Genomic DNA, 121,896 nt, shown 5'->3' on the forward strand with positions numbered 1-121,896 from the left:
GCTGTGCTCAGACCTCCCAGACATGAGCAGACTTATCTCCAGTTGACAGCAAAGGTATCTCAGCGCATAATCAGAGGGCGGCTTCCTGCGTCTCGTAGGGGAAGCAGCCTGACCTCACTGTCACCCCTGGAGCAGGAAGTGACACCCCTGAGGTACTCCTACCCCTCGGGCCAGCCTCCCCCAGCAGGAACTGGCAGAGGGCCCCTGACAGCCGAGCGCGCTGAGCACCGGCCGTGCTGCAAGGGGCCCTAGCTGCCACAGGGCAATGGCTGCACAGTGTCTGTTGGAGGTGACAGGTCTGTACATCCAAGCAGGAGGCCAGCTGGCGTCCCTGTTCTCCACAGAGGGCCCCATGCCCTCGCCTGGCACAAGCAGGGACGTGAACTGGTTGCCGTGCCTTCTGGGGACCCCATGCTATTTGAGCTGGACCTTGGGACTTGGCTCCCCAAACTTTTTTCACCCTAAAGGACAGCGATGAGGTGCCATGAACAAGGCACTTCCTCAAAGTCTCATGTGCACCTTGAGACTCTTGCAAACTTGGTGTCCTTCTCCCTGACAGTTAGTTTGTTTTATTATAAAAGGGAAAACGGAAAGACTGCAGTTAGATTTTTTAACTTTCCTGCACAAAATATTGGGCCACACTGAGGCTACACTGAAAGTTATACGCCCCCAGGTGTGTGGACCGGGGCCCAGACCCTAGGCGGCCGTCTGAGTGGAGGGCATCGAGGGAGGGCACAGGCCCGCCTCCTCCTTCTCCCGCCCAGGCAGCGCCCTGGGCCGCGGGTGACCCAGAAGGGACAGCAGGCATCCACTGCTGCGGGCACCGCTGGCCAGAGTCGCGAGGGGCAGGCCCTGCACCCAGCTCGGGTGGGAAGCCCCTGTGGCAGCTGGGCCTGCAGAGTCGGGGGCTATTCCCAGTAGGCTCCGAGGGTTCTGGGCTGGGGGTGCCACACACGGCTGGCCTGGCTGCGGCCAGCAGGGCAGGCGGACAGGAAGGGAGGAGCCCAGCAGTTGTTCCAGTGGGTTCCGGGGTCTGAGGAGACTGCCTGCGTGGGTCTGGGGGTCACAGAACCTGTGCAGAGTGACGTGTCGCTCAGAACAGGGAGAGAACAAGCAGACTCCTGCAGAAACGAGGAGAGAGGCTCCTTAGGGGCTGTAGAGATTTCACACACAGTGAAAGGGTCCATGAAAATTTAATTGCTGGCGAACGTGCCGTTTAAAATTCAGCAGAGATGGAACGGGATAATTGGTGGAAGACTTCTGTTCTGGCTACAGTCGGCGCTCCCGCCTCCCTAGGGGACTGTGGCCTGGAGGCTCCCAGGGGGCCGTGGCTGAGGAAACGGGCACCCCCGGCCAGGCACCCGTGAACCTGACACTGCGGCCGCTGGGCTCTGGATGATTCTTCCCTTCCTTGTGCGGAGGGGGCGGGCGGAGCAGAGCCCACCAACCTGGCTGTGGGCCCTCCCCTGAGTGGACTGAACCCCCTTCCCTACCTTGCCTAAAGGTCAGCGAGCCCCCAAGAGTGCCTGTGCTCATGGGGGAAGGAAGGCCACTCCCACCCCACCCCTCCTGGCCCTTCCAGCCAGAGAAACAAAGGTGCGGGGATGGGAGGGGGTCTGGGGGGCGTGCGCCACTCACGCATGCGTGCTCCGTGGTCCCACACGTTTGACACCAGCACCCCTGGGTGCTGCCCGGCTCAGGGTGAAGCCGGAGCCTGACCTTTGCACCATCTGCCACGCCCGGAATGTCAGACCGCTGACCCCAGCAGTCCTGGGCGGTGTCACGGAGCATGTCCAGGGGAGCGAGAGGCATGGAGGGTGAGGGCACGCGGGTGCTTCTGCTGATGACAGGGTGTGCGACGCCCAGTGCCACCCTAAGGCCGGCTCTGCGCCGCGGGCCTGCAGCTGGAGGAGCAGGGCTGCCCTCATGGCCCTGACTGCAGGGAGCTCAAGGGGACCCCCGACCCCAGAGGGGGCCTCAGGCCAAGCTAAGTGGGACCTCAGGGCAGAGGGCTGGGGAGGGTCTCGGAGGGAGGGAGGGAGGCTGGTGTCTGGGGTGGCTGCAGCCACTGTGCCCTCAGGAAGAGGATAAAGGACTGGAGGGAGGGAGGGAGGAAGGGAGGAGGGAGGGAGGGAGGAGGGAGATGGAGTTCTGGAGCTTTCTGGAGAGCTGGTTGACTGAGCCACGGACCCTGCTGTCCTGAACCTCAGCAGCCAGGAAAGGCCAGGTGGGGCAGATGCCGGCCCACCGAGGTGCAGGTGTGGGTCGGACTCAGGCACCACCTGCAGCTGGGTGTGCCGAGCTGGTGGAGGCGGCAGTAGGCGGCCCTGGGCTTTGTCCTCGGCCTGTCTTGGAGTCGCCTCTGAGCGTCCCCCTACCCTGTGAGAATGGTACTGGGTCTGGGGCGAAGCTGGACCCCCCTCCCGAGAGCTGGCAGAGTGAGGGTCCCTGGGATCTGAGAGCTGGCGGAGTTGGGGCGGCTGGGACTGGAGGTGGGCGGTGGGCTCCCGCCTTCCTTTCTGCCCAGCGGCAGGCAGGTCCCTGCAGACGAGGGCTCGGGAGAGGGGAAGGGGAGCTGGGTCCAGCCCTGGGCCCGCTCACTGTGCCACCTTGGGCCCGCGGGCCTCTGAAGGCCTTGGCTTCCCCGCCCACCCAGCTGGTGGGGGGTGGCCGGGAGGGTGCCTCAGAGCTCCTTTCGGTTTCTTCTTTGGGAAGGTGAACTGGGGGCTCCTGACTGCGGGGTGGGCACTCGCCGCCTGCATCCCTGGCCGGAGGTGGGCGGGCCCAGGCTCCCCTCCTGGCCTGCGTGCCTCACGCCCTGCTCCCCTCCTGCAGCCCCAGGACCATGAACAACAGTACCTGTGGCTCCAGGGAGCTCCCCGGGCCCCAGGCGGCCAAGTACCTCTTCCTCACCTACATGGGCGGGCTCCTGGTGCTGGGTCTGTTGCTCAACGGCCTGGCGCTCTGGGTGCTGTGCTGCCGCCTGCTGCGCTGGACGGAGACCCGCGTCTACATGGCCAACCTGGCCGTGTCTGACCTGTGCCTGCTGTGCGCCCTGCCCTTCTTTCTGCACTTCCTGAACAGCACCACAGACACGCCGCTCTGCCAGCTCTCCCAGGGCATCTACCTGGCCAACAGGTACATGAGCATCAACCTGGTCACGGCCATCGCCGTGGACCGCTACGTGGCCGTGCGGCACCCGCTGCGAGCCCGCGGGCTCCGCTCCCCGCGCCAGGCCGTGGCCGTGTGTGCCGTGCTCTGGGTGCTGGTGCTCGGCTCCCTGGTGCTTCGCTGGTTCCTGGACATGCAGGACGGCGGCTTCTGCTTCTCCAGCCGCTCCGGGAAGAATTCCTACACCATGGTCTTCTCGCTGCTGGGCTTCTACCTGCCGCTGGCCGTGCTGGTCTTCTGCTCTCTGCAGGTGGTGAGCGCCCTGGCCCAGAGGCCAGCCGCCGACGCGGGCCAGGAGGAAGCCACCCGGAAGGCCTCCCGCATGGTCTTGGCGAACCTGGCCGTGTTCGTGGTCTGCTACCTGCCCTTCCACGTGGTGCTGACGCTGCGCATGGCCATGGGCCTGCACACCTGTGCCATCCGTCTTGCCCTCCGGATCACTAGCAGACTCTCAGATGCCAACTGCTGCCTGGACGCCATCTGCTACTACTTCATGGTCAAGGAGTTCCAGGAAGCCTCTGCGCTGACCGCCCTCCCCGCCAGGGCCAAGGCCCACAAGAGCCGGGACTCTCTGTGTGTGACCTTGGCCTAGGAGACGGGCCACGGGCTCCTGGGAGGCGCTGCCGAGGCGGGGACCTGTGAGCAGAGACGAGGAGTTCCGGGACGGGGCTGGGGGCACTTTCAGGAGGCCCAGGTGGGCAGAACAACCCAGGCACGGAACCTGGGGAGGAGACACGCCTACCCCTGGGGCCGAAGAGGAACAGGGAGGAGGGCAGGAGGACGAGGCCTGAGCGAGGCCAACCCCAGGGACCCTGGGTGGGGCTGCACATCTGTTGCACCCGGAGCCTGGTACATCTGGGGCGCTGGAGGGTGGGGCCTTCTGGGTGCTGGGAAGCTCTGATGGCCAGCTTTCTGCTGCTGCCCCACAGGGGCCGGAATAAAGCTCTCCACCAAGGCTCTGTGTGTGCCACCCACACTCACACGGTGGGAGGTGGGGGGCCTGGGGGCATCTTCCCAGGTAACTTTCTAGAGCTTTCCACTTGGGGGCTCTCCTCGGGCCCTGCCACCTGCTTCCCACCCCTGCCCACTCCCCATCCGTCTGGAGCTCTGGCGGGGCTGTTGGCAGTTCCTGGAGGGGCCACGCTGGCCGCCATGGAGGGCTGGTTCGCATCTGCCTTGTCAGTCCCAGGCCCGGGCCACGCCTGAGTTAGGCAGCTGGTCCTGAGCTCTCAGTCCAAGTGTAAGGAGGGGCGGAGGGGACAGTTAACTTCTGTGTCTGGCAGGTGACACGAGTGAGCGTCTGTAAGGGCCAGAGGCGGGAGGAGCCCCATGAGCAGTTTTGTGCCTCAGCCTGGGGCCTTAGGAGGCCCTGCAGCCAGAGTCAGTCTCTGGAATAGAGGAGAAGCGAGAGATGGGAGAGAATGAGAGACAGATGAGGAGAAGGCAAGAGGGAATGGGGGGGGTGAGAGAGCCTGGGGGTGGGAAGCGTGGAGGGAAGAAAGGGGGAGCGGGGACAGAAAACAACGGGGGGAGAGTGACGGGGACGGGAGGAGAGAAGGACAGGCCAGAGACGAGAGTGAGGAAGACATTAAGCAGAGCGAGAAGGGGCATCCGAGGAGGATGAGGAGAGAGCACGAGGGCAGAGCCGGAGAGGAGGGACAGAGAGGCTAACAGAGAGAGACGACAGGTCAGCCTGGTCTCCCCGAGGCGCCAGGCCCTCATGCTCTCCTGCAGACCGGGAGCCCCAACGGCTGGCCTGGGAGCCCTCCTGGTCCCTCAGAGGGTCCCCGAGAGCAGGTGGGGGTCCTGGATTCTTGAGGAAGGACCGGGGGCCACCTCTGCCTGCCCAGGAGTCTGGGGACCCCGCACCTAGGGCTGCAGGAGGATGGACCTCACAAGGGGCCACGTGGCCTGGGCAGACAGGGTAACTGGGCAGAGGTGCGGACCGGCAAAGGTCCTGGGCTGAGCGGAAGCCTTGGGTGGAGAGGTCCAGAAAGGACCCCCCACAGAGCCCCCTGTCTGGAAGGATGCCACGGTCCATGCCCAGGCACAAGGCCAAGGGCTGGGGCCCCTCGTCCCACGGGGCGGGGCAGGGGAGGTGGCGGGTCCACAGGCTGGAGGGGGCCTTGGTGGAACCCCCTGAGGTTAGGGGAGGGGGGCACCCTGACCCAGGTTGTCCGGGAGCCCTGGGGCTGGCACTGGAAGTCGGGGAGAGAGAGGGAGAGAAAGCTGGAGGGGCTGGGGGAGCGGGAAGAGAAAGGCGGCGGCCCCTCCCTCCCCGGCCCAGGTGAAGCTGAACCCAGCCGGGGCAGTCCTGGCCCTGAGACCGCTAAAGCTCCCACCATCTTCCCGCCCCCTCCCAGGCCGCTGGCCTCGGTGTCTGTGGCCGCTGTCCCCGGGAACGACTCCAGTGGCTGCGGTACGGGCAGGAGTGTCCTGTCCAGGTGGTGACCAGTGTCTCCGTCTGCCTCCTCACGGCGCTGGGTCTGCCCTCAGCGGGCCGGCGTGCTGTGTGTTCTGCCACTGCCGGCGTAGGTGGGCAGAGACCCGCATCAAGTGGTCAACCAGGTGGTGGTGACCGCCCGCTGCTACTGAGCTGGACGGATCCTTTCCCCAGGGCCGGGAGGACGCCCCGTGCGAGGTCCTGCAGAGTGTCTCCTAGGTCAGCACCTACAGGAGCAGGTGTGTCATTTCCGCGCGGCCTGAGGGGAAGCTCCGGGGGACCCTGCTACGCCCAGATCGTCGAGGATCTCAGGGTGTGTCCACTCCACTGGGGCCAGAGGGCCTGGCTTGGAGTTAAATGACTGGATCAGCACAAACACCTGCGCTAAGAAGCCCAGGAAGGCGACCATCCTGAGGACTCGTGCTAGAGCCCGGAACCCCCAAACTGGGGCCGGGGCAGTAGCGGTGGGTTCTCCTGACAACCTCAGGTGACCAGGTGACCAGCAGAAGGATCGGGAGACCCAGGCCCCTCGCTGGCCTCCCCAGACACACAGGGAGATGTGTTCATGCAGAATGAGGGCGGACAGGCCGCAGGCAGGGCAGTGTCCCAGGCCAGACCTGCTTTCCTGCCTGGCCACCAGCCTCAGCCTGAGGGAGACAGACTTCTTGGCACTGAAACAAAGCAGCAGGGCCCTGCACCTGGTCAGCGTGGCCTGCTGGTAAACCCCCCTCCGCCCATGCAGGTGCCCCACCCATGGCCTGGCCCCGGGGTCTTCCGCCGCCAGGAGGTCCAGGCTCACCTGGCTGCCCCGGCCGCGCTGACCGCCGGCAGCTGCTCACCTGCGCCTCCCGCCCTTGCCCTGGTGAGGGGGGGACCGCTGGCCCCTGGGCACGCTGCCCTGGGCCCAGGCACAGGGACGCTTCAGGTGGCCCGTCAGCGGGCTCCTCAAAGAGGCTGTTCATGTGGCCAAGGCCGGGGGCGGCATCAGTGCTCTTGGCCGCTGCTCCAGTGCCGAGGAGGTCAAGAGCAGCTGTCCTGTCCTCGGCTCAAGTGCAGAGCTTCTCGGGGTGCCAAGATCACGGCCACAGCCCCTGCCCCCGTCTCCTCTCGGGGCTCCGGGCTGGCCAGAGTGGCAGCTGGCCGGCAGAAGGAGGTGTGGCCCTGGCCCGGCATCCCCCGCTCTGGAAACTGCAGGGCATGAAGTCCGCCCCACGGGGTCCAATCCTGACCACCAGTGGGCGGGGAGGGGGTTCGTGAAGGGGGCACCGCCGTGTCATCGTGAAGAGGCAGCGCCTTGGAATACAACCCTGAGCTGCGAGTGACCCCCAGAGGGCCAGACCTGAGTTGACTTATTCATCAGCAAGTAGAGATAAAACCAGCCCCGTGACAGGCACTGGACCCCAAACGTGCACCCTGGAGCCTCAAGGGCTGCGTTCCGAGGCCTCACATGGAGGGAGCGGGGAGGAGAGAAGCTGGGAAGTGGGCCAGATAGGATCATGGGGCCTTGCAGGGGGATGCAGGGCTCATGGGTGTTCTGAAGGTGTGGGAGGGTTTGTGTCAGAGGAGCCGGGAGGCACTCTTCGTGCTGGCCTCTCCTCGTGCTGCTCTGGGGGGTCCAAGGGAGGGATGGCCAGGGCCAGGGTGGCAAGGGCAGATGTTGGCCAGGATGAGGGCTCCAACCGTGATGAGGGGCAACACGGGACTCAGTGGGACACTCTAGAGGGGCGTGGCTGAGGAGGAAGAAAGGGGGCCTCCAGGAGTCGCGGTGTCCTGGTTCCAGTGCGGAGGGGTGTGAGGGCCAGAAGGAAGCAGGGAGCAGGCAGAGGCAGCGGAGTGACCCTCCGTGACCAGGAGGGATTGCCCAAGGGGTCACGCTAGGTTCCGTCTCTTCTCAAGGACACCCCGGACCCCACCCCCACCCCTGCAGGTACCGGTTCTGCAGTCTTTGCGCCTCACACACTGGACTGGAGGCCGGAATCGCTGTCCTTCGCGATGCTCAACTTGCTGGTCCCAGCCCGGCGCCCCGCACGGGGCAGGGAGAGGCTGGACAGGACAGCCCTGGCAGGCGGGGGCGGAGCTTCGGCGAGGAGGGGCGGGGCCAGGCCACCGGAGCCGCCCACGTCCCCGCCCGTCCAGGTTCCGCCCCTCGGCGCCAGGCCCGGCCCATGCCCAGGGCCCCGCCCCTTAGCGCCCCGCCCCGCCAACTCCCCTCCTTTCCTAGGAGGTTCCGCGCCCTGTGGGGCTGGGGGCCTCTGGTGCAACCCCTCTTCCCTCCCCAAAGACGGTTCAGGCTCCAGGAAAAGAGCCCTGGGGCGGCTCCCGGCGCTGGTGGGGAGGGGGAGGAGGGCCGGGGCTTTGCCTCCCCCCTCACCTGCCTCTCACTACGCAGCTGTGTCCAGCTCTGGTTAAGGTTTGGTTAAAGTTAATTTACGAAGGGGATGTGAATTCTGCACTGCGACCCAGATCAACAGAGTGAGGATAGCATGCTCAACAGAGACCCAGCCGGGGGCACACAGGCAGCTCGGGTCATGGGTTTGTCCTGCCTGCCGCTGTCCCTCGGCCCTGACTCCTTCCTGTAGGACTGTACCAGTCTGCCGAGGCGGGTGGGGCGCTGTAACGGAACCACAGGCTGGGTGGTTTATAAACGGAGCCCGACATCAGTACCCACCCACTGGGTCCGGGTGCTGGTGGGGCCGGCTCCTGGTTCCCAGACCACCGTCTTCTGCTGGGTCCTCACATGATGGAAGGGATGCGGGAGATCCCCGGCATCTTTTTCAGAAGGGCGCTAATCCCGTCCCTGAGCGCTCCACTGTCGTGACCTAATCAGCTCCCGAAGGTCCCACCCAGTACCATCCCATCCGGCGTTAGGATTCCAACATAGGAATTTTGGGGACACACAGACATTGTGACCATAGCAAGGGGCAAGTGATTTGACTTAGGTAATCACCTAGAGTTTGCCTGGCGCATAGTATCACAAAGTGCTGGTGTCTGTTAGGAACTTCCAAGCCCCCCTAGATGAGAAGCACTTTGTTAGTGAGATGTGCCACCCGAGAGAAACAAAACTGAGACCTGGGCCCCCGCGCTCCCCCCTCCCTGCATCGCGGCCAGCACGCGCGCGAGAGCACCCATTGCCCCCGCCTTTGCCACCACCTCCCAATTTTCCACCCCAGCTGCCCTGTCCCCAGCCTGCCACAGCCTCCGGAGCCCTCCCGCCTTTGCCCTGTTGGCCTCAGCTGGGAGCCCAGTGTGCCAGGCCGGCAGGCTCTGACCTGCCTTTAGGGTAGCCCGAGGTCCCGCAGTCCAGAGCGAGGTCCCGCAGCCCGGCTGCCTGAGTGCCGATTCGCGGGGCTTCCTTACCAGCCTCAGTGTTCTCGCCTGTATCCTGGGATCCTTGGATCCAGGCTCACCTCTAACATTTGTGGGGCTGAGGACATGAGTACAGGTGAGACCCAGGCACGTCCAAGTATTGAACTTACACCCGAACCCTCGGAGTCTGGCCTTAGTTCCCAGCCCAGGTCCCCAGCCCTGGAGACCACAGGGGGCCCAGGGGCTGAGGAGGGGGCCCATCCCTGGCAGGGCTCCCTGGGAACCTGAGCCATATCCCCATCTGCAGGGGCTGGCCAGGACTCCTGGGAGCGGTTCCCTGGCTGGGAATGACGGGGGTCAGGGTGGCCTCCCTCAGGCACCCCTTTTCAGACGTGGGATCCCAAGGACTCCCCCAAACCACCACCTGAGCAGAGGACAGGGAAGGGCACGTCCGCCTGCACTGTCCCTGTGAGCAACTCCGAGAAGCGGTTTTCAACGCTCCTCCCATCTCATCCCCTGGACTTGCCGCAAGGCCCCTGTGGGTCCAGGCACTGCAGGCCTTGGTCCCCCTGTTTGTATGTAATATTGCCACAAATGGTCACTATCTTCCTGTCAAGATGCCAAGGCAGCTCTGCATCAGACTCGGGGAAGGTTGTGGGCCTGGAGAACCCCAGGCAAAGCTTGAGTTTCGGGGTGTCGGCTTTGAGGCCTGGAAGTGGGGAAGCCGTTAGAGGGTCGGGATAAATGGCCACCCATGATATTTAGCGGCGATACCTTTGATAAAACGGTCACCTGCATAAAGGCCAGAGCCAAAGATCACCAGGAAGGCTCCGTCAGCAATCAGCATCTGTTTTATTACTCACTGCAGTGGGGGACTGATAAGATTCACATTTATAACAGGTACATTTATAAAACTCTATCCTAAGAATTATAATTCTATCAGGTCCCCATGTGAGATGTTGTTTGATCACTTAGATGATAGCATTAAAACTGAAAGAGAAAAACATCAAAATTATTTTAGAAGACAAAACAAAATTCTTGCTGTGGTACTGGATTATTTGATTACCCTGTTTGCGACAACAAGATACTGTAATTACACTTACCACAAATGGAATAACTTGGAAGCCCTCACCTTCTAAGGGAAAATAAAAATGATTTTAGTGGGGAAAAGCATCTCTATTGGTTCTAGATCTTCAGAAGCTCGTGGGAAGGTGGGGGCAACTCGGAGGTGACTCATTTCTGGGACCCCTTGACCTAGAGCCCATGCCCTGTGTTTCCAAAACCTGTGGGTGAAGTCCCAATAGAAGCGAACGTTAGATCTTAGGAGGAGAAAGGAATGCAAGAGTTGATGAGATTGAGGTGAAACTTTGGATGAAAATTGAAATGCTTGAACAGACTGCAGGGGAGGTGTTTGCATCTGCTGTAGCAGGACGTATTCTGGGGATACGTACTGTGTCTGACTGGGGACGGCATCCCCTACCTAATCCTGTAAAACAGGAGGCGTGTAAACCCACCCTTCAGCCAACACTGATTGGGAGTTCTAAATGCGGGTCAGTGAGATTGTCCAGCCCACAGAGGTTATTAATATGAAATAGTATAGGGCGCCTGATGGACGAAAGGGGATTACCATCTTCATCATGTCCGGTAGAAGCTGGAGCGCAGTAAGGACAAATTGAACTATAAGGCAAAAGAACTATTGCCCCATGTGGAGCACAGACTGGGCCTTAGAGTAAAAGTCAGTGAGCGCCACCCAGCGGGGACCACTGGGATGCTGGACCGGAACATTTCCGTCTGAGATGATTGGTCAGCTATTGGGCTTTGATTGAGACCACTCCTCTTACCCAGGGACATAAAGTAATTCTGAAACATCCTAAGTGATGCCAAAGAAACCGCCAGTGGGGAGGTCAGTGACCGGAAGAGCTCCAGAATAAGATGGAAATTTTATTTACTTATTTATACAGGTGCATGCTCCCAGAGGAATATCCACGATCAGGGAGCCTCTTTCCCCCTTGCACTGACTCTGGAACCCCTGAGGAGCCGCCAGACGCCACTACCGCATGGACGGTGCCCGATAAGCAGCTCTCAACGGACCAACAGAGGGCTGCCCGGTTTTCGGACGGCAGTTCCAAGGGGAATGGGCAGCATCCTGCTTGGATGGTCACCATCTGATCAAAGAAGGTAAAAACGAATCAGCTCAATGGGCTGAATTGCATGCTGTTTGCCTCTGCGTTTGAGTTTTTACTGACTCGTGGGTGGTGGCCAGTGGCCTGGCCATACGATCAGGTAGATGGTCAACAGAAAACTGATCTGTTAAGGAGATGGTCCCATGCAAATTACTATGGAAATTTAAGGGGTGCATTAAACTAGGACATTTCGATACCCAACAGAAGAACCCCCTTCCAGGATCAGAGGTGATTGGAATTGGCAAATGGCTATCCCGGTGCTCTTGCCTAAGGTGGCCACAGGGACCCATGAAATGAGTGCACATGTGGGCACTGCAGCCCTGCAGAGATGGGCTGACTCTCTACAGGGTCCTCCTGCACCCGCTGAGGCACAGAGTGCCAACAAAGGCTGTGTGTCCATCAGCGAGAGAGACTGAGACTGCAGACGGCTGGGGGTACATTCCCGGCTGGCAGTGGCTCCCACAGGGCTGACAAGTCAGATTGATGCCCCATGGCCCCAGGTGGCCACAAATGGGTCCCACTAGGAGCAGATGCTGACCGTGCCCTGGGCTTTGCGGGCCCAGTGGTAGATGCAAGCGCTCAGAGGGCCAGCAAGTAACTGGAACAGCAGGGTTTGCACCAGTTTGTATGGTCGAGTTCCGTTTCTTCAGACCAGAGAAGACACTTTCATCTTCAGAGTAATGGTCTGACGGAGAACTGGAGCAGGCGATTGAAACACTGGCTGTCTAAGCGGTGGGGAGATGTGGCACAAAGGGCCGGTGTGTGCTCACCCTCAACACAAGGGGCCACGGGCAGCTCCTCCCAGAGCGCTTCCTCTGTTTTCCTGGGGGGTCCAGGGAAAGGGGGTGAGGGAGAAGCTCGTCCAACTATACAAGTCTAGAAAGACTTGTAGAAACGGGGAAGGATTCTAGTGCGACTGTGCGGTTTGGTGCACATACATTAACGATTGCCTTGTCTTCTTAGTGCATTTAACCCCTCTTATCAATGTGTAATATCTCTCTCTGTCCCTGGTAATTCTCTTTGCTCTGCAGTCTATATCTGATATGAACATAGCCACTCTGACTTGACTTTAGTTCATGTTTGCATGGCGTATCTTTCTCCATCCTTTTACTTTCAGCCTCCCTGTCTGATGATGGTTGAAGTCAGCTTGTGAAAGGCAACGTGGACTAGTGTTTTCATGTCCATTCTGCCAGGCTCTTTCAATTGGCATATTTGATCCATTTACATTTCATGTGGATATTGACATGATAGGGCTTTGTTCTGCCATTTCATTTTTTATTTACTGTTCGTTCCTTCTGTTTTTGTCTTTCTTCTGTAGAATTTATTTTTAGAATAGTTTTAGATTTGTAGACAAGTTGAGAAGATCATATAAATAGTTCCCATGTGCCCTGTACTCACTTCCCCATTATTAGCATCTTACATTTGTGTGGTTCATTTGGTACAGTCAACGAACCAATATCGACTGTTGTTATTGACTACTGTCCATAGTTCATTCCTATAGTGTAGTTTTACCTAATGTACTTTTCATGTCCCAGAATCCCATCCAGGATGTCACGTTACATCTAACTGTCCTAACTCCTGGGCTCTCCTTGGCTGTGACAGTTTCTTAGACTTTCCTTGTTTTTGATGACCTGGGCACGTATTTTGAGGAGTACTGGGCACATATTTTGTAGGATGTCCCTCTATTAGAATTTATCTGGCCTTTTTTCACTATTAGACTGGGATTGTGGGCTTGGGGAGGAAGACACAGAGGTAAAGTGCTATTTTCTTCTCGTCATATCTGTGTACGTACTATCAGCGTGATAGTTCATTGTGGATGTTGACCGTGGTCACCTGCCTCAGGTGGTGCACGTCAGGTGTCTCCACTGGAAAGTTGCTCTTTCTCCCCTCTTTCCATCATGTCATCTTTGGAAGGCAGTCACTAAGCGCAGCCCACACCTAAGGAGTGGGAGATAGGCTCCCCTCCTTGAGAGCAGAGTATCTGCATCAACTGTTTGTAATTCTTCCACACAGGAGTTTCTTCTACCTCATTAATTTATTTATGCGATCATTTATTTTTATCAGCATGGATGGATTCGTGGATATTTATTTTATACTTTGGGTTATTGACTCAGTTTTTTTTTGTTGTTTTTTAAAGTTTTATTTTATATTGAGTATAGTTGATTTACAATGTTGTGTTAGTTTCAGGTGTACAGCAAAGTGATTCAGTTATACATATACACGTATCTATTCTTTCTCAGATACTTTTCCCATTTAGATTATTACAGAATATTGAGTAGCGTTCCCTGTGATATACAGCAGGTCCTTGTTGATTATCTATTTTATATTATAGGAGTGTGTATATGTTAATCCCAAACTCCTAATTTATCTCTCCCCCACCTTTCCCCTTTGGTAACCGTAAGTTTCTAAGTCTGTGAGTAGTTTTTTGTTGTTGTTGTTGCCCAGATTGTTCCAGTCTTGGCCACTGGGGAACCTTTTCAGTTGGGTCCTTGTCCCTTTGACATACTCCCACCAGTGTGGGTGTTTGGGGGGGTTTCCTACCTTCCTGGCGCTACAAGATGCTCCAGGCTTACCTTGTGTATTTCCAGCCCCAGCCCTAGAAGCAGCCATTTCTCCAGGAAGTGCTGGTTCCTTTGACCGGAGGATGGGTTTAGAAATCAAGCTCTGGGAGCTGGAGGGGTGCTTTTGGGCCCTCTCTGCAGGCACGGGACTCCTCTCCAAAAGACCCCTCCCTCGCCGCAGCCGGGCTCCCACACCCCACCCAGCCGGGATGGGTGGGAGTGTGCTGGGGGGAGGGAGGGGCAGCGGGCCAGAGATGGGGAGCTCTTTCCGGAGCCTGGTGTCTGGAGCCCAGGAAGCCAGAGGTGTTACAGGGCAGCCCGGCCCTCCCTGCAGGTCCAGTAGAGCAGCCCCTGGAGTGCACCCCCCAGCGCCCCTCCCGCCACTACCCTGGTCACTTCCTGCCTTCAAAATGGGCAGTTTAGACCATCAGGGGCTGGAGGGTCTAGGAGGAGTAGGGGTGCAGAGAAAGCTCCTGGGCTGTGCCTGGAGGCCTCAGCAGAGGGCAGCCCCTCTCGCCCTGTAGCCAGGTTACGGTTAACGCCCACTGCCCACAGCGGGCTCCCCTGATTCCTATATCTACCGCAGCAGGCCCTGAGCAGCCCACACCTGGGGGGCTCCCCCCAGAGAAGCAGGGCAGCCCCAAGGCCTCCTTCAGCTGCGCACCGGACTCTCTGGCCTCCCACTGACCTCTTTCCCGTCGCGCCTCCTCCCTGGAGGGCCCGTGGGCTGCGATGGGCACCGCACGGTCAGACCAGCCTCTCCCACCCCCCCGGCACAGGGGCTGTGAGGGCGCAGCCAGGGGACCAAGGAAAGGCCCTTGGAGCAGGTTAGCGGCGCTCGTTCCTTAAGTGGCCAGCACGGGGACAGCGTAGGGGCTTAACCAGCACCCGTCAGGACGATGACCGGTGCGTGCCCTCCACCACAGAAGCAGGCGTCCAGGCCACTTAGCGCAGGTTAGCACAGGTGCTGCCAATGGCCAGGCGAGCCTGGGGCCCAGACCCCGACGAACGCCGCGGGCAGGCCGGCTGCTGGAGGGGCCTTCTGGGGGCTCCGCCCTGAACCGCGTGTGTAAGCACGTGTGTGTGAGTGCGTGGCCGCACCCCCCGGGCTTGTTCACTTTGCCTCTTCCGTGACTCTGGCGTTTCGGAGTCCAGGTCAGGGTTCCTGTAGAACAGCCCACGCCCTGGCTGCACCCCACCCCTTCCCGGAGGTGGGTGCTGTACTCCGCTCCCTCCGTTCCTGCACTTCCAGTGAATTAAAATTGGGTTAGAGGCTCTGTTCGATTTGGCTCACACGGGCTTGGCAGGAGGACTTCAGAGGTGACAGGCTTTCCGGAGAGCAGCTGAGGGCGGGGAGGCTTGCCAGCCCCAGAGAGCCCGCAGCGTCACAGACACACACCACGGGGAGCACGAGATTATGGGGGGAAAAAAAAGACCCAGGAGATCACTCTAATTTGGAAATCACACGCACAAGCCCAGAAAGGTTGCATCTCCTAAAACCGGTTTCAGGGGCCCCTTGGAAATCTAGCCAGGCTGATTGGGGAAGACCTTAGCCCATACAAAGCCAGTCTCTAAAGCCTGGGAGACGTGACTCTTTTTTTCTGAAATGCTTAGAGCTCAGCAAAAATATTCAAAATATTCCTCTGTGTACCGTGTGGAGTCCCTTTGTTTCGAATGGTTCTGTTTCTCCAAGAACCGCTCTTGAGTCCTGCTTGGTCCAATGGACTTTTTGCCTATAACAGCCCCTCCCAAACCCGCTTCTCCTCTATGGAAGAGTTTCCTCCCCATAGCTTTACCAGACTCGCATATGGTTGCGTGTCCCGAACTGCAATTATTTGCGGCTCCTAAATAAACCCATTTTGCTGGTAAAGTCACTGGCTGTTTTATTGTTTTACAATGTAAACTTAGTGTGAAAAACATGGTGTGACTTTTATATCACACAATAAACAATAGTTTATCAATGAGAGATTTTGATCCCTCGTCCGATTTTCCTGTCTCCCTTTTCTGCAAATTCCTTAATTAGGTAATCAAAATTTATACATTCAGCAACTTCATTTTCAGTTAATCTAACTGAAAGCAGTATCCGTCACTCTGGGCAAATACAGGATTGCAATCATTTTTGACAATTTTTAACTTTGAGAAGGATCTTTCTGCTGATGAAATTGTTGCTCGGACCGTTCAGAGTATGAATAGGCTGTGAGAGCATTGGGATACTTTCTAATCATTTTGAAATGTAAATTTTAGGACATTTAGAGCTGATGATTCTTTCAGAGCAAGTTTTCTAAAAAGATTTAACTCTTCATACAAATCAGTTTTGTGACAGTTTGAATTTAAATGTAAATCTATACAGTGCCATTTTCATATTTCCTGTAGCTTGTGGAGGTCATATAAGAAACTGACTCATAATTTGTGTGTAATTGCAAACACCTCTTTGTGCATTTTATCACTGTATCTTCAATGATATCGAAAAATTAATTATTAAGTTGTCGTGCATGTTAGTAATTGGTTCATCAACGCTTCACGTGGAAATTGTGCTCTTTTCTGTCTAACGCCAGGTTCCTTAAATTTAATTTTTGTTTCCAAGCCTGTGGATTTTGGTTTGCAATGTTAACATTTTTCAAAATAGAGATTCTAAACTCCTGGAATAATTCTAATAACTTGCTGATATGCTTTATCGTGCTGCCCACATATTTGCTTTTCTTGAACTAATTTCCTGATACAATTTACTGCCCAGGCAGCAGCGGTTTCTGTCCTGGAAGGGTTTGTGCAGAGGCTGCAGGGACTTTCTGCGGGGACAGATGTGCGGGTGCCCCACCTCGGGTCCTGGTGCTCCAAGCGAGGGGCCATCGCTCCGCGGACACCGTGGCTCTGGAGAATGGCCCCTGTACCCACAGGTGCCCAGCCCCTCTTGCTGCACCTCTTTTAACCCTCAGGTGGGTGCTGGTACCACCCACCCCCGCTACAGAGGAGGGACAGGCCCAGAGAGGTGAAGTGCTTGCCCGGCGTCAGCCAGCACAGGGGAAGCCCCGACTTCCCGCCCGTGACCACCACGGGCGCTGCCTCCAAGCCTCCGAGTCGTCGGGGCAAGTTCTCACTGAACTTCTGGATAAAGATGGAAAATGGAGCACAAGGCCCTGTTTTGTTGTTTCCTGAAACGGCTCTAAAAAGACTGAAAGAGGTTTTGGAAACGGTGTCAGCCCGCCAGGATGGGGCGAGGGGAGCAGAAAACAAGGCGAAACAAATGCTAACGGAATCAGGGGGCAGCCTCCTCCAGCACGATGCAGAAAGCCGGGGAGCCGCCCAGAGTGTTCCAGTGGGTGCCCCAGAGTTCCAGCAGGTGGCAGCCCAGGCCCCCTGGAGGTGGGGTTCACCTGGCACCAAGCTGGGAGGAAGAACTGCAAGTCTGCGGGAGAAGTGCTGGGTCCCAGGACCCTGGACGCCCGCCTGGGCCCTCATCACGGTCGAGAGAGGCCGTGGGGACCAAAAGCGGGCGCGTGCCCACGGGCGCTCGCCCCCAGCCTCCTCCCCAGGCGGCTCCCGAGGGGATCCTGACGGCTTCGACGTCGCCATGGCAGCTCTGGAGTTAGAGGCGGGACGGACCTGAATGGTGTTCCCCCGGATTCAGGCCATTCCCGGAACCTCGTGGTGTGACTTTGTTTGAAATAGGATCTCGGCAGGTGTAAGTAGTTAAATGAAGTTGAGGTCACGCTGGAGTAGAGTGGACCCCGAGCCAGTGTGACTGGTGTCCTTCTAGGAGGAGGAGAGGCGGAGACACAGTGAGGACGGGCAGAGACGGGAGCGATGCGGCCACAAGCCCAGGGGCGCCCGGGAGCACGGGGAGCACAGAGCCAGGGAGTCAGGGAGGGACGTCCTCAGCCTCAGACACAGCATGGCCCCCACCCCGATTTCTGCTGCTCAGCTGGGGAGCTGGGTGAGCACGTGACCAGCGGTCTCGAGCCTCTCGCTGTGGGTGCTTTGCTGTGGTGCCCGGGGCTGAGGCAAGGCCAGGAGAGTTCCATCCCCGCCCAACCGGCAATCATGTGGGCTCGGAGCCAAGACGTCTTATTTCAAATTTCCCTGCCAGGACCCCGTCTCAGGACTCTGGGGGAGACGTGCCCCACCCCATCCAGCGGAGGGAGCGGAGGACGCGACCAGGGCATCCCCCGAGGAAGGATGGAGCTGTCGGGGGAACTCCCAGTTGTCCATACCTCTTGGGCGACATTGACAAAGGCGACACTGGTGTTGGAGTCAGGAAACATACGTAGAACACTGAGCAAGGCCTCCGGGCTCCTCTGGGCCGGTGTTGACAGGGTCAGAGCGGAGTGGAGCCTTGCCGCTGGTCTCACCCAGCGGATCTGCGCCCTCCCCAAGGTGAGGCCTAAACTGAGAAATCCCCGTGCGGCCCAGTAAACCCGAAACACTCAGCTGAAAGGGAAGACGCGGCCTGGAGGAGGGGATCCGGGCGGAGGAGGGGGCACGGCCTTTTTTGTACATTTCCTAGGACTAGGTGCACCCAGAGCGGAAGTTACACACAGTAACAACGGCCTAGGAGCCCCCCTCGCTTGTTTCCCTTCCGCCAGGAAGCCGAGGCCAGGCTCCCTGCGTGCTCACCCCGTGTAGACAGAAGTGGGAGGAAGCTCCCAGGGTTCCGCTGGACCCCGACTCCCATCTGATGAGGTTGTGGAGAGCTCAGTGGAGACAAGGGGCTGCGACCAGAGGCAGGGGAGGGTGTGACCTCCACCCGGGGCCTCAGACTCCCTGGGGCCGGATCCCTGGGATCTGGTGGCTGAGGACAGCACCGTTACCTAGCCCTGCGGCCACACTGCTAATGGGCCTTTGCTGCTCCTCTGCCCCGGCACAGGTACAGCGAAGGAAGGGCACCCACGGCAGGGTGAGTTGAGGGGGTGCCCCCCGCTTCTGGGAGTCACCGGGGGCCCTCACCCAGGAGCCGCAGGAGAAGGCTGGTCCCTGACCCCATGTCTCCAGGGACATCCAACACCCGTCCTGACCTCTCACCCCTGGATGGACTCTTCTTCCCCAGCCCTTTTCTCCATACCCCGCAGCTGCAGGAGGTCATCTCTGAGAGAAAGAGAGCGAGAGAGAGAGAGACACAGAGATGGAGAGACAGAGACAGTGAGAAGGGGAGACAAAGAGACAGAGAGACCGTGGAGAGAGACTTGGCCTAACGAAGAAGCAACAGGAGAGAGGGGTGGAGGGGACCGAGAGGGGTCACGTGGAGAAGCACCAGTGTCCCTCAGACCCAGGCCAGGTGACCACGGCCGGCGATCAGGGACCTCCCCTGGGCAGGGCCAGAGCAGGGCCTGGGCCTTGGGGAGAGCCTTGGGCGGCTTCCACAGGGGCTGAGGGGCCCCATGAGAGCTTGGTCAGGAGGCTCGTCCTGGGTCGGGGGACGGACCCAGACAAGGGAGGGGGATGGGAGGATGGGAGGGGGGATGGGAGGGGTGGGGGGCTGCCTCTCGGGTGACACATGGGGCCCAGAGGGAGGGGGGAGGGGACTGAGGAAGAAACGGCAGCCCTGAGTGCTCTAGGAGGGGTGACCGAGGGTGCAGGGGCTTCCAGACCAGAGCCTGGGCCCTGAAGAAGCTGCACCAGCCGCCCTACCTGCCTCAGGTGTAGGCCTTCAGGGATGAACAGGGACAGCTGGGGGGTGTAGACAGACCCAGCTAGGAAGGACAGCCCTGATAGGGGCCGGGGTCCCAGCCCAACACACTGTGTCCAGCCCATCTGGCCGCCATCCCCACCAGGTGCCCAGGAAATGGCCACCCCCAGACTCTGCGGCCCCTCGGCCAGCAGCCCCTCTCCTGCGTGTCCACAGGCACGAGTGTGCGGGGTGGCCACACGGGCCCCGGGGGACGGGCAGCCAGGTCTCACCCGTGTAGGCCATGATGGTGACCAGCAGGGCCACGGCCAGCACCCTGTAGACGGGAAGACTGTTCCGGCAGCGGAGGAGGGTCAGACGGAAGAGGAAGGCGCAGGAGCCCTCCACCAGCGCGCGCAGGGCCGAGCCGCAGTGCATGTCCATGAGGGTCTGCAGGACGCGCATGTCGCTGAGCTCCCAGGCCCAGTAGAGCCGCGTCAGGGCACAGACCGCCTGCATGCCCAGCGCCTGGGCTGCCAGGTCCAGCAGCATGCCAGGCAGAGAGGCCTCGGCCAGGAGGAACTCCTGCAGGGACACGGCGGGATCGGCTGAGGCCCTGTCCAGGGCGGCCCCGTGCACCAGGAGGAGCAGGAAGAGCAGGGTCAGCAGCAGGTCGGGGCCGAAGCCCCCCCCCCAGGGGCCGACATCCGCCAGCGTCCGCATCTCCAGGCAGCAGGCCCCCAGCTGGGCGGCGCCCACCACCTCCCGGGCAAAGCAGGCGTAGGTGCTCCCGGGGAGCAGGGCCTTGGCCGCCCTCCTGGCCACCTGGCAGAGGGCGAAGGTGGAAAAGAAGAAGGAGAGGGACGTGTTCAGACTGGCCATCGGCCTGGAGGCTCCAGGAGGGCCCAGGCTCAGCAGGGGACTTGAGCTGACTGATGTGTCAGGGGCTGGCGGCCCGGCCCCAAGGGCGGGGGGTGGGGGCTGTGGGAGCGCCACACCTGTGCCCGCACACCTGTGCCCTCACCACACCTGTGCCCTCACACCTGTGCCCTCACCACACCTGTGCCCTCACCACAACTGTGCCCTCACACCTGTGCCCTCACCGCACCTGTGCCCTCACACCTGTGCCCTCGCCGCACCTGTGCCCTCACACCACCTGTGCCCTCGCCGCACCTGTGCCCTCACACCACCTGTGCCCTCGCCGCACCTGTGCCCTCACACCACCTGTGCCCTCGCCGCACCTGTGCCCTCACACCTGTGCCCTCGCCGCACCTGTGCCCTCACCGCACCTGTGCCCTCGCCGCACCTGTGCCCTCACACCTGTGCCCTCGCCGCACCTGTGCCCTCACACCTGTGCCCTCGCTGCGCCTGTGCCCTCACACCACCTGTGCCCTCACCGCCAGCCCCGCCTCTGCGGCCCTGCGGGAGGTGGGCCAGGAACTCCCCCAGCAGCGGCCCGCGCCTCGGCCACCCTGCGCTACTCCTCAAAGCCTCCGTTGGAGCCGGCAGAGCTCTGTGACCCCCACCCCACCGGGCTCCTGGCTCCACGGGCACAGCCGGGCAGCTCCCTGCACCTGCGCCGTGTCCCCTCCTGCGCGAAGGTCCCCGGCACCGCCTGCCCTGTGGATCTGCTGCCACCAGTTCGCCCGGGGAAGGCAGCTGCATGCTGGGCCAGGAGTCCCCGCGTGGGGAAACTGTGGGCGCCCGGCAGGGCTGCTCTGGACGCCTTGGAAGCTGAACCTGCAGAAATGGGCCCACTTCACCTTATACTTAATTTGTCTGCCTGGAGGGTGGGCACGTAACATGCATTTCTAAGAGAGCAGTGAGTCAGTCCTGAGCAAAACAGGTGGCTGGGAAGTTCAGGGGCTGCCTCCAGCTCCCAGCATGTGGTGAACTCGTTCCAGGGCAAGTGGGGATCCCCTGTGACCCCCTCCCTGCACCCCAGTCACGCCCACAATGCACCCCCTTCCTGGAGACACGTCGCTGGGCCTCAAGTTGGAGGGACCGGGAGTCCGGGACTCTGCTGGTGACTCGGTGCTGGACGCTGGCCGGGCTGCAAGAACACAAGGCCCGAGGTCGTGGTCATGGACGCTCCTCAGGGACCCCAGGACGTGCAGGAGGAGGGGCAGACACTCGGGGGGGTGGGCTGCACTGGATCCGCTGGGCAGCCCTGAGGCAGCAGTCATTCCAGCAGAGGGGACAGGCTGAGTGAGGCTGGAGGCCACTGGGGGTGGAGGGAACCTGGCAGGGGCCGGGGCCGGGGGCTGGGCTGAGCCCCCTCTCCCAGGCCTGTCCTGGAGCGGGAGGAGGGGGCCGGGCCAGGGCAGTAGGGAGTCCTGGCAGGATGCTCCCAGGGCAGGAGGAATGAGCTGGGGGTCGGAGGCACCTTCTGTTGAAGACCCAGGTCCAGGTCTCTGGGACGCGGCTCTGTCACCCGCCAGCCTGTGCAGGGGCCGAGGCACAGTGGGGCGGAGGCATCAGCAGGGCGGGGTCGCCCGGGGGAGACGGGTTCCCTCTCCCTGAGCCCCCACCCTCACCCCTGCAGAAGGGTGGACAGAGCAGGAGAGGTGGCTTTGAGCCCAGGAGCCGTGGTCTCTGCAGGGCAAAGGCCTGGCGTCCAAACACCGCCAGGGGACCCCCCGGGAAAGGGGCACAGGTGACACCTCTACAGCCCCCACCTCGTGCCCACCTGGAGGACCCCCAGGCCCCGCAGCAGCTGCTGTTCTCTCCCCCACGTCCCATCCCTGTCCTGCTGTCCTCCACCTCCCCCCTCCCTCCTTCCCAGGCAGCGATTCCAAAGATTAGAGAAAAAAAGGCCGTCAAAACCAGTATGAATTTCCTTCCAAGGAGTTCAGCTGGGCCCAGCGCTGCGGAGGGTGCTGAGCGTGGAGGGTGAGAGCAGGGCCTGGCCACCTTCGTCGGCTGGCTACGCCCCAGATGGAACCTGTCGCCTGCAGCATCCCTGGTTTCCCCACCAGACGCCCTGCTCCTGGCGATGCCCCAGCCTGGGGATCCGCATCCCCGAGCAGGTCACGGCACTTTCAACGCTGGGGCCCGAAACCAGCCAAGGCTTCCAGCCTTGCCACCAGAACCAGTCTTGCTGCTCGGAGGGCCGCGTCTCCACCCCTTACAGGCCCTCTTGTTTTCTTTTTCCCACCCAGCATCTGTCCCTCCTGGAGCTCAGACTCAGGGAGTGGGGACCCGCAGCCTGAAGGATTAGGAGCTGATTTTTTCGGTTGCCCTGGTACACAGTTTGGAGGTTTAGGACTTTCCCAGAGGTGGGGAAGGCGACTGGCCCCCCCGCCCTCCAGGGAGAGGGGTGAGGTTTGCCCCCGCAGGAAGGTCCCCCAGGGCCAGCCTTGCCAGAAGTCCACCCACTGTCCCCTGGCCCCCGACTTCGCCCTGGAAGGCGAACAAGCCCCCAGACTCCAGCCTGGGGTGTGCGGTGTGTGTGTGTGTGTCTGTCCTTCCCTTGTACGAGGCCCCCGCCCTCTCAGAGGAGCTGGGAACAATCTGGAAGCCACTGAGACCTGACGGCTGGGTGCACAGAAGCCGGTGATAAAAGAAATGTTCACCTATTGAGGTCTGGGGAAGTCATTCTGGCTTACACATGCGTTAGCTTGAATTTGATGCTGACTCGAGCAGCCTGTTTGTGGCTTATCAGACGCACATTGTACGGATACCTCTGCTTTAATGATTAAAGAAAAGGGCACATTGACCAGAAGCAAAGAATGTCCATGTTAAAAATAAAGATGAAATGCCTCCCTTCCTGGGACGTCGATGCTGGTGCTGTTTTGAGGACAAGACTCCCTCCCAGGCACCAAGTCACGCTGACTCTCTGTGTACCTGCTGGTCTGTTTTTTATTAAACCTTGAAGGAATGTAACCCTGACTTGATTGATGTTCTTTGTTCTGACAGGTTATAAAACTGCTGAAAACTCTGCTTCTGCAGAGCAGTTTCCCAGTCATCTGGAAAGCTGTTTTCCGGACTATAGTCTTCAGTCTGGCTTAAGTAATACTCTTCTCTTCCTATTACAGATTATCGGTTATTTTGTTCGACAGCGGGTTCCCCTCAGGGCCCACGCGGTGCATGAGTGCATGGGGAGACCTCCTGTCCGCCTCGGGAGCTGCTGGCCTTCGTCCTTCCCTAACTGTCACCCCGCTCCCAGCAGTTGGGGCCTGGTCTCCAGGTGTCCAACACCTGCTCAGCTCAGAGCACACAGAACCGCATGACCGCGCAGACCTCCTGACTGGAGTTCCACGGTCATTCACACTGAATAATCAATGTTAATTAAGTTTTTTAAAAAAATTTATTTATTTATTTTTATTTTTGGCTGTGTTGGGTCTTCGTTGCTGTGCACCGGCTTTCTCTAGTTGCAGTGAGCGGCGGCTACTCTTCATTGTGGAGTGCCGGCTTCTCATTGCGGTGGCTTCTATTGTTGTGGAGCACGGGCCCTAGGCGTGTGGGCTTCAGTAGTTGTGGCTCGCGGGCTCTAGAGCGCAGGCTCAGTAGTTGTGGCGCACGGGCTTAGTTGCTCCGCAGCATGTGGGATCTTCCCGGACCAGGGCTCGAACCCGTGTCCCCTGCACTGGCAGGTGGATTCTCAACCCCTGCGCCCCCAGGGAAGCCCAGTCTTTGTTTTCTGATAAAACTTAAGTGGTGCGGAGCCCACCAGTCTTAATAGTGGACTTCCACCTGTGTGACAAGTGCACAAACCCAGGTAACCCACACATTTACCCAGATGGGAACGTTTTCCCAGAAAGTCTCGCGTCCCTTCCCAGTCAACCCTGCCCCTAATCAGAGGCATCTGGCTTCCTGCTTTACTTCATCACAGGCTTGGGGACAATCAAATGTAACCAGACTCCCGCGTCTCCACCTGGGGGCCAGCAGGGAGGTGGACTGATTTTGTTTCCAGTGTCAGAGTTTTGCTCCTTTTTATTGCCGAATGGAATTCTGTTTCATGGATGACACAACTTGTTAATCCATTTTTCCTGATGATGAACAAACATTTAGGTTTTCTTCCATTTTTTTTTCACTAATACAAATAAAACTGCTATCGCACGTTCGTATAAGTCCTTGTAGACAAATTTTTTTTTTTTTTTGAGTAAATACCTAAAGAATTTTTCTAGACCACAGGGCAGGTGAATGCTTAATTCTGTAAGGTACCATCACTACTTTCTGCAGGGTAGTTATAGTTTTTACACTCCCAGGAGCAATGTATGAGATGCATGGTGTCTATAAAAGTCGGTGCTGTGAAGACTTTCACACATTTCCTGTTCTCCCTGGTGTTTAGTTCTCTCGGTGGTGGGAAGTTGCATTTCCCTGATGACAGGTGATGTTACACACATTGTCAGGAGCCTACTTATTGGTCATTCAAATACCTTTGGTTCTTTTTTTACTAAACTGTATATCTTTTTTATCGAGTTATAATAATTCTTCATATATTCTGGATACAAGTCCTTTGTCCTATAATTGTTTTACAAGTATTTCCTCCCAGGTCCTGGTCCATTTTCTTGATACGGTCTTCGGACACGTAATTCTAGAAGTTCTACAGTTTCCCATTTTACATTTAGGTCTAAGATCCATTTTGGCTCAACTTCTTAACTTTGTGAAAAGTGTAAGATCTGTGACCAGATTCTTTAAAATACTTTTTTTGCCTGTGGGCATCCCATTGCCCCAGCACCGTTTGTCGTGAAGACTGTCCTCGTGCCCTTGAACTGCCTTCGCTCCCTTGTCAAAATCGGTTGACTCTGCTTGGGTGGGTCTATCCCTGGGCTCTCTGTCCTGTTCCGTTGATCTATTTATCTGCTCTTTCACCAGCACCACACCATCCTGATTTTTGAAAGCTGATAGTAAGTCTTGAAGTCGGGTAGTGTGAGTCTTACAGCTTTGTTCTTCTTCAGTACTGTGTTGGCTCTTCTGGGGCTTTGGCCTTGACGTACAAACTTTGGAATCAGTTTGTCAATATCTGGTGTCCTGGCACTGTGATTGGGGTGCATGGAATCTGTAGGTCCAACCAGAAAAACTCACATCTTTACAGTAGTCAGTCCTGCAATCGGTGAACACAGAATGTCTCTCTATTTACTTACATCTTTGATTCCTTTCATCAGAATTTTGTTGTTTTTTGCATACAGATTCTGAACATATTTTGATTTTTACCTACCTTGTTTTTTTGTTTTACTTATTTCTCTCCTTTTTTGGGTGCTACTGTAAATGGTGTTTTTAAAATTTGAAATTCTAGCTGTTTGTTTCTGGTATATAGGGAAGTCACTGACTTTTTCTTTTCATTTTCATTTTATATCGCCCCATGTGGGGCAACGATGAGTAGAGTTGCTTTAAACATATGAATATCAGTTTTCTAGGGCATAGTTTTTCATTTCTCTAGGGTAGATACCCAGCAGTAGGACTGCTGAGTCATATGAAAGTGTATGTTTAGCTTTCTAAGAAATTCCCAAACTCATGTCCAGAGTGGCTGTGCCTTTTGCATTTTCACAAACAATAGAGAATTCCAGTTGCTTTGTTTCCTCACCAACCCTTGATATTGTCAGGTTTTGTTTTTTGTTTTTAATTTTAGCCTTTTTAATTTGTGTGTAGTGGTATCATTTAGCATTTTTAAATTGGGTTGTTTTATTTCTTATCATTGAGGTTTGAGAATTCTTACTGTGTTCTGGAGACAAGTCCTGTGCCAGATGTACGATTTGTGAGTGCCTTCTCCTTATCTGTAGCTTGTCTTTTCATTTTCTTTCACAGAGCAAAAGTTTTTTCATTGTAATGAAGTTCAATCTTGCATTTCTTTTCTTTCATGGATAGAGCTTTTGGTGTCATGTCCAACAACACTTTGCCTAGCTTTATCTCCTGGAGATTTCCTTGTATGTTTTCTTCCAAAAATTTTATAGATTTAGATTTTACATAACATTTTGAGTTACTTTTTGTATAAGGTGTGAGGTTTAGGTTGATGTTCATTTTAAAAAACATATCAATGTCCAATTGTTCCAACATTATTTGTGGAAAAGTCTATCCTTTCTCCATTGATTGCTTTTGCACCTTTGTAAAAAAAAAGAAAAATCAGTTCGTTATATTTGTGTGTGTGTCTACTTCTGGATTCTCTCTTTTGTTGCCTGTATCTATGTGTCTGTCCCTTTACCAACACCACACTGTCCTGATTACTGTAGCTTTATGGTAAGTCAAAATTGGGTAGTGTGACTCTTTTTACTTTATTCTTCTGTGTCAAAGTTGTTTTAGCTCTTCTGGTTCCTTTACTTTTCACATAACTTTTAGAATCAGGTGGTTGATATCTACAGGAATTTTGATTGAGATCATGTTGAATTTATAGATCTATTTGGGGAGAGATAACCACTTAACAAATATTGAATCTTCTAATTATGAATACAGTGTAACTCTTCATTTCACTTAGGTCTTTGATTTCTCTCATCAATGTTTTGTAGTTTTCAGCATACTGATTTTTCATATGTTTCGTCAGATTTATACATACGTAGTTCACATTTTTGCTATTTTATTTTTTTTAACATCTTTATTGGAGTACAGTTGCTTTACAATGGTGTGTTAGTTTCTGCTTTATAACAAAGTGAATCAGTTATACATATACATATGTTCCCATATCTCTTCCCTCTTGCATGTGGTACATTTTTTAACTCAAATTTTCAACTGTTTATCGCTAGTATATAGAAATAAAATTACTGTTTGTAGTTCAATACCTTGTAATAATGTATAATGGAAAAGAAACTGAAAAAGTATATATATATACGTGTGTGTGTGTACATATATATGTAACTGAATCACTTTGGTGTACACCTGAAACACTGTAAATCAATTATACTTCAATAAAAAAATAAATAAAATAAAATTAGTGTTTGTATATTGACCTTGTATTCTGCAACCTTGCTTAACTAATGTATTAATTCTAGCAGATTTTTGGTATATTCTTTAAAAAAAAATTTTTTTTTTTTTTTTGGCTGCGTGGCATGTGGGATCTCAGTTCTCCAACCAGGGATCGAACTGTGCCCCCTGCAATGGAAGCACAGAGTCTTAACCACTGGACGTCCAGGGAGTCTTTTTAAAATTTCTACCTATTATGCCATTCTTCCATTCTGATGTGTGTGCCTTTTCCTTCTTCCTTTTGCCTTACTGCACTGGTTAGGATCTCTATTACCAGGTTGAATTGGGGTGATGATAGAGGGCATCCGTGTCTCGTTCCCAATCTTAAGGGTTCAGTATTAATTTTTTTGCTATTAAGTATGGTGTTAGCTACAGATTTATTGTAGACACACTTTATCAGGTTAAGGAAGTTATCTTCTATTTAAAGTTTTGATTAGCAATGGATTTTGGATTTTCGTCAAATGCTTTTTCTGCATCTATAGAGAGGATAACATGATTTTTCTTTCTTTAGTTTAATATAGTGAATTACATTGATTAGTTCTTGAACCAAGCTTGCATTCCCAGGATAAACCCAACTTGGTCATGAGGTATTAACCTTTTTACGTACTACTAGATTCAATTTGGTAAAATGTTATTGAGGATATTTGTTTCTATGTTGATGAAGGATATTGGTCTGTAGTTTTATTTTCATGGAATGTCTTTGTCTGGTTTTGGTATGAGGTAATGCTGACCACATAAAAGGACTTGGGGTTGCCTGGGCATGAGGCTGGCAGTACAGGGGTGGCATACCCAAGGGCACCTGGAGCTGTTCAGACAGGTGCAGCCGGGTACTGAGGGAAGCAGGTGGATGCGACCACGATAAACACCGTCTTGTACCTCCCACCCCTCAAGGCTCTCTCCCCTCCCCACCTCGCCACTGGGAGATGCGTGCTGTCCCCAGACAGCGCTGGACACCTGGCCCTGTGGCTATTTAAGGCCCCAGCAAACAGACCTAACACACAAATAAAGCCAAGCGGAGACCCGCGGGTCTGGTGTTGCATAAAGAGCCATGTTTATTTCTTAATTGGACAGAGCCTTAAGTGCACACACACGGTACAGGAGCCTAGAGCCTAACACTTGGGTTTCGGACATCAGGGAACTAGAGTCATTACACCAGGATGGCACTTACAGTGCAGGGGCTGGGGTGTGCCACAACCACGTATGTACAAGCCACGGGGGAACTCAGGGGACAGCTGGCCGCGGGACGCACGGACCTGGGGAGGAGCCACAGCCTGTCGTCTCTCCCGGGGGAACGTGTGGCCCAGCCCCAGGGATACAGGAGGGTGCCTGCGGGGTCCCCGCGCTAAGGAGAGCTGACGGAGGACCAGTGTGGCCACCCTGCTCGTGCCTGCAGCATCGGCGACGTTTGGGGACCCTCCCCGAGTGCCTTGCGACATCCGCCCCAGAGGTGTCGAGGGGGGACTAGGATTGCCGGGAGACCACGTCACTGCAGCCGCCCTGGTGTGTGTGTGGGTGTGCGTGCGTGTGTGTGCATTGTCGGTGAGCGAGACAATGATTACTCAGAACAGAGAGGCCTTGAAACTTACGAGCGTCTCAACAGCCGGCCCTGGGCACCAGCCGGATCGCTTTGGAGCTGGGCCGATCAGCCGGGAGCCCAGCATCTCCCTCCCCGGGGCTCCTCCCTAGGGCCACAGCGGAAGGAGCCCACCCCTCCCTGGGGGACAGAGAGCCCCCTCCAGGCGAGCATGGCCTCAAGCACAATGAGGCTGCAGCCTGAGCGGCAGCAAGCACTGGAACAAAAACCGTCCAAGAGAGATGGCTTTCTGGATCTTTCTCTCCTTCCCCACTCGCAGGACACAGCAGCCACAGCCAGACCTGACTTTCCTGTCTGCACCCCACAATCTGAGAACCCTCACGGGCCTCCAGACCAGCCTCCCATGTCACAGATGTGGCAACTGAGTCCCAAACCACTTGTCTCTGGCTTACATGGCACCGGGCATGGGAGAGCAGCTTTCCCGACTCACAGATGGAATTCTCGGACCCAGGCCCTCGCGTGGGAGCCGGCCTGAGAGGAGGAAGTGGTGACGGGTAGGGGACACCAGATGGTCCACACCTGGTTCCGAGTTACTGCCAAGATGCCAAGACAGCGCAAGGCCCAGACGAAGCAGCCCTGGAGGCCTCCATGGCCGTGGAGGCCCCTGAATTTGGGGCAATTCCCAGAAACCCTCCCGGGGGCCCCCTGCCCCACTCAGCGGGTGCTCTGCAGGTTGGCTGGCCCCAGACACCTGTGCCCGGGGTGAGAGGGCCTCAGACTCTCCGGAGGCCACGGCCTCAGGCTGGCTGACCTGAGTGGCCGTGGCCTGAGCCCTGCACCTCCAATCTCCCTGTAGGAAGGAGGGGCTCTCGGAACTGACCCATCTTAGGACAACTCACCCCACCCGTCTCTCCTCCCTGCCCTCAAGGCCATCACGAAGGCCAGCGTCAGTGCTTGCTCCAGAGCGTGCTGTCCCCTCTGCTCTCTGCGTCTTGACCTCTGCCTCCAGGGAAGCCCTGTGGGGGGAGCACAGGCCTGCTGGTTTCCGGACAATGTTTGACTTTAGTCCAGAATGTGAACCCTCCGTCACCCCCTCTGGAGGGACGTGGTAGGGACGGGTCTTGTGCTGTGGTTGCTGTTTTCCCTCGAGCTAAAAAGAGGCTGAATGTGCCTCTGAGTGTAGGAACAGGTCACTGAAGACCCCAGGCCCTGGTTTCTCTGAAGGGTTTATGGCCTGGGCATGACACACGGCCAGACTCTCAGCCCGCGGCTGGCTCCTGCCCGGTCCCGGGCAGCCCTCAGGCATGGGGTCTGCAAAGGGGACGAAATGGATATTGTCACGAGGGGGCAGAACAAGACAAGGGTGACACCCTCGGATACAGAGGAAGCCCCCTTGATGACGGATGACCCCAGCACTGGCTGCCCTCACCTGACCCCGTGGAGTTTTCTCACTGGGACTCACAGAAACTCCTCTCTTGGGACAAAGAGGGGAAGTCACGATTTCTTCCCTGGAGCGACCTGAAGCTCACCCCGGTCTCACAGTGGCTGGAGATGCCGCACCAGAAGCCCCTTGCTGCCTAGACCACCTCTAAACACAGCTCCCCGCGCTCAGCCGGCCTGGACACACGACACGCCCGGTGGGACCCTGACCACACTCCCGCTCGGTTCCCACCAGGACGGCCCCCAGCCAGGCGCCTGCTGCCTCAACTCCCACGTGCTGCCAGGGACAGGCTGCCGGCGTCACCTGGACAGTCGCACCTCAGGTGGCTGCTATCCAGGTGAGACGTGGGCCCTCCCTCCTGCGAGGAGGAGTGCACCCACCTTCTGTGCTGCTCGGACTTCAGGCATCAGAGCCCCCCAGACACACACACACACACACACACACACACACACACACACGCACACACACGCCCTGGGACCAGGGCCTGCCCCACAGGCCGCTGGGCAGAGGCCTCAGCTCCGGCTGGGCAGGTGTCCCCGTGGTGCCAACAAGGAGGTGCCCGGCCTGTCCAGACGCCACCTCACTGTGGTCTTCCCAGGCGGCTGCCCCGCCTTGCGTGTCCTTAAAAAGCTTGGGAGGTGCGTTTGGGAGCAAGCGGGGTGGGTCCACCTGAGCCCTGCGGGTCTATGTGAGGGCATAAGAGATGCACACTTATAAATAAAACACAGTCTTACAGTTAATTTCTGAGTGGACTGTTTCAGTGTCACTAACTGATGTATGTTAATTATAGTCTGTCTATGCTTAAAAAAATATTAGAACGGCAGCGACGCCCCCATGGCTCCTGTCCTCTGGCCTTCCTGGCGTCTCCCAGCTCTTCCCACCCAGGGCGCGTTCGAATGAAGAAAGGACAACAAACGCGGCCTCTGCTGGGAGCACGACAGGTCATGTGGCAGGTCCCCGGCCAGAGGTGGGTTTTCGGGGCCCAGCGTGGGCATCCCCAGGAGGAGGGGGCGCGTTGGCTGTCTGCTGGGAGCAGGGCTGGGCGGCGGATGACACGACAGATGGTGACGAGGGTGGGAGAGCGGGGCCGGGCCTGCTGGCTGTCCAGGAGGGCTCGGCTCAGACCCTCATCTGGGCAGACCTCCTCCTGGAGAGCTTGGACCTGCCGAGGGCGGGAGAGAAGTGGCGGTCAGGGCGCCAGAATGCCGGCATTAGTGTCTCTGGTTCCCCGATCGCCCGAGAGATGTAACCCCTGTCTCCTGGCCCTGTGACTCGGGGGGAGCAGCCCTCCTCCCAGTCCCGTCCCCCCACCCCAGCCTCCTTTGTAAGTCACTGACTAGGGGCAAGGCTCCACCCACCGAGGGCCTGCCTGTCCCCAAGCCTGGCTGCAGTATGTCCCCAACATCGAGGCCCGCCCTGGTTGAGTGTCAGTTCTGAAAATCTTGGGGATTTACACACTCGGTGAGGAGCAACGACCCGAAAACAAGAATTCACGTCCTCAAGACCGTCCCCCCCGCCCTCTGCAGGCAGGACGTACCGTATGGTCCCTGCCAGGAGGGGGTTGAACGCGTACAGCCAGTCATGCATGTCCTTGTCGCTGTTGGCCTGCAGCAGGATGCCCCGGTGCTCCGTGCACACGGCGAACGTGTTGGGGGTCTGTGGAGGGAGGCTGCCGTGAGGGGCGCCAGGCCTCCCGCGGTCAGCTAGGGGCGGTTGCCACTCCACCGGGGCCCAGGTGGGCGGGGAAAGGCCCCTCCTCCCCCAGGGGGAGCGTCAAGGACGAGGAAGCAGAAAAGAAGACCCCTAGGAGGGGGCAGCGCTGCTGCGTGCACAGCCCATCCTGACCCTGCAGGCGGCGGCTCCCATCCGGAAGCCTCTGTAGTCAGGACACCGGTATCTTCTCATGTCCCCGTGGCCACGCCCGAGGCTACCTTGTCACTGCTCTGTGTCCCCGTGGGATGAGTCAACCCCTCACAGGCCAAGGTCCCTCCCCCGGGGACCCTGGCTCAGCTGCTGGCCCAGATGTATCCTCTGGGGCCCGTTAATCCTGGCATCTTCTCTCAGGCCCGAGCCCTCGACGTGGCGGGCGTGGGTGGCAGGCTGAGCTCACACCTCCCCCTCCCCCACCACAGGGAATCAGTGCCCAGTGGGCCCCGTGGCCACCAGCCAGGAGTCAGGGCTCCTCACATCCAGGGCCACCGCTTGCTCAGAGAGGAGCAGGGGCAAAGCCAGGCACAGGGGGCTGGACTCCTGGGCCCACTGCCCCGCTGGCCCTGCAGGGCTCCATGACACCCACTGTGGGCGTCCCCAGGAGGAGGGGACTGTGTCGTTAGCCATCGAATGGGAGAGGAGTAACGCTTGCGCCACCCATCACCGCTGCTGTCACCAGGACTACCAGCCCCACGGGTGGGCAGAGCGACCCTGGGACACGAGAGGCAGAGGAACAGGGAGGCTGACCCCCATGTCCCGGCCCGTGACAGACGGGCCTGGCTTCAGCCGGGCAGCGAGCGGACGCAGGGCCCGCGGAGGAGGACCAGGACCGGCGCCCGCCCTCCCCCCGCCTGCGGCCATGTCGCACCTTGAGCATCGCCTGCTGGTCCTCGCTGTACTCAACCTGGGCCGTGGACAAGTTGAGCACGAACCTCTCCACGGCATCCCTGTCGCTGTTGTACATGTAGGCGTAGGGCCGCCGCACGACCACGAAGCGCTTGGCCCAGCCGGCCGTGTGGGGCTCCAGGAAGTGCAGGTACCCCTTCTTGGAGACGATCGGGCTGGGGGCGGGGACGCACCAAAACCATCTTTCTGCAGCTGCCCACCAGGTGCCCAGCCCCCGCCCGGCACTGGCCCTGGCTCTGGCTCTGGTCCCCCCTCCTGCCCTTTATGTCTGCTCATTCTCCACCCCTGTCCTAGGTCAGGGGGCCCTGCCCGACCCCCCGGCACAGAGCTGTCTCCATCCCAGGTCAGGGGCAGCCCACCTGTCCTTGCAGGGGCAGAACTGGCGGGGCGGTGCTTTAGAAGGGCCCCCGCTTGGGGCAGGGCCCCCACGCACCTGACCCGGATCTCCTGGATGTCGGGAACCAGCTGGCGCTGGGGCTCCTTGTTGGTCTCCGTTGCCCGGGCAGGGGAAGGGGGCTTCTTGGAATCCACCTCCGGCAGGGGCTCAGGCTCTGGGCTGGCTGGCCGGGAGCAGGGCTGTGGGGTCCTGGGAAAGCAGAGTGAAGCCGCTGCACTCCTGCCAGGAGGTGCCTCTCTGGCCCGGCTTCCCCGACAGCCAGTGTTACCCCCTCAGAACCGCCGGGGGCGCCTGCCTGGGCCTGCCCACCCCGCCGGCTCGGACCTCCGGCCGGCCCGCCGCTGCGCCGCGCTGCGCTGTGTGGCGGGCAAGGTCCACACCGACGCGGCGCCTTCTCCCGTGGCACGTTCTGGCTCCCCACCTCCACCCCCCGTGAAAGCGGCTTCCGCATCTCTTGTCTCCAAAGTTAAACTGAAGCTGACCCGACTTTCTCAGGGACCGTGTGCGTGGAGGGAGCTGCTAGTCGACTGTGGACACCAGGCCCAAGCGACGGACCCGGTGGCCAAGGAGGCCTGACTCCGGATGGCGCCCAGAGGGCTTGATGCCTTTTTCTTTCAAGAAGACAATCTGGAAAGCCTGAGGTGTCATGAGACCTGATGGATCAGACACGAGCACTGCCGGCAACGCGTCCCCTGCCCCCAACACCGCTCAGCAGGTGTCAGGTGGGCTTAAGTGGCCTCTAGGCTCTGCTTTGTCACCACTTTGCCCACTGAGTATTTTATGAGTGCTGCCACTGAATAGGGCTTTTTGTTTAGCGTTTTGACCCGTTCCTGGTTTTATTCACGACTGTATTCTAAATCTACTCTTTAGCAGAAAATGACCTTGGACAGGGCCCGTCAGGCGGCAGGGCAGACCCCCTCCCCCAGCCCTGCCCTAGTGTGTGGCTGTCCCCAGACACCCAGCCCCTCGAGCCCTGCCTTCTTGCTCTGTGCCCAAGTCCCAGCCGTTGTCGTCGGTCAGCTTGTGGAGGCAGAAGCTTTGCCGGGAGCCTGGAGCTCACTTACCTCAGGTCAGCAGCTCCGTACCGGCCCTCGACCAGGGAGGGGCAGGTGGAGGAGGGGGTGAGCGTGGCCGCCCCCAGAGGGGACATGGACGGGTCCCGCAGCAGGGTGACAGACATCTCAGAGAGCTGCGGAGGAGAGACGGTTCTTCGGGGACAGCCTCAGGGCCCTCTGTGGGTGGGGGCATCCCTGCCGCGGCACCTTTGCCTGCATTTTACCTTCTGTTTAGGGCAACCCCACTCCAGCTGCGGGCTGGGCTCTCTTCCCAGCCTCCCCACCCTCTCCCAGCGCTTCAGGCTCTGCCTTGCCGAAGGAGGTCCTCGAGGCTGTAGAGCTCCAAAGATGGAGCGAGGACCACTGGGTGGGGGACTGGTGATGGGCCAGAGCGCCGGAAGGGAAGCCTGGAGCCTGACGCGGGGCAGGGCCAGCCTCCAGCGGCTCCACGGAGGGCAGCACAAGAGCCACCCCAGCCTTGGGCATGGGTATAAGGCAGCAAGACCAGGGTGGGCCCCCAGGTAGGACGCCAAGGAGGGAAGGACGCCGAGGAGAGGGGGCTTGACCAGCCCAGGACAGAGGCAGCTGGGTGAGGGCCAGGCTGGATAGGGCTGGGGACTGGGAAGACTGGAGCCAGGGAGGACACCAAGTGGACAGCCCTGGACCCGGCGGGCCCCTCGCTCCCTGCCCTCCAGGACCCCAGCCTCAGGCCCCGAGAGGCCACCCCTCAGCTCCGAGGCATCCCTTTAGGCTGGGAGAGGAATGCTCCTAAGAAAACCCTTATCCCCTTCTCTCGGCCACAACAGCCCCCGCGGGCGGCCCTCCACGCCCACCTTGCTCTCGCTGGCGCTGACGCAGACGTGGCCGTGGGTGTGCTCTCTGGTGAAGGAGTGGGTGAGGAGCCGTAAGCACTGCCGGAGAGCAGACGCCTGGTCAGGGGCTTCCCGGGACCCGGCTCCGCCACGGACACAGGCCCGGGACACGGGAGACTGGCTGAGGGGCCAGGCACCCCAGGTCAAGGTGGGAAGCACCCTCACCCCTCCCAGGTGATGCGGCCATCTGAGGAAGCCCCTGGGGCAGGCCTGGGGCCTGGGCGGGGCTGGGGGTGGGGCCAGCATCCCCTGAAGTCCGGGAGGCCTTCCCCGTGGCCCACCCAGCAGCAGAAAGGGCCAGCTCTGGTGTAGGTGGCGAGCTCCCCATCAGCATAGGTATGCAAGAGAGAGCAGGGCACTGCCTTGGGGAGTAGGCTATAAGAGGTCCCCGGGTTCCAATGTGGGTAGGGTGGGGTGGGGGCGGGTTCAAGGTGACCCTACGTACTCATTCCCCCAGGTCCTGGTGGCCATGACAAGACACTGGCACCAGGAAAGGGCCAGGAGCACGGCCGCCACCCGCCTGCCGCCCACCTTGACCGCCAGCTCCCGCTGCCTCTCGTTGGGAGCCTCCAGGGACGACGGCCGGCCCGCAGCCGCGAGCGGGGAGGTGGGCGAGCTGTGGGCCTCGGAGTCCTCGCTGGAGATGGGGGACAGGGCCTCGGGAGCAGGCCGCTGGGCCGTCTCCAGCTTCTCCCGCAGCAGCAGGTAGTGCCTGGTCTTCTCCACCTGCACAGAGGAGCACGAGCGTGGTTTTGCCTCTGCTCCCGCCAGGGCAGGGAGGGTGGGCGGCTGCTCTGAGTCCCAGGCCCGGTTAGGCCCGGGAGAGCCGGCCGCCCAGCCGGGCTGTGGCGTGGGACGTGGCGCCAACAGACCCGCCCGTGCACCCGCCGTGAGCCGACGGGACGGACACTGCGTTCCCGCAGCCGCTTTCCAGGGGGCCGTGCACGCTGCAGCTGTGGCCTGGCGAAGGGCCCAGAGGGTGGACGTGGCCCCGGATGCCCGCTTCCCACCCGCGCCCTGGCCCGCAGTCAGCGCCGCGGCTGGACACTGGCCGTCCTGGCCCGAGTGACAGAACGGCCTCGCCCTGCCCACTAGCTTCCCGCCCGGTCTCTTTCTTGTCTCATCTACTGCCCGACAGTCTGCGCTTGGGTCGAGGATGAACCTTCCCCCCTAAGTCGGTGGCCGTCATGCGGCCGGTCGGCTCGAGTGCCACGTGCCCCATCTTGGGTGGGGTGAGAGCCCGGCGGGCGCGGCCCTCTCACCTCCTGCAGGAGGCTCAGCTTCTCCAGCTCCCACTGGTGGTCCAGGATGAGGCTGTCGCTCCGCGGCCTCCAGCCCGCCAGGTTCTCCTCACCCCGGACGTAGGCCACGGACGTGTCCAGCACCCGCCGGCGCCGCCGCTGCATCCCTGGAGCGACGCCGTCAGACGCAGCCCTAGCTGCAGGCTTATCCACCGAGGGAGGTGGGACCCCCGCCCCAGGCCCCCAAAGCCAGGTGTCCCGCGGGGTCTCGGCTGCCCCTCCTCTCCCTTCCTCCCTCCCCTCCAGCCCCCCAGCAACGCCAGGGGGCACGAGGTGGGCACTTGAGTCTCCAGGTGAGGGGCCCCCAATGGCAGCGTGGCTGAAGTCACCCAGGTGATCCCAGGGGACCGGGCTCCCTGACCTCCAACGGTGCCCCACCCCACCCCTGACCAGAGAGCCCAGGGTAGACGCTTACCTGGGCTGCCCGTGTCGGCCACGTGGCACAGGCTGAGCTCATACACGCCCGTCACGCGATTGCTGCCAGGAGTGGTGGGGGGTGGGAGGAGGAACGTCGTCACCTGGCCCCGCGTCGGCCAGGCACCGACTCTCGCCACCATCAAATGCACACTGGGCGCGAGTCCTGCAGCCGCCCACGCCAAGCGGCCTTGCACGGGGTGGCTGAGGCGCTAGGTTCCCCGCGATGCAGTCCCTGTACATGGTTCCCATCCCAGACTCCCGCTGGGACCCCCTTCTCTTGGGACCACTGATTCTGCCAAGGGCACCCCACTAACCCACTCATGGAGAGGGGCTCACGCGCACGGGGTGACCTCCTGCACGACAGGATCATGGCCAGCCCAGGACCCCCACCCCCCCTTCCTCCCGGCTGTGCCAGAGCAGCCTGGACACGGGGGCCCACGAGGCAGTGCACGGGGAGCCTCACTGAAGGCGGCCAGCAGTGACCTGGCACCCTTGGTGGTCCCTGTTGCTGGTGCAGGGCCCCCTCTTACTGCCTTGACATTCTCGGCCATTCCTGCCCTACCCCCAAGAATGCAGGGAGTGGTCAGAGCGCAAGAAGGGACGCCAGCCTCCGAGAGGCACTGGCTCAGCACAAGTCCTCCCTCAGGAGGTGCTGTCCAGAGCCCCCCTTCCCGCCCAGCCCCGTGTTTACCCAGCTTCTCCCACGGAGTGGGGGGAGCAGTCCCAATAGCACAGATCCGCATGGCCCCTGGGGCCGAAGGTCACCGGCACCTCCCAGGGAGGCCCCAGAGTGCACACCTCAGGCCTTCCCACTGTGCCGTGGGGAGAGCCTGGCTCTCTCACAACCCCCAACATGACATCGGTGTCCCCACAAGTGCCCGGCGGCGTCCACTGACGGTCCGAGTGAGATGGACCCCAGAGCCGGAGGCCCGACGGGACCGGGGCGGGTCCTCCGTCTCATGGGCCAGCCGGCCCGGAGTGCACCACGTGACATACTGCTCCGCGCACAGCCCAGTCTGGTGCTCCCTGCGCCCAGGGCGCCACTGCAGGCTCACCTCTCCGAGGCCCGCAGGCTCCCGCTGCCGAACAGGTTACGGATGGAGCGCGACGCCGGCAGCTTGGCATCGCGGGAGTAGAAGACCATGCAGAAGTCCTTGGTGATGACGGCCGGCTGTGTGCAGTTCTCCAGCTGCAGAGGGCAGGGAGGGGCTCGGACCCAAGGACAGCCCAGGGCGCTCGGCTCCAGCTGCACCTAGCCATCTCCCCCTCGGGGCACAAGAGCCTCTGCCCGACCCACAGCCAGGCCGGAGAGAGAGCCAGGCACCCACTGCCGGGGGCCGGTGTCCGTGCAGGGGCCCCAAGTGCCCCGGACACGGGCCTCAGCTGCCTCACCATTAAATCGGGGTGACACTGTCCCCAAAACGTTTGTGAGGATCCGACCGGACCCTGTCTGTGCACCCACAGTTTAACTCTCAGACACCACAGGAAATTACTGCACAGCGAGCGAGGTGCTGTCTTAAACAGCCAGTTCTTTGGTTTTCCCGAAACTCCAAGATAACTGCTGACAAAGCTGGGGTCTTGTCTGGGCAAAGCCCTGCAAGTGTTTTCTCAGCCTGAGCAAACCTCATCCCATGGGACAGTCACACAGGTAGGTCCCCATATTACAGCTGGAGTAGTTAGGCTCTAGGGGGGTGGATGCCTTTGTCTCTACCATCCCGCTGGCTGCAGACCCCAAATCCCCGCCCCCATTCCTCATTACTGTGCACAGCAAGAAATGCCCATGCCCCCAGCCTCCTCCTGTGCTTCGAAGGGAGGTCATGGCCTCAGACCCTGGGGATGGAGAAGGGGAGGCTTCTGCTTTTGTGCTGCCTGGAAGATAGATGCAATGTCTGGTGGTGCTGCAGCCATCTTGCAACCCCAAGGACAAACCCATACACTAAATATAGCAGCGTTAGTTAATTGTGAGCATAGCCATTAAAAGTACATAGATTTAATTCAAGGACTTAAGAAGCCTTCTCAAAAGAGAATAGGGTTGACTGGGTTTGTCCAGGGCTAACAAGCACCCTCACTGCCCCTTGGCAAGCAGCTGAGGCTTGGGGCACGGATGATTTTGGTGGAGTGCCCTGGGGGCAGGCTTCTTACCTCAACGTAAGCAGAGAGAGTCATGTAGATCTTCTCTCGGTAAGGGGTGACCCGGTTCAGCAGGAGGGAGTTGTGCATGGAGCTGTCCCACGCGGCCTCAAACTGGTAAAAGGTCCTGGATGGAAGCAGAGACAAGGTAGAAGGTCGGATGCGGCTTGCTCTTGGTGGGGGTGGGGACATGCAGACAGACAGACACAGACAGACAGACGTGTGGGCCACCCGCAGGGAGAGCCGCTGGGGCCACAGGTCAGAGGCCCAAGTGCTGGTGTCCAGGGAGGATGGAGCTCTCCTTACTCAGGACCATGCCAGGTGGGGGGCTCCAGGCGCCCCCCAGGATGAGTGCAGAGCTCTCTCAGCTCCACCCTGGGGGAGAGGGAGGGGGGGGTCCCCTGGAGCTGAGGCAGGAGAGGATGGAGAGGGGAGGAGAGGAAAGGGGAGGGGGCTGTGACAAAGGGGAGGGAGGGTGAGAGGAGGGGGGGAAGGGGGCAGAGGTGACGGTGGTGGTGGGGAGACCGTGGGAAGGGGTGACCGGCTCCACTCAGTCTCGGCCTGAGTAAGGAGGCGCCCTGGCCTCTCCCTGGACTCAAAGGGAGCCCGCCTGGCTTTGCCAAAACTCTCCATGGCCATCTCCTCCACCAACCGACTCGCCCTTGGGGGAGGATGCTGGGGGTGAAAACCGGAGTGGCCCCTCTCCCAGACGGCATGGCCTCCGCCCACCTCAGCCAGGCCCCGTGGAAAGGCAGGGCCCCATGTAGCACAGAGCAGGCAGTGGTGGCTTCTTTCTGTCCCCAGTCTGTAACCCGGAAAATAATGACCAGAGCATGAGCCAGTGGCCAGGAAACCCCTCTGAGGGCAACTCAGGACAGCCCCAGGGCCCAGACAATTTGGTGGTCTCCACTCCAGGGCAGGGTTTCCTGTTATAGGACAGTTTCTGTTTTCAACCATCTGATGGCAGAGCTCCTAAACTCTTGCCTCAGGCCGGGTGCATGTTTTGAGGACCCTCGTATTCAAGCTGGGGCTTTGCCTCAAGGCACAATGTGGCCGCTCTGTGGGCCCCGGCAGCCCCCAGCCTCACCCGGTTTCCATCCAAGCATCCTCACAAAGACACAGTTGAGAAACGCATCAACACAAGCAGCCGGCCACAGCACACGCCCTGACATGGCCCGGCCCCTTCGGAGGAGCCGGGCCCACCCGGCAATGCAGAGGGAAGAGGAGAGAAGCTGCGTAGGGGCAGGGACAGCGCCACGGCCACCCCCTCTCTCCATGGCGCAGTCCAGGGGCGCGGGAGAAGCAGCGGGACAGGGCAGGGCCACTGCTGGACACGTCACTGAGGAGAAAGATCCAGAGGCAGGACGTGAGGACAGCAGGGTAACCAGAGAATGGGCAGAGAGCACGGGGAGACATCGGGGGAGAAAGGAAACTGAAAGTCAGAAAGGACAGACCGAGCGAGCGCGGAAGAGAAAAGTGAGCTGTACCTAGTGTCATTTCCGAATGAAACGCTAAAGGCGGTGGCAGCCAGAACACACACGTACACACACAGAAGAAATTCACATGTCAGAACGAGCACTGTCACCCGGCCAGGTACCAGCTAACTGACATGGAGCAGGCGGGGCCGTGCCACACCAGCCGCGGGGCTGCTGACCGCTCTCATGGGGCCCAGACGCGGCCCACAGGGGTGGGGGGCTCCCTGTGGGTGGGGCCCACTCTAAGCCCCCAGCCCAGGCACTGCAGACACCCCCTTTCCCTGTGTCCACAGGGAGAGTCTTGGGTCCATCTCCAGCAGGACCAACTGGGTGCACCTGGTGCCACCACCCAGACCCAGAAGGATGCCCTCTGTCCCAGGGGTCCCCAAATGCCCCAGCTCTGAGGCGCCAGGCCTGTGGACAGAGCCAGAGGCCTGCTGCAGTGCAGCTCAGAACAAATGCCCCCCCTGACAGCCCAGCTCCAAATGCCACTTCACAGCATGTGACCTCAGGCTGACAGCAGACACCTCTGTGCCCTGCTTCCTGGACCAATGACGGGCAGTCACTGCCCCGCCTCACTGAGATGTCCTGTGGGTTAAGTAAGCCAGTGCGGAGCTGAGGACAGGGCCTGGGAGGCACTATTGTTATTACCAGTCTTCACCCCAGGAGGCCCAGCCGCACCCTGGGCAAGGCCCAGCCGGAGGCCCCGGCCCTGGTAGGCCGGCCAGCCCCAAACCCTCCCGCTGGCCCAGGGCCTGGCTCAGCGCTGCCACCTCTGTCCACCTGCCTAAAATGTCGCTACAGGACGCTGCCGGCTTCCTTCCCGCCGCAAGTGCTCGGGGCGTGAGGACCCAGCCCACCCCAGCAGGGCGGGAGAGTGGCAGCCCACCCACATGGGACCCAAGCAGCCACACAGGAGGCCCTGAGCTTGCTGCGCAGGGTGTCACATGGCAGGAAACTAAGACCCAGCGGGCTGAGAGGGAGCCACGGTGCATCCAGGAGGTGACTGGCAGGCGGGGAGACCACACCAGGACCCCGACTCATGAGCAGGCCCAGGAGACCCCTCTGGGCATCAGGTCACCCGGAAGGGCGCCCCCTCCCCTGCGGCGCTGCCCACTCTACCCGAGCGAAGTTCAGTCAACCCCCCAGGTACACTTTTAAGGGAAATGTGTGGCCCAGACTTGGGGTCCCGGGACCCACAGCATCTGCACCACTGGGACCTGGTCAGAAATGCAGATTCCGGGGACCCCGCACCCACGGAGGCAGAACCGCTGGGGTGGGGCCACCTTAAGGGCGGAGCATCAGAGCTTCACCATCGGCTCAGCACCCCTGTCGTACTGTGGACCCTCTGCATCCAGCCCATTCTGGGGAAAGTGGCCAGTCCTTGCCTCCAGCGAGGCCGTGCCAGGCTCCACCATGGATCCTAGTCATTTGCCCTTCCATCTGCGTGCCGTGCCCTGGGACCCCGTTTTAAAGAAAGGGGCCACAGGCAGGCCAGCCTGCACCCACAGCAGGGCCCCGGGGGGTTCCTGCAGGGCCCCCAGCCGGACGGAAAATGCCCATCAGCACAGTCCTTCTGCAGCAGAGTGGGGACCCAGCATCGAGGAGTCCCCCCCACCCCATACACCTCCGGTCCACTTCCAGGAGCCTCCAGCTGACATCTTGATTCCAAGCGAGCCTTCCAAGCCTGGCAGGGGGTGGTTCCTGGATGGGGAGGCCTGTCTGGCGGCTCTCCTCCAGCCAAAGGGGTCAGGCAGCAGGGGCCCAGAAACAGAACCACCCCAAATTCAGCTCTGGGACATGAGCGTGATGCTCAAACAAGCGAGGACCCACATGGGGAAAACTTGAAAACTCAGTTAAAAAGTTTTGTTGACAAAATGTCACATGTTGTAAACATCTTTTCTGTCCTGCCACAAATAGGCTGCAGCTGTTTCGTTTTCCCTGGGGTTGGTGGAACGGGAACCCGTATTGGCCCTGCCTGTGAGCACGTGTGGGTCCGCGGGAGGCCCTGGGCTGCCCAGAGGCCCAGGTGGGGCTGGTCCTCATCTCGGCTGGGCTGCCTGGGTGGGAGGTGATGGAATCTCAGGGCTCTCAACACGAGCGCCTGGTCATTCTGTATGGGACTCTACCACGCCTGCTGCCGACGGCCCATCAGAGCTCGTTCAGACAACTTCTGACATGCGTCACAGCCATCGTGTGCCAACAGGCCGGCATGGCGGGCATCCTAAGGCGAATGGGTCTGTCAAGAATCTGAAAATTAAACCCCACGCTCGAGGTTTCAACCAGAAACTCGTTATGCTCTGGGAACTATGTTTCTCGAAAAAGTGTCACTTTCAGGAGTGGCCCAGGTTCTTGGGGAAGGTGGTCTGATGGGCAGGCTTCCAGGACTGAGCCCCCGGACTGCAACTAGGGCAGCCCTCGTGTCCGGTGGGAACCGTGATCTCAAGACGTGCTCACGCGGCTAAGAAACAGGGGAACGGCCTCGAACTCAGGAATTCTGCTCAGTGTCTGGATGCCACACGTGCTCGGCCAAGCGGCATCACCCACCACACAGAGCGAGCTTAGACCAGAGGGACAGAGGGGATGGAGGAGCGAGGGGATGAGGGGACAAGCGAACTCCCTGGCCAGGCTTTTAGCTTCCTGGGGACTGCCTGTTCCTGTCTTAGTCTTTAAACCCCCTTTCTAACACCCCGAAGAACGTGGCTCACATGTGATAGATGAATGAATGGGTGAGTGAGGGTCATGGCCCCATAAATGGCGCAGCATGGCAGGACAGAAGGGGAAACTCAACAAGATCCCACATCTGGGCCCTTCCCGGGAAGGCTGGAGTAGCCTTTGGGGCACCTGGGCCACCTGTTTGGAGAAATCAGATCCCGCGCCTGGTGGGATGGGTGAGGGTCACCGTGGACTGCCCTGCTTCCCAGCCTTCTCCTCAACACCTCTGTGCTTTAAAGGGTCTTGAGGACCCTTTCTGCTCCGGGCAGGTGGAAACCCGAGCCCCGGGCAGGAGCGTGAGCTGGGGTAAGATGCGCGGACAGGGTGGAAGGTCTGACCCAACTCTTCATGGATCACAGGCTGTGTCACAACCCCTCTTGCGCGTCTCAGGGGCTCCACAAGGTGGGCGTGAGTCCCTGGTATTTAAGTGGGGCTCCTTTGGCAAAATTGGAGTGGTTAGAAAAAAAAAACCCAGGCTTTTGCTCAGGAGGTATGTGTTTTAAATTGATTACAAGTATTTTAAATTAAATACTAACAAGGTAGTAGTGAAAAAACCACACAACTTACATTAATAAAGTTCCACATGCAAGACCCCTGCTAAGATCTTTTCATGTTCATCTCATTTAACATCACAACCTTAGGCAGGCCCTAATAAAATCCCCTTCCTGAGGCGGAAAGAAACCAAGGTTCCAGAAGATTCTGCCACTTGTCCACATTCACAGCCAGGCTGCCCCAGCCCAGTCGGTACAGCCCCCAGCCCCCACCCCACTCCAGATGTTGGGGACGGGACCCTCTACTTGTCCCCAGTACCACCCACCACAGTGGTTTCCTGCCCCGCAAAACATAGCCCCGTAAAAGAGGCACCAGCCCGAGTCTTGGGGCTCTGACCCCTCACCCCTCTGAGCGCCCTAAGCCTCCTCTTGCAGGCCAAGTCCACTGGGGGCCGATGAGCCCACCTCTGAAACTGGGGGCTGGGGCCCCCTGCTCAGGTGCAGGGGTGAGGTCCTCCTGAAGTCTAGGGGCTGGCGAAGGAGGCCCTGCTGGGAAGGAGGAGCTCTCCCTTCCTTTCCGGGTGCCATGTCTCCTCCTGGCCGGAGGGTATGTTTGCATTTTACCCAAACCTTCCTGGAGGCATGAGGTACTTGCGGGGGGTCCAGGACCAGCCTGTGCACCCCTCTATCATGCTGGGCTGGTTGTGGAAACGCAAACGTGCACAGAGTGCCCACACACCCCCATGCGATCGTACTGATGGGCCTGGAAGTTTCCACTCATCAGGGAAACAGCCCCTAAATCGGGTCCCCTCCAGGGATGAACCCGAGCCGACGGGATCCCGCCCCAGAGCCTTCTGAGAACCGGGAGACTGTCTGGGCAGGCTGCAGCCGCCTCGGCCAGCCCAGTCCGCCTCCAGGACCAGCTGGCAAGCTGCCACCTCCAGCAAGCCCTCCGGACTGCCCGAGAGGCAGGTCCCTGCTCTGGGCCCTGCAGGGCTGTGACCCTCCTCTGGTACAGCCTCCACTGCCGTTTTCCTTGACCAGGTCTCTGCCCCACCCAGCTGCGTGTCCCCAGGGAGGGCAAGGATCTGTCCCTGGAGTGCAGGCACACGTCCTCAGGCACACACCCAAAGGAACCACAGTCTGCTCGCTGCCCCAGGGGGCCTCAGCTACAGCTGCCCGGGGCACATTCACAGTGACCATCTGTCCTGACACACCACCCCCATGACCTGACAAGGACACGGCCTCAGAAGGTCCTGTTGTGCCCCCAACCTGGTCCTCGGGCTCCCCCCTCATAAAGGGGCAGGCACCACCCCATTCCCCTCCCTGCAGCTTAAAGCCTCAAACATCCGCACTGGAAGCCTTCCTGCTGCTCCTTTCATCCTTCAAAACAGTGACCCCCAGGGCCACCAAGCTCTGGCCACCATCCACAGGGACCCCCGAGCTGCCCACCCCAGCTTGGCCCGCAGAAGCCTCCCCCTCACATCCCGCCCAGCCTGGCAAGACGGTTACGGCCTTGACCCTCCACTCAGAACAGACTAGACTCTCACGGACAAAGTCTGAATTAGGGACCGTGAGGCTGTCCACCCCCAGGGTCTCAAGGACCCTGCACCCGGTCACTGCATGCCAGGGCCTCACTCGAGTCGGGAGGGATCTGCTGTCCCCGGCCCAGGAGCCCGTGCCTCGGGGGGTTGGACCTGGGGCCACCCGAGCGAGTCCAGAGCCTGGGCCCTTCACAGCTTGACCACCCACCTACTTCCAAAAAGGGTGTGCGGTGGCCACGGCAGGAGCATGGCTGGAGCCACCCACCTGGCCAGGCAAGGGGCTCGCACCCAGGCCTGGGAGGTGCAGAGAGAGGAGATCTCAGCCGGGCTGCTCCTGTCTGCCCCTCGGCCTGTGCCCACTACAGCCCCTCCCTCCCTCCCTCCCTCTTTTCTCTTTCACTTTGCGGGGAGTGGGCCTGGCCGGCCAGCCTGCATGCGGGTGCCTGCTCCCGCTGGGGTGCAGGGGATGGGCAAGGCTCAGGAGTGGGGTGGGGGGGGGAGGGGGGAGCAGGAGGTCAGCCATTGTCTACCGAGGGCAGGAAACTACCAAAGCAGGCAAAATCAAGAGTGGGGGCAGAAGGGACTCAGCCAAGGGAGGGTGATGGGGAAGGAAGCAATAGGAAGAGAAAAATACAAAAGGAAATAAAATGAAAGGAGAAGATGGGAGAGACAGGAGGGAGAGGTGAGCAAGTGTGAAAGGAATCCAAAAAGCTGAAATGAAATCTCAGGGCTGCGGGAGTGGGAGGAGCGGCTGAAAGGAAACCAAGGGGCACAAATGGTACCTAGGCATGTCCGAATCAAGAAACTGCCTGCAAAACACAAACAATCACAGGTTAGTGAGGGGCGGGGGCGGGGGCCGGGCAGTGGGGCAGAGGGGCGGCCGCAGCGAGGGCGGGGGCAGCGCGGAGAGAAGCCGGCCGCGGCGACAGGCCCACTCTGAGCCGGGGAGGCTGCAAAGCGCAGGGCCTTTGAGCGGGGAGGAGGCTGAGGCCGTGGCAAAGCAGGTGGGCAGCTGAGGCTCCGAGGCCCAAGCCAGACTTGGGTCTCTGAGCCTCAGCGTCTCTGGGGGCAGAAGGGCCTGCCGGGTCACCCACAGGGCAGCCGGGCCCATCGCGGCTCCGAGGACGTCAGCCACGGTCCAGGGAAGAAGAGGGCCCTCAGGAGGAGCTGCCGGCCTGGCCAGCTAAGCCTCAGAATGTCTCCTGCCTGGGGCCACCCCCTGAGGAGCATCCCCGAGATTTTCCAGGCCGGACTGGGGTCGGGGCAGTCCTGGGGCCATACAGCAAGGGCAGGAGCCAAGCAGGGGCCAAAGCAGCTACGGGCAAGGACAACAGCCCCAACCCAAGGACGTCCTTGAGCCTTGAGGGCCCTGACCGGCTCACAGCTGGCCGGCCTCACTTCCCACAGCCCCCAGGGAACAGGACAGAGCCTGTCAGCGATGGGTCCTCTGGCCTCCAGGAACAGGGCGAACCTCTTTAGCCAAAGCCCCACTGACCCGGGGTCCAGCCAGGAGCAGCTGCCCCCTCCGCTGCCTGGGGACTGAGCCCAGGACGAGGTCCCCTGTGCCCTGCAGCAGCCGCGCTGGCCGGAGGACGGGAACCCAGAAACGCAGTCCTCAGAGCAGGGAGACCGTGCAGGGCGGGAGGCCCAGAGGCACCCCCGCCCCCTTCTCTCCCCCCCCACCCCTTCTCGCCCCAAGAATCTAGGAGTTGCCGGGGCAAAGGAAGGGTCAGAGGTCAGGGGAATGCTGAGGTCATTCTCCAGGTCCAAAGCGGCACTCAGCATGGCAGACAGAGCCCTCCCAGGCCCCACCTCCCCCGGGGTCCCCATCCCTGACGGCCCGGGCACAGCGGCCCGTGTCCCTGCAGGCAGCCCATGCAGGTGGGCACCAGGCCCTCTCTGCCATGTCCCCAGGGTGTGTTCTCATGGTGACAGGCCCCCCACACCGTGCCTCACTGCCCCCCGCCCCGAGGTAAGCCCAGCCAGCCTGTCATGGTGCCCCCCGCCCCCGGGAGAACACCCCCCAGCAATCTTCACCCAACCCCTCCCCCCTCTGGACATGAGTGCAGGGTGAGTTTCTTCGGGAAGGTTCTGGGGCAGGGCTGGAACCAGAGCCACACCTGCCCCCGTCAGGGTCTCTGCCCCCACCCCCCAAGCTGCCCGCACCAAGGGATGGTTCCCTACAGCCCACTCTCCAGGGAGTCTATAAGGAAACCGAGCTCCGTCTGGACCCAGGACCCTTTATCCTCATGGATCCAGTTCCTCCTGCACGTGTGGGGTCCCCGCACTCCGCTCTGAGCACACCCAGCCCTCAAGACATCTTTCCTGCAAACAGCCGCAGAAGGCCGTGGCGACGCCCATGGCTCGAGCTCAGGGCCGGCTCTCGGCTTCTTCCTCCTGGGCCAGGTCGAGCCCTCGGGACTCGGGAGCGCCCTCCCTGTGTCCCCGAAGCCCCAGAGAGCAGCATCTCAGACAGAGCCAAGCCCTCCGACATTCCCCGGAGGACGGCTCTCAGCAGTCATGAGCTGCCTGCCCCGGCTTGGCCCCCGGACGCCTCCCCCTCACATCCCCGCCCAGCCTGGCAAACCCCGACCGGCCTGCTTTGTCAGGGGCTGCCGGGGGGCCACATCCACCCGCCCTGATGCGGTCAAGCTCAGACTGCCCAGGTTGCAGAGATCTTGGTCATCACCTGGGAGCTTGGAAAGGAACAGCCCAGTGACAAGGAGTGTGGGCTAAGCTGTGCCGCTGGGCAGACCTCCACCACGGGACGCCAGACTGCCGACCCAGCTGGACCCTGAACTCCTCCAGGACCCTTGGCCCCAGCACCCCTGCCAGAGGGTACAGACTTGCCCGCAGCGGCGTGGTTGGGAAATCCAACCTGTTTGTCCGCCCCATGCTGCCCACTGCCCCATCCCGCCCGCCCACCCACGAAACTCCCGAGGACGGGACCCGCTCATCCACCGGCAACCCCCACGCGGCCCCTCCGCCGGGTGACCGAGTGAGCTAGCGACAGGACGGTGCGCGGACAATCCTGCCGGGGGGAGTCGCGGCCACAGGCACCCCCCCCTGCACCCCTTCCTGGAGGGCTCAGAAAGGAGGGCTTGGAAAGCTTCGGGCCCTTTGCTGGGCCAAGTGGGCGAGCTGAGAACGCACCCTGGGTCCTGACTCGGACCCTCCTCCAGGGAGTTGGGGAGCAGCCCTGCCGCCGCCCCCAGGGGACTCACCGGTCGTCCTGGGCCGGGTAGATGTATCCAGACGAGAGGATGTTGAGGGACAAGATGTTGGGGTCAATCAAGGACTCGTCGGTTTCCGGGGTGTTTCGGATGCGACCTACAGGAAAGCGGACAGGCCATGTGTCACTTCCCAGGAGGGCAGGCGGGGGGCTGGGTCCCTGCTCTCCGCCTCTGCCTGGGCCGGAGCTTCCACCTGTGAGGCCACGTCACGTGGCTCCCCACGTGGCCACAAGAGCACCTGACAAAAGGCAACACCAGGGGGTGGGGGACAGGGAGGCCTACACAGGATCTGCACCTGCACGTGGTGCCACCTGTCAGTGGGCGTCCTGCCATCTTTCTCCTGCAGCCTAAGTTCTGAGTTTCTTAGTTTCTCAGCCGTCGATAACTCTCGCAGTATCTCCCCCACCCCAACTGATAAGATTCCAATCCCTCAGCCTAGAACTCACAGGCTCTCCTACCTGCTGGACAAGGAAATCTTAGCAAGATGAGAAAGAGAAAATGTTCCCTTTTCTCTTTACACTTAAAAAAAGGAAAAAAGAAAGAAAAGAAACACTATCTGCGTCAAAAATCTCTCCCTGTAAGAAGCATCTCTATCAGAGCCCTCTAAGGCGCCCGCACTCGGGTGGGGGGTGGGAGTGACTCTGTAAACGGCGCCAGAACGGCTATGAGTCAGAACTCCCTCCTGGTGGTTTCATTAATAATTTCGTGCTCTTGTAGAGATCCTTAAATGCACTGCTCTGCTTCCTCGAGGAATAAACAAATACGGACTTTTTTGTGTTAAGCCAGAAAGGAATCCCTGGCCTCTCCCCTCCTCCCCGCCCCCCATGCACGGAGATGAAATAAGACCCAACACCAGGCCAGAATTCTGAGCCCACACGCTGGGGCTCCACTTCCTGGAAGTCTCTTGCAACATTTGAGCTCTGGGAGGAGGCAGGTGTGGGCCTCCAGCCACGTGTCCCCGCAGGGTGTGTCCCCCATGGCTGGAGGCTAAGGCGGGGGAGGGCCACATGGCCCCTGCTGGGGAGGCTCAGCTTCAGGAAGAGACCTGGCCCGTGTGCCAGCCTCACCCCTCCTCATCCCTGGGCGTGGGCTTCAGCGGAGGCTCTTCCGAGGGACTCTGTCCTCTCCGAGTCCGCCCAGGCGCTCCACCTGCAAAACTGATGCCCTCGGAGCCCTGGTCAGGCCGAGACGTCCACTCACAGGTCTGCGAGTTGATGCAGCCCAGAGGGGCAAGCCCAAACCCCTTAACCCAAGAGTGGGGGCCTTGGTGTTCCTGCCAGCATCTCCCCGAATCCCCTTCAATAGCACCCTTATCCCCTCACCACACACATAAGCGAACACCCCTGTTTGCATTTTCAAATGGGATGTGGCCGGGAGAGCAGAGAGAAAGGTGGGATCCCGGGACCAGGGCCTGGCTCCCCAAGACCAGCGAGGGTGCAGCCTCTGTGCAGACACAGGGGTGCTGGTCACTATCCTAGGGATGAAGGTGATGGGGTGGGGCATCAGGGAGAGGTTCCACCAGGACCAGAGCTGGGTCAGTAGGCGGTGTAGACCCTTCCCTCTGGGCAGAACAGGCTCGGGGTGAAGGCGGCATCATTTCCCACCCACGTGCAGTACGTCCGTGAGCGAGTTGGGTGTCTGCTTCATCTTTCTCTTTAAACTGATGCAGGAGTTTTTAGATTCACCCTAAACAACATCTGAAATGGGGGTGTATGTGCTTGTTCTACCGTTTTTCTGACTTGTGTGAAAATAGATACGAAACGTCTAAAATAAAAGCATTTGTCCTGGGGCCCCCAGAACCTCCCTGCTCACAATCCTGCACTTCGGGTGCAGGACGATGGGTCCCTTGTCACAGTCCTGTTACTACACCCTCAGAAACCCCCCTACAAGCCCCCAGGAACACTGCCCTGGAGCTGTTGCCCACCAGCCACAGCAATGCCCCAGGGTGGGCCCTCCACGGGACCCTCAGCTCCAGGCCAGGGTGGCGTGGGCGCCTTCATGCTGATGACACGCTGGAATGGACAGTGGTCCCTATCCTTGAATGGAAACTGGGAAGACAAATTCTTTACAAAGAATCAGCAAAGGAAACGTTTCCAGTAGATGAAAGAGTTCATGATATGAAGTTACAGAAGAAAAGCGTCTAAGCTCCTGGGTGATCTCTGTAAGCTGAACTGTGTCCCCCCAAAAAGACGTGTTGCAGCCCTGTCCCCCAGAACCTTATTTGGAAATAGGACCTTGGCAGACGTGATCAGTCGAGATACTATCACACTGGAGTCAGGTGGGCCGTCATCTAAGTATCTAGGCCCTGTGAAGACGGAGGACCAGGGTGATGTGTCTACAAGCCAAGGATTCCCTACAAACCACCAGAAGCTGGAAGAGGCAAGAAAGGATTCTCCCCTGAGGTTCCAGAGGGAGCGTGGCCCCTGCTGACACCTTTATCACAGGACTTGTGCCTCCAGAACTGTGATAGGATACATTTCTGTGGTTTTAAGCCCCCAGCTTGTGGTACTTTGTTACAGCAGCCCTAGCAAGCTAGTACAGTGATTAAATAGAAATCTGGAATCATCACCTGAGACCAAGCCCTTCTTTTCAGGTGAGGGGCTGGGGCACAGAGAGCCAAAGGCACACAGCAACAGGGGCAGAGCCGTGGTTAGAACGCAGGCGTCTGGCCAGGGGCCGGGGGTGAGCGGGGTGTCTGTGTTCTTCCCCCGAGGCCACCCCCCCGCCCCCCCCCCCGCCACTCACCCACGACCAGCTCTCGCACTTCCTTCCAGTGGATGTGGCTGCCTGTCTCATGCAGCAGTGTCACGGTTATCCGTCTCTGGATGCCCTGCGAGGCACCAGGAGAGAAGACACGGTCAGATGTCCTGGGGTCCCTGGGTAGGGGGGGGTGCTCGAGGCTGGTGGGAGCAGCAAGCGCTTCGCACCTGGTGAAGCAGGAAGGTCCCCATGCACGGCATCCCGCCACGGTGGTCCACCACTGCAGGGATGTAACTGGGAGAGAGATGTGAGAGCTGAGGACCGTGCCCCTCCTCCCAGCCCCCCACCCACAGCACACACACCCGGCCCCCAGGAGCAGAAGGGGTGAAAACAGGAAAACAGATCAGCTGCTCCCTCCGGCAAAGGTGGGGTGGCCCGGTCCGGGGAGACCAGAGTGCCACCACGTGCCACCTGGCCCAGCCCCTGGACCCCTCCCTGCTCCACAACCCCAGAGGACCCCAGCCCATCCCCAGCGTGGGCAGCACCAGCCTTGGGACTTACTCGCCATTGGCCTCCAGCTCGCAGATCTCGAAGTAGACCAGCAGGTCGTACTTGCAGTGGCAGGGCCCGGGGCAGGGCCGCGTCAGCGTGCTGAGCTTGGTGGCGGGCACTGGGGGCGACAGGGCAGAAGCACACACTGGTAGGAAACTGAGAAGCCGCGTGCCGAGGGCGCGCTCAGAGGGGAGGCCAGGGAGGGGACGCCTCAGAAGCAGTGAGGTCGTTGCCCTCCAAGATAAACCACCAGAGGACCCCTCCCCCGGCCCCAGGGTACGCCCCGCTCTGGGTACCAATGGACCTGGGAACAGACGTGACCGTGGGCTTCCCTGTGCCCAGTGGGAGGAGCACTCAGCCACACACACCTGGGCACAGGCCTCTGAAGAGGGCAGTACTTGAGCCCCACAGAAGCAGCAGGACAGAGGAGCCCTGCCTGCTCGGAGGCCACATGACCCGCCCAGGACCCTCTGCTACACCACCCTCACCCTCAGCCACTGCACCAGCCCAAGCACCTGCCTCCAGCTCAAGGGGCCCCGGCCCTCGGCTCCCACTGCCCTCCACAGCCCCTCCTCTGGGCCAGCCCAGAGGCCACTCCTCCATCAAGTCCCACCTGAGCCCCACTACTCCACTACAAATGTGCATCTGGGTGTCCCCCTGGAGGCTGCAAGGAAGGCTGAACAGCCCAGGAAACATAAGGGGCCAAACTAAGACCCACAGAGAAGCCAAGAATAATGTCCACAAGTGGTCAGCAGGCCTGGAGGGGCTGGCGTACATCCCCCTGAGGCACCCTCAGTCCACAGACCACCATCTTACGGGGACTCTGGGGCGGGAACGCAAGGGTCACCGCGGACGCGGCCCAGGAAGCAGCAGACGCACCTCCTGCATGGCCCCCCTCAGGCACCCATGCCGGGGACAATGCCCCCCAACCTCAAGGCGGGTTCCTGGGCTGCAAGGGCCTCAGCTGCACCGCCCGCCCCAGTGCTGACGCTCCAACCTTCTAGTGACTGTGTCCCTGGGCTTCAGCTTTTGTCGTGAGGGCAGGAAAAAACCCTATAACCCCTTTTAACTAAAATCCACCCGATCTCAAGAGCTCTTCCTCCTCCCACCTGCTCCTGGGGCTCTGGGTGCCAGGCAAGGGTGCTGACCGTCCGGTGCTCTTCGTCCAGGGGCCCCACTGGCTTGCCCACCACCAGCCTCAGCCTCCCATGGACCAGCTTCCTGGTCTGCCTTCCACCCCAAACCTTGTCTATCCTGTGAGAGTCAGCTCAGATATCCCGGCCCCACTGAAGCCCCTGCCCCCCACTGTCGGCGCCGGGCAGCCTCACGGGACTCTGGGCAGGCACCACCTGACCGTTGCCCTGCTGCCCTGTGTGTGCCGAGGATTAAAGGACGTCCCTGTACCTTCGCCCTGTGCCCCCCGCTCCAGTGTGAGCCCCTTCCTCCGTGGGGACCCCATGAGGCCCAGCAGGGGCAGGGTGGCCCCAGGAGGCCGGGAGAGCACCGACCCATCACCAGGACTGCGCTCGGCCTTGGAGGGGCCGCCCACACGGGCACCCACTTGCCCAGGCGTGCACCCACGAGGGCCCCGCCTACCTGGCTTGGACAGTGGCATGACCCGCGGGAAATGGCGGCGCGAGGGCCTCAGGGGGCTGTGGGGACAGAAGCACCAGTGTGAGGTGACCAGAGACTGGCGCCTGCAGGACCCCAAGCAGGAGCGGGCAGCCGAGGGCAGGGGCTGGCCGGGGAGGCTAGCAGGCTGCCGACGCCAAGCCCGGGTCTCCCTCCTTCCCTCCCTCCCTCCCACAGGGCCTGGGCGAGGCCCGGTCTCAGGCCCTCCACCAGCTCGGAGCAAGAGGGGGGCCCCGCAGGACCCTAGAGCCCACCTGGAAGGCCCCACGAGGCCCCGAGAAGCGGGGCAAGGGCCAGGGGCTCCCAGGACAGGGCCTCCTTGGCACTCCCAAGGACAGACAAGGCTTCTGGGGCCAAATGCCCCAATACCAGCTCCTCGCTGGGCCCTCTCTTTCCCCGACACCCCAGATGCTTTGCTCTGGGTCCCTCATGTCAGCTGAGAGGAGAGACGGAGGTGGCAACAGGGGGTCCCACTGTCCCTGACGCCCGTCGGCTGTTCCCCCCACGCTCTGGGTGGGGTGGCCTCAGAGGGGACTCGCCCGACCCATCAAGTGAGCCCCCGGCAGGTTGCAGCAACGAGGGAGCAGACGAAGGGCCCTCGTTCAGTCTGGGGAGCTGAGGACTCCAGGGCACTTCGGCGGAGTTCTCGGGGGGCCACAGAAGCCGTCTCCCTGTGGGCCACCCCGGCCTCCTCCAGCCCAGCACCCGGCTCCCCTCGTCCCCAGGATGCAGTCTGTGCGCAGCCTAGGCTGAGGTTCTGACAGCGACGGTCTTTAAGAAACCCCTCCTCAGTCCTCAGGGGTCATCTCTGACCCGCTCTGGGTCCTGCCGACCCGGGAAACCGGCCGCCCATAGGCAGGGAGACAGGTGTTGGGAGGCGCACGGCTCTGCAGCCGCCACACCAGGCCTGTCCAGGGCACGGGCTGACCCTGCTGGCCAGGAGGTGGAGAGGCCCTGACCCCCATGACACCCTGACCCCCCTGACCCGGGGCCGCTGACCTGAGCACGTCCTTGCAGAGGGGCGGGAATGGGTGCTGCTGGTAGTGACCGAAGACCTCGAACACGATGGGCTGGCTCTTGATGTACTCGATGAAGGACTTGGTCACCTCCACTGCGATCTGGAGGGAGGTGTGGTCAAGTGGGGGAAGGAGAGGCACAGAGATAAGTGCCCAGCCTCCACAAAGGACCCAGCACTCCAGGCCCAAATTGGAGACCCCCAGCCGGGCTGACCTCTGCCCACGAGGGGGGCAGCGCTCCTTGCCTAGGTCTGTCCAGCCCACCTCTCCTACCGTCACACTCCCAGTGGACAGGCCACTGGGCAGCGGCCCTAGGGCTCGCTCCCCAGGACAGATGGGGCTGGGAGCCACTAGGCTCAGCTGCTCTTTCAGAACACGGAGCTGGAGGGGCCTCTGTGATCCGCTCTGACCCTTCTCGGGCCCTCGCCCACTCACCAGGAGTTCTGGGTTGAATTGCGTCCCCCTGATTCATATGCTGAAGTCCTAACTGCCCCCCGCTCGTATGTTTAGAGACAGGGTCTTCACAGAGGTGATCAAGTTAGAATGGGGCCCAATCCAACATGACTGGTGTCCTTGTAAGAAGGGGACATTTGGGCACAGGCACGGATGAAGAGATGACGTGAGGACACAGGAAGAAGACGGCCGTCTACGAGCCAAGGAGAGAGGCGGGGACAGATTCTCCATTACAGCCTCAGAGGGAACAGCCCTGCCCACCTGGATCTTGGGCTTCCAGCCTCCAGGGCTGAGAGGTGCTAAGTCTTTGCTGTTGAAGCCCCCAGGGTGTGGGGCTCTGCTGGAGCAGCCAGGAAAGGAATCCACCAAGCACACCTTCAGACCTGGCGTCACTTCACTGCCTTAGAAACCATGGGAGCCCCTCTTCCCTGAGGGTCAGGACAGGCTATAGTCCGCAAGGCCCTTCTGAGCAAGGCCCCTGTGCCTGCTTAGGCCACACACCCACAGCCGGGCAGCCCAGGGTCAAACTCACACTCCCTGGCCTGGCCCACGAGGCCTTGCCACCTGACAGTTTCCATCATGGCCCCATTTTCCTGCCTCACACCAGAAAGTCCCTGCTCTCCTGACAGCCTGACTTGGAGACACTCCCCGGCCTGGAGCTTTCCTGGCCTCTCGGGCGTCTGGCCGGGCATCCTGCAGCTCTCCGCGTGCCCTGCCCCGGCCTCAGCCCCAGCACCAGGCCAGGGTGGCCTCGCCGGGCACCCCAAAAACTGCTCATCCACATCTGCCCAAGGCTCACTGCAGGGAGCCCTCGGGGGCTCTGATCTGCCCCCACCCCCAGTCTTAAACCCACCAAGGCCCCCAGTGCCCAGGACAGGGCTGGTGCTCAAAAGAGAGAGAAGCAGTGACAACGAGAATGAATGAAGCTCAGGGAGCCCGCACAAAGCCCCGGCCCCCAGGAGGGGCCGATCATGGCGGGGGAGAGGGGGGCTCTAAGGACGTACGTTTTGGACGTGGTAGAAGCCGAGTGGGGGCCCCCTCCCCGTGTTCTTCAGGGGCTCCGTAGAGAAGGCCTCGTCATGGCGATGAATGAAGCTGTGAACGGGGAGGAGATGTTTGGCGGGTGTGGGGCCTGAGCACGGGGACCCACAGCCTCCAGGGGGTCACCAGGTGCCCCCCGCACCTTGCCGAGACCCACCCGCACAGCCCGGCCCCGGTACAAGACTCACTTGAACTGGCAGAAGATGTCGGCGTATTCGGCGGAGATGCTGGACGCCTGCAGAACGGTCACGCGGAAGGTGAAGGTGCTGCCCAGGCCGAGGTGGTCCAGGGCGGCATCCAGGGGCCCATCCAGGGCGGCTTTCTCGGGGCTGTCCAGGAGGCCCTCCGGGGTCACCGCTGCTGGGAGCCAAGGGCAGAGGGGCATGGCGGGACCCGAAGGGGCTAGAGCCCGGGCTCAAGGGCTGGGCTTCACCACCCGTGCCGGCTAAGAGGCGGGGAGGGGGTGGGGGGAACGAGGAGGAACTCCAGGCCCTTGCGGGGCTGGGCCGTGTCCCAGAGCCTGTCCCAGCAGCGGCAGGGACCCACCTGAGCAGGTGTTGTTGTTGACCTCATCGGCCGAGGGCCCCGCGTCAGCGCCCTGGCCCTGGCCCTCCACGATCCGCAGCTCCTCCTGGGAGGTCCCTGAGCGGGACATCCCCACCACGGGGCAGGACTCGGACTGGAACTGTGTGGGCAGGGGACAGAGTCAGACAGAGCCGGCCTGGGTGCGGCCACTAGAGCCGCGTCGAGGACGGGGAGCCTCGTTCCAGGCCTGCCCTGCCGTGGGCGGCAGCCACCTCCCCAGACCTGTCTCCCATGCTGTCATGGCCTATGTTAGTCTACCAAGTGGAAAAGGAAGGTGGGACACGGTCTCTGGCCTTAAGTTCTGTCCCCTCTCCCCAGCCAGTACCCCTCCCTCAGCTCCTCCCCGCCGTGGGCAGGACGCAGTGAGACTCTCCCACTGGCTATCAGGGCCCTGGCCAGGTACCCCGCCACCAGGTGCCCCCATAGCCTCTGCTGCCCCGTCCATGCCCCCCGTGCCCCCGCATTCTCTGCCCGATGCCCTCTGCCCCTCCTGTGCGCCCCCAGCATTGACGACCCCTCCAAGAGGGACCGCTGGGGGGCTCTGGGCCCAAGACCTCAGAAGCACTGAGGTTCAGGGTGGGGCGGTGGGTGGCCGGGTGGTGTCAGGTTAGGAAAGGGCCTAGAGGAGAGAGAAGGAGCTGCCCGCTCCGGGGAGCACCGAGCGGGGCCCCCCTCTCTGCCCTCTCGCCTGAGAGCAGAAAGGGGAGCCCTGGAAGGAAGATACTGTCTACTGTTCCCCCGAGTGAGGCCCGGAGTGCTAAGGTCGGGCTGGAGGCCTGTCTAGTGGCGTCCGCGGCTGCACCACCCTTGCACACTACCTTCTCAAAATGCTGGTCGTCAAAGGAGATTTTGGCGGTTCCCGATTGGCGGACGCCGGAGCCGTAATCAGGGGCCTCTTCGTCGGCTGAAACGGGAACGGAGCAGGTGGTCAGGGCCCAGCTTGCCCCCCGGTGGGAGTGGCAGAGCTGCCGGGTGCGGGGAGGGCACGGGAACCAGGACGGGTTCTGACCCACTTTGGGGGGAACCCCGACACTGTCAACTGGCTCTGGAAGAACGAGGGCACCACCCTGGGCACACTGACCCCCAGCCTGTGCTAGCCCAGGGGCCAGAGGCAGCCACGTCCTCGGCACGGCCTGCTCTGATGGGCCCGCGAACTCCACATTTTCAAAACAAAACCTTCAACCCCTGCCCCTCTCCCACCCCAGCCCCGCTCACCCTCCCCCACCTGTCCTGGCCCAGACTCAGATGCTCCAGCAGAACCCAGGGGCCCTCCGGGCCCTACCTCCCCCTCAGCAGGGCCTGCCCCACCAGGTCCTCCTGGCTTCCTCTGGGAATCGCACCTGTCCCTCTGCTGCCACCGTCACCCATCTAGACACTCAGTGTCCCACACGCTCTCACACCCCCTCCTTCACAGAGTTTGGGATTCCCCGCTGTGCTTGGGACAAAACCCTAACCCAACCCTATTCCTGCTGCCTAAAGGACCCCAGATCTGACTTCCCACAGACTCCCTGGCCCCCAAGTCCAGCCACTCTGGCTAAATGCCACCCCAGCAGACTTCACAGACCCCAGGGGGCTCCAACCCTCTGTTCCGCGGTCTTGTCAGGGTGCTAACACCACCATGCTCTCCACCCTGGCTGCCCGAGGGGCCGTGGCTCTGTCCCACCATCACCCAGGGCTGGCCCAGGGCCTGTGCACAGCAGGGCTCCGTGTTGGGAGACTGGATCAGCCGACCCCTGCCATGGTCGAGGGCAGGGGCAGGTGTGACTTCTGAGACCGCTGAAACAACACCCTGTGGCTTTGTAAAGTTCCCTCTCCTCCACCACAGCCACTAGACAGGGGACGTCAGGTGTGGCCCAAGCACAGACAGCGTCTACCTATAAAGCAGCCAGCTCAGTGGGATCCACTCAACAGGGCTGAGCGGGTCAGGAAGGGCCAAGGAAGAACCCAGGGAGGACAGAGCCCCCGGAGATTGCAGGGGCAGTGTCCCCGGAGGGATGAGGGTGGCACTAGATGTTCCCAGCATCCCTGTCACCTGGCTCTTCCCTAGAGCCACCCTCACCCCCCACCCCAGGCTCCCCCTTCTCAGCTGGGTCCCCAGGGGCCTCAGCACCATGGTGACATGACTGGGAGGTGCTGGAAAGAGCACCTGGAATGATGGGGTAGTGAGAATTTGGCGAGGGGGGGACCAGACATCCAGAGTGGGGTCGCATGAGCTGTCCGGTGGGAGTACAGGCCACCCAGGTTGCTCACACTCCGAGCCTCCCTGTCTCGGCCTGGAGCCACTCCGCTGCCACACACTCTGTCTGTCCTGCCCGGTTCTGGCCCCAAGGTGCCTGGGCTGCTGAGACGTGTAGAGGAAAGAAAGTCCTGTGGAGCCGCCAGGGGCCCGAGGGCAGAGAAGGGAGGAACGGACGTTACAGTGCGAGCACCTGGCCCTCTGGCCGAGCGCTCCCACATCTGTGTTCTCCAATGATCTCTCCACATTCCTGCCGCTAAGAAACTTCAAAGTGGATGCCATTTTCCAGGGAGCAAACCCAGGCTCAAAGGCGTTGTGTGGCTGCCCACGGCCAGGAGGGGGTGCTGGGAAGGTGACTAGGCAGTGAGAGGGGGTCTGCCTCTGCAGTGAGGAGGGCTGTATCGCCAGGCCCACGGTGGAGGGGGATGTTCATGGCCTCTGGGGACACAGGCCAGCACATAAGAGATCAAGGGGTCTAAAGGGGGCAATGCTGGGGAGTCAGGAAGGCTGGGGGGCTGCAGTGGGCAGGGCCGGAGCTAAGGGCTACAAGTCTGTGCACCTGCCCTGGGGCTGAAATGGCGGTGGAGGGGGAGTGGCGGGGGGCACCTCTGCGCCAGGCTGGCTCCGTGGGTCCACCTGGGGCTGCCTGGTGGGAGGCCCAAGCCAGAGTGTGCTCAGACAGCCCTGGGCTCGGCCTGCACAGTCCCGGAGGCCCCAGCCGACCAGGAAGAGTCCAGGAGGCCAGAGCCAGGAGCCGGGCAGCAGGGGCTTCTCCCACAGGGAGAAACAGAGGAGGCCAGGGGCCTGGGTGGGGCTGGATGCACACGGACCACCATGTGAGGCCCGCAGAGGTCTCCCCACCCAGGGGCCCCATCGGTGAAGGGACAGAGCCAGCCCGGGCTGCCCCGCACGCACCTGAGATGGCCTGGACGGCCACGCGGAGAAAGCCCTTCACCTCGCCCTTCTCGCTGACGATGGCCACACGGTGCACCAGGGGCACGGGGTACAGCAGGTTGCTCAGGTACACGAAGGCCCTGGGGGGAGGCAGAGGCAGCGGTCAGGGCCACCCCACTGTGCACTGTGACAGGCGGCAGCGGCTGCACGGCCCGGGCTCACGACACAACACTGCAAAGCAGAGCGAAGCGGGCAGCCAGGGTGGCAAGCAGCAGGGCGGGTGGGCAGGCAGGGCACTGCGCTGGGCGGGGTGGGGAGAGAGGGGTCCTCGGCCACAGAGGAGACAGGAAAAGGCGCAGGGACAGGGGGCACGGGCGCTGGCGGGAGCAGAGGCTGTGGTGAGGGGGTGGGCCAGGGCGAAGCCCACGGCCTGAGCAGAGAACAGCCGAGGAGGGAGGTTTCAGCCTGCTTCAAGGAGGAGGACCTGGGACCCGCCTCGCTGACCTACGACCCTCACGCTGGTGCTGATGTCCCCCCCGCCCCCATCTCCCCACCCGTTTCCCAGTGGCCCCTGACGCTTGCTCACGGACCCCACGACGGAATACGCCTCATGATTCCCTCTGAGCCCCTCCAGGAACACAGTGGGTGGGAGCTCCATGATGTCAGCAAAGCCAGGGCACCCCCCCCTCACCGGGGCCTGGGGTCCGGCTGAACGGAGCCCTGAGGACACCCCAGAAACCGTGGCACTGCCTGGCACGGCCCTACCAGCTTCCAGGGTGCCCAGAGCCCCCCCTCTCCTGTGCAGCTCAGCTGTGCACCCAGCTAGTGCCAGCACAGACGGGACAGAGGCCACGTCACCCCGGCGGTGCCCCTCTCCCTGAGCCGGCCAACGTGTGGGAGTCACATGGGCAGCCAGGAGAACAGGGGGGTCCCTGGAAGAGCCTGTGCTGCCCCACCGGGTGGGTGGTCTGCTGTGAGCATAGCTCCTCACCATTCGGGGCACCCTCCTTTCGGGAGACACCCTTGCCTCCCACCCTGCTCTGCCCTCCCCTCCAGCCCAGAGGAGCAGACCTCGGCAGCCCTGAGCTCTCTGGGCTGGGGGTCCAGGGGGTGGTCCTGGGGGAGGGGCACGGCTTGGACAGGATTTGGACAGAAAAGGGTGGGAGGCGCTGGGGAGGAAGTGCAGAGAGTGGGGTGAGGGAGGCCCAGGGCCTCGGCCAGGGATGGGGGGAGGTGGGAACACAGGTGAGAGCAGCAGGGAGGACAGTGGAGGGGAGGTGGGAGTCTGCTGGCCAGGTGGGCGCTGGCACCAGGTGCATGGCTGGTGGGGGAGGCAGAGCTGGGAGGACGGGAGGAGAGGCGTGTCATCCCAGTCACCCTGCCCCTCTCCCAGGCTGAGCCGCTGGTGTCACCCCATGCTGAGAGCTCCAGGGTCTCCCCACTCTGGACCCTCTGTGGTGAGAGGCACGGGGAGGGGCCCTTCCCCGGGGGCCCTGATTACAGGCCCTGGAGTCCCCTCTCAGCTGGGCTCCTGATCTTGCCGTGTCTTCCCGCCACCCACCCCTCGCAGGAGGTTGGAAATCTGAGCACCGTCCTGGCTTTTATCTCAGATCGATGAGTTCTACCTCAAAACTCTCTCTGAGATCCGCCACCCAGCCCATCACCCCTGGCCTCCCTCCCGCTTCCTTCACGGCCTCCACAGCCGCCAGAGGGGACTCGAGGCGCGACCAGACCCGCACCTGCCGTGGCCCCCAAGCTCTTTGCATCCAAGAAGCACCTGAGCCCCTGCGGCAGCCCCGCCCGCCCCGCTCAGCCCCGCTCTGGCCCCCGGCGCCCATCTCCCTGCTCCTGCCACTGCCCCCAGCCGCTCCCATCTCCGCATCCAGGCCGCCTTCTGCACGGCTCTCCCTGTTTGTCTGAATTCACTAGTAGGCCCATCTCTGTTGACTGCTTTTCGCTTTCTGGGCACCCACAGGCCAAGGCAGGCCCCAGTCAGGGGAGGGTGTGCTGCCTCCCGGGCCTGAGTGTTATCCGGGCCGCCCTCCTGGGGCTAGAAGAAGCCCCTCTTCCCCAGCACAGTGCCCCTTCCTTCCACGAACTCTTTGGGGGCAGCGTGTAGATGGATCGCGCGGCGGTTGGCGGGGGCCTGGGGCTCCACTGCCCCGACCACCCACTAAGGCGAGCCCCAGCCCTGGTCCCAAGAGGACACTGAGGCCCAGAGAGCGGAAGCCCTCGCCACAGCAGCAGAGGGCGCCAGCAGGCAGGGGCCGACCGGGGTGGGCTGCTGGCCTCGCCCAGCACCTGCCTCGGGACGGGACGGCGGTGGCCTTCCCTTGCCGGGCACCTGGGCTCCTGGCCAAGGGCCTTTGATTGACATTGGGAGTGGGAAGGGGGCTACCATGAAACGAGCAAAGTCATGAGGTCCAGAAGGGGAAACGGAGGGGGCCCAGGATTCAGGCCGTGGGAAGAGGTGCAGACCCTGCTCGGCCCCTGCACCCGGAGGCCTGTCCCCTGGGTTGGGGCACCGCCCAGCCACCCTACCCTGCCTGAGAGCGCTTAGGGAACTAGGTAGGACAGCCCCAAGCTGCACGGCCAAGTCAGCACCCACCCTCCAGCAGGTGCAGGACCTCTTCCCCAGGGCAGGACCCCTTCCCCGGGGCACTGCCCGCTGCAGAAAGCCGGGTGTCAGGAGGCTCCCAGGAGCCCCAGGCACGGCCGAAGGGAGGGGCCGCGGCCTGCCCACTCCACCCGCAGCCTACAGGGAACCCACAGGAGGACCCTCAGGAAAGGCGGGGACACCTCTGGTTGTGGGCTAGGTGAGGGCATGGTGCCAGGCACGGGGGTGCTTAATCAGCACAGCTTGCCCAAGGGAGAGTTTAAAGGCTGTCCAGGGCCACCTGGCCAGAAGGGAAAGCCAGGCTCAGGGCCGCTTCAAAGCCCCCAGCCCACCCAGGGCTGCCTTCCTGAAAGGGTCAGGGGGCAATTCCACAGGGGCTTCAAGCTCCCAGAAGGCCACTCACAGCACCCTGGAGGTGACCCGGGACCGCCCCTGAGGGGCAGTAACGGAGGGGCAGGAGGTTATCCCTCCCCTTTTGAGTCCGCAAAGGCCAGGCCAGAGGGAATCTGAAGCACTGCACAGAGAAGTAAACTGAGGCAGGCGCCAGACCCAGCCCAGGTCATAGGCGAGGCCAAGGCAGGCGGGCCCCCTCCTGGCTCCCCCCCAGGGCCTCACTGCTCCACCAACCTACTGTGGTCTCCTGGGGGGCGCTTTCTGCCACATGACCCACCCGTGGGCACAGACACTAGGGTCCCACACATCAGAGGGGGCTGCGCCCCTCGTGTCCCAAGGCTCAAACAATCCCATTGGCAGCCCGCGAGACTGAAAACTCCGGTGAAAAAACCGTCTGCGCCTGCCCCTCCAAGCTCACGGGGGAGGCACTGGAGCCCCCAGCACCCCGGGCGGCAGGTGCGCCCGCGTCTCCTCCGCTCACATCCCAACACGGAGACCAGGGCCCCCTCCAATGGCACATCTTATTTGGATTGGCTGCGTCTTTCTCTCTTAGGGGCACAACTACGGTGCCGGAGAGCTAAGACGTCATGCTAGAGCTGGTGAAATACGCCATTCCTGCCCCATTTCACAGGTGAGGAGATGGAGACTCAAGGACATTAAGGAAGTTGCTGGCGGCAGAGCCCCAGCTGGGATGAGACCCCACAGGCTGGCTCCTGTGCGGCTCCCAACCGTGTGGACACCACGCTCCATTCCCCACCGGCTTAATTAACGCAGCTCATTAATTAAGTAAATCAAGCCTTTCTTGATCTTTCAGGATTTCCCCAAGTGAGAGGGGCAAGAAAGCCCAGATACTTCTGGCATTGAAAACCGCCAGGGCCGGGGGCCCCGAGGGACCCCTTGGTTGGAAGTTGGGTTTTACAATGAAAAAGACGCCTGGACCCCACGGCCACGCCCACCCTCTCTGAACTTCGTTACCCGCCTGTGAACGGCCTGCTCTCACGCTCGCTGGGGCGCCCAGGTGGGTTCGCGTGCAAATCCAGCTGCGGCTCTGGGGCCGGTGCTCCCAGAGGCGGAGGAAGCCACACTGCATACTCTCTCCTTCCTGCTGCCCCTGGTCCCCGTCTGACCAGTGACAGTGACCGGTGCACTCATCCAGGAGGGACCCCTGGGGCCCAGCAGCCACGGCCCCTGCTGGCAGCACCAGCCTCGAGGGCAGGGGGCGGGGGCCGGAAGACCCCAGGCCCACCCCGCCCGGCAGCCCCAGAACTTGAGGGGATGGGGCCCACGCTGCAGAGGCTGGGCCTCCCCCTCACTGCCCACCAGGTGCCGGAAACGACCTGACGTCAGCACCCGCCCCCCTGGGCCAGAACAGCCCAGCCCTGTCCAGAGGACCCTGCCGGCCACGGCGCACCTACCCGCACACGGGGTGGCTCGGAGCCTCGCGGGTGACGATTCGGGCTGAGCGGCTCGGCACGCAGAGCGCACCCAGCTGGGAGCTGAGGGCTCGGCCTCGCCAGCCCAGATGGCACAGAGCGGACACGGCGGGTCAGTGCTTTTCCACCCAGAGTCTTGAACACGTCCCTTGGGCAGTCGCCAGTCCCCCTTCCCCGGGACCCTCCATCCCAGACAGTCACCCCCTCGCCTTCCTCTCTCTGCAGCCCACCCGCCTTCTGAAAGCCACGGCCCGAGCAGGGAGGATCATCGGGGAAAACTGAGCCCCCAGGCCCACTTCCTCTACCTGGACTGGCCCATCTCACCTCCCAGTTCACTGGCACCCAGACCGCCAGAGGGAGAGGCCCCCTGGGGGGCTGACCCTGGACTTGGGTGAGGAGCCCCGGGTCAGGACGGGGGAGGCCCCTGCCAGGGGCCCTGTTCACAGAGGTGAGGGCACCTTGAAGCAGGCTGAGACCCGCCGGAGAGAGAGGAGGTGGCAGAGCCGGGGCTGAGTGTGGGGCAGCGCTAACCACGAGATTGGTGAGGTGCAGACGCATGCTGGGGCCCGGAAAGCCTGTCCGAAGGGAGACAAGAGTGGGCGCCCCAATTTCGCTTAAGCTTTGGAGAGAGAGCCAGCAGCTACCAGAGGGAGAAAAGGAAACCAAAGACGGGGTCCTTCTCAGGGCCTGGGCCTGCACAGCTGCTGCGCGGGAAAAGCCAATTCTTGCCAAACCAAAAAGATCAGGACGTTTCCAGATGAAGCCCCTCGCAGACGGCCGCCGTGGGGAGCTGGCCTCTCACTCGTGGCTTTGGTTTGGCTTGGTGGTTTTGTCACATCCCAGATCCACAGAGGGGGGAATGTCGGAAGGACCCAGCTCTTTCCGGCTGAGACTGCAAGAGCCCACCCCCATTTCTCCCGGTGTCCTCGCCCCCGTGTGCCCTGACCCCACGCCTGCCTGGCACCCGGCAACCCTGGCCCTAGCGGCCGGGCTTTCTGAGAGGCCTGCGTGGAGCTGGCCCTGGGGCCGCACTTCCCGCTCAGGCTCAGCAGAGCAGGAAGCCCGGCCGGGGCATCTCGGAGAGAGCCACGCGGTTCTGTCCAGTGGGCCAGCATCTCGCACTCAGGGAAGACTAATCAGAATAAACCCATGGCGCGCCAGCTGAGAACCTGCTTCCTTCCAAGAGGAACCAGTGGGGCCTTCACTCCATCACCCGCACCCAAGGGCTCCCAGTGCAAACCCCGCTATCTGGGGACCAGCCTCTGTCTTCAGCTTTCAGTACTGGTGCTCCAAGGTCAAGACTTCCAAAAACTTCCATCAGTCTAGCCCAAGGAAGCAATCTCAAACTCCTAAAGAGGTTGCTGTTAAAATTATCTTACACCTTTGCGTATATGCAAATTCAGTTTTTGTGAGCTTAATTTCCTACTACTACAGCTAGGTTTCTAGGCCTTTCCTTCACCTTCTTGCTTGCATTCCATTCCATGGTAATAGACATAAGGATGGACTATATATGCCCAACCTGCCTGCAGGGCGGGGGACCCCGCTCCCCCCCTGAACTTGACCTCTCTCCTCTGTCCAGGAAACTGAATCATGGGCTCCTCTGCAAAGGGCACTTTCCCATGAGGGCACGCAGCCACCGGCACCGTCTCCGGCACTGACGGCCTGGGGGTCAGGAGGGACAGGACGCCCTCACCTTTAGACAGAGACTGGCTCAAGAGAGGCCGGGCTGCCCGGGACCCAGGGCTTCAGAAGGAGGCCCTTCCACTGCCCGGGCGCCTGCCCTTCCTTCCGTGCCCCCCGGGCCGGCCGGCTCCAGCTTCTGCTGCTCCTCCCACAGAGAGGGCAGGGGCCCTGGGAGCAGACCAGGACCCGCCATCTCTTTCGGAAAACAGTGGAGGGAGGGAAAGCCACCCTGGCTAGATGCATGGCTCCACCTTTCCAAATGCCCCCGCGGGCCCTGAACGGGCGGGGGCGTAGCTCTTCCCGGGTCCCGGAGGCCTCTCTGCGGAAACAGGCCCACCTGTGCGGAGCCCGTGCCCCAGGGCACCCTGCCCTCCTCCATCACTGGGGCCCGCCTCTCCCCGCCGGGCCCCTCCAGGAAGGCCAGGAGCCCTCGCGCTCCCTCACGCCCGCTCCTTGGGGAGGCCCTGCTCGCCGGGGGTCACGCCCTGACGGCGGTCAAATTGTGCCCGCAGCAGTGCTCCTGTGCAAAAGAGCTGGTTCCTTCCCAGCATGCTGTCCTCGACCTCACCAACCTTCCTACTAAACTGAACAGGGGGGGCCGGTCGTAAAACGGGTCCCGGCCGTCGCACAGCACGTGCTCCGGAAAGACGTCGTCCTCCAGGTCCTCCTCCTCCTCCTCCTCCTCCTCCTCCTCCTCCTCCCCCACGCTCTGCTCCTCAGCAGGCTCGGTGGCGTCGGAGTCGGGGCTCGAGAAGGTGGGGGAGGGGGTGAGAGCAGCCATGCGCTCGCTCATGCATGTGTTGAGAAGAGGGTAGCTGTTGCAGCCAGAGATGACTGAACTGGGGTTAGTACGACAAGACAGAGAGAGGTTAACGCCAGCTCCTGGGGGGCGGGCGGGGCGGGGGGGTGTCTGCCGAGGAGATCCCAAACCAAACACACAGACCGTCAAGAATGCTGCCTCGACGGGCAAGAGAGCCAAAGTGCCCGGTCCCCAGGCGTGGGAAGACACCACACGGGGGTCAGTGTAAAGCTCCGGAAGGTTCCGGAGGGCACCGGCAGGTAGGATTCTGGCCGGGTGTGGCTGAGGTCGGTGAGGGCCTCGGGAGCCTGGCCGCATCGAGGCCTCAGAAACCATGCCCCGTGGGGGGCAGGGGCCGGGTGCAGCCCCCGGACCAGGAGACTGGGGACAGCAGGCATGGACTCAGCTCTGGGAGGACACGGCTCTGCCTCCTGCTCGCACCCCACCTGAAAGCCTGACCGAGCCTCACATTCACACACACGGACAGCTGTCACCTGACGGCCGTGGTCCCGAAGTGGGGGTGGGTGGCGATGCTGAGACCCCCTCCCTGGTCAGGGCCCACTGGTGTGTGGAGAGGACTGGCCAGGGGGCTCAGACCAGGAAAGACCAGGGCCGGGGAGTCGGGATGGAGAAAGGCATCTGGCCGGCCCCCTCCTCGTGTCAGGGCCGGGGCCCAACCCCTCGCTGCCCCCCACCTTCTCTCCATCTCTCAGCCCAGGGAGAGGGAGGCGCCTACCTGCCCACGAGGCGGAACCAGGGGAAGCGGTCGTAGAAGGGGTCTCCACCAGTCACCACGTTGTCACAGTCCTCAATGACGCTGGAGGGCACCTCGGCCGCCCGGTCGTACATCTCCCGCATCAGGTCCAGCCGCTGCCTGCAGGGCAGAGGTCAGCGTGGGCCCGGGCGGAGCATCCTGGGGTCTCAGGCCCAGCCCGGCTCAGGCCACAGCATCCTGCTCAGGGTCACCCACGGCTCAAACTGGTTTGCCAGGCGGACCCTCCGGGGTCCTTGGAGTCGGCCGACTGTGGCCAAGGGGCTTGCAGTTCGCCACACGTTCCTCTCAGCCCCCGTGATGGCCATGGGACGTCAGCCGGGTGGGGTCGGTGACCAGCCACGCTCAGGATGGGGCGTCAGGGCACGGAGCCCCGGAAGCTCGGGGAGCAAAAGATGAGTGGTGAGAAGACACAGGAAACAAGGCATTTTAGAAGCTATCCCCCGGAAAACCAGCAGGTGGTGGGAGAGATGCAGACGTCTCCCTCGGGGGCTCAGGTACAACAGGAGGGACGTGGGGGGGGGACATCCGCCCTCCAAGAGCAGACGGTAGCCCAAGAGGGGCTCCAAGAGGACGGGGCAGGGGCAGGCGCGTGTTCGTGAATGCGCGTGGGTCAGTGCATGTGCCGGGGGTGGGGACCTCATAAGAAGGGAAGGTGTCTGCGTGTGAGGGTGTGTGAGTGGGACGGAGTGCGTATAAACGTGTCTCCGTGCGTGAGCGCGTCTTGACCACGTTTTTCGTTCTCTGTTTCTCATGACGTTTCGACATCTCTGGGGCCTGCCCCAACAGTGAACAGCCTGTGGGTGAGCCCACCTCCACACAAGCCACCCCACCCGCCCCTTAGCCAATTCGCACGCCAGCCGGTTCCCCAGCCCTAAATCGCCCGGGTACAGCCGGGCCCGAAGCCCGCAGGCGTTACGCTGACCAGCCACTCCTCGCTGTTCACCCTGCCCTGCTTTGCCCATGAAAACCTCGTAGAGGCCGTGGCGAGGCCCTCCCCTCCCTCCTTTGCCCCCGGACAGCCCTGTGCCCATGCGCCTCTCGTTTCTAGGGGCACTTGAGCAACATTAAAATTGTCTTCAGTGGCAAAAAGTCGTCCTGTCACCTTCACCCAGGAAAAGCCAGGTGCACGTCAGGGTGAGCGTGTGGGACCTGAGGTAGAGCCGTAGGGCAGACACCTCCCAGGACACCTGGCCGTCCTCCCTGGGCCCCCACCCAGCCCTCCTCCACCCCCCCCAGGTGGAGGAGCCCCCAGCTTCCTGCAGCGCCTCACCCGCCCCTTCCTCCAAACTTTGCCACTGCTCTGGTCGAGGAGAATATGGATTCTATAACGAGGCTGGAGTAAGTAGGAACTTATTTTTTTCGTCTGATTTTAAAAGATATCAAAACAGGAGAAAAAGCTGCCTGGACACGTGAGCCCCATGCATCCCACGTCCACCTCCGTTTCAGTGGCCTCAGCCCAGGCCCGGGGAGCAGCCCCGCCCCACTGCCCACCGCACGGCCCACCCGCTGCACCTGAGTTTCTCCAGCGTCCAGTAGTGGGTGGCCCCGTTCTTCTGGTCCTGGACCTCCACGGCCACAATGGTTCGGGGGAAAGGGCGAGTCTCTCGGTCTTTGGCGGCCTCTGGGGGCAGCAGGTCAGGCGGCAGTGGGGAGTACAGTGTGTCCGTAAGGAGGACAAACTGGAACTGGACCTGTGACCGGTGAGGAGGACGCCCGTCAGCCCCAGAGAGGGCGGAGCCTGGCCCTGGAAGGGCCTCTTTCCCACTCCCAGAGATCCCGCTGCCTGTCCCTCAACCGTTCCCGGAACCTTCCCACCGGCCGCTGGAGAGGAGGCTCCACCTGCCCACCGGCCTGCCTGCGTGTCCCCCTCTGTCAGTCCCGGGCCCCCCCTCCAACTGCCCACCCTCCTCCTGGGGGCTGCAGGTCAGGGGGTCCGCCCCGCCCTCCCGGGAGGCAGAGCAGCCTGGCACCGAGGCCCGGCAGGAAGCAGGATGGGTAATGCCCGCCCTCCGAGGCGCAGACAGCGGGGGCAGGGGCAGCGGCAGGGGCCCACCTTCTTCTTGAGCTCGACGCTGATGGCGTTGGCCTCCTTGAGGAAGATGGCGTTGCCCCACAGCAGGTCCCGCAGGGACGTGAACTGGTACCATTTCCACTTCCGGAAGGCCCACAACGCCAGCTCACACTCCCTCTCCGTCCACTGGACTGTGGGGAGAGGCACACGTGGTCATCACGGGGCTGGGGGCTCGGGGCTCAGGGCTCGGGTCCCCACTTTCACACTAACTGGCAGCAAGCTCTGCTGCAGCGAACAACCTCGCGCCCGAAAGAGGCCGCCAGCTCCACCAGTGTGAGCGCCAGGGTCCTGAGAGTCGGGCTGGAGCTCAGCAAGGACCTGGGGGGCAGCAGTGGGGCGGGGGCAGGAGGGCAGACTGGGGCTTGTCCCACACACCCTCTCAGGTGGACGAGTCCAGACGGGGGAGGCCTGGTCACGTCAGCACAAAGGTCCCGACCAGCTGACCGGAGGCCGAGCTGGACGTGAACACCCTGCCCCTAAGCCATCCTCGGGCCCCGGGCAGCAAGAGGTCAGCCAGTGGGCCGCCCAAGCAAACGTTCCCACAGCGGGTCCCAAGGTGTGGAGCAGAGACATTGTCCGGGGAGGAGCACCAGCCTCCATCGGGCAGGACAGGGGTGAGTGGACGCAGGGCACCCGCCTGGGAGCGCCCACCCCGCCCCGTCCTCCTCGTGCTCCAGGCCGCCCCCGCCACAACCAGCAGGCGTGTGCACACACGTGTGCGTGTGTATGCACAGGTGCTTTCCTGCTGCAGCACAGCCTCTTAAATACTGCCTTCAGGCCAGGGACCCCAGGGCAAAGCTGCCAACCAGCTGACCTGCAGGGAGCGGCCCGGGGCCTCTTCCCTGAGACCCCTCCCCAGCCCACCTCCACGCTGGACGAGCTCCCTCACCTTCATCCCCCGGCTCCTCCTCCTCCTCGTTCACCTCCGGGTAGAACCGGGCGCCCATCTGCTTCTGCAGGGCCTCCAGCTTGCTCTCGTAGTCCTGGGCACAGACGCAAGGCCTGTGGTGCCACGTGGACACCAGACTGTCCCCAGCCCTCCCACCCGGGCCTGGGCCCAGGGCGCCCGGACGCAGCCCCACCGCAGCGAGCGCTCGGGCAGCCAAGCACAGGGCCGGGCCAGCAGGGACCCTGGGTGCCCTGAGCCCCGCGAGGGGCCTGGCGGGCGGGCCGCCCTCACCAGCCTCTGCTGCTCCAGTAGGTAGGTGGCCTCCTCGCGCTCCCGGCGATACTGGTCCTCCAGCTCCTGGAGCCTGTAAGAGCGCGTGGGGGTGAGGGCGGGCCGGGCGACGGCGGGTTCGGGGGGCGCCCTGGCGGCAGCCCCTGGGGCCTCACCTCTGCTCCATCTCCTGCTTCATGTCGATGCCCTGCTTCTCCAGCAGCTCACGCTGGGCGAAGGCCCAGTCCACGGGCTCAGCGGGCGTCTCCGCGCAGGGCGTGCGCTCACGCTCCTGCCTTGCCTGCTCAGGGTGGTTGAACCGGAACACATGGCTCTTTCCCATGATGATGCGGTTTCCTGGGGGACGGAGGCGAGGCCAGAGTTGGTGGACCTGTGGCCTCGGGTGGTCTCGGGGGTGAGAGGGGGGAGGAGAAGGGAAAGAGGAGGAATGCAACTGGGGTCCTAGCGTTGCCCACCCCTGGGAGGGCCTCCAGCTGCCAGGAGCCGGCCCCCCGGGTCCTGTGCCCACTGTCACCCTCGCCCCCGCCGGGGGGCCACCTCCTCCACCAGGACCTGAGCGGGCCTCCTCACTCTCCCCGGTTCCACCCCTCGGCCCCTCCCCTTTCAGTAGCAGCGATGTTGGCAAAACACAGTCCTGGGGCTTCTCCACAGTCCCGTCCTCTCCACAGCCCCACAGGTACCACCCCCGGGCCAGCCTGGCCTCCTGCTCCCGTGCCCTGGGCCTTGGCACTCCCCTACCCGAGGGCTGGGGTTGGCCCCCTCTTGCAGGGCCCCCTCCTGCCGGGAGCTTCCCTTCCCATCTGTCCCACCGACGGAAGCAGGGCAGGGGTCTGCGTGTTTCCAGAGCCAGGGTCCACCCTGTCTGCAGGACCCTCCAGGGCACACCTGTCCCACGAGGGCAGTGCTTGCTGTCTCTGGATAGTCCTGCCAGTGGGGGTCTCTTTGGACGGCCTAGGTTCTTTCCAACTTTCTCCAGGAACCTGAGCTCTGCCTTGAGGCCTGCAGAGCTGGTTCAGCCCCTCTACCCACAAGAGAACCCAGGCCTGCAGGCTGGTCTTCCCCAGGCCTCCCTCAGCTCCACCTCCAGCTCCCGAGTTCGGCCTCCCCTCCCAGCCCGGGCCCTGCCCCGAGCCCGCAAACACCAGGCCCCATCGTGAAACAACAGCGGGGAGAAGGACACTCTGGACCTGCCCTTGCCCAGCTCAACCGCCCCATCTCCCCACACTGGCTGCCAGGCGAGGACGCCAGCCACTGGCAGCCACACGAGGCCCATGAATCCAGGACGCGCAGTGTGTCCCTCCCTCAAAACATCCCTCGGGACCCCAAAGGCAGGACCCTGAGTCCTGGAAGCTAAAAACAAGGCCCTTCAGGGTGGCCGGAGAGATCTGGACGTCAGGCTGCCAGGCGTTACCCTCCTAGGCCTCCCATCCCCTCTGCACCTCCAGTTGGGGAAGGGGAGGGTCCCCCTCAATCTCAGCAAAAAGTCACCCCAGCCAAAGTTGACACGATGGTCAGTGCTGTGTGTCAGTTTGGCCGGGCTGGGGAGCCCAACGGTGCACCTACAATCACGTGACCCCAGGACAGGAGACCACCCACCGTTACACAGGTGGGCCTCCCCCCGTCGGGTGAAAGGCCTCAGGAGCTAAACTGAGGCTTCCCTGAGGAGGAAGTCCCACCTGTGGATTTCACACGTGCCTGTCCAGCCCTCACCACCTCCTGAACCAATTCCATTAAATAAGTCTCTGGATAGATGGACAGACAGACACATCTCCAGGTGTGTTCTAGAACGTGAGGATACGAAGCGGGGGGCCGGCGTCCAGAGGCCAGTGCAGCGCGCACCCCGCTGGCTGCTCCTCCGTTCCCCACCGCGCCCGTCCCACCGGGGCTCTGGGACAGGCGCCCCACCGCCCGGAATCCCGCCCCGGCTGGCCTGCCGCGTCGACTCGGCGCCGCTGGAGCAGCCTTCCCCCCCACCGCCCCGGGCCTGTGTGCTGCCTGGCTGGTGGGGGGCGGATTGGGGTGCCGCACGAGCAGGAGGGGCGCGCGTGCAGAGCGGGCGGGGCAGGGGCCACCCCTGCCCCCACTGTACCTGACCGCAGGACACTGGGCTCCGTGACTTTCTTGCCGTTGACGTAGGTGTCTGCCCCCTCACAGGGCTCCAGGGTCACCACGGCTATAGGACAGATGGGGGCACGGAGAGGAGGACCGTGAGGGGCTGTCCTCCTGGCCGCATCCCCGTCTGAGCCCAGCAAGCCCCACTCAGGGTCGGGGGCAGGGGGCACGACCCACCTGGCCACCTGCCACCCAGGCGCGGCCCCCGCCAGGCCCCTCTCCTCCCTGTGGCACCTGGCTTGGGCCTCGAGAAGCCGGAGGGGCCTCTCAGCCCCTCACAGATGAGGAAAGTGATGCCCAGTTGGGAGGCTCACGGGCCCAAGTCAGAGGTGGGGAGGCCGTGCTGGGTGACCGCCCCGTCCTGCAGGGTCTCCAGGTGGGATGGAAAACAGTGGCTCACATGTCCCCAGGAGTCCCAGAGCCCCTCCTGGCTTTGGGCCCACCCACTGAGGGGAGAGAGAGCTTCGGGAACAGAATTCTGGGAGAACCAACGTCCGCAACACTGTTTAAGGCCACCACCCTGAAGTGGCCTGGTCACAGAGGGGACTTTGGTCACTGGTCTGCATCCCAGAGGCTGTCCAGACGCCTGCCCTGATCTCGGGGGCCGTGGGCACTGGGACAGCCCAGCAGGTGCCTTCTCGAGAAGGAAGGGTCATGCCCAGAACCGGCAGTGGGGACGGAGGCCCGAGGGCAGGCCGGCCAGGGAGATGGACAGATGGCCGCTCCCAGCCCACGGGAAGGCGTGGCCTAAGAATCACCGTCCCTTCGATCCAGGCTCAGTGCCCTCCCGCCCGTGAGCACCCGAACCAGCCCCTGTGCAGGGACGGAGCTGCATGTCCCCAGCCCAGCCTTCAGAGCACCTTTCGGGGGGGGCCGGGGGGCTTCCGGGACTGAGTGGGGAGCCAGGAGGGCGACACCAGCAGCGCCGGATAGGGGCGGGGCCGGGGGAGGCCATACCTTCACTGCCCCCTCGGGAGTCGCTCCGGAAGACGCAGTGCTTCTCCTTGATGAAGTGCCCGCTCAGGACTATGTCCTGCCGCTTCTCTGCGCCTTCCCGGCCCACTCTGTGTGTGTGGTGCAGTCATCAGTGCCGGCTGGACCCACGGCACCACGACGCCACCCACTGGCCTGCCTGGTCCCCCTGCAGCCCCCAGGATGCCCAGCTCTTACGGGAAATGCCTGGAGAGCACAAGCGGGGGTCCGGGGGACAACCCCCAAGCGGCCTGGCCTGGGGGAGCCACACTGCCCAGAGGGGCCCACAGCACCCCTGCCAGCAGATGCCCGGGCTCAGCGACCCCTCAGTGGGGGAGCCCACCCCTCCCCTCACCCCGCCGACCCCCACCTGGTGATCCCATCCTTGATGTAGTAGAGAAGGCACTCAGACATGAGCGGGTCCTCATTCAGGTTGACGAGATGCGGCGTCTGCAGAGATAGAAGGGTCACCTGTTTTTGCGGGGAGCGGGAGCCCGGCCCGGGCTGCCTGCTGCCCTCTCTCTCCCCAAGACCTTACCGCCACCTGCCCTAGGCCTGGCCTCTCGGGGGACACAATATCCTCCCAACCTGGCAGAGAGGAGAGGAGATGTGAAGGAAATGGCTCCTGAGAAGGAGACTTTGATGGGGACCCCAGAGTCTTGGTAGGACAGTTGCCAGGCGGCACTTGAGGGGCTGGGCTTCGGGAGGGGCTGGGACCCCAGCTCTGAGCGCTTGAGGGCCCAGGGAGTGCTCGGAGGCTGTGGTAGGCCCTGGGATGTGCAGGGCAAGGCTGGGTCCCATGGGGCCTGGGCCTGGTCCTCCATCCTAGAACAGGGCTGCAGGTCCCCATTCCAACCGGGGCAGCCAGGAGCTGAGGGCCCCGGGATTAGGACGCTGGGCAGGGAGGGGTCGGGCCCTGGATGCCAGGGAGCAGAGAGGCTGTGAAAAAAGTCCCCCTGAGCCCCCCAGGTCAGACGCCCACACCTGTCCTAACCACGGGTCTACCAAAGCATGACCCAAAGCCAAGGTGACCACCTCTCGCCAGCTGCCCCGTCTAAGCACTGCCCTCGGCTCCCCACCCCATCCCGTGCCCAGGGCAGCCACTGCAGGCTCTGTCCACTGGGCCTTGGACCAGCACCCCCTATCTTCACTTTCTCCGCTGCTCTCACCCGGGGTCTCTGGGCCCCGACACTTCCTGACCTCACACCCGGTCCCGGGCAAGGATCCTGCAACATGCCAGAGGCTGGAACAGCTTCCTGTTTCCCACCTGGCACCTTGGGGCAAGCTGCCCCCACCCTGAGCTACAAACCCCTCTAACACCCCTGCACAGGGTTGTGGACACCTGGTCATCAGACACAGGACAGACCATCCACAGCGGCCCCTTCCCCTGAGCACAGAAGGCGTCCAGCCAGGAAGGGCCTGTGCTCCCTCCACGGGGCCAAGCGGGGGACCCAGCTGGCCCATGTGCTTCTCCAGAGTCCTGGGGACCCCACTGTCCTCCCACTCCTGGACAATGTCCAGACCCGGGGCCACCAGCAAATCCCTCTGCCACCAATGAAGCCAAAAGACTGCACAGCCAGTCTCCCGAGGACACCTGTACCCCAGCTTCGCCTGCCCACCCCGGGGCACTGTGCCCAGAGGCAATGCAACGGCTCAAGAACAATGCATTCTAAACGAAAACCAAAGGCCTGTCCAGAAGGGAGTGAAGTAGGACCCCACCAGGGTGCCACCTGCTCCCCGCCCTGCCGAGGTCCTCCCAGGCACCCCTCCTTCCTGCTTCTAGGCCTCAGGTGCTCCCTGGGCCGGAGTGCATGGGTGCAGAAGGAGCCTGAGGAGCCTGGCCCTGTCCCCAGGGAGCAGCCACCCTAGCGGATGTGCCCATTGTACCAGCGCCCCGTGCTCCTTTTCCCTTGGGGCCCCAATGGCTCAGCGGGGGCTCTACATGCCGCCAGCTTCGGAGACTGGCAAACAAAGAAACGCTTTGCTGGGGTGAAAAGTCAGCCAGGCACTTCCTCACCAACAAGGCAGCAGGGGCAAGGCCTGCAGAGTCCCGTGCTGGGGTCAGAACAGACCGCCACTGCCTTCCAGGAAGGCTTCTGGGCTTGAAGCTAAGCTCCTAAGGGCTCTAAGGGTCTGGCAATCTTTGGGGTGGGTGCATGGGTGTGTGGGTCTGGGCCCTAGAATCATGCAGAGACTTTTTCTCTGATGTTCACGCTTCGCCCCATCTGAGCTACTGAACAGGGGGTGGTGCTCTGCTCCATTTGAGGGCCGGGGCCATGGGCAAGCTGGGCCTGGGTGGGAGAAGAGGGGTCCCTGCTGGGACAGCCAAACCCTACTTTAGCCAATCTCCGAGAGGGCAGCTGGCTCCCAGCTCGTGTCCAGCCAGGCCCTGCCCACGAGGGGTGCAGGCTCCTGGGGGGTCCAGGCCCCACCCGTTTCAGGACCCCGGTCTCACCCCAACCTCAGGGGCCCAGTCCACCCCTCAGGCAGCTAAGTGACCTCTCCGGCGCCCTAAGGCCATAGAGACAAACCACCATGAGGAGGCAGGGTCTAGGCTCCGCACGGGGAAGGCATGGCTGCGGGGGAGCCTGGCCGGGTGCCTGGAGTCGCTCTCCCTGCTCCCAGGAGGACCCTGCTGACCTTCCAGGAGCTGACACCCTGCCAGGGGCCGCAGGTCCCCCAGCCCTGTCCACATCGGGGCAGCCCAGAGAATGGCCGGCTCCTACCTTTTTGGGAGAGAACACCCCCAGGGTGCCGCCGTCCTCCCTCATGGCCACGCCCATCTCGGCCAGCAGCGCTTCCCTGGGGGACAGAGCGAGGTCAGCACCCACACGATGTTTCATCTGGTCAATGCGTTCAGGTGCCCACTTGAGGGACTGGTCCCCTGACTGGGAATCAGGTCAATGGGGCCATTGGTGACGGGGGGGGGGGTCACTGGATGAGAGGGGACAGGTATGTCCTGCACTGGACGCGGCCACCCCTGGGTACAGGAGCCGAGAGCTGAGCACAGGGCTGCTGCCGGCCCCCCGCCCGCACCGCCCACCTCTCCATCCGGATGGCTTCCGTCCGCCGCAGCTTCTCCTCCCACGTCTCGTTGAGCTCAGCGATGATCTTCTCCGTCTCCTGGGGAGCAGACAGAGCAGAGCGAGGTCAGGGCAGGCGGCAGGCAGTGGGCAGAGGCCTGGGTGCCAGGCAAAGAGGAGGCGAGTAGCCGGGCCTGCAAGGCCCGACACCCCAATTCCCAGGTCCATCCAGGCTGCTCGAAGTCTGAAAGATCAAGGTGAAGGGCTGAGAGCTAATACGTGCAAAGGACGCGTGTCTTTCCTGTGGACACACCCAGAGAACAGAGAGAAAGGCAGAATAAACCCAGAGGAATAAACAAACACGCGGGGAGACGCTGACACCGGTTCTGAGGCTCGGATGCCCCTGGACCACGGGTGAGACGGACGACACTTCCCACACCAGCACCGCCTCCCCATTTCCTTCCCAGTCCCCACATTCCAGTGGGCCTCTGCACCCCAGGTCCATCCCGGGTGGACGCCTCCCACACCCCAAGTGGGACCCTATCCCCCCAGTGGAGCCCCCCACCTCAGGTGGCCCCAGGCGGGCCGCACAGCCCACCCCTCATCAGCCCGGGTCTGGCGCCTGTGCCGTTGTCCCCTCTGTCTGGGCTCGCCGTCCACCGCTCACACCCACACCTTGTTCCCACTCGCTGAAGGAAGCCAGTAACCCAAACCCTAAATGCAGCCGCCCGTGGCCAAGCCAGGAGGGTGAAGACCACGCAGGAGCAGGTATAAGCACGGAAACCCGGGAAGGAGGACACAGAGGCCCTAGGACCCCCGCCCTAATCAGCAGATGGGCCCCGTGGTCCTGGACAGGGCGCACCGACCCCCTGGATGGGGTGCTTGGGGTCGGGGGCCGAGACGCACCCCGCGTCCCCCTGCACGGCTCACTTCACCTCTGACCAAGCCCCTCCGCCTGCGACCATCCAAGAGGAGGGATCTTGGCCTAGCGCCCACCAGGTCCGAGCCCGGCCCTGCCTCACCTTCAGCCTTTCTATGGCCTCTTCACTGCCCGGGGCAAACAAGATGCGCTCGTGCAGGCTGGACACAGAGGCGGCACGGCTGGACAGGGCCGAGAGCGAGGACGAGGGGCTCACGCCCACCAGGGCGTTGGTCACTGTGGAGAGATTGTCAGGGGCTGGACTCAGCTCCGCCCCGCCACGGTTACGGTTATTGTTCTCAAGGTCGGACACGTCTACGGGAGGAAGGGGGGCAGACAGACGGGAGGAGAGAAAAGAAAGACCAAGTTGGGAAAAAACAAGAGGCAGGAAAAGAGAAGGTAGCAAGCAGGGACCACGAGCTGGGCGCCCGGACGAGCACATGCAATGCTGCCCCCGCCACGGTGCGGCTGCGCCGCCAGGTCCCTCGGCATCCCCGCCCGGGGCCTGCGCTCCCCCCGCACACATGCCAAGCCTGCGGGCCACCGGCCTCCCTGCCCTCCTGCCCACCGCCCTTTGCTGTCACTGCCCGGCGGCCCCCCTGCACCCAGACCCTGACGCTCCTCCTCATCCTCTCTGCCCCACGTTGCACCCGCCACCCACCAGCCCGCCACGCACCCTGAGCTGTGGGCGCGGGCGGTGCTGTCCGCCCCGCTGAGCGCCCTGGCTGAGCCGTGGACTGTGGGACCTCCGAGGGAGCCCCCACTCCTCCACCCCAAGAAGCTGCTCTAGCCTCCCTGCCCCCCAAGGCCCGGGAGTTGGGGCTGCCACACCCCCTGGGGTGGGAGGTGCCCAGGCCCCTCCTGGCAGAAGCAGACACACGGCAGAGCAGCGGCAGACGTAGGACAGCACGGGCACTAGGGAAACTGAGGGCGCCCTGTGGCCCCTGGGCTGGGGAGGCCCCAGCACGTGCCCCTGCCCAGGGAGCCGGGCCCACAGCCAGCGGGAGACGCAGGCTGGGAGGACGTGGCAGCATTCACACTCCTGGCGTTTCCAGGGGAAGGGGCCTTGGGGTGGGTGGGGTCAGAGGGGGGCCGGAGCCAGGAGCCGGGGATGGACCCGGCCCTGTGAGCTGTCCCAGCCCCTGTGCTGACATTCAGGCCTCTAGGAGCACGGCAGGCAGAGAGCCTGACCTCAGCCACGCTCGGCCAGAGGAGGCCTTGACTGCCCCGTGCCTCCCTGTTGCCTCAATTTCCCAGCAGACGCGGGGGTGAACCAGGATCACGGCTCGCAGGGTGCCGTGAGAGAGAGGGCTCAGGTCCCCCAGCCCCCAGAGGGGGAAGGCCAAGGAGGGGTGCGTGCGCCCCGCCCCCCCACCGTGCTGCCCTACGCCCCGCGGGGCCGGGCCAAAGCAGGGATGCGCAGAGAGCAGCGGAGGGGATACACACATTTGGTTCCTCCGGGCACAGTGTTGGCTAAGGGGGGGGAGGCGAGGGGGAGAGACAGAAACAGAAGAACAGGTTTGTCTCCAGAGGGCGCCGTCGCAGGCCAGGCATCAGGTAGGGTGGCGGTGGTCTTCAGCGGGACGGGGGGACAACCCCAGCACCGCAGCTGGCCGCTGTGGCTTCCGGGAAACCGTCACCAGCCTGCTTGGGCCAGCGGCAAACCCAAACCGTGCAGCTCCCCAGGCCCAGCCCAGAACCCCGGCCCCCCACCCAGAGGTGGCTCCGCCTGGAGCCCGGAGCAGAGCCTGGCCTCGGGCCAGAGGGGCCGCGAGGGCAGTGGGACCTGCCCCAGCCCCACAGCCCCGCTGCCCTGCCCGGGACGGGCGGGCGGGCGCAGACACTCACTGTCGGCGATGTCACCGAGACCCTGGGCACACAGCAGGTCCCGCAGCCGCGTCACCTCATCCTTCAGCTCGCGGATCAGCTTGTTGTTGGGGTCCTCGTTGATGACGGCGTTACAGCGGATCTGCTTGGCCCGGTCCGCGTACCTGGGCGGCAGAGGGGGGTTGGGGGCTGTGCCGCCCAGCGGCCAAGGGCACCCGGAGCCCCGCCTGCGCCCACCTGCAGGGGCATCTCCGACAGGGAGTCACCAGGGCTACCGACCTACAGGGGGGCTTGCCACTTGGGGAAACCGAGGCCCTGGGAGGGGAAGGGACAGGGTGGAACCTTCTCCGCACGGCGAGGCCTCCGCACCTGGACTTGTGGTCCCAGGTGGACGGTGCGAATCTAACCTGCACTCCAGCCCTTTGCGGTGGCAGCCAAGATGCCAGAGCGCCGAGCCAGACCGCTAAGCTGCTTCCCGCAGCCCGGGACGGCCCCTGGCCAGAGGGACCTTCAGACACGCCTGTCCCCCCGTGGCTTGTTAAAGACCCTGGTGGCTCCGTGGACCATGGGTGGGGGCGAAACGCTCAGCCCGCGAGCCCAGCTCTCCTGGTCAGATGGCAGGGCCCTGGGCCACTCGAGGCCACAAGCGGTGGGAAACGGAACGGGGCCCGAGAAGCGCCAGGTGCCCTGCCAGCCATTTGGAGCCTCAAGAAGTCCAGGTGAGCCGGCCCTGCAAGGAGGCACCTAGAGGATCCACTACTGCCCAAGCCGGCTGGTGGGGGACAGGGAGGGTCCACCCCCCTCGGGACACACCTCAGCGTGCTCAGTGTCTCATCGTAGTTGATGTCTGCGGGGCTCAGCGCCGCCACCATCGCTGTCCGCGAGTTCCCGCCTGTGGGAGGAGAGCAGGTGGTCCCAGCGGGGGGTCAGCCCCACTGCTGCACCCCCCCCCCCGCCCTCCCCCCGCACAGGTGTAGCTGGGAGGTGAGCAGACAGCAGGCGGCCGGCCTCCCTCACCGAGCCGGGCACCTTGCTCACTTTTCATCTACATAAAACCATGCTTCTCTGACATTTGGGGTCACATTACAACCAGCAGGCCTCCCCCTCCCCATAATAAAGAGAAAAGTTGTGGAGAGTTTTATGGCCTTCACTACAAGGACTATTTTTGTCCCATAAAAATTTCACTTTTATCTTTCCTATTTGGAACACATTTCCTGATGTTTCAGGTCAGATTCCCAGCTCGGGTCACATGGATCCCGGCATCAGGAAACGCACGGACCCACAGACCTCAGGGACCTGTACAGTCCCGGGGACCACATCTCCAGGGTGTGGCCTCCACACAGACTGCGAGGTGACACTGCGAAGGGCTCAAGGTGCCATGCTGTGAAGGGCCTCCCAACCCACCCTGGGGCGGGACCTGGGTGTGGCCCTGGGGGAGAGGCCTCCCTCCCGGCCGCGTCTCAGGTGAAGGGACACTCATTCCTGTGATTCTCGTGTCCTCTCTCGGGGGGCGCACCTGCCCCCGGGGTCTCCCATCTGCCCTCTCCTCCACCGGGTGGCCTGACACTGCACCCGACGCTGGCCCGAGCCGGGGACCAGCTAGGCTGGTTCTGGGGTGCAGGGTCCAGCCATGCAGCCGAGGAAGGCTGGAGACCCCCAGCTGTCCACGTCCATTGGGTCAGCCCGGGGCTCAGTTTACGTTCCTGGGTGTCAGGCCCCCACTGTAAGTGTAGGTGGGGAGGACCCCAAGGCCATTTTGGGTGGGAAGACATCGGAGTTGGGGCGTTTCCGGCTCCGTCTCCCCATCCGTCCCACTGGCTCAGAGCTCAGGTGGAGGGGAGGAGGGGGAACCAAGGCAGCCCCCCAAGAGCCAGCCAGAGGGCTCCCCAGAATCACCGAGGCCCAGAGGGTGGCCTCGGTCTGGGCGTCACAACCCTGAGCCAGCAGCGCCGACACGGCGGCTGCTCATCTGCAGCCCCAAGAGCCACCCGGGTCCCCGGCTTGTGTCGGGCCCCCGGGAGGAGACCCCGGGCTCGCTGCTCCGCCCGGAAAGGATGGGCACCCTCCTCGGCCGGGGAGGACAGGGCGGCGGCCGGGCCGGGTGGCGGATCCGGGTCGGGCGAGTCCTCACCCAGGTTTTCCCGGAGAAGCCAGGTCAGCACCGAATCTCTGTAGGGAATGAAGTCTGTCTTCTTCTTCTTCTTGTTCTGCAGGAGAGGAGCGTCCAAGGTCAGCCCCGAGCCCACCGGAGGGGCAAGGAAGAGGGGCTCAAGCACAGGTGAGTCCCCGAGGTCCAGGCTGCCTGGGGCTCAGGGCGGGGCCCGCTCCCAAGGCCTCTCCAGCCCACCCCAAGCCCCAGTGCCTCCGCTCGGGCTGCTTCAGGGACTTGCCAGCACGTTCCCTGGCCTCCCCCTCCTCCGTCACCACGGTGTGTCTGGGCCACACCGCCGGCCGAGCCCGGGCGGGCTGATGCCAGTGGCCAGGACCAGTGCCTCCACACTCCGCGCCGTCAGAAGGACCAGCGCGAGCCCATCGGCCCACAGACGCCGCCAGCAGCTCTGCCGACTGAGGGGAAGAGACCCCTCGCCTGCGGGAAGCCCTGCGGGAAGCCCTGCGGGAAGCCCTGCGGGGCCCCCTCCCCGTGCAGCCGCCTCCGCCAGGCCCGGGCCCGTCCCGCCTAAGCGGCTCCAAAGCCCCCAACAACCTGGTCCCCCTCCCCACCCCCTCGCCCCGTCAGGACGAGGCCCCCTCAAGCGCCACTAATCGTGACACAGGGACTTCCCCATGTCCCTCGTTCGTGCACATTTTTGCTTCCGGAGCGTCCGCTCCGCAGCGGCCCCCAGGGCCCCGCAGGGCGTCCTCAGGGTGCAGACGCGGCATCCCCGAGGGGAGCCTGCAGGGCCCGCGAGTCAGGGCCGCTCCCGGGACCCGCCACTGGGGGGCGGGAGGAAATGCCGCGCGGCTCCCCCGCGAGAGAGCAGGTGTGGGAGCGTCTGGCCACCAGGGCGCAGCTTCTTTCCCACTGCAAACTTGGTGAGTGAAGAGACTCTACTTGTATCGCGTGTTTTGATCACTTAACCCCTGAGGGTGAATTCCCTGCCACGTTTGTCACATTCTCGTTCCCACACTAAACGCCCCACGGTCACCCGGTCACCCCACGAGGAGCCCAAGCGGCGCCTCTGGCTCGGTGGCTCCCTCACACGTTCCGCCCTCCACTCCGCCTGCCCGGCCTCGAGTGCCTCAGCTCCAGGACCTTCGCCACCCTGACCCTCCGCCGTCCCGCCGGCCGCCCCCCCTGCCAGCGGCTCCTCACACCGCGGGCGCATCCAGCTGCAGTCAGCCTTCCTGAGCCCGCGGCCAACCCATGGCCGCTTCCGCTAGATCACGGTCAGCTGCTTCCTGATGGCGCTGGGGAGCAGGTCAGGCCCGGCCCTCTGGCCTCATCACCCACGGGCCCCCGCGCTCCCGGCGCTGCCCCCAAACCGGTCTCGCCCTGTTCCTACGAAGCCTCCATCACAGCTGCTCACGGCCCCTTCCTTGTTCCCTCACACGGTTCCCCACACCGTTCCCCAGAGTTCCGCGCAGCTCCTCCCACTCCCTTGCCGAGCGCCTCTCGCGGCTCATCACGCGGTTCCTCGGCACTTCCTGCACTTCCGCCCGCAGAGTGCCTGCCCAGAGCACCAGGCTTGCAGCGCAGCCGTGCGCACAGCTCCTCCCAGGGCCCCGGCTCCCACACAGTCCCCGCGCCTTTCACGCACAGCCGCTCAGTCTTCACACGGCTCCTCACGGTCCCCAGAGTCCCTCCGTCTCCTCAGTTACCCGTTCACTTCCCCCAACACGGTCCACACTGGCCCATAATTCGCCACACAGCCCATCTCACAGGTCCTTGTGCATCTGCCCCCGAAGCGTCTCACGGCTCCTCACACGGTGCCACCCGGCGTCGCGGTTTCCGCACTCTCTCACCTCCTCACAGAGCTCCTCACAGCCCCTCCCGGGACCCCCGCCTCCGAACGTGCGTCCCCCCACGTCTCCTCACACACATCCGCACGGTTAGCTCCTCTCGGGCCCCCACGCGGCTCCCCCCGCGCCTCCTCGCGGCCCCTGACGCCCGACTTCGCCCCCCGCTCCTCACGCGCGTCCTCACGCACGTCCTCACGCACGTCCTCCCGCGGCTCCCCTCGCGCCTCCTCGCGGCCCCTGACGCCCGACTCCTCCCGCCGCTCCTCACGCGCGCCCCCACGCGGCTCCCCCCGCGCCTCCTCGCGGCCCCTGACGCCCGACTCCTCCCCCCGCTCCTCACGCGCGCCCCCACGCGGCTCCCCCCGCGCCTCCTCGCGGCCCCTGACGCCGACTCCTCCCGCCGCTCCTCACGCAAACCAAGCTCCTCCCACCTGGGCACCTCACACCCCTCGGCGGGCTTTCCAACGGCAGGGTGAGTGCCCACCGGGTGCTCCTCAGCCCGCCCTGGAGCCACGGCTCCCGTGACGCCCCCGGCCCCCAGCCATGCTGACGAGAGGCCGCCGTCCTGCTCAGGGTCACCCTCACAGCCCAGTTCTGTCCTCTGCGAGGCTCACCCCCGTTCGTTCATCATGACCTCATTTCCCGCCGTCGCTCATCCACCCCCGCGGCGCTGCTCTCCCCGCACCGGCACCGGCCCAGCTCTGATCGGGGCTGGTGTGTCCCGCGGCTGCGCTGCTTCTCAGGCTCCCCCCACACCCGCCCGAGAGGGCTGAGACCCCCCGACTCCCCGAGAAGCGAGGAAAGCAGGTGCTTACCTTGTTGGGCCCAGAGTCCTGCAAAAGCAAAGGCAGAGTCTGAGGACGGAGCGTGCTGGGCCCAGGGGCGAAGGGGTGGGAGGAGCCCAAGCACAGCCGGAGCCCCCCTCGCCACACTGCCTCCCCTCCACCGCCCACCAGGCCCAGCCCCTCACCCCGAGGGTCCCGGCTCCCCCTGACAGACAGCCCGGGGGGCCACCCAAGGTCACTGCCCCGCCCGCAGCCCAAGGCCACCCCCAGGGCCCTGTGGGGAGGTGGCACATCCCCATTTCACAGGTGGGACAACTGAGGCTCGGGAGAGTGACAGGGTCATGGCTCCATCTCCAACCCGGGGACCCCCCTCACCTCCAAGCCTCTGGGCTTTTCCGTGAACCTGGCCCCACAGCAGGGACCGGTGGCCGCTCCCGGATCCCCCCAGCAGGGCAGGACGGAGGCGCCCGCTGTCCCCCCACCCCGAGCCCAGCTGTCGCGGCACTTGGAGCCCGCTCACCATCTCGGCCAGCGCGGAGATGACCTTGCCCAGGGTGGTCAGGGACTTGTTGATGTTGGCTCCCTCCTGCGTAGGGAAGATGAGGCCGGGCGTCAGGAGGCCTCAGGCCCCTCGCTCCGGCAGGACCGGGCCTGAGCCACTCGGCCCTGATGGAGGCCCAGCGCCCAGCCCTCCGCCGTTGACCCTCCCCGCTTCCCCGTCCCACGAGAGCAGGAGCAAAGGGGGCGCCCACCCGAGGCCGGCCCGCCTCCCCCGCCCCCAGGGTCTCGGTCCTTGCTCCCCGCCGCCCCCTGGCCCTGGAGCCGCTGGGCGTCAGGCCCCGCCGGCAAGCCGGAGGGGACCCTGGTGGGGGGCGGCCCTACCTTGAGGCGCGTGCCCTTGGCCCCTGTGGAGTCGGCCCGCTCGCTCCCGGCCAGATCCACCAGGCTGACTTTGCTCACCTGCGGGGACACGTGTGTCACGTGCAGGAGCTGTGACGCTGCGTGGGCCCCCCCTCCCCGGGGCCGGAGCGCCCAGCCCTGCGGAGCACAGCGACCTCTGCTCTCAGCTCTCCCCGCTCTCCTCTGAGGAGGAGGCCACCTTCCCTGGGAGGCTGCACGGCCTGCCCCCAGCAGCTGGCACCTGCTGTGCCCTGCCTGCTGGCCGCTCTTCACCCGCATGTCACTGTCGCTGTCACCCGTGCCACAGACCAGGCTCATCGTGTGGTGGGATCTGAACCTGGCTCCGGGAGCCCCTTCCCCCACTGCCCGCTGCCCCCGGAGCCGCCCGGGCCCTGGGCAGGGGCCCCCTCCCCCAGGGGCCCCCTCCCCCGCACTCGCACAGCCCGGGCTGGGCAGCCGCATGCACCCGGGGAAGCCCAGGGCTGCGGGCAGGAGCCGCCTGGTGGGACCGCCAGCTGCCCTGAGCCCGAGGGGTGGGAGCAGCAGGCAGCCGCAGGCAGGCCGCCGGCTCAGGTCCAGCTCCATCAACCCCACCCTCCCAGGCCCCCGGGAGGACGGCGCCAGGCCGGGGTGACCCGGCGTCATCAGGGACTGAGCACCCCGAACTCCCCCCGGCCACTCTGCGGACCCCAGGGTGCTGCCCCCGGGAGCAGGGCCTGGCTGGCAGGGCGGCGAGGGGGGGTGCCCAGTCAGAGAAATCGAGATGCCTAGGGTCACAGCCACGGAGGGCGCCCGCCCTACTGCCCCTGCAGCGCCCACAGTCGGCGTGTCTGGATAAAGGCCCCAGGAGACGAGGCCCCCGCCTGGGTCCACTGACAAGGCCAAGGCTCGTGGGAAAGGCATGTGGGGCGGGGGCAGTGGGCGGGGCCGCTCAGCACAACCTCTCCTTTGTGCTCACAGATGCCGGCGCCCACGGGGTGAGGGGCACCCCCAGCCTGCACCAGGGCCCACGGTCAGCCTGTGACGGGCACTCACAACCTGCGGCCTTCGACACCGCCCTCCAAGGGCCCCCGAGGCGTCTCTGGCCAGTGGGGCTGCCCTGGAGACGTCCCTCCTCGGCCCTACAGTCTCCACCATAACTGCCTGGCAGGAGGCTGTTCCAGGGTCCACGGCCCCTCCACTCAGTCCCTTCCACACCCACGTGGCACCAAACACCGAGAGGAGGTGGCCTCGCAGGCCTGGCCAGCCCCTCACCGAGGCCCAAGCTGGGCAGGGAATGGTCTGCGCCCATGCCTCACGGGCCGGCATCCGGCTTGGCCTCCTCGCCCGCCTGACCAGCCCGATCCAGTCCCCGGCCGGGGGCCCCGCCCGCCGAGGCTGAACTCACTTTCTCTGTGGTGATGTTGGTCTCTGCATCGTGGCGCTTCTGCGTGAAGATGATGTTGAAGACGGCGTGGGAGCGGCTGCTGGTCTCGTTCATGTTCGTGGCTGCCACGGTCCTGGGGAACAGAAGCCACACGCGGTCACCCAGTGTCCCGTGGTCGGGCGTGGGGGCCGCTGGTGCTGCTCGCCCGCTCGACCAGGTCACTAGACGTCACCTCCCCGGGCTCCCGGGGCCGCCCTGCCCGGCCTGGTGGCGACCGTGCCTCCTGTAGAGCTCGGGTGGGGCCCACACTGCCTGCCCACTGCGTCCGTTGTGGCTCCTTCGGCCCCCAGCTCGAGCCTGGCACTCGGGGCCCCGTGACTGGGGGTGCCCTGCTTCCAGGGGCTGAGCAGAGCCCCCTGGGCAGTGGCCTGCAGGCTGTGATGTGGAAAGGCCCCCAGAAGGGAAAGGGGGCTCTACTGTCCACCCACACCGCCGATCCGGGGAGGGCCAGCACGGCCTTGGGGGAGAAGGCCTGAGGCTGCCGAGCGGAGGCCAGTGGTTGGTCCCGATGTCGCTGCTGTGCAGAGCCCCCAGGGAAGCCCCCAGGCTGGGCTCGCTGCCTGACAGCCGCCTCCACAGAGGTAGAAAAGCCCCCGGGGACCCCTGCTGAGTGCAGGGCAGGCCACTGGCCAGGGATCCTCACCCTCCCGGGAGTCCCTGCGTGGCAGAAGACGGGGGACTGTTGCCATGACAACCAGGGCAGACCCTCCTAGGCTGGGAGGCCCGGGGCAGCGTGGTCACGGAGACCAATAGCTCATGGCCGGCAGCACCTTGTGGCCGACCCTCCCCACATGCCCCCGTCCAGAGGGCCATCTGCCCTCCAAGCAGGCAGGGCTGGTCCTCACAGCCTGGCCCCACCCAGGGCAGCCACCGCCCCCCAGGGCGCACAGCCTGACCCCCCAGGAGGAGCAGACCCTGTGTAGGTGACAACGTCCCCTTCCCGGGGGAGCTGGAGGCCCCCACGGGCTGGCATGTGCCCTGGATGTCCTTAGGCCCCCAAGGGCCACACCTCCATGGGGGCCGCTGGACAGACCCCACGGGGATACCAACAGGCGCCCCAAGGACAGGTGTCCCTCGGAGAGACTCGGAGTTGCGTGGGTGGTGGCGGGAGGGCAGGGAGGGTGGGGGCGTCGCCCCGCACACACCGGGCCTTGTTCCCTGAGTCCATGAGGTCCTGGATGTCATTGTAGGAGGTGACAGCCAGCTTGGACAGGTCCTCCACGTAGGGCCCCAGCAGCGGGTGCTCCCTCACGCGCAGGTTGCCCTTGTTCTTGGGGTTCAGAAGGTCACGGACACGCTCGCAGTAAATCTCCATGTAGCTGACCTGCGGGGCAGAGATGACATCGGGGACCTCTGAGGTGGGGGGAGCACACAGTGCGCTCCAAGCCAGCCGGTGCGGCCAGGCCCCCCACACGGACGTGTCAGTGGGGGTGTCAGCCCACCCCCTGCCTGGCCCTCCCCACACACAGCCATGCCTGGGGCTCACCCAGCACGGTCACACTGGGGCCACCCGGGCCACGGCTCAGCCTGGGCCACGCAGCTCGGAACAGCTGCTCAACAGACACCGCAGAGCAGACACTGCCCCTCGCTCCTGTGCCCAGCGTGGGCTGGCATGTTTGCAACGTGCACGCGTGAATGACAAGCTAAGGGCACAGACCAGTGGCGGGAACTGGCTTTAAATCAGTAAAGCCACGTTCCAAGGGACAGATGACGGAGAGCCCTACCTCCACGGAGTAGGACATGTTGTCATTGGTGGTGTCGTTGATGCGGGAGAAGAGGTCCTCACAGAGCTGCAGGGACAGAGCACACCACCAGACGTGAGGCTGGGCTGTCCCCAGAGCCTAACCCCTCGAGGCGCTGTGGATCCCGCAACCCAGGCTGGGCTCTGCTCTCCCGGGCCCCTCCAGCACCCTCCCACTCCACCTTAAAGGCACTGAGACGGTCTGTAGCCAAGGAGCCACTGTCTTCTGCTAACTCGGGGGTCCCCCCAGCCGATGTCTGATCCCCTCCTGCTCCTCACACCATCCTTGCCTGCATGAGGTGGAGGGTCTACCATGCTACAGACCACCCAGCATTCTCCCCCGCCCTGACCAGGTCAAGTACTGACCAGCTCAGGTTCAGAGACCCACCCAGTGGGCGTCCCCTTGTCCCGGGCCTCTCCCTGCCAGGACCACCAGCCCTCACAGCCCTCCCAGGGAAGGTCTGCCCCTACCAGCGGCTGTCCCAGCCTCCCTGTCTTATGGGTGTGACCATGGTGGGCATTGCCCAGGCCTGGGGCCCTCCGCAGCTCCCCATCCGCGGATCTGGGTCTCCAGCCTCTTCACAGCCCGTCTGCCCCACGCTGCCCCTCCTGCCCTGACCTTCCGCCCCCCTTCATGCTTTGCCTTCCCTCCTGGCCCTCTGCTCTCCCGGGTCTCAGCTTGTGCTCCCCCGCCTGTCCTGCCCTCACCAGGTCCCCCACCCCTGCCCCCGCCCTGCATGCCTGCGGGATGATGCCCTGCTGGTCCTTCTCCTGCTTGCCCATCATGGTGTAGGACTTGCCGGCCCCGGTCTGCCCGTAGGCGAAGATGCAGACGTTGTAGCCCTCGAAGGCATGCTGTAGCATCTCCTCGCCAATGTCGCGGTACACCTGCTTCTGTGAGGCGTAGTTCATGTCTTCCGGCTGCAGGACAAGGAGGGGGAGCAGCTGCAGGAGGCTGGGCGTGCTGTGCCGGGGTCTCGGCCCATGACGTTCACTGAGCGCCTGCATCGCACCCAGGGCCTCCAGGCGCCAGGGCCAGCACAGTGGGGAGGGACGCCTGCCCTGCCCATCCACTCACAGGAGACCCGGAGAGGGGAAATAATCCTGCCTGGGCCGCAGCTTCCGGAAGGAAGGGTGGGAGGAGCCAGCCAGTCTAGGGCCAGACAGAGTGGAAGGGCATTTTAGTAGTGGGAGCAGCATGTGCAAAGGCTCAGAGGTGGGAGTACGTGACGTGGTGCTCAGTGTAGCAGCCGTGGGAGTGATGAGGTGGGGCTGGAGAGGCAGCAGGGCAGGGGCCCAAGGAGTCCATGGTCCGGGCTATCACCCCTGGACGCTGTCCTGAAGACAGTGGTCACTTTAGGCAGGCCCAGGGTTACCCTGACGACGTGAGAGGAGGGGCTGGATGGGGAAGGTGAAATGGGGAGCCCTGGGGCCGTCCTGGGACCAGGCACTCAGAGGTGTGACCCGAGGTGGGCCCTGGCCCTGGGGCAGGGGGCCTGGACACCTTCCAGGATTCAGGAGGCTGGGGGATGGGAGAACTGGTGTAGACCAGATGGGGGATGTGGAGGCACAAAGTCTGGGGGTCTCCCAGGCTCCCGGGGGAGGTGGAGGGCGTGCAGGGGCTGGCGCCAGGTGGGCAGCTTCAGCTTCGGACACTGAGTTTGGGGTGTCTGGGGAACAGGAGATGCTGGCAGGCAAATGGTTGTACGGCTAGGACCCTGGGAAACTGCCCACAGTGGGCTGATGGCCCCTTGGTCCCTGCCGCAGCTGGGCACAGTGTGTGTCACGGCTCAAGGTGACCTTCCACGCACAAGGCGACTTAGGAAAGCAGGCCCCTCCCCACAGGCCTCACACCTGTGCCCCCACCTCCCAATCAGCCCTGCAGAGGAGCAGGGTGGTCCCTCGCCCCATTGGCTCAGAGAGGTCAAGGGATTGGCTGAGGGCCGCACAGCGAGCAGGGTTGAGCTGGCATCCACACGGCAGCAGCCCACCCATCTGGACCCCCAGCCCTGGGCTTACCGAGGTGTGTGACCAGTAGGAATAGTCGAAGCTGAAGCTCTTGGGCATCTCCTTGGGCTGTTTGGGGTTAACGATGGCTGCGGGGAGGGGATAGGCAAGGTGTTCAGCGCTGTGCTGCAGGGACAGGCTGACCCTGGATGTGCCCGCCCAAGAGGGACCCCAGGGCAGGGAGGTGGGGTCCTCAGAGGCCTTGGCCCCGACAAAGCCAGCCCCCCTGCCAATGGGCAGGGACAAGGGCCCTGTTTCCAGGCAGACGAGCCATCTCTGCCCCCTCCTCTGTCTGACCTCCCCCCGCCCCCCCGCCAAGGCAGCCCAGAGCGGTCCCGTGGTGCAGGCACTGGGTCAGACCTCGAGCCCCTGGCCCATCCCACCTCTCGGGTCCACACCCTGCTCGCCCCACCAGCCCAGGTCTGTCTTGTCTGCTCTGCATGCAAGCGCTAGGAGGCGCAGCACAGTCACAGCCGTGTCCCTGCTGCTTTGGGGCCCCATCACGCCCACGTGCTCATCCGTGTCCGGGGCGTGCTGGCTGTCCCCCCGCAGGGACACCACACATATTCCTCCTCCTGCCGGGGCACCTGCAGGTCCCATCCAGGTTGCTCTCAGGGGCTGTGGGACTGTCCTCTGCTCAGGTCCTCCCCCACCCCATCCCCCTCCTCCAGCAGCTGCACCTGGCCTGGCGGGAGGCGGTGCTCACGAAACGAAGGAGGAGCAATGCCGCCGGCACAGCCTGCCAGGCCTGCCGAGTGCCCTGGGAGCCCCCCAGGCAGGGCTGAAGCACCCCATGTTTCCCAGGCCCTGGACAGGTCTCGGCTCCCCGAGGCCCGGGCTCAGCAGGCGGCGGGTCTTCGGTGGCTGGGCAGAAGGGGCTGCGGCCCCCGCGCCCACCAGGCTGCCCTCTGGGACACTGTCTGAACCCCCGATGTCTGTGTTGATAGAGGACCCCGAGGACCCCCGAGGGCCCACCTGGCCGGGGGTTTTCACCTCCACCAGGAACATGGGCCGTCCTGGTGGGAGAGGGCTCCAGGCCACCGCCCCACCTCATCCCATCTGAGGACCACATTCCCCCCACCTACTTGGAGATGAAGGACATGTCTGCCCACCCCTTGGATTGGCTTTCCTCAGCTGCAGTGGGCTGTGGGCCTCGCCTCTCTGGACTCCAGGACACCCCCACCCTTCCCCACCAGCGCGTGTCCAGGGTAACCTGTAACTCACACCAAGAGAACAAGCCCTGGCCCTGCTGCAGGTTGAATTATATCCCCTCAAAATTTACATGTTGAGTCTTAACCCCCAGGACCTCAGAATGTGACCTTATTTACATACTTGCAGACGTAACTGGTAAGGATGAGGTTACCCTGGAGTCAGGTGGGCCCTAATCCAACATGACTGGTGTCTCATAAAAGGGGAAATTTGACACAGACACACACATAGGGTGAAGGCCATGTGAAGGGGGAGGGGGAGACTGGGATGGTGCTTCTACAAGCCAGGGGATGCCAGGCATTGCCAGAAAACCACTAGAGGCTGGAGAGAGGCAGGGAATGGATTCTCCCTCTGGACCTCAGAAGGCACCAACCCGGTGACACCCTGATCGGGGACTTAACAGCCTCGGGAACTGCCGTCTAAGCCGTCCCGTCCACGGTGCTCTGCTCCGGAGCCCTGGGACGCTGGGACTCCCACTGGCCTCGCCCCACTCGGCAGCTGCCCCGGGCCACGGCTTGGCGGGCAGGAGCTGACTGGCTCTGGGTCCCAGACCCCAGGCTTGAGTGGTTCTGGGAGATGACCCGGCACCCTCGGGAGGCCAGCAGGAGGGAGCAGGTGACTGACCATCACAGCCCTTTCTTTGGAGCTGAGAGGGGGTCACGTCCATGCTGGCTCCGGGAGTGAGGCTGAGAGGAGACTTAGCCATCCCGGTTTCAACTCCTGCTGGGCCTGGGGATGCAGCCGCCAGAACCCAAGCGCGGTAATGCCGGCGCCATGGAAACAACAATCACGGCGTCTCCTGAGCGCATGCAGCCTGGGCAGGGCCCCCGGCGCCCACAAGTGCCCCACCTCCGTCCACCTCCTCCCCCCACCCCACCCAGCGGCTCTCGCTTGCCGGCTGCGACACCTGCCCCCGGCGCTGACCTTGCTCTGACTGTGTCCTGGTGCCGGGGCGTCTGCTGTATACCCTTTGTGGACCGGGAGCTCCCTGAGGACCCCCCCACCAGGGACGGGGCACGGATATGCTCAAGGAACGCTGGGTGGGCAGGGGACAGCCGGCTGCGAGGGTCAGTGAATGCAGAGTAGGCCACGAGGAGAGCCCGCCGTGGGGACCACCGGGCAGAGCTGCTCTGGACCACGGCAACTGCTGTCACCTGCCCCCTCCCCCTCAGGTGGGGTCCCCTGGTGCGGCTCTGACTCCCGCCCTGGTCCTGACCCCCAGGTGTCCTGCGGGGGTCCTGTGGTGTCTCCGTCATCACAGATGGGGTTCTGCGCTCCAGAGGGGACGGCCCTCCCCAGGGTCCACCCCAGGCCTGCTCTCCACCGACGCCTCTAAGCCCTCACCAGGGCGGCCTGCCTGGACTAGGGCTGGACGGGCAGCCCCCCGTCAGCACCGAGGCGATTGGGTGGGGAGGGGCTTCCCGCGCAGCTCTCGGGTTGCTTCCTCCCATGGGTTTGAGGAGGGGGGCGGGACCGCGGGCTTGTTGAGTGGGGGGCTCCGTGCCCTCCGCCCCTGCTGCAGGAGCACAGAGGGACAAAGGCGACAGCTGTGAGGCGCCAGCTTGCATGGGGGGCGGGCGCAGCAGGGACGGCGCTAAGCAAGGGGAGCCGTGTTCTCAGGGTCTGAAGCCCCACAGCCGTGTGCCGTGCCCGCTCCTTCCGGGCGCCGTGGCCCAGCTCTGAGGAATTCCACGGCTCTGTGGTTAAACCCTGCGTAGCTTGCAACTGTCCGTGGGGAGAGCACTGACACCACGGAAACCGGCGAACAGGGGTGTGTGTGTGTGAGAGAGAGAGCGAGGGAGGGGCTTCGCTAAAACGGAGACCGAGACATCGGTGTCAGGAGTTTCGGGGACGTTCTCCCAACACGGGGCACGTGCCAGTCCTCATGGACCGTCAGTGGGGGCTCTCAGAGGATGGCATGGCTCCTCCCACTGACCTGGCTTGGCTCCCATGCTCCACGCCCCCGGCAGGGCCCCCGCGCCCCCAGCAAGGCTCCCACGCCCCTGGCAAGGCCCCCCACGCCCGTCACTGCCTGCCTGACTGCGATCGGTGGCCCTTGTCACCAGCCCGTCTAGTTCCATCTCCGTGTCCCCACTGGAACGTCACCCCCAGGGCAGTGAGAGCCTCTGTCCTGCTCCCCGGGGCCTGATGCCAGCAGTGGAGCCTGGCGCGGGCTGGAGCTCAGTGATGTGCGAGATGTGGACGTGGAGGGACCCCCACCTTCTCCTTCCGTGTGGTGACGTGTGCTGACCTGACCCCACCAAGCCTCGTTTCCCCATCTGGGCCGTGGGAGCGCCCTCAGCCCTGAGGGGCTCAGGCAGCCCTAACCCTAACCCTAACCCTAACCCTGCAAGTGGAGAGCCCGCTGTGACTCTCACGGGTGACCCCCGGGGAGAGGCAGCTCAAGGCAGGGAGCGCCAGGGGCATCCTGGCCTGGGGCCAGCCAGTGACAGCAGGCCCCCAGCACCCTCGGCCGAGGCTGCCGACCAGGACTCCGCTGGCCCCCAGGGTCCCTCCTTTGACACCACGTGTGTGAAGCCATTCCTCTATTAGAAAGGCCTGCACCGCGTCACCACCTCCTGGCAAAACCAAGCTCCCTTCTGTGGACTCCCAGGCCCAGTCTCACTGTATTTGGAGCCCAGAACATTCTAGAAGAGTGATGGCAAATGGGGCCGACTTCTCGGATGGGTTAAGTGTTGAGACCGCACGGGGGCTGCTGGTCAGGCGGATCCCGGTGGACCTTCCGGAACGGTGGTCCATTCCCTGAAAGCACACACCGGGCCCAGCTTGCCAGGGTCCAGGAGGAAGGCTGGCGGCCCGGCCCTGAAGGCGTCACCCTGTGGCTTTGGGCAGGTCCCTCCCCTCCAGGCACTGTCCTGGGTTGAACAGTGTCCCCTGGAACCTCACACTGTGACCTTATTTGGAAATAGGGTCCCCACTGTAGGGACAGAAGCACACGTCACGTACAATTTGGTTGGCTCACAGAATTGCTAGATTTGCTGTGTTTCAGATGAAGAGTGCTGTTATCCAGGCCATGATTACAGGATAAGAATTTAAATTGACTTTTAAGTGTTTCTAATTTCTGTGTCCCAGTGGAGAGTCCAGGTGGCATGTTCAGAGAACTGGGGTCTCCTGCTGTGCCCCTCGTTTTGAGATTCAAGGAGTATGTCACCACCCCCGCTGGCCAGGCTGGCCACATCATCTCCCACCCGGACAAAACGGCCACGAGCTGCTGCCCAAACCCAGCTCCTATGAGCATCTGCCTCAGGTCGGCTCTGGAGCCGCCTGCCCTGCCCTAGCCCCTGTCCCAGGACCTCCAGGAATAAAGCTCACCCTGCCCTCCGACGCCACTCCTCAGGCAGGATTCCCTGTGCTGAGGGCTGCCTCTCTCTCTGTGTCTGTCTGTCTCTGTCTGTCTCTCTTTGTCTCTGTCTCTCTCTGTCTTTCAGTCTCTGTCTTTCTGTCTCTGTCTCTCTCTGTCTCTGTCTCTCTGTCTTTCTGTCTCTCTATCTCTTTCTGTCCCTATCTCTCTCTCTCTCTCTCTCTGTCTCTCTGTCTTTCTGTCTCTCTATCTCTTTCTGTCCCTATCTCTCTCTCTCTATCTGTTTCTCTCTCTGTCTCTCTGTCTCTGTCTCTATCTCTATCTCTCTCTCTCTCTCTCTATCTCGCTCTGTCTCTCTCTGTCTGTCTCTATCTCTCTCTGTATCTCTGCCCCTATCTCTGTCTGTCTCTGCCCCTATCTCTGTCTCTCTCTCTCTCTGTCTCTCTATCTCTCTCTGTCTCTCTCTGTCTGTCTCTATCTCTCTCTGTATCTCTGCCTCTATCTCTGTCTGTCTCTGCCTCTATCTCTGTCTCTCTCTCTCTCTCTCTGTCTCTCTCTCTCTCTGTCTCTGTCTCTGTCTCTCTCTGTCTCTGTCTGTCTCTATCTCTCTCTGTATCTCTGTCTCTATCTCTGTCTGTCTGTCTCTCTGTCTCTCTCTATCTCTCTCTGTCTCTCTCTGTCTCTATCTCTCTCTGTATCTCTGTCTGTCTCTGTCTGTCTCTGTCTCTGTCTCTGTCTCTCTCTCTGTCTCTGTCTCTATATCTCTCTCTGTATCTCTGTCTCTCTCTGTCTCTGTCTGTCTCTGTCTGTCTCTGTCTCTCAGGCCCCAGGCGGGGCACAAGCCCCCCTGAGTGCAGCCCACCGTCACCTCCAGCTGTTTTGCTTCCGTGACACCGGCCCCACCCTGTCCTGGGCCGCCCCCAAGTCCCAGGGGAGACACGGGGTCTGCCTCTGATCCTTTGTTCTTTCTGTCCATTCTACAGGCTCCCGTAGGGTTTGGTCACCTGTGAGCCCCTCAAGCCGAGACCCCCAGCTACTGTCTAAGGTGGCGACTGTGCTGCTGGGGCCTGGCCCAGCATGGATGGCGATTCTCACAGCCATTCCTGATGTCCTGGGTCACCCAACAGTGACGTGGCCAACCCTATCAGCTCCTCGTGCGGATGCCCCCTGCCCACCCGGGGTCACATTCCCGCCCGGGGTCACAGCCCCTGGCTTCCCACCTTAAGGCTTGAGTCACACCTCCTGAGCACTTTCTCCAGTCTCGAGGGGGCCAGGCTGGAGATACAAGAAAGCCAGGGCCTGGATGGACCCTCCGCCCGCGTTGGGCAGCAGCTGAACAAGACCCCCAGCCTCCTGGAGCGGACACCCCAGAGGTGCACTCTGTATTCAGAGGGTCCCAGCGAGCTGAGCCCCTGCTGCCCATGGCGGCCACCTGCTCGCCGACGGCCCTTCGCGGCTTCTGCACCCCCGCAGTGCATCCAGGGACCACCTCCCACATAAGCCCTTGGCACCCAAATCCTCATCTCAGTTCTGCTTCCAGGGACCAAGCCGAGGCAGCACCATTCACAAGAGTCACTGTGAGCCCCCAGATATGCCCAACAGACCCCCACAGGCTCTGAGTGGGGCCTCCACAACCTGCTCCAGGGGCTCCTGCAGAGACCCCCAGCCACGCCCGAAGCCTCAGCCCCTCAACAGGCCTAGGGAGGCAGCTGCCATCAGCGCTGAGCGCCCTTCCCCTGGGACAGCCCCTCCCTCCAACCTGGTAGATAACAGAAGGGGTGGCGTTACTCAGGTGCGGGCGAGGCCTATCCTCCTCCTACACCCCGAGGTCCGCTCGGTGCGGCTCACACCACCGGAGCCTGCGGTGACGGCAGCAGCTCCAAGTGCAAACCTCCCGGCTGAGCCCCGCCAACCCCACAGCTGGGAGAGAGGACGGTGAATTCTTGCTCTAAGTCACCAAGCGTGGAGGTGGGCTGACCAGCAGGAGATGACCCAAACACTGGTTTGACTTTCAGGGGACCCCAAACAAGCCCTCTAACCTACGGTGTTAGAAGCAAGGATGCCGGCTCCCTTTGTGGGTAAGGGTGGGTGGGTGGGTGGGGCTGGGGAGGGGGGCTTCCGGGTGCCGGCATCGCTCTGTTCTCAGCAGCGGGGTGCTGCTGAGAACTCCTTGAGCTGCACACTGGGCTCTGTCCACTCTTCTGCAAACGTGTCCCAACTCAGGACAAAGTCTGTGGCACCAGAAAGAGCAAGGGGAGGCTCGGGGCCAAGTCCCCTCTGCTGCCCCGGCAGCCAGGTCCTGTGCGCTAGAGCGGCCCTGGAGGCCATGCCTGTCCTTCGGACCTTCTCGAAATTGCCACTCTGTCTCTTACCACTCCCTGTTCATCCTGTTGACCCCAGGCCTCCTACTTCTCAGAAAGGCTTGAGATGACTTACAATTAGAAACAAAAGAGCAGACAAAGTAAAAAGCAGCTGAAACAAGACAAGAAATCAGGAACCTTGTGCCCTGGGTTGAAAAGTGGCCCCCGCCAAAATTCCTGTCTACCCCGAACCTCAGAATGTAAGAAACAGGGTCTTTGAAGATGTAATCAGTTGTTGAAATGAGGTCATACTGGATTAGGGTATGCCCAACGGTCAGTGTCTTTATCAGGCCACACAAAGACACAGACATTCAGGGAAGAAGCCACGTGACGACAGAGCAGAGATTGGGGTGATGCAGCTGCAGGCCAAGCTGGCGGCCGCAACTGGAAGCCACAAGAGGCAGGAAGGACCTTCCTCCAGAGGAGTGTGGCCCTGTCAACACCTTGGTTTTGAACTCTGGCCTCTACAACTGTGAGAGGATACATTTCTGTTGTTTTAAGCCACCCAGTTTGCGGTCATTTGTTACTGCAGTCCCAGGAAACCAGCGCCCGGGGTGGACAAGGAGGGAGCCAGGGCCGGGAGGCCCAGGGGCCATGGCCCCGAGGGGCCAGCAGCAGCGGCAAGCCCACCGCAACACTCACTGGTGGTGCTTCCGGACATCTGGATGATGCACTTGGAGTCGCGGCTCGCTTCTCGGGAATTGAAGGGGCGGACACGCACCGCCACCTTCACCGAGGCCCCAGCCATCTCTGCGGCCTTTGTGGGTCACTCCTAGTAGCGGCAGGAGCCCCAGCAGGCACAGGAGACACCTTGGGAAAAAGGGAGACGTGAGTTAGAAACAATATCCAAAAAGGCAGAACAGATGTTTCTGGCTGGCAATGACAGGGGCTAAATGACACCCGCTCGGATAACCAGTCCGCAAGGAAGGGGAACGGAGCAGGGCAGCTGCAGGTGAGAAATGCCACGAGTTTTGGGAAAGAAAGCCAAGCGGATGAGAGGAGCCTAGGAAAGCTGGAACGTAACAGGAAATAGCCAATTCGCTCTCTGGGACCCGGAAAGACTCCAGGTGCCTCTGAAGGTCAGAGGCTGTGTGGGACTGAAAACATGTGTTTGTGGAGAGTTAGCAGAGGGAGCGTCAGGCCATGTCATGGGTTAAATCGTATCCCTTGAAATTCACATGCTGAGTCCTGAACCCCGGGACCCCAGAACGTGACCTTATCTGCAGACAGGGTCTGGCACTGTAGCTGGTTAAGATGAGGTCCCACTGGAGTGGGGTGGGCCCTGCCCAGGGTGGCCAGTGTCCTTATAAAAGGAGATGCGCACAGGGAGAGTACCACGTGAAGACAAAGACAGAGGTCTACAAGCCAAGGACTGGGGGTAAACTGCCGAAAGGCAGGAGAGAGGCAGGCGGTGGTTCTCCCCCATGGCCTCGGAGGGAACCACCCTGCACACCTGGGACTTCCAGCCTCCACACTGTGAGACAATACATTTCTGTTGTCTAAGCCTTCAGTCTGTGGTACTTTGTTACGGCAGCCCCAGCAGAGTAATGAAGACCCCGAGACCACCTACCCCACCTAGTGAACATCCAGGACCTGCCCCCTGCCCCATGCCACCATCAGGCAGGAGGCCAGAGGCTACCCTCTGGGAGAGTGAGGCTCCGTCCAGCCTGGAGTTCTGAGGACCAGCTGAAGGTGGGTGTGAAAAGCCCAGTGAAGGTGCCCAGTAGTGGGACCCCAGCGTCCTCCTCCTGCTGCAGGGCCCCCACCTGCTGGCTGCCAGGGAAGAGGGCAGGGTTCTCTGCTGGGGAAACTGAACAGGACCACACCCTCTAGCAAGCAATACAGAGACTAAAACAAATAGAAAAGGAACACAACAGAAAGAGACAAAGCAGGAAGAGAAGAAAAAAAATGTTTAAATACCTTGCAATTAATATCCTCAGAAAGAAAATTTACTCACCCATGAGCAAGTGAAGGATGCTTTTTTTAAAAGGACCATTTAATGAATAAGAAAGAGTCCTTGGAAATTAGGACTATGAAAACAGAACCTTCAAAAGTAAATTAAAAGGTTGGAAATACAATTAAGTAATTTTCTGGGTGAGGAGAGAAATAAAATTTGGGGATCAATGAAAAGAAACTATTAAAGAAATAATTCAAGAAAACTTCCCAGCACAGCCAGTCATGAGTTTCCAAATTCAAAGGGTCTACCTACCCCACCTGCTATAAAAAGTCAGAAACCACAGCAAACTGTGAAATTTCAGAACCTCAGGGCTAAAGGGAAGATTCCAGAAGCTTCCAGAGAGAAAGGATGGAGACTCAGAATGGCATCAGCATCTCATGGATACCAGATGAAGAAACACTTTCAAATTGCTGAGGAACGGCGACTTTCAGCCTAGAACTCTGAGCTCAGCCACACCACGACCGGGAGGGAGGGTGAGAGGAAGACCCAGGAAGACTGTGCAGGAGGCTAGAACCTGAGCTCCAGCAGGTAGCTGGTGGGGCAGACGTGGGTGCGGGCCCAGCCCGGAGGATGGTGAAGGGGTCCCAGCAGGACCCTGGGGCTGCCTCGAGGGGGGGACGCCCCTCACTGGGGGGCAATGGAGGGGAACCGGCCGGGGAGAAGACCGGGCTGCGAGGCGGGAGGTGGTCTCCCCGCGTGGAGAAGTATCCCTCAGAGGGTTTGGTGAGAGATCAGTGATGACCCCAGACGTTACGTCATCACTTATTCCTGATAGAATGTTCTTCAAAGAAAGAAAATATAGGCAGAGTGCACTCCTGAGAGCAGCAGGAAAGGATGTTCACTAGTTCTGCTGGTGTAAACACAAAACACTAATCAACACACAGGAAACACAGCAGGAAGACCAGGAGAGGTGTTGCATGTGGCGGGGTCGTTAGCAGTGCAATGGGGCAGAAAAGCTGACTCTGTCCCAGTGGGATCTAAACGGATCAGAGAAAACCAAAAATGGACTGGGGAGGGTGAGGCCCGGGCGGGGCTGCTTCTCCCGTGGAGACTCGCAGCCCTGACGGACCTGGATGCCACGTCTCCAAATGTTACTTTGGCAAAATTTTAAGAACAAACAAAAGGGAAAGGCCAAGGGGGAACCCACGGTGCAGCCAGGCTCGGGGCAAATGCCTGAGGAAGGAGGGCAAGGGCGCGGCCACTGTCGGCCACCGCGGAGTGAGCCTCTGCACGCGGCTGCCACTCCCTGGGCCTGCTTGGCCACCACCCGGGGGTGAATGTGAAGCTGACCCTCACGTCCACTTGAAGGTCACACTCACACGGAGGAGGCACCCCCCCCCACCCCCCGAGGACGCAGGCCCCGGGCAGGCTCCAGGCCAGGTCTGTGCCGGCTCGAGAGGACTGTCCCTCCCTGGGCTGGAAGCCCACGGGCCCGAGATGAAAGGACAGAGCAGTGCCCACGAGACTCGGATGAGCCGGGAGGGCGGGCAGGGCAGGAGGGGGTTGGTTTCCCTGGGGTGGAGCAGGGGGGTATCCAGGCCAAGGAAGTGGGGACTCAGGCAGCAAGGCCTGCATCTGGCAAGGGGGTGCCCACGTGACACCCCTTCCTCCCCTTTAGGGGGGTGGCCCCTGGGCATCCACCTGCCTACCCTGTGCGTGGGGCAGCTCCTGGACTCCCAGGAGAGGGAACCCTGGGGAGAGGGGCAGGCCTAGGTGGCAGCCCTCCTCCCGCCTTGGGGCAGGGCCTGGAGCACAGGGCACCCGCCTCTCCCAGCCGGCTCCAGGCGGGCCCCGGAGTCCAGCAAGGACAGTAAGCTCCACCCAGTACAGCGGGCAGTGGTCCACCCCCCCACGTGTCAAGATCAGGGCAGGGGTATGTCCAGGGGCAGCGGCCTGAGGGGCCCAGGAGGGCCAGGGGGAGGGGAGGCGTGGCGAGGTGCCACCCGTGGCTCCAAGGCAAGGACACACGGGGGCTGAGTGTCCCTGTGGGCAGCAGCCCAGCCCAGTCACAGGCACAGGGGACAGTCCATAACGCGGGGGCACACAGAGCCTCAACCCTCACCTGGCAGAAAGGTAAAATCCATGGGAATCGAAAAGGCTTGGAAAATCTTGTTTCCGGATGACCAAGAAGGACCTACTGTAGAGCACAGGGAACTCTGCTCAGTGTTATGTGGCAGCCTGGATGGAGGGGAGTTTGGGGGAGAATGGATACGTGTATATGTATGGCTGCGTCCACGTGCACATGAAACTATCACAACACTGTTAATCGGCTATACTCCAACATAAAATAAAAATTAAAAAAAAAAAAGTAAAAGAAAATCTTGTTTCCACCAAAGCTGCCGCTGCTGAAGACCAGGTGATATGTTGCCTGAGCTGCCATGGCCGACCTACAACCCGTGACCTAGCAGGCTGAGCCCGCCCTGCCCTGCAGGCAGCCCGCAGCCCGGAACCACACAGCTGGGGGTGGTCTGCTGAGAGGCCCCTTCCTGTGTTCAGCCTCCTGTCCCCGCTGGGCCACTGCGGGGCCTTGCCTATCAAGGGAAGGTTTTAGCGTCCTAGGATCAGAGCGCTCCTCAAGCCCTCGTGTCCACAGAAAAACACCGTCATGTGTGTCCCGAGGCTCGGCCTCTGCAGAGCTGTTTCCACTCCTCCCCGAGCACCTCGAGCCCCGACGCTGCCCCCGCCCCAGGCAGGGCCGCAGCGGCTCCCAAGCAAGGCCGGTACCCAACGGCCGTGGCCCAGGCAGCCTCCGTGGCACAGAAGGAAGAGGGTCAGGCAGCCCCGGGCTGAGGGCTGTCAGGGACCACATGGGGCCAGTCCCACAGGGGCTCAGCCGGGCCCGGAACCGCCCTGTGACTCCCTCTCCTGAGCCCCAGCCCAGCCGTCCAGCCCCGCCTGAGACCCAGAGCGCGTGCCCTCCCCTGCGACAAGGGGCAGTGACCAGACGGGCTCTCTGTGAAGGGAAACATGACCTTGGCACAGCCAGGCCTTTAAATCACCAACGCGTCAAGGACGTTTACAGTAGAATGTCCACGCGCACCGTCCCCCTGGGGTCTAGCTGGCGGCCACAACTTGATATGGTCTCCAAGCCATCAGGAAAAGGGATGATTTATTCAGCAAACCAAAAGGATAGGGCAGACAGCCCTAACCAATGGGACAGAAGTCTACACAACATCCCCCTGTCCTAACTCACGCCAGATCCCGGGGTCCGAGTCCTGAGACCACACCCAGGTCACCTTGAGGGGAACAAACCGTGTCACAGAGACTCGGGTGCAAGCCTGGGGTCAGGGGACCAGTCCTGGTCCTGCCTTTATCTCAGCTGTGTGACTCAGCCCTTGGGCCTCGGTTTACCCATCTGCAAAATGACAGGGTTGAGGAGGTTGGTCCCAAAGTGATTTCGCCTCTGGGGTCCTGGGCCTCTGGGGAATGTCTGCAGCCTCTGCAAACTGTGACGCTGCCTTCCCCGGGGCTGCAGGGCACCGGCCAATGCCACAGCTGCTCACCCACGGGGACTCGGGGCTGAGGAGGGGCTCCTGGGAACAGGGAGGGGGACAGGCTCAGGGCAGAGAGCTGTTGGTCACAGGAAACAGAAATCAGCCAGGAGCTCTCGGGGCTTCCCCCTACTGCTGTCTAAAATGAACTTGGATGCCGGTTAAGTGGTGAGCCCCCTGTCACCAGAGGCACCCAAGTAGAGCAGAGGCTAGGGGGAGACTCTCCCACACTGAGGTTCCATGACATCTCCCCTTCTGAACAGGGAATCTTCTGCCTCAGTCTCCCTGCCTGTAATTGACACCCTCAGGAGAATCTGGCCAAAAGACCCCCTTCTAGAATGGGGCAGGGACCTCTGTGCATGGACCCCAGGACCAAGAGCAGGAGGGGCCTGCAGAGACCCTGGGGCCCCTCTCTCTACAGATGGGGGAGGGCATGGCCAGGGCTGAGGTCAATGCTGTAAAGTCCCAGGGCCAGCTCCTAGGCTCCCCAGAACTCCCCAGAGCAGGCTGGGCACGGAGCAGGACCGTCCCCTCAAGCAACACAGCTCTTCCAGAGGCTACAGGGAGAGAGGGAAGTGCCAGACCAGCCAACGACTGAGGGCCAACGGGTTCAGGACACGAGCAAAAGCCCAGGTGGGTGGGGGCAGAATTCAGGGGCTGGAATCATGCCCAGCTCCACCCCACAGCCCCTCACAGTCACGAGTGCGCCCTCTTCTACACACCACGAATGTTTTCTCCAACACTGTTTCACCTTCTTACATCCATGAATGACCATCCAGGGTGGGCTGGAGGACGTACCTCCCTGAGCATCCATGTTTCCTTATGCGGGAAAATCTCTGCCCTTTCGGAACTGAGAAAAGCCTTAGGCCATTCTGGCTGGAGTGGGAAGAGCAGGAACAAGGTCAGGAATTCTTGGTGAGAACGCAAACCGGGGTGAGGTTTCCAGCAAGCCTTTAGCAACAGGCCGTATGTCTTAAAAATAAAGGCCGTATCCTTTGAATACATGATTCCCAAGTGCCGAAATAGGGAATAATCAGAAACGAAGAAAATATTTATGAAAGATGTTCAATTTGACATTGCAAAATTTTCAGTTCTCCTCAGATTTAGCTATATTAATTCAGCGCAATTCCAATAAGCAAAATATTCCAACAGGATTTTCAGTGGAATTTGGCAAGTATTTGGAAGAGAGTTTTGAAAAATAAGAACAAAGAGGGGGCGCATCCCCTACCAGCTATCATATTTACTCTAAAGCTACAATAATTTACAAAGTCTAGTAGTGACACCAGAACAGAGAGATCAATGGAAAAGATGAAGCTTGGCCACAGACAGACAGACACACACACACAGACAAATCCAACAGATGATAAAGCAGCATTGCAGGGATTGGGTAAGATTGGTATCGGACAATTGGCTATCCCATGTTGAAAAATAGAGCTTGAACTTTATCTTGGAATGTGTTACAAGAACATATAGGAGACTCTGCTTATGGCTCTGGATAGAAACTCTGCATTGACACCAAGCATGAAAAACAAAGGAGGACTTGTGCGTCCAGATGGCAGAAAGGCTGGCGGCAGAGGGTTGCTCCCTCCCCTCTGTGCACAACTAGAGGAGCTGCATACAATTTTTAAATCTGTTTGAAGGTCTAAGAGCTACAGAAGCCACGCAGACAGGCAGGCCAAGATTCCAGAGATGGGGCTACCGGGGCAGGGGAGGACTTTCCCCAGCACTTTCTCCCTGAGTGTTTTGCATTCTGGTCACGGGCTCGAGGCTGGGAATCTAGAGTTTTCCCAGGCAGAAAGCCGTTGCTGAGGGATGGAGAACCTGCAGAGCTTTTTGGTCGAGAAAAACAAAACTTGAGAGGTCAAGATCCCAGGAGAAAGAAGCAGAGACTTAATCTGAACAAATGGTCAGTTCTCCCCTTAAGACATCTGCCAAACTCCGAAGGCATGAGGGGAGGAAGTTTAAAACTCAAGTAGAAGCCTCTGGAAATCAAAGAGAAGTCTTCCACGGTCTCAGGTGCCAAGGAGTCAGAGGTTAGAGTTCAGGGTCCACTGGGAGGAGGGGCCACAGCAATCACGCCAGGGTCTTATTTGAAAGCCCTGAAAGGCACAGAATCTAAAAGCAGGGCAGAACCACACGTAGGCTACACCTTATCAAACTGCAGCCAGCCCTGGCTCAGCTTGGTCTCTGACTGAATGAGGGATGACCTTCACTCCATCTGCCTGGAAGAGAAAATCTGAGCCATCTGGAGCCTCGAATATGCATTCAGAGGCAACATCTGAGACTAATCAAAACTCACAAGGCATGAAAAGAGACAGGGCTATATGACTCAAAACAAATTGGGAAAGAAAGGTAAAAAGAAAAAAAGAAACAAACCTACATATGATCCAGATCTAGGACTTATCAAACAAGGACTTTAAAATAATCATGACTGGGGCTTCCCTGGTGGCGCAGTGGTTGAGAATCTGCCTGCTAATGCAGAGGACATGGGTTCGAGCCCTGGTCTGGGAAGAGCCCACATGCCACGGAGCAACTAGGCCTGTGAGCCACAATTACTGAGCCTGCGCGTCTGGAGCCTGTGCTCCACAACAAGAGAGGCCGCGATAGTGAGAGGCCCGTGCACCGCGATGAAGAGTGGCCCCCACTTGCCGCAACTAGAGAAAGCTCTCACACAGAAACGAAGACCCAACACAGCCATAAATAAATAAACAAAAATTTTTAAAAAATGCTAAATACGTATATATTTATAAAAAAAAAATCACGACTTATATGTTCAAAATAAGAGAGAAAAGGATGGAGAAAATAAATGGAAAATGGAGAATTTTGCAAGAGGATTTGAAACTATAAAAAAGAATCAAATGGAAATGTTAGAACTGAAAACACAATAACTGAAATTAAGAACTGAAGAGATTAGACACATCTGAAGACAGTGTTCATGAACTGGAGAACAGGTCAACAGAATGTTAAAGAACAGAGAAAACAAAGAATGGAAAATATAAAAATGAGAGTCAGAGAAATACAGGACACAGTGAAATGGTCGAACATGCATGTAACTGAAATCTAAAAGGAGAATAATGGAATAGGAGAGAAGCAATACTTTAAAAGATAATGACCATTAATTGTCTAAAACTACTGAAGTATATATATCCATCCAGATTCAAGAAGCTCTGCAAACACAAAGAAAACTACACCAATGCACATCATAATAACACTGTCGAGTACCAAAGATGAAAAGAAAAATCTTAAAAGCTGGCAGGAAAAAAAAAAACCTTTAAAGGAACAAGAATAAGATTGACAATTGAGGACTTCCCTGGTGGCACAGTGGTTAAGAATCCGCCTGCCAATGCAGGGGACAAGGGTTCGAGCCCTGGTCCGGGAAGATCCCACTTGCCACAGAGCAATTAAGCCCATGCACCACAACTACTGAGCCTGTGCTCTAGAGCCCGCAAGCCACAACTACTGAGCCCATGCACCACAACTACTGAAGCCCGCGTGCCTAGAGCCTGTGCTCCGCAACAAGAGAAGCCACCGCAATGAGAAGCCTGCACACCACAAGGAAGAGCAGCCCCCGCTCACCACAACTAGAGAAAGCCCGTGTGCAGCAACTGAAGACCCAACACAGCCAAAAATAAAATAAATAAATGTATATAAAAAAAAGATTGACAATTGACTTCTCAACAGAAATGATGGAAGCTAAAAGATACGTTCTAAGGTTTCAACGTTAAGTAGAAAAGTAATCATTTATATTAGACTGTCAAGGATACTTATTTCAATTGCTAGGGTAACCATCAAAACAGCAGAGAAAGAATGTATAACTAACAGGTTAATAGCAAGATAAACAGAAAAAATTTTAAATATTTTTATTACTCCAATAGAAGGCAATAAAGGAGGAAAAACAGAACAAAAAAAAAGTGTCAAATGGAAAATGAAGATTTAAGACCCTAGATAAAAGCTCAAGTCAATTAGTACGGACCACTACTCCAAGTCAAATGTTACAGTTGTCAGAACAGATTTTTTTTTTAAAGTTATAATCTGTTGACAAGAGACATCTTTAAATAAAAAGACACAGAGAGGCTGAAAATAAAAAGATAAAATTTTTTGGTTTTCCTATTCTTTTTTTTTTGAAATGGACCATTTTCAAAGTCTTTATTGAATTTGTTACAATATTGCTTCTGTTTTATGTTTTTTGTCTTATTGTCTTTATTGGCCACGAGGCATGTGGGATCTTAGCTCCCCGACCAGGGATCGAACCTACACCCCTTGCATTGGAAGGGGAAGTCTTAACTACTGGACTGCTAGGGAAGTCCCTGGTTTGCCTATTCTATCAGCTACTGAAAAGGAAAAATGTCTATCATGCACATTCTTTTAAAGCGCCCATGGAACATTTACTAAAATTAGCCATATGCTGGTCATAAAGTAAACGCTAACGAATTTCAATTTAAAATTAAATTCATTACATTCATAAAATTAAATTCATATGTTCTCTGACCACAGTAGAATTAGGCTATACATCAATACCAAACAAAAAAGCAATAAAAAAACCTACAACCAGGACTTCCCTGGTGGCGCAGTGGTTAAGAATCCGCCTGCCAATGCAGGGGACATGGGTTCGAGCCCTGGTCTGGGAAGATGCCACATGCCGTGGAGCAACTAAGCCTGTGCGCCACAACTACTGAGCCTGCGCTCTGGAGCCCGCGATCCACAACTACTGAGCCCGCGTGCCACAACTACTGAAGCCTGCGCACCCTAGAGCCCGTGCTCCGCAACAAGAGAAGCCACCGCAATGAGAAGCCTGCGCACCGCAACGAAGAGTAGCCCCCGCTCGCCGCAACTAGAGAAAGCCCTCGCGCAGCAACGAAGACCCAACACAGCCAAAAATAAATTAATTAATTTTAAAAAACCCCAAAAAACCTACAACCTCTCGACTGTTTGGACATAAAGCAATACAATTCTAAATAACCTATGGGTCAAAGGAAAAAAAACTCATTGACTATTAGAAAATATTTTGAACTGAATAATGATGATACAACATATCAAAGCTGTGGAGTGCAGTTCGCGCAGAACTCACGAGGAAATGTATAGCTTTAAGTCATGGGGGTCGAGGTGGGGAGTCCTTCACAGCAGTCCCAGGTCGATCCAGAACCCACCGTCCCCCAGGGAGCCATGGGTTTGCCAGGCGGACCTTCGGGACTTGAAGGTTTGCCTTGAGAAGGACCCGGTGCACGTGAACCAGCAGCTGAGGCTCTGCCAGAGCAGGATTGTCCTCTTGTTCACCCCTTAACCCTGGTGCCGGCAGGAGGTGCCTGGAGATGTCAGGGAGGAGGCTGGATGTGAGCATTTGAGGAGGCGTCAGGGCAGGAAACATGCATCAGTCGCTTGTGAGCACTGACTCTTTTAAGTCATGGAGATGGACGAGATCAAGGAGGGAGAAGGGTTAGAAAGGAAGAAAGAAATGCGGAAGGAGCAGGTGGGGAGAATTCTCAGGAATCTAGCTGCTTCTCTAGCAGACTTTGGACCCGTCTGCCCAGGGCAGCTGGGGGCCCAGTTCCTGAGCCTTGTGAGGACGTCCGCCTGCTGCTTCCCCATTTCCCTCCGTGCCTTTGGCTTTCCTGGACCCGCTGGCAGTTACCACATGGGTCTGCTTTTCATTTTCCAAAATGCGGGTGCTGAGCTTTGTCTTCTGTTTTTTTATCCTTATGGAAGCATTTAGGTCTTTCCTTAGTTTACCTCCACTGTTATTTCAGTGGCGTTTAAGGAGGGAGAGAAGATAAATTAGAAATGATGAACCAAACACTAAATTCTATATAATTCTATTTATGTAACTTCTGAAACAGGCCAAAAATGAGCAGCATAGCACATTATTTACCAATCTAGAGCTAAATAACAACAGTAACAACAACAAAAAAGTAACAACAAACAGCTAAAGGGAGTTGAAAGAGGTTGCGGATAGAGAGCAAAACCTGCTGATTTTCTAAATGAGTTCTGTAGATACATTCGACTCTTCTAAATAATGTTCATATTTTACCTAAAAAGAATTATTTTTAAAATAATTACCAAACGGTTCAGGGAAAGAGGGAGAGAGAAAGCTAGCTCACTTTCGGTTGACAAGCACTGGTGTGCATGAACACAAAAATCAGTTTTGCTCATTAAAATTAATATTTCAAAACGGATGGGGGGAGAAAGGTGATTGAGAGACTCCCATTTCTGGCAATATGATGGATGAGATATCCTCCCATTAGAAATCACCTAGAAATTTGGGATAGATAACAAGCACCAGAATAAAAGAGGAGGGCTTCCCTGGTGACGCAGTGGTTGAGAATCTGCCTGCCAATGCAGGGGACGCGGGTTCGAGCCCTGGTCTGGGAAGATCCCACATGCCGCGGAGCGACTAGGCCCGTGAGCCACAACTACTGAGCGTGCGCGTCTGGAGCCTGTGCTCAGCGACAAGAGAGGCCGTGATAGTGAGAGGCCCGCGCACCGCAGTGAAGAGTGGCCCCGGCTTGCCGCAACTAGAGAAAGCCCTCGCACAGAAACGAAGACCCAACACAGCCATAAATAAATAAATAAATAAATAAATAAAGGAGTTCCTTTAAAAAAAAGAATAAAAGAGGAGAATTCTGGAAAAGGGGGGAAAAGAGGAAGGAGGAGCTGAAATGAAGGTGGGGAGCCCATCCCACAAACCCACCCAGAAGGAAGCTGCAGGCGTTTGCTGATGCCAGAAACGCAGAGAATTGGGTTTCACCTGCTGAGTGGGGGGATGGGAGACACAGCCTCAAACACAGGCAGTCGGGACTGGAACCAAATATCACAGAAAGTTGGATCCTGCAAAGTCACAGCCCCCGTGCAGTGGAAGGCTGGGGAAAGCCATCTGCCGTCAGAGGGATGTGGGCATTGGTCTGAATGACACTCAGCTCCATGTGGTGAACAAGCCAGTGCTTCTGAGAATCTGAGGCCACAGACCTGACCTCATACAGGTTTGGGTCCAAAATTCACCTGCACGATCAGGGAAGCCCAAGGTTGAGAAATTAGCTCAGAGTAGGTCTCGGGTGTTTGCACCCAAAGCACCTCACAAAGGCAGATACAAATCCTCCTTGGAAATAGCTTCCTACCCTTGGGGTCCCAGTATTCCCAGAGATGAAGATCAGTCACATAGGAGCTGATGGTGAAATATTACCCAACACAAGAGATGAAATTCACCATGAGAATCAGGAAAAAAAAAAAGGAAAAGAACACCAGAATTAGATCCTCAAGGACCTCAGATGTTACAATTGTCACATACAGATTATAAAATAAGTGCACTGAAAATGTTTACAGGGGCTTCCCTGGTGGCACAGTGGTTGAGAATCTGCCTGCCAATGCAGGGGACACGGGTTCGAGCCCTGGTCTGGGAAGATCCCACATGCCGCAGAGCAACTGGGCCCGTGAGCCACAACTACTGAGCCTGCGCGTCTGGAGCCTGTGCTCCGCAACAAGAGAGGCCGCGACAGTGAGAGGCCCACGCACCGCGATGAAGAGTGGCCCCTGCTTGCCGCAACTGGAGAAAACCCTCGCACAGAAACGAAGACCCAACACAGCCAAAAAAAATAAATATAAATAAATAAATAAATTTATTAAAAAAAAAATGTTTACAGAAATAAGCAGGAATGGGAAATAATGCAGTAAAATATGAGGGAAAAACCATGCAGAACTTTTAGATTTAAAAATGTAATCCTTTAAATTTTAAAACTTAGCAGACACGTTAATCAGCAAATTAAATGGAGCTGAACAGAGAATTAATGAACTGGAAAATATGTCAGAAAAAATTACCCAGAATGGCCCCAGAGAGACAAAACGATGAAACCATAAAACAAAGGTTAGGAGTCATGCAACATGGAATAATTCATTATTTTACCATGGCAGTTTTAACACACCTCTCACTAACTGACAGATCAAGCCGACATATAATTAATAAGGATGTAGAAGATTTGAACAACATAATAATTATGAACTAATGAACATATGTGCTCCCTTGCCCTCAAAATTTAGAGAAACACACACTTTTCTAATACATAGGGAACATTTTCAATATTTTACCTTGTAGTAGGCCATAAAGCAACTCCTAATAAATTTCAAAGACTCTGTATCAAATGATCATGTAATTTGAACACAATTAAATTAAAAATCAATAAAAGATCACTAAAACCCATATGTTTAGAAATTTTAAAAAATAAACTGCTAAATAACCAACACACAAAAAACAAAAAATCACTATAGAGTTATAAATAAACTTAGTAGTAAATGATCATGCAAATACTACCAGCAAAATTTACAGCACTTCCACATCCAGCCATGAAGGAGTTACAAGGACCATACTTAACCTCCCACTGTAAACAACAACTAGCAAACTGGACAAAACAGATGAAAATGACTGTTTTCAGACATGGCACAAAAGGCACTGAGAGAAGGGAAACATATGAGTCTCCCTTCCCTCCAATCACTCCACATCTTCCCAGAGGCAATTTACAGACCTCAGGCACTGGGAGGTGGGACCCAAACAGCTCAGCCACTCTGATGAGTTGGGGAGATGGAAGTCAGAGTTTGGGTAGGTTGCAGCTGCTGGAATCTGTGGGTCAGAGTTCTGGAAAGGAAACAGTTGCTCAGTAACAGAGCTCCAGAAATCTGCATAGGGATACCCTGGCATCTTTGTAGACTCCTAGCCCATGCCCACGGACTGGACAAAGAAGACTGAAGACTGAAGAATTCCCAAAGCTACACAAAGTCAGAAGTCATCTGTGCTTCCACCAGCCAGAATACAGTTCTCTTGATCCCTCCACCCCAGGCCCCCAGACATTCAGTAGAGACCCCAAAGAAATCATACTTTAGTGTGGGCTTAACTATTCCCAAAGTGTAATCTACCCTAGAGCAACTCTAAAAAAGCTTAAAATCAGGCCGTGAAGGATCAAATAAGTCCTCAAGTAATTTAACTGCCTGCCAAGACAAAGCCCAACATTCTTTACAGGAAGAAAGCACAATTCAGATGCTCCACAATGTAGAAATGTCTAGAATTCAATTTAAAAAATTACTACACATGCCAAGAAGCCAGAAAAGATGACCTATAACCAGGAGAAAAATTTGTCAGTAGGAACTTGAATTTTCCTACAATCATTAAATAAATTGATTCAATAGTTTAAAATATTAACCATGGAAAAAGTAGAAGACTTAGATACTTTTTATGAGTTCTACCATATATACAAAAAAACAGATATTTCCAATCTTATACAAACTTTTTAAGAGAACAGGAAAAAGAGAGGGAAACAGAGGGAGAAAGATTATATCCCCAACTCATTCGCTGAGGCTAATATGACCTTGGCATCAAATTAGACAAAGAACATTTGAGAAATGACCAATTTCACTGATGAACATAGATAGAAAAGTTCAAAATATTAGCAAGACAGTCCAGCAGAAAATAAAAAAGATAATGTAGTAGGTTTATTTCAGGAATACCAGTATGGTAATATAATGCATGGTTTAACATTAGGGTATCTATTAATACAATTCACCACATATCAGATTAAAGGAGAAAAAGGCCAAATGAGGTCCTCCATAGATACTGAAGAAGCATTCAGTCGTTTTCAAAATCCATTTGTGATAAAACTCTTGGCAATAGGAGGATAAAACTTCTTTAATCTCATAATAGGTATCTAGTAAAAATCTACCCAAATACCACACTTAATGGTGAAATAGTAGGAACATTTCCTTTAAATTCAGGAACAAGTTCCAGATGCCTGCTGTCACCACTTGTATTTAACACTGTAGCAGAGGTTCTTGCCAGAGTGATAAGGCAAGAAAAAGGAATAACATCGGCAAAATATGGGTTGGAAAAGAATAAAACAAATTGTCATTATTTGCAGACTATTTGCTTATCTACACAGGAATCAAGAGGATCCAGAGACATATTATTTGAATTAGTGGGAAGGGTCAGCAAAGTTGCTAGGAACCAACCACGTGAGTATGCACTAGAGACAAGAGTTTAAAAATATTTTTTAAGGTGGCATTTAAAAAATAACCAAAAATATAAAGTACCTTCATAGAAATAAATGTCACAAAGGATACATACAACTTTCATGAAGAAAACTTTTAAACTTTACAAAAACATTATAGAAAATCTAAATAAATGAAGAACTACAACCTGTTCATGAAAATGAAATTTAAATGTCTTAAAAATGTTTATTTTCACCCAAATGAATCAAAACATTCAACGTAATTTCAAATGAAATCACAAACAAGTCTTTTTGTGAAACTGGACAGATTGCTTCTAAAAATTTATATGGCATAAGATACTACAAATATCAATAACAAGCTTGAAGAAACACAAGAGGTAGAAGGCAACAGGCCCCACCAATAACAAGACTTAATATAAAGCGGTAGTAATTAAGACAAGGTGGTTGGGACAAGTAAGTCATCACCATTGTAACAGAAGGGACCCCAGAAACAGATCTGCACACACAGCCCTTCTGACATCTGACAAGGAGGCTTTACAGGCTGATGAGAAGAGAAAGGGGTGCTGAACCAGTGATGCTGAGAAAACAGGTGTCATGGACTGAATGTCCATGTCCCCCCCAAATTCCTATGTTGAAACCCTACCCTCCAGTGTGATGGTGTTAGGAGGCGGGGCATTTGGGAGGTTATAGGTCATGAGGATGGAGCCTCATGAATGGGATTAGTGCCCTTATAAAGGTCCCAAGAGAACTTGCTCCTTCTCTCTGCTCTCAGCCATGTGAAAACACAGTTGAGTCAGCCATCTGCAACCTAGAAGAAGGCTCTCACCAGAACCTGGCCATACTGGTACCGTGACCATGCTGCGCCCGGACCAAGCTCGTGCCCTGATCTTGCACTTCCAGCCTCAGAGCTGTGAGAATTAGTTTCTTTTGTTTTTAAGCCCCCCAGTCTGTGGTATTCTGTTATAGCAGACTAAGACAGACTAACACAACTGGCCAGTCATACAAAATTAGATCCCTTTTTATTCCAAAACAAATTCCATGCAGACTGAAGACCTAAATGTGAACAACAAAGTTTTGGAAGAAACCGAACACTGTTATCTCCATGCTCACCTTTAAGAAGCATTTCTAAGCCCATGGAAGACACCAAAAGGAAAAGTCCAGGCATCAAGATACCATTGAAAGGGTGAAGAGAAGCCCACCCACCTAGAGATGTCTGTAGCACATATGATCAACAAGGATTCATGTGCAGAACATATAAAGGACAGACAAAATCAAAGAAAAGAGACACAAAAGAAAAAATGGGCAAAAAGATGTGAACAGGCAAATTACAGGACAAGATACTGAACCACAATAGTAATTAACAAAGTGTTGTCTAAAACCATACCCGACAGATCACAACATTAAAACGTCTGACAACCCCAACTGTTATAAGGATACAGCAACAGGAACTTACAGATCACCTGGGAAAAGTTCGTTGGTTCAACCGCTTTGAAAACAACACAGCAATTTTCTAGTAAGGCTGCAGACCACGTGGCCAGCAGCTGTGCAACTAGAGATGTTGTGCATGAGCCCAGGAGTTGGGAGGGAGGGAATGGAGACGCCTAAATGCCCCCCAGCTGGAGACCAGTCAGTCATACAGGAGCTCCATCCAGACATAAAAGTGAATGAAGCATCCTAGGGAATCTCACAAACATGGTTCAGGCAGCAACGTGCAGACAAGTGGACACGGTGAGATCAGCCAGTAAAGCCTCACACTCCTGGCAACACTATTGAGAGCCCAGGGGTAAACAATGGAGTTCTGAGAATGCTGACGCCGAATTCAGGGTGGCGGGGAGACCCCTGGTCAGGGGTCCAACCGACTGGGGTCAAGGCCTCGACGTGGACCTCCAGGATGTCAGCAGCGCAGACGGAACTCTGCACGCTTCTGTGGCCCCATGTGCAAAGTGGGTAAGACAGGCCCTCCCCCGACTCCATGAGGATTAGGGGAGCGGTCCTCTGTAGTACAATAGCGGGGGCCTCCGGGGGCTCTAGGCTGAGGGCTCATGGACCCAGCGGTGGGCAGGAGTGGGGAGTGAGACTGAAGAGGGGGCCCTGGGTGCAAGTCTGCCTGTGGAACCACCACTTCAATGGTGAAACCCTCACCCCTTTCCCTGCCCCCTCTTCACAGAGGGCCATGGCTTCCAAATCCTCAGACAAAAGGTAGGAGGCTCTTCCCTACAGAAATGGAAGAAAACACCAAGCAAGAGTGAGGTCCTCGATGTGGACGCTGGCCTCCTGCACTCTGGCGCTGGGGGCACAGCTTGGCATCCGGCTCCCACACCTTCGCCTAAAGCAAACCTGCCACTGGGCACCCCCCCACCCCACACTCGGCTCCAGTTGGAATCCCACCCAGATCGCAGGAACCCTTCCACTACCCAGCAGACCTCCCAACGGCTTCAAAGTGAAAGACCAGTAAACCAGCAGAAAACAAGCCCTGTGAGAAAGAGTTAAACCACAAGCAAAAACAAGCAAACCAACAAAAAGCCTTTATAAACTTACTCAGAATGTTTCAAGAAGATGCTACATTCTCAAAACAAGAACAGGATGCTAAGAAACGGGAACACTTAGACACAAGGAAGATGGTTCTTTTAGAGATAATCCGTGTAAATGCTGAAACACAAAACTTCCCCAAAGAACTCGAAAATGAAGTCCAAAACTCGTCCAGAAAATAGGACATAAACGAGGAGACAGAATGAGAGACACAGAAGACCAATGCCTGAACTCAAGGAGGAAAACAGAAAAAATGAAAGGGAAGAAACATGAACAGATGAAAGAAAGAGCTTGTCTTCAGTTGAAAGTTCCCACTGAGCACCAATAAAAACATAAACCTACACGTAACCCAACTGCGTGGCTGGTCAGGAGTCCACGGATGAAGAAAGGATCCTAAAAGATTTCAGGGAGGAAAGTCGAGTTGCTGACAAAGACTTCTCATAGGTGACTGGATGCAGAAAGTGATGATGACAAAGGCTTCAGAGTGATTTACCAACAAAAAGTGCCCCCAGACAAAGCATCGACCCAGCGTGAGGACAGAGCAAAGACACTCTCAAGAAGCCAAGGACTCATCACCCTTTTTAGGATGTCACACAAGGATGTGCTTGAGCCAAACAAGACAGGAAACTAAGAAAGAAGCCGCTCCGGGGCCCAGCGAACAGAGAATCCAGCCCAGGGGATGCGGCGAGCAGCAGGAGGGAGGTGACTTCCGGGGGTGCGAGTGCCAGGAAAGAGGGGACGCAGCAGAAGAGAGAATGTGATTGAGAAGCTGGGGGAAGGTGAGGATGAAAGAAATGCATTCAGCACAAGAAAGGGACAGCTGAGATCGCCCCTGATCTGGGCCTGGCCCACCGCATCACTGCTCGTCCTGGAGCTGCCACCCTCCTGGGCACGGCCTCGGCCGTGGTATAGCCCTGGCCCCAGAAGCAGGTGGAGAGTGGAGACCAGATGACACTAGCAGCTGAGTGACCCTCTGCCCCAGCCCCATGACGGCCCCCCAGAAGCATGGTCCCCACTGACCCACAGGCCTTGGGCCTTGATGACCAAGCCCTGCCCCTCACCATCCTGGCTTGAGCTGATGACAGATGGGGAAGGAAACTGAGGACCACCTGAGTGTTACTTGCAGGGCTGAGACTGGGGTGGGGGGCCAGGACTCCTGACACCCCTGAGGACAGGCCAGAGGCTGGGCTAGGGGAGGGGGCCTGCAGGGAGCTGGGCCTACAGGAGCAGTTGGGGCGTCCCCACCCTTATCCCAGAGCTGCATTTCAGAAGCCCTGGCAGGCCCTGATGGAAACACAGAGACACACAGACAATCCCCACCCCTGACAGAGAGGCAGCTGCTCGCCCTGGGGCCACAGGAAACGAACTCCTTGGGCTAAAGCCACTGGCCCAACAAGGAACCGGCATTTACTGAGTGGCCACTGCATGTAAGGCACTGTGCTGGCACGGGATGGGGTGGCAATGGGGTGGGGTGGAGGGAGCAGAAAGTGCTAGAAGAGCAACGTTTTTGAAGTCAGAGGCAGCTGGGGTGGAATCCCAGGTCCTCTGTGACAAGTCACATGCTTTCTCAGGAGCCTCAGCCTCCAAATCTGAATAATGGGGGCAATGCCACCTGCATGTTGAGGTGTTGGGAGTGCGGACAAGGGGGCACACGGAGGTGTGCAATGCAGTCGGCCCCTAATCAGTGTTCACCTCCGCCTCACTGACCCCCAAACTACCTACGTGGGGTGGGGTGGCCCTCAGGGGTGCTTACGGCAGGCTTCAAGGTGCTGGCGGCACTGGAGCGGGGCTGGAACCTCACAGTGGGGGGTCATGTGGAGTGCTCCAGGGGAGAGAGGACCAGGCGGGAACAAGCCGGGCGAGGGCTGCAGAATCTGTGTGTGTGAGTGTGTGTGAGTGTGTGAATGGGTGAGTGTGTGTGTGTGAGTGTGTGTGAGTGTGTGAATGGGTGAGTGTGTGTGTGTGAGTGTGTGTGAGTGTGTGAATGGGTGAGTGTGTGTGAGTGTGTGAATGGGTGAGTGTGTGTGAGTGTGTGAATGGGTGAGTGTGTGTGAGTGTGTGAATGGGTGAGTGTGTGTGAGTGTGATTGTGAATGTGTGTGTGAGAGCGTGTGTGTGAGTGTGTGAATGTGTGAGTGGGTGTGAATGTGTGTGTATGTGAATGTGTGAGTGTGTGTGGGAGCGTGTGTGTGAATGGGTGAGTGTGTGTGTGTGTGTGAGTGTGTGAATGTGTGATTGTGAATGTGTGTGTATGTGAATGTGTGAGTGTGAGAGTGTGTGTGTGAATGTGTGCATGTGTGTGAGAGCGTGTGTGTGAATGTGTGAGTGGGTGTGATTGTGGGTGTGAATGTGTGTGTGATTGTGAATGTGTGAGTGTGTGTGAGAGCATGTGTGTGAATGTGTGAGTGGGTGTGAATGTGTGTGATTGTGAATGTGTGTGTGTGAATGTGTGAGTGTGTGTGTCTGCGTGTGTCTGTGTGAGTGTGTAGCCGAGTAGCGGCTCCAGTCAGCCCAAGGGCCAAGAGGGGAAGGGTGAGGAGTGAGAACAGGAGGCCAGGGCAGGGGGGTCCTGGCTTGTCCTCCCCAGACCCCAGGGAGCCCTGAAACCCAGGCAGAGGGAGGGGCAGGGGGGGCATTTCCCCACCCCGGGGCTCCTGAGCGGGGGATGAGGCGGGGGCGGGGGAACCAGGGCTCAGCCGGCCCAGACACAAGGACAGGATTAGGAGATTAAATCCAGCAGAGGCATTAGAGAGGCAGCAGGCAGAAGCGAGGCCCAGCCACCCAGGCGGTGTGTCCTTCCCGATCCCAGGGGTGACACCTAGGAGGCTGCAACGGGAGAGGCTTCCGGCAAGCAGGGGGGCAGCTGGGAGGGAGCAGTCTCAGGGTGGTGTGTGTCGGGGGAGGGCAAAGCCCGCAGGAGGGGCTGGGAAAAAACCCAGAGGGGTCAGGAGGCTCAGCCTCAGCTGACCTTGACCGTACCCTCCACCCTTCCAACGTCTCCATTACTCTGAGCTGGGGCGCTGGGGGAGCCTGGGGTCAGCCAGCGCCCCTCAGCCTGAAGCCAGGACCCCGGTGGTGCTCAGCAAACCTGCTAGGACAGGTGGGACGGTGAAGCACACCTGCCATCAACCCCATCCCCGCCCCCTGCCCTGGGCCTGCCTGTGCAGGGTGAGGCCAGGTGGGGAGAGTTCCATCAGCTAACTGGACAGAACAGAGTACTGAGCAGGCCCAGCAGCCTGGCGGTGCCCCTGGGCACCCTGGCAGAGCCGAGAGGTTTGGGGGAGGGCATGGTCCAGCCCCTCCAGCACTCTCAGAGGAGCTCCAGGGTATGGGCAGGGGAGACAGCGGGAGTGGCACACCTGGGTAGGGGTGGTGAGCCCGGTCCTTTGGGCCTAAGAACACTGAACGGGGAGTGCTCTAGGGAGCACGTGGGACTGGGCAGGAGGGCAGCCATGCACTCGTCCTGGGGGTCACTCGCTGCAGAGTGACCCCTGGCCAGCCACTCTCCATCCCAGGGGAGGCAGCCCAGGCCGCTCCAGACTCAGGAGGGTCTCAGGTCTGAAGGGCTTGGCAGGACTGAGCACAGGCCCTGGTCAGTCAATCCTAAAGTCCAGGGTGGGGTTCCCAGTGCTGGAAGCCCTTCCACGGGCCCCAATCCTGTGATAGCAGGACCCCTTGAGAATGTCCCCCCACCCTGCCACGCCCAGCTCACCCAACCTGGCTGGCCTATTTGAGCTGAATGGGCCTATGCAGACTGCCCCACCCCTTCCGGGCCTTCTCCTGAGGCTACGCCCCCCATCTCCACCTCCCACCCATGTCTGTACCCCCACTCCCGGTCCCTCCCCCAACCCCATCCCACCCTCCACAGAGCCCATGGGAGGACTTCGCTGCTCTGCGTCCAGAGGACGTGGTCAGCCCTGGGTCAGCAGTGGTGACACCAGGGGGACTGAAGGGGGACAAGGCCAGGTGGCTGGGCCCCCTGCGCCCAGTGAGTCTGGCTGTGAATCCCGGCTGCGCGCCACCTCCGGGCTTTAGGCGCAGCCTCAGCTTCCACCCGGCCGTGGCCGGCCCATCGGGGGGCCCCAGGACGGGCGGTCTGTGGGCCACTCCAGCGGGGGCAGGCGGAAGGGAGACACGCGGTAGGGTAGCAGCCAGGGGGTGGACATACAGCAGGCCTCTGGCAGGCCCCCCTCAAAGGGGCCCCCCCGGGAGCCTTGGGGTTGAGGGGCCCTGACGGCACACCTGACCCTCCCTCTGTCCTGCGGACCGCACCCCACAGGCAACTCCCTGCTCAGCTTCAGATCCAGGCAGAGCATGGGATGGAGTTTCTAGTCCCTTCCCTGGCTTTGACCCAGTACCCTCACCAGACTTCACACGCAGGTGGGGACTGACTGTCCCCTCCACCCCGTCTGGGTCTCTCAGCCAGTGGCCTCCTTGCAAGCATCAGCCCCTGAAGGTTCCTGGATCTCGACCCCAACCAAGTGCAGCCCTGAGACCTGGCCCTGCCCCGGCAGCACCCTTCACCCTACACTGCAGACACTGCAACCCACGGCAAATGCCACACCTGCTTCATTCCTGACTGCCCCCATCCCTCAGGCTCAGCCAAGGCGGCCGGCCGACCACACCTGCAAAATGGCCGCCGCAGGTACAGCCCCAAGCCCCCACTCCAGACCCCAGAGCGTCCCTTCAAACCTGCAGCAGCTTTCTCAGACCGAGAGGGGGATGGGCACGGTTGCCCCGGTAAAGGGCCCTCAGCCAGCTCGGGAGCAGGGGGAGGGTGGGTTAGGTGTGACTGTCCTGCAGAAGCGCGCGCTGGGTGTCGCGCTGACTCCCCAGGGTTAGGACAGGGACAGCCCTGCGCCGCAGGGGCCCCTCCGCACCACCTCCTCTCCGCAGCCGCAAGATCCAATCCTTTGCTCTAACAGGCCTTTATCCCAGCAATGCAGGCATCCCCTGGAGGGGGCGGCCGCTTGGGGAGGGGGTCCGCGGGTCTCTGTGGGAAAGTCCCTCTTCCCGAGAACGTGGGCGCGCATCGGGTCCGCGCCGGGGCGATGTCGCGCCAGCGCCAGGCAGGCCCCATGACTTGGCATTCCCTCCTTCCCCTCCCCCCTCCGCCCCTGCGGCCCGCGATCCCCCAGCCCACCCAGCGCCAGGCAGACTGCGGACCCTCCCTGCCCGCCGCGAGGGCTGCGCGGTGGGTTTGGAGGGCAAGTAAGGGCGAGAGGCAGCTTAAAGGACTAGCGAAAGGGTCTAAGCTGCAGTGTCCCTGTCATCCGAGCCCAGGCGCCTGGGGAGCGCCGCCAGCCGAGACGTCGCGGCCCCGCAGCCCCCTCCCCTCCTGCAGGCCACACCTGTTACTGGGGCGCTGGCTGCGTGGACGCAGGCCGCGTCCGAAGGCGGCCCCTCCCAAACCGTGGGTCTTTCTGGAAGGGAAAAGGGGTCTCTTGGGAGGAGGACGCGACTTGGGGTGGGGCGATGGGCAGTCTCGGAGGTGCGCACCAAGCTGGCGGCCCAGCCCTCCCGCCGCAGCCCCCGCCCGCCTGCCCGCCTGCCCGCCTGTTTGGCTCTTGGCTCCAGCATCCGCCTTCCCCCACCCCGGGGACCAGGGCCTCTGCTCGTGCCCGGCCGCCCTGAGTGCCCTCCCCTCCGGCCCGGCCGCTGCAGTCGCGCCCCCTCTCGGATGCCCCATCCGCATCCTCTCGCCTTTTCTCCATCCTTCCCCTCCCCCCGCCGGTCCGGTCGCAATCCCGGCCGCATCCCTAGGAATGGCTCCACTCCAGGGGAGGGGAAGATCGGGGAAGGGGGGGAGGGTATCTCGAGATGTAGCCAGCTGCCTGCGCCCTCCCCGTAACGACCCCCGCCCATCCCAGACGAGAGTCCCCCTGCAGCCGGGGCTGCAACGGAGGGGCCTTTCCAGAGGGCCCTGCTCAGCTGCTAAAGAAGGGCGGACACCCCTGAATTTGCACCATTGTTCTCCGCGGGGACGGGGGAGGGTCGGGGGAAGGGAAGGGGCCGCGCGGCGCCAGCGCCTCTGGCCGAGAAGAGGACGCCAGCGCAGGGCGCGAGCTCCCCGCCCCGGGGCGCAGTCGATGCAGGTGCAGGATGCGGGGTGCAGGTTCGGGACGCGGGGCTCGGGAGGCCGGGAGAGCCGCTGCCCTACCTCTCCGGCGTCACTGGCGGCGGCCCGGCATGAGCACGGGCATGGGCGCGGGTCCCCGAGCGCGGAGCTGCTGCCGCTCCCGGGCTGCTCTCGGCGCTCTGACGGCGGCACCGCGTGACGGCTGCGGGCCCCCGGCCCGGCCCGGCCCGCCCCGCGCCCCTCCCGCCTCGCTGGTTGGCTGCGCGCGGCGCCCAGGCCCCAGCCGCCAGCTGGTTTGTCGCGCGGGGAGAGGGACGGGCGTCGCGGCTGCGGCGGGGATGGGGCTGGGGCCGGGCTGTGACATCACCGCTGACACCGCGGTGCGATAGGTGGGGGAGTGGGGGACCGACACCCGGGCCCGGACGCGCCGCCCCCTCCCCTGGCGCAGCCCCGGGCCCCCCCACCCGCCCCCGAATTTACCCACGGATCCCGCGCGCCGGGCCCTCCCCGACTCGGACATCTTTTAAGTGAAACCACTAAAGCTTCACCTGCCCCACCCGCGATGCCAGCAGTACAAACGCATCGACGCGGAGGGACAAAACTCGGGTGGCCTCCTTCCTTGCACCATGGAGGGGCTGTCGGGGGTGGTAGGGATACTGACTTCTAGGTGTAACAGGTGAGTTTTTCAATCGCGCCTGGCGTCTGGGCCAGAGCCCTGGAGGGAGACCAGAGCATCGCAGACAGCCCTCCTGGCGGGGGTGACGCACCCGGCCGGCCAGTGGACCTGCCGCTTCTCCTCCCGTCATGCCTCGGGTGGAGACCCCCGCCATCCTCTCGCCCCACTCCTGCAGGTCGTCA

The 121,896-nt window shown here is 60.4% G+C and overlaps 3 protein-coding genes across 9 annotated transcripts in view; 1 reads left to right on the plus strand and 2 right to left on the minus strand.

Moving 5' to 3' along the window:
- The window catches only part of GPR35 (G protein-coupled receptor 35), a 7,895-nt gene extending 3,025 nt beyond the window's left edge, over positions 1–4,870 (plus strand). For all 3 annotated transcript variants that reach the window (XM_082465620.1, XM_082465621.1, XM_082465622.1), the window contains one exon: positions 2,836–4,870. In XM_082465620.1, the coding sequence (XP_082321746.1) occupies positions 2,846–3,763 (918 nt within the window). In that variant the 5' untranslated portion in view covers positions 2,836–2,845 and the 3' untranslated portion in view covers positions 3,764–4,870. The remainder of the gene's footprint in view (positions 1–2,835) is intronic.
- A 12,481-nt stretch (positions 4,871–17,351) lies between these two features.
- Positions 17,352–20,145, minus strand: LOC309662273 (aquaporin-12-like; the record flags this gene model as incomplete). Its single annotated transcript, XM_082464729.1, has 4 exons — positions 17,352–17,414; positions 17,873–17,956; positions 19,287–19,486; positions 19,557–20,145. 4 exons carry the CDS (start codon positions 20,143–20,145, stop codon positions 17,352–17,354), a joined length of 936 nt encoding a protein of 311 aa, XP_082320855.1.
- Positions 20,146–28,186: 8,041 nt separating this feature from the next.
- On the minus strand, positions 28,187–121,258 carry KIF1A (kinesin family member 1A). 5 transcript variants are annotated; one of them, XM_082465293.1, is made up of 51 exons: positions 121,120–121,258; positions 97,646–97,813; positions 90,125–90,201; positions 88,847–89,026; positions 88,089–88,154; positions 87,510–87,688; positions 86,326–86,437; positions 84,921–84,998; positions 84,559–84,624; positions 84,069–84,086; positions 81,425–81,500; positions 80,107–80,185; positions 79,315–79,457; positions 78,913–78,939; positions 77,570–77,781; positions 76,568–76,647; positions 76,251–76,326; positions 73,895–73,974; positions 73,510–73,616; positions 72,530–72,613; positions 70,596–70,776; positions 70,441–70,513; positions 70,150–70,243; positions 69,243–69,391; positions 68,702–68,880; positions 67,151–67,288; positions 66,188–66,454; positions 59,511–59,629; positions 57,178–57,263; positions 56,321–56,459; positions 55,963–56,131; positions 55,738–55,828; positions 54,264–54,382; positions 53,229–53,284; positions 51,642–51,750; positions 51,308–51,374; positions 51,126–51,210; positions 48,372–48,477; positions 45,930–45,956; positions 40,410–40,433; positions 38,935–39,049; positions 37,848–37,981; positions 36,791–36,852; positions 36,337–36,482; positions 35,606–35,800; positions 35,036–35,113; positions 34,212–34,336; positions 33,184–33,336; positions 32,713–32,905; positions 31,672–31,790; positions 28,187–31,296 (listed from the first exon to the last, which is right to left on the minus strand). In XM_082465293.1, the coding sequence occupies exons 2-51, from the start codon at positions 97,749–97,751 to the stop codon at positions 31,254–31,256; spliced, it is 5,487 nt and encodes a 1,828-aa protein (XP_082321419.1). In that variant the 5' UTR covers positions 97,752–97,813; positions 121,120–121,258; the 3' UTR covers positions 28,187–31,253. The 5 variants fall into 5 exon arrangements, with proteins under 5 accessions (XP_082321419.1, XP_082321420.1, XP_082321422.1 ...); XM_082465294.1 differs by lacking the exons at positions 40,410–40,433; positions 78,913–78,939 and having other exon boundaries at positions 77,570–77,703; XM_082465296.1 differs by lacking the exons at positions 40,410–40,433; positions 66,188–66,454; positions 78,913–78,939 and having other exon boundaries at positions 77,570–77,703.
- Between the last annotated feature and the right edge of the window lie 638 nt (positions 121,259–121,896).

The sequence above is a fragment of the Balaenoptera physalus genome (assembly GCF_965194825.1).
Source record: "Balaenoptera physalus genome assembly, chromosome: 6".
NCBI lineage: Eukaryota > Metazoa > Chordata > Mammalia > Artiodactyla > Balaenopteridae > Balaenoptera > Balaenoptera physalus.

Bases quoted from the DNA above. Each gene is read 5' to 3' on its own strand.
- KIF1A (XM_082465293.1), bottom strand. From the start codon at position 97,751: ATGGCTGGGGCCTCGGTGAAGGTGGCGGTGCGTGTCCGCCCCTTCAAT. The intron at 55,829-55,962 runs GTGAGTCTTGTA...CCCCGTTCACAG, and splicing joins GACATCTTCTGCCAGTTCAA to CTTCATTCATCGCCATGACG. The intron at 51,211-51,307 runs GTGCGAAGCGCT...GGTGCCTCGCAG, and splicing joins GGACCTTCCTGCTTCACCAG to GGCATCCAGAGACGGATAAC.